Genomic DNA, 131,925 nt, shown 5'->3' with positions numbered 1-131,925 from the left:
CTTCGTTGTATGTATTTGCATTTTTGTAAAACACGTCTCCCATTCCTTATATTGGTGTCCACACGAACACCGTGCAATTTGCCTTGCGGTCATCGTAGAATTCGATGCTGCTCTTAGTATTGCACGACGTTCCCGGGCGCTTAGACTTTGCGGACGTCCAGAACTCTTCTTTTTACCATAGTTTTCCGGATCTTTCAAGAAATTCATTATTACTTTTCGACTTCTATTCATAATTTTTGCTATTTTTGTCACTGAATATTGTTCTTCTTCCAATTTTATTATAGCGTGAATCTCACACGCGTTCAATCTCTTTCCGCGACCCATTTTTCATAATATTTCGCCTTTTTTAAACAAATATACAACACGAGGTAATATCACGGACTTTATTAACTATGTTCCGAGGTTGTTGTTCGCAATTCGCGAGCTTCGGTGTAACTGGAAAGCGTAGATTTACTACACGTGCTATCATTTTGTCCCACTTGCGAACCACAATATTTACGTTTTCATTTCTAGAGTTCTTCTTTTTTTTCAATTATTTATTTAAGGTCGCATCAACATCTAGGTCATTAGCGACCACAAGAATTATAACATAAAATACAAATTTAGAATAATAAACTTAGAATTAAATATAAGTACACACATTGTGGAAAAAAAATTAGTATCAATTATACATATATAATGTTCACATAGTATGATACAGTTTGATGTATTTTAGGAATGTTAATACTTGGTTAATATTTTTATGAACATTAAAGCATTCACTTAAATTGTTCGGGATAGCAAAACGACGTCTTTGGAAGGTGAAAAGGGAACAGTGCAATATAAGATGTTCAATCGAAAGTATAGTATTACATCGAGTACACATGGGAGGGGGATCTTTCAAAATTCTATATAAGTGAGTTAGGTTAGTATGACCTATACGAAGTCGTGTGAGAACTACCTGATCTCTTCTGCCTAACCTAACCTAACCTGGGGACATTCATTATTTAGGAGGTCTTGCCTTACCAAGGATAGATTAGAGGGAGGGGACCTAGTCCATCTCGCATTCCATTCAACTCTAATTTCTCTTTTAATTTGTTTTACCATATCTCTGTGCGAAGAAAAACATTCTGTTGACGTTACTTTAGAAGCCTCTTTAGCAGCGGCATCAGCTATTTCATTTCCCGATATCCCTACGTGAGAGGGGATCCAGGAAAAGATGATTACTTTGTTATTGATTTGAGCTTTAATTAAGGCATTGAAGATGTGAATGATAATGGGGTCTTGTTTTTCTGGATAGGATAGACTCTCAAGTACACTGGCGGAATCGGTAAATATTATAAAGTTGGAGTCTTGCGAAGAGATAATAGATTGAACAGCTCGTAATATGGCATAGGCTTCACAGAAAAAAACAGAACAGGAGTCATGAAGTTTAAATAATTTACGAAAATTAGGGAATATAACAGAACATCCACATCCATCGTTAGATTTGGATCCATCAGTAAAAACATGAATATGATCAGGATATTTTTGGGTAACCCCGTAGAAGATATTTTGGAATATAATGGGATTAGTGATATCCTTCTGAAATTCACATAAGGATGAATCGATGTTTGAAGGGGTGAGAGACCAAGGAGGTTCAACTAAGGAAACAATAGGGAATAAAGGAGGGAAAGATTTAATAGTGTCCCTAATATAAGTTTTGATACGTTGAGAAAAAGGTTTCGGATTTCTAGAGTTCTGTTGAAGTAAATATTGTCGATGATATTCACTACATTACATATAGAGGCATGTCAGAATATGTTGACATATGAAAATACTAATTTTCTTCGGTTTATTCTACCAAATGAGAAACAATAGACTAGGTGCTATCTTTTTGTCCGGGAGTGTATACACGAGAGATCGAACAAAAAAAGAAATAAACGACTCGCGATCATCTCTCTCGCGAATACTATCGCGAACTGGCCCGGCCAATTTTGTAACCAGAATGAATAAATAAATGTTCACGAAGATTTATTACTTCGACGCAGATTTCTACGATTCTTTATTACAATATATCTGAGATTTGAAGTTTCACCAATGATTTTGCCACGTTCCTCTGTCCACTGTATACTTCCCATCTGCTCCTATCGCTGTCACGAACTTACCAACTTGCGAGAAAGGACTCGTGCTTGAAACTGCGAGAAAAAGGTAGGTCACCGTGGTGGTTTTTATGGTTGCAAATCCTGTATAGTCTCCGACCTTATCCCAAGCCGGTTGAAGACGTCTTTCTAAGATTTATACCTCGTAAAACCGGGAGGAACAGTCTAAAAGTCGCGGAATACGAACAATCTCAATCTTTTTAGTATACCGTATTCTCCCCTCTAACCCCGTGCTTCTCCAATAACACTTTCAGTATTATGGAGACGTCGAGTTTCTACGAATTTATTTTATACCCTGAGATATATCCGCAATTTAAAAATCTGCCGCCATTCACTTTCGAATTTTTATGGACGCATTTTAACAAATTTCTGAAGCTGTTCGAAGTGAAATTACGCACGATGGCACCTCCGAGGTCACGATCGGCTAGCAGCGTAATCAAGTAATTATCATGATCAGATCGTCCCCCATTGAAAATATCGGAGTTCTTACTCGCGTAAGGAGAACAACTTCACAGTTGTCTTCGCCCACGCAACTATCCGGTCATTGCAGGAACCAAGCGATCAAAGAAACCGGGTGGAATACGAAAACAGATGAAAAGAAGAATGTTCGTTGTTAAGTGATTAAAATTCCGGCGTCGAAGCCGAGCAAGGACTCCGCTGGGAATCGTCTCGGAGGCTTGATCCTTCCGAAGCCCTCGTTCTCAGTTAGAGGAGCTCGTAATCCTCGTTGTTCCGGCCGGAAATTCTTCGTAGCGGTGGCGAACGGAGTCCTGATCGCGTGCGCCTAATTAATCTTCGTTAAGTCGCCATTAAGCAGCCTGTTTCGGCTAATGAGGATATATGATTCCACCGCCCACTGATTAACCGGTGGGCGAAGCGTGAAGCATATTCAAAGGACCATCTTTTCCGGCTTGATATCAACCTGTAAGTGATTTACAGGGTTTCACGCTCGTTTATTTCTGCTCATCGTTTATTTTATCCCGGTTGATTAAACCCTTTTGTTGCCGACCGCGATTATGATTTACGTTGTAACGTGTAGCGTATTCAATTTGTAGACATTTTTGTTATTTACGATGTGTACCGGAAGAAACGATGGTACAGCAAGTTACTTCTAAATAAAGTGGAAAATGCTTGTGAAAACTAACTAGTCAGGAATCGTATAAATATTTTGCGACACTGAACAAATTTATTTGTAAAGGCTCACCGTCGACGGTCGATTTAAGAAACGATACGTTTTACGAGAGTGAGGTAACGAGATTCACGAAATGAGACCGTAATTAATGAAGAATAACAATCTGGTTCTCGCGTCACGTCGACAGGATCTTTCCAAGCGTTTTTCTTTTTCCCAGTATTCATCTGTCATTTCCGGGTTTTCCTTCGGCTGGAAACGGCCCGGAGAGGACGCGACGCCAAGAATAATTTCATTAGCGTCGCTGCGAAATTAGAGCGGAAAAGCGTGTCCCTACCTTCGATCGTTCTCTGGGCCGACTGCTCTCTCTCTCTCAGCGGTGGGGATGATAATTACATCATTGTCTCCTTTTAGCGGGGCGCTTTCGTCACGGGTCAGCTGCGATTTCGGTGGGGATCAGCCCGCGAACTGACGCGCAATAAATATGCTAATGGCGCGAGAGAGAGAGACCGAATTGCGTGATGGTTTCCCGCGGAGGATCCCGGAGGAACGAGTCGCCGGAAATCCGCGTCTTTCCCGGTTTACAAAATGCCGCCTCCTACTCTCCGAAGACTAAAACAGCTGATCGTAAAATTTTTCATTAAATTTTTCATAAATCTGCTTCATCCATTCCATATTTGGTGGAAAAATTTGTCGCGTTTTGATAGTGGTCCTGTTGCTAATCATTTTAGAATGTTGAAAACATTTTTCGCGTGTAGTGAAACATTATTAAAAGTATAACAAAAATTGTGTGCATCGAATAAGAATATTTATTATTAGTCCAGTCAACGAAAAGTTGTAGAGGGAAATGGAAGGAACACAATTTTTAACTTTGGGTCTTTGTTCGGACTAGTTAGGAGGTAAACATATTAAAAATCCCCACTCCTAGGAGGTGAGCGGGGTGCAGGGGGCACGTAGTAGGTCCCCTTTTTCGGTTTTTAGCTTATATCTCGGAAACTATGCGTCCTAGCGATAAGACCATTCTATACAAAATTACAGCTGACAAAATGTGCCATAAGATTGACTGCATTCAGTTTTTCGCTATCTCGCATAGTTTCCAAGATATCCGCACTCGAAGTTCACTAATTGTGAAAAAGAAATTTTTGCCTCACGTTTTTTGCCTTATTTGACTAGCTAACTCTTCAGCACAATTAGTGAACTTTGAGCGCGGATATCTCGGAAACTATGCGAGATAGCGAAAAACTGAATGGAGTCAATCTTATGGCACATTCTGTCAGCTTTAATTTTGTATAGAATGGTCTTATCGCTAGGACGCATAATTTCCGAGATATAAGCGGAAAACCGAAAAGGGGGACCTTCTACGTGCATTTGAAGTTGAAATTGAAAAATTGATGTTGACAATGAAAAATTGAAGTTGAAAGTGAAGTTGATATTGAAAAATTAAAGTTGAAATTGAAATTGAAGATAAAATCGAAAAATTGAGGTTGAAATTGAAAAATTGAAGTTGAAATTGAGAAATTGATGTTGACAATGAAAAATTAAAGTTGAAAGTGAAGTTGATATTGAAAAATTAAAGTTGAAATTGAAATTGAAAATGAAGTTTTGAAATTGAAGATAAAATCGAAAAATTGAGGTTGAAATTGAAAAATTGAAGTTGAAATTGAGAAATTGATGTTGAAATTAAAACATTGAAGTTGGAATTGAAAAATTGATGTTGAAATTGAAAAATTGATGTTGGAATTGAAAAATTGATGTTGGAATTGAAAAATTGAAGTTGAAATTGAAAAATTGATGTTGACAATGAAAAATTGAAGTTGAAAGTGAAGTTGATATTGAAAAATTAAAGTTGAAATTGAAATTGAAAATGAAGTTTTGAAAATGAAGATAAAATCGAAAAATTGAGGTTGAAATTGAAAAATTGAAGTTGAAATTGAGAAATTGATGTTGAAACTAAAACATTGAAGTTGGAATTGAAAAATTGATGTCGAAATTGAAAAATTGATGTTGGAATTGAAAAATTGAAGTTGAAATTGAAAGTGAAGTTGAAACTGAAGCAAAAAGAGTAACTCGAACAAATAATACCAAAGTGAACTTTGAGCGCAGATATCTCGGAAACTATGCGAGATAGCGAAAAACTGAATGGAGTCAATCTTATGGCACATTCTGTCAGCTTTAATTTTGTATAGAATGGTTTTATCGCTAGGACGCATAGTTTCCTAGATATAAGCGGAAAACCGAAAAAGGACCTTCTACGTGCCCCCCTGTACACCGCTCATCTCCTAGGGACTTTTAGTATGTTTACTTCCTAACTAGTCCAATCAAAGTCCCAAAGTTAAAAATTGTGTTCCTTCCATTTCCCTCTACACCCTCCTTACGAGCATTCATTGACTGGACTATATTTAGAACGGCACGAGCAAATGTGGAAGAGTATACTCCGCTTGTTTTTCTCATTGACAAAAAGATATTGTTGATTCGATGACGTAATTCGCTTCTATATTTCACGAAGCTAGCGGAAAGCTTTTGTTTCGCTGTGCAAGAAGAAGGCGCAGCTTTTTATGCAAATTTGTTCACCGCGCTAACCAAGAATCACGCTAACAGCGCCGGCAACTTTGGGGGTTGATTTCATCCGTTTAAATTGAATTTCTGGCTACAAAGAAGATTGTGTCTTGTACAGTTCCGCACACTCCGAGCCTCGTCAAAGACAGAAAATTGGGTTGGTATATCTTTCTGTTGCGGACGTTTTCAACGGGTCACGCTATTCGAAAGTTTCATTTTCCTAGTTCAACAATATTAATCCAGTTAAACAGCTATTTGCATGTACACGTATCCGTACAGTCGTTCGAAGCTAAACGATAACTTACATTCAACTGAAAGTAAAATAGAATACCGAAACGGGAAGTACACGAGGAAGTCTGTTCGCCCCGGTACGCCGTGAATGGAACTGAGAATTCCACGAGGTCCATTCGAATTCCATCGACCCGTAATTATCTCCGGACAATGTATCTGACAGCAGGAATTCACGTCGACCGGATATTGCCAGCCTATTATTTTGATTTGTCCACCTCGACGCCATTCGGCGACGCCTTTGTCGTGTCGGGGTAGATATCGCGTACCTCTTTCCGCTTCGATAACCTCGTAGATTCACACTCGAACGATTCTGTGTGACTCCTGGTTGATTGATACAAGGACGAATCAGGTGAAGTGCCCTAAGTCTGGACAGTCCAAAAGTGATACCTAAATTTGGACAATTGAATTTTCATAGTAAAAAAGCAGTAATTAAGAGATTAAATAATTATATTATATATTCTGGGGCCTCTCTCTCTTAGCTACAAGTAGGTGTGAATATTATTTCATTATGACATCAATTGAAATTTAAAAATAAATTCAAAGTTCATCTGAAAACAGTATACAAAATAGTCTATTTACATGCGAATCATGTGCATTTATAGTTCGAACTTTTGTTAGAAAAAAAAAGATATAATTTAAGCCCTCAGACAAAAAATAATTATCACGCATAATAATATTGATATTTTAAAATAAATTGGCAATCAAACTTAACGTAAATAATAATTATTAATCCAAATATTAGATGTCCAAGATTAGGACTGTTTTCAAATATAAGTACTCCATACTGGGACGCGATGACAGTAGCTGTCCCACTCTAAGCTTATACGCAGTGTGCTTACGCCTGAAGCCGGACACGCGTTTGTGAATAAAATCAAAACGCATTGTTTGCAAATTATTTAACTAAATGTACGTATAAGTAGTCTTCTATTAGCTTGTATAACGTATGTAGAAAATGTGTTCCGGCTCTGTGACGTTAATAATACTTAATTTTTATGTCATAAATCTATCAGTATTAATACCTAACCTCAAAAATTAATTATTCATGTCGATATAGTTCTTAAAAAAATGTTTTTTTCAGATTGTAAACTTGCTTTCAAAATTAAACTTGATAATGGCCATCACTAGAAACAAAACTTTTGATTCCAGTCGAAAAAAGTAATTAATAAGTATCATAAAAAAAAACAGATTAAGCTAGGTACTAGCTTAGATTGGATTTAATATGTCCAACTATATAGGTTTGAATTATTCTCGTTAATACAATTAAGATATTAACCTAAACAATGATTTTTTTATTTTAAATTACTTTACAAACTCTGAACTGTATATGTTAAAAATCTAAAAAAATTATTTTTGTTTATTTAAAGTGGTAAAATTTAAAATAGAAAAACATGCTGTCCAGGCATAGGGCACTTCACCTTACCTGCAGGGAAGACCGAATGAGTGGGCCCGACGCGTAATTCCATGGGAATTATCGAGGGTAATAGCTACCTGAAAGTTAGACTGTTACGGTTAAGACTGCTATTAGAGTTTGCCGAAATTTGTAATTTATTATTGTTGTTTCGACGCACTCCACCTCGAAACATGTTCCACAAGCTTGTGTACACGTTCTATCGCCTACATGTGTGCAATGACCAAAATTTTATATTCTCCGCGGAGAATATCTTGTTAATTTTCGTAGTAGCGCGATTTGTCCGAAATTCTTGAAATTTTTCTATGACGATATTCTCTTTCGTATTCGAGCAATTTGTACTATAACAGTTCTATAAAAGTAAAATTGATTTAATTTAATTTATTATACAAGAACCTGTCTAGATGAAATTATTGTAAAAATTCTTCTGTCATCGTAGAAACGGAAAGATCATTGAACCTGATGGAATTCACCGCGGAGAGCCACAATTCGGCAAATTAATGGGAACGGTAACGCGCGAGCTGGTTCCGCGGAAAATTTTCAATTCGAGGTCACGTTGTCATACATCATCGGCCCGATCTCGACTGTATCGAGAGGTCCCCCCCCCCCCCCCCCCAGTCAGATCCCGATGAAATATATGCGAACCGGGTTTCGAATCGGTGGCGGTTCGAGTGCGACGAAATCGAAATCGAAATCGTATTCGAAAGACTGCGCTATCGCGGATCGACCGATCGCGAATTATGACACTCGCGGCCCCGCCGTTAATTAACGCTGATAGCCTGTTAATACGTATCGCAGCAGATCGCACCCTTAATCCAGTGAGCATTATCGAGAGCACGGGGCGGTTATAAACGTCAATGGAATTGTTCCGATAGAGAAGTGGCTTTTCGCGCGAGATTGAAGCGATTGGTAACGGTGGGACCGGTTAAATCCGCATTGAGCTCGGTCGTTACAAGCGCAGCCATTACCGTAAACACGTGGCTACCAAATTGATTTTAAATCACCGCGGTCACCCCCTTTCTCCTTGCCCCTGGTCACCCCTTGTTTTCCACCGTTCCCCACCTTTGCCCCGCGCACGCACCGGTCGTTTCGCAAAACTCGACGCGAGCCAACGTTGTCGAATATGACGTTAGATTAGGTCGTTCGAACGATCGTTTTTCAACTCGTAATGGAACCACCGTTATTATCGGCTCGACGTTCATTGGCCCTGGTAAGCGCTCGACCGTTTTATTTAAAAGGGATTCGCGTTTAACAGCTGCAAAAGCAAGTGATTTTCGCGAATTTTTGTCACGTAGAACTATGGACGATATTTGAACGCACTTGTTTGGGATGCGTTGGCACATTGTCGAGCTATCAGATGGTATTTTTATTATTATTTATTTCTGGATGTAAATCTGAAGCTTTCGGTAAACTTTGTCAAACAAAACGGTTCAATATGCTCCTGTCAAAGCGCTGTGCATTTTACCACGTTTTTATTAACTCGCTTTCTTGCCTGTCTGTTTGTTCGGTACAATATTTGCAATTGATTTTAAGCTAACTTCCCGAAGAGCTAGAGACTACATTTTAAACATAGCTCAGAACTGGATGACAATGCAATATTAAAAAAAATTTTTTAAAAAAGCATTTACGTTCAGGAGATATAAATTATTAATCATTTGAACCGTTGCACCCCCCCCCCCGCCGCGTGACGTAGTACGTCATCGCGTTCAGCGTCCCCACCAGGGTTGCCATATTCTAATCTCGCCAGGCCTCTTACCCTTCCGCCCCTCGTCCAGCTTGTCTGCTGAGTCCGCCACACTCTTCCCACCAGTGTGTCCAGACAGGGGTAATCGAAAAGGATTCGGGGGGAATACAAGTACCCCCTCTCTGATGACCAGAGTAATATGTGACACGTTGCGCGACGAGAGTAGAGTGAGGCAGAGTGAGGCGAATGGAAGACACGTTGCGCGTGCGCGATAGGGACTGAACGGTGGAATAGGATAGTGGAGGGGGAAATGATGTTGCCGGCAACCTCATCTGGCCACACTGCTTCCCACTAACATTGACACGTACCGCTAACTTATTGTTAGCTTGATCCACGTGGTACGCGTCAGTGTTAGTGGCAAGAGTGGGGCGGACTCAGCAGACAAGCTGGGCGAGGGGCGGAAGGATAAGGGGCCTGGCGAGACTAGAATATGGTAACCCTGGTCCCCATTTTGACTCATCCCCACTCCACTGACCCGCTTCGCACCGAAGGATCTCAGTGTGTGTCAGTGTGCGTTTGAACTCCGTGCGGTGTTTACAAAGTGACTACGTATTAGTATACTATAATGTTTGTTTGCCAAGCGAAAGAACCGTTACACCGAGATTCTCCGTCGAACCTTTATCTTTGACATTTTACCATTTTTACCACGACGTTTGTTTTCGCTATGACGCGTCGCAATACCGTCTGAAATTTACTACATATCTCTGTTATAATCTCATCAATATGTTCAAAATCGATTGTAAAATTTTTCACGTTTTTCGTTTTAAATCTTACAAGTGTATTTTCGTAGCTATTAAAAACTCACAATCACAAATTTTCAGGACTATCTGTACGGGGTTAGGAATCTGTATGGGGCTAGAGAAAATTATTTTATACTTTTTAGTCCGTTTTTCAAACGTGGTGTTTTTTTAAAATATATTTTATACTTTTTAGTCCGTTTTAAAAGCGTGGTATTTTTAAAAAATTTATTTTTATTTCAATCATTATTTGGGATGCGTTGGCACATTGTTCAGCTACGAGGTGGTATTTTTATTATTATTTATTTCTGGATGTAAATCTAAAACTTTCTGTAAATTTTGTCAAACAAGACGGTCGAATAAACTCTTGTCAAAGCACATCAAAACGAGCAGATTATTGTTGGTAGGACGTATGTGGAGAAATAATTTCTTACTCCTAGTGATTGCTTTGACTGCAGCAGCAGACTGTGTAAGTAATTAACAGTTGAAAACGCGTAAAACTGAATTACAATCGCCTTATTCCGGCGTTATCTAATCGGATACCGCGGATCTTTCTGGCGGCGTTTGTTTTATTGATGCATAAAACCGAGCGGCAGCCTTGTTCTTGAGCGGCCATGAAAAATTGCGCTGTCCCAGGGAGGATTTTCGGTGCAAGCTTATCTCTGCCTGGGAATCGCCGCGACCCCGTTTTCTTTGTTGCTCGCATCACGCTTGATTAACTTGCTTTATCTCGCTCCTACGCGAGCCAAGATTTCCGATTTATTCGCGAAATCATGACGCTGCCGCCTCCGTTACGGCCGAATACGTCACCGATGGAAACCCATCCTCTCCTGTCATTATTTCCTGTCAAAATGAAAAACACTAACGCTCCGCCAAAAACAACCTCCGTCTATAAAGAGTAACCTTCGGGAATTGTTCTCAAAGAAAAAGTACTAGTCAATAGAATTTCATTGCTACAGTTTCTGCATCGAAAATTTGTTTGTTTTATTAAATTGATTTTAATCCAACTTTTAAAGTGCTTTACGGCCCTTTAGGAACTTTAAAAATGGAACTAACGTTTTCCACGCATCTTCATTTGTTTTTTAACGTGGATAGAGAGATGCATATGGTCTCTTTCATCTTGCTCGGATGCTGGCGAACTATAAATATTCATTCCGAATACGTTTTTCCGATGAAGATTGTCCGCTCTTTTATTCATAACTTAGAAGCTTGAATTTCAAATAATACCATCTTGAATATTTCAATAGTTCGCACGTGTTAATAAAAAAAAAAAATACGTTCGTGCAACACGAACTAGAAAGAATATAATAGTATATAATAAAAAATTGATGCGATCTTATTCTGTCGAGTTAAACAGAACGTTCGGGTCGACTGTCGGATAAGAGGACACGTGGAGCAATAAAATATACATTAGCAGCAGCCTTAAACAGTCATGAAATCTTTATTGATCATTCGAAGAAGCTCAGCGTCGCTTTCAAGCAACGCTACAACCATGAACGCACTATGTACAGCCGTTTGCTTCCAGTCATCGCTTCGTCCAGGGTACTTCAAGTTACGAGCACCGTCTTCGCGTCACTTTATCGTCCTCGTTCGTTTCGAAACCACGATCTTCGCCGAACATGATGCCTTGTTCATCCGTTTATTAAACTTTACATCGCTTGGAACGTAGCTGCTAGGTACGACGCGCGTTCCTCTGTCGACATCTAATTACAATTCAACGCGTAACTACGACAAAAACCGCGGAAAAAGTGATCGACAACGCCTGTCGCTCGATTAACTGATGTTAATCGGATTCCCGAAATTCTCGAAACCATTCGGGATTCCCGAGAATATCCGGGATTCCGACAGAGTCGGGATTCCGTCCCGATCCCGCGAGAAATTCCCGTCCCGACCGGGATCTCGCACACCCCTAGAAATGATTTCTTTCAGAATACAGTAACGCTTTTCTGCGGATCTTTATGCGTCCAGAAAAATTGAAAAGATAGTGCATGCGAGAATTCAATAATATTTGAATTATTCGCATAAACATCCGCGAGTTCACACCACCGAAGGCCAAGGATTATCGTTATAATCCGATGAAAAATGAGTGAGACGCGTTTAAACAGCATGGATGATATTTATTTGTTCAATTCTCTATTATTTGCTAGCGGATAGGCGTCGGCCCTTGAAACGGGCCGATCAACACGATCCAAACGATCCAGGAGCACCGACAGACAGACTCGGAACAGACTCGCCACGGAGAAACGCGATCCTTGGATCTCGCGATCGATAGGTACAAAAAACGTCGTGTGCTTTACAGAATATTCGTTTTCCTCGACGCGTTGCTGGTAAACTCGCTTCGCGCGATCTTACTTAGGGTGCGTTCCGTTTCACGCTTCAAGCGCATACACTGTATAGTGTATGCATAGAGATTCTTATACTACACTATACAGTGTATGCGCATTATGCGTGAAACGGAACGCACCCTTGATCGCCAAACATGTGCCGCAATGTGATCACAGAGAAAATACAAAAGAAAAATCTACTTTCAAGTTTAGACGGTAACAAATGGTTCCTCGAACAACCCTTAAATAGTCCAGATGTTTACGATTCACCCTGACATCCATGCTTAGACAGCTAGTCACGTTTTATTCGTTTTGGAAAATTCCCGATCATCGTCGGGAATCGATTGTTTCTCTTCGAATGAAAAATTTGTCAGGGGATAAAGCATCTGGACCAATTTCGCGGTTCGAACGAACGAAGCGACACTTTTTGGGATTTCGTTGGTAATTAACAGAAGCGGAATTCCTTTCGAAAAATTCCTCAGCCGAGAAACCAGACCTGCAGAGACGTCGCTGCGCCGTAGGGTCGAAAAACACGGTGAATATTCTGTATTTTTCCCGTGATTACACCGCATTACACTCGAAAGTGTCCCGAGAATTTCCCGGAAGGCGGCGCGCGTCGCTCGGATCCGATAAGCCCGGCAAGTTTTTCAAAAGTGTCCTCTCCGGTTGAAACGAGAGGACGCGTGGACCCAGCTGGCGCTCGCGGATCCCGGATTAACGTCGAAAAACGCGGAACGAAATAAATTAGGCGGGAGTCCAACTTCTCTTTGAAATGCCTGTCGGAAGGAGACCCGGCCACACAGATATCCTCGTCGCCTCGTTTCGATCGTCGGAAACGTTCCTCGAGAAATCTCGTTTCCACCGTTTCTGCACAGATTTAGCAATTTCTTCTTTCGGCTAGATTAGAACGGTGCTAGACACACGCGAGAATTCAGCAACAACCTTCGATTCTCGTTCGAAAGTGTATATTGTGAGGGAGAATTTGTTGGACACCCGGTAAGTGATACGACACACTCGATAGAGGGTGCGTTGTTCGGTTGAAAATGAAACAAAATGTCGAACCTCGTGCATTATCGTGCAACATTTGAAATAGTACTATCTTGAAAACCACCGAAACGAGACACCCGGTATGTAGAATGTAATATATTCCATGTCGAACGCTCTTAGTTCGGCTAAAAGTGAAACAAAATGTGAGATGAATTTTCTTCGAACGAGGCACCGTTTCCGAGAAAATCGGAATCGAAGTTAATTGGCGGGATGGTGTCAGTGGTTCTCAACGTTCAAGGAAACTTTATTCGAGAATACATTTGTCAAAATGATGACAGTGTGCATTTGTTTGGTATATTTACAAACCCCAGGGAGTCGAGCAGCTGACTGAATTTATTAAATCAATCCATAGATGTCATACCGTATTTTTAATCATTAAAATGAAGAATTTGCAACTTACAACGCAATGTGATATAATGCCAATATTTTCTACGTTTTTTCTGTCTTGAGTCTCAATATAACTAATTAGTAGACTGCGGATCTTTATGAAAATTCGTTTCATCCCTTGGTGACTTTATTACATTGAAACAACGTTACGCGATGTGTGTTCTTACAACAAATTGTTTGTATAAATGGTTTCACGAGAACAAAGCCGGGACCCGTTCAGTACCACTGCTCCCATCGCACCGAACACTTTCGACTGATTTTTCTGAGAAACGAAGGCAGTGTTGGGCGAAAATTGTGTAGGAGCAAGATTTTGAATGTTTGCTGTATGCGTGTTATAATATTTGTATGTGTATGCGTGAGTCAATCGATACGATATCGATTGACTGCGTAACCAATGTAAATAGTTAGACAAACAAAACATCACGTCGAGAAATTATTACGAAAGACGCGTTCACGCAGTTAGTTGCTCGAAAAAACCACGAAATAGTTAAATACGATACGACTACGGAAAAACGAATTACAGTTACGCAATTATTGAGTATTAAGTTTACATTCATATTGTTGTGTGTTCAATTACGAAAATATTTAAAACGTTTAAATAAAGAATACTCTTACAATTGTATTTAAATACATTGTCTTTAAATTGTATTTAAATACATTGTCTTTAAATTGTATTTAAATACATTGTCTTTAAATTGTATTTAAATACATTGTCTTTAAATTGTATTTAAATATAATTGTATTTAAATACATTGTCTTTAAATTGTATTTAAATACATTGTCTTTAAATTGTATTTAAATACATTGTCTTTAAATTGTATTTAAATACATTGTCTTTAAATTGTATTTAAATATAATTGTATTTAAATACATTGTCTTTAAATTGTATTTAAATACATTGTCTTTAAATTGTATTTAAATACATTGTCTTTAAATTGTATTTAAATACAATTGTATTTAAATACATTGTCTTTAAATTCTATTTAAATACATTGTCTTTAAATTCTATTTAAATACAAATTTCGAATAACGAATAAAAGATAGAAAATTTGTATTCGTTATTCGAAGGTTCGAATACAAAAGTATCTTTTATTCGACTTTTATTTTAAAAATCTTGTATTCGCCGAGAATGTATTCGATGAATAATAGTTACAAATTGTATTCGAGGTGGATGTATTCGAAGCCTCGAATACAATTTGTAACTATTATTCATCGAACACATTCTTCGGCGAATACAAAATTATTTAAATAAAAGTCGAATCAAAGATACTTTTTCATTCGTACCCTCTCGAATAACGAATAAAAGTGATGTATCTTTGAATTTTAATGGTTGGTTAATGGTTTATTCGTTACCCTATATCGTAGTACAGAGATGGCGTTGTAGAGCCGAGGCGAGAAGTATTTAAATACTGCCCAACTCTGAACGAAGGCCGGTACGAAAAAACCGTATCCCACATTTTCGACGGATTTTGCCTCAAATATCAACCTCCCGTTCGTATTTCGCACGAATATCGCCGCCGTTCCCTACTTTATAAGCGATTTTCCGTCTTTTTATTAGCCGCGAGTCCATCTATCATCTGGACCCGACTCCCTCTCGAATATTCACTTGCGAACGCGTTCGCGGAGCGTCGAGGATCGAAATCAACGTGTGTGGTGAAGAAAGGTCGAACTTCAGTCGTTCTTCTTCGGTCGCTGTCTTTCCCCCTTTCTCTTTACCTGACGGGAGAAAATATCGTCCATTGTGAAAGGGCTGTTTCCATATTTCTTTCACCGTTCTCCGAGCTACCTCGCCCTTCGCTGATGGTGGCCTGTTGTGTATGTGTGTCCGCGAGAGAATGTTTGCTGTGTGTGTTCGAATATTTGTGTGTGTCTGTTCCACGTCCATCCTGGTGCATTCCGGCCGCGTTGCTTTCCTTGATCTCGATGGACAGCATTCTCGAAGCGAGCTTTTACTTCTGCGTCGACTACTGCAACAGTCCGAAGCACAACGAAAGGAACGTGACGCGAACTGGTTCGTGTATCTGCCGTTTCCCTGGTGTTTTCATATTATCGGGGTCTCACACGGTGCTGGGTTCTACTTGGAATTCGTCATTGGCGGCGGAATCGTCGCGAAAGTTACCATAACTTTGTGCGTCAAGTAAAGAGAACAGGAAAACATTTGAAATCTTTTTGGTATCAAATTTTATACGAATTAGGTCGTTCGAAAAATCATTTCCTTCTCTCAAGGGACAATGAAAGCCAATTGTTGATCGGGAAGATTTTCTTTCTCAAGTAAACACGTTATAAATATTGTTTGAATTATCGATCGTATGGTTGTTAAATGAATAATATGTTAGTGTTCTCGGCGCAACGCACAGTGGTCCAAACGGCCGATTTAGGAGTGCAAAAGTCAAAAAACCAAACATGAAGTAGGCATTTAATACTGTTTCTTACATCAACATCTGTAGAAGTTAAAATCGACAATATTACTTCACAAATCAATTATTGTTAAGTGTGGCATAGGTTGAAAGTAGCAGTATGACAAGTACATCGATATAAAGGACATCCTTTTCACCTATTATTTATTGTTTAGAACGTTAATATTGATTTCTAATTATAATAGCCGTGTTCAGAAGCATTGGGAAGATATGAAAAAAAATATAAAACAATTTTTCGGAAATGTTTAATTAATGTTGCTCAAGGAAGTATTAAGAAATTTATCTTTTAAGTTTGTTGTAGGGAATACTAATGATATTCGCCCGTATTCGCGCTAATTTTTGCATGAATATTAGGAATGGAATATGTAGTTTATGGTTTCATCAAATTTATTAGCAGGAAATTGCAAATTAGCAAGTTATTTTATTTTTTTCTGGTACAGTTCGATGACGAGTACGCGCGTGGAACGAAGAGGTTTTAAGAAATTCATTTCTTAAGTTGGCAGGAAATACTAACGATACTCGCCCGTATTCGCGTTAATTTTTGCATGCATATTAGGAATGAAATATGTAGTTTATGGTTTCATCAAATTGATTTGTAGAAAAATGCAGATTAGCAAATTATTTTATTTTTTCTGGTACAGTTCGATGACGAGTACGCGTAGGACGTACATATGTAATAGACGTGTTATTATAGTAATATATAATAGACGATTAATAGACGTATTAGGCAATAATGTGCAAAGAATGCCTGGTGTTGTGGCATTGTTGTTGGAGGGCCGATTGGCAGTTATTTTCGCGAGTCGTACAGAGCGTAAACAAAAAGAGATTGGTTTTCTATTATTATGGGCCTTCCACATGAATGTTTCTCATTCTTATTGTGTCGAAGAGATCGTTAACAGCTTGGATTGTGTTAGGTTATATAATTATATCTAATTAGAGATGTAAATAGTATAACTAGATATAAATATTGTTTTATTTTTATTATTATTGTGTTTTTTATATGTATTATTATTGTTGTTGTCGTAAATTTCATTTCTGAAAATTATACTTTTGTAAAAAATAAAGAATTGTGTGTACAAGTTTTTCTCTTCTAACACTGTACATTAAAACTGGCATTATAAATTGAAATATATGTTGCTTCCTCTGCTATATTTTAAGAAAGAAAAATATTTCAATAAACTTACGGAACTCAATTAGCCTTCTTTATACTTATCTAATGTGTATAGAATACATGTAACACAGAATTATCGATTATTAGAAGCGTTTAGACTTTTGCACTCCTAAATCGGCCGTTTGGACCACTGTGCAACGGTTCGATCAACTAATTACGAAACAGCAAATTTCGACGTTTCGATCCATGTCAAGAAAGTAGAAAAACTGCGTCTGAAAAGGATTTCATAATGTAATAAACAAGAACTTTAGGATTTCTGTGAAATCAGATTGCAATTCTGTGTCAAGATACTGTATTAAATTACTTACTTGCTTCATGGAAATCTTAAAAACGGATTGCTTGAAAAGGATCCACACATGGATCGAAACGTCGAAAGTTTAAGTTGACGTGCAAAATTTGCTTTTTCGTAATTAGTTGATCGAACCGTTGCGCCGACAACACTAACATATTATTCATTTAAAAACGTTTCGTACGAAAATAAATCAACGTCCGAGTACAAGTCTGACGCACAATGATCTATACCACTTACGAACACGGTATCACCCCGGCGACATAAATTACAAACCTAATCATTTGAAATGGAAATGAGAAACCGAAATCTCGGTGCGATTTTCCACGAATAAAAACACATGTGTCAACATTACAAAATATAAACGAGATTTATTTCGCCTACGAAATCGAATGAATTTATAATAACACGAGCAGAATTTCGCCTCCGGGAACAGAAACGCGATATAAACTGATAAAGGTATCTGTGAAAACGGCCGGTCCGGGAAAATACGGGTTTTCGAGATGTTTTATAATTTTCCGTCTCGTATTTAGCTTTTTTTTTCGACGAGAAAATGGGAAATAAAATCGTGCTGGAGAGACGACGATTTTCATTCTCGACTGTGTTCGGTTGGAATAACTGATTAATGAATTAGGATCACGCACATAAAACCAAGGAAAATGAATGATAATCGTCAAAAGAACAGAGGATAATCCATATAAATATTCTATGTATTTCATCATTGCTACCAGTCGTTATAAAGAATTCCAAATATACAATATTGAGCTGACCATAAATTCCTGTCTCCGATAATCAAATGAAATTCAGGCATCTGTTTTTTTTTTAGGTTTGCGAAATGATAAATTCCCTTAAAGAACGTTGGCTGTTGAACGAGAAGTATAACTTGGACGATGTTCAACATGTGGTTTCGCTATAATGGAACCGTTAGAATAGAACCATAGATCTTGTTCGTCACTGATCGAGGTGCTATTGTTCGGGTCGGCAGTTTTCTCGCTGTGCATACTTTCCTGTTTCTACTTTCCACTGACCTCCGAGTCTCCGGCACCAAGGAACACGAGCCCGATCGCTCCTGCGTACGCTAACAGAGTGTCTACGGCCTGCTGGGTCTCCAACAGGATCCTCGTCTCGTTCATCCAATCCTTGGCGATAGACCTAGGAGCACCCTTCAGCAGGTTCATGTACCGCAGCGTCATCTTGAAATCGCCTCGATCGAGCCAGAACCTGAAACACAAAGTCGCACAGCTGCTGTCGAATTTCCTGCTATCCATTCAGCCAATCGGTTGGTACATACAAATTCTCCTAATTATTTACAAAGAGAATTCGACATAGTTTCTTCTCCGCGGTCCTCGTAAACAGTAAACTCATTCCAGGATGAAATTCAATCCAGTAATATTATAGTATAATAGTTTTTTGCAAATATCTCGAAAGCTAAAGGTTTTTCAAAATGTGTAGCTGCGTAAGATATTGAAATTTCATTGAAATCGGAGAGGAGTGCCTCTTTGTAAATAATTACGAACATTTGACTCTACAGTCAGCGGCAATATTAAGTGGACACTCTTAAAGATCGCATAACTTTTTGAAAATTGGTCGAAAGAACTTGAATTTTTTAAAGATGTTAGACCGACTAGTTCGCTAGAGAATAAGTAAACAAAAATGTATTATGATTGCAATTGGTAAGTGCATATTGCAACTTTTCTATCTGGGCCTGTAACGATAATTTACAAAATGCAGGATAATTTTATACAGGGTGTCCCAAAATTCCTTCAACAGCCGGAAATGGAAGGTTCCCGAGATCATTTGAAGCAATATTTTCCTTTGCAAAAATGTTATAAATGTTTAGGAGTTATTAACGAAAAACACGGACGAATCAGAGCGCGACCCAGACGCGAGTTGGCACAGTAGTCATGGCGCGCCAACTGTCTATTGGCCGACTGTACTAACTCGCGTCTAGGTCGCGCTCTGATTGGTCCGTGTTTTTCGTTAATAACTCCTAAACAAAGCCGCGGATAACATTTTTGCAAAGGAACATATTGCTTCAAATGATCTCAGGAACCTACCATTTCCGGCTGTTGAAGGAATTTTGGGACAGCCTGTAGATTTCGGTAACTTGTATGCATACTGAAGATTTCATCGAGATCGGTCAACATTGCAATGAGCTACATACGTTTAAAGATGAGAGCTTAAGGGTGAAAGTCGCAGATTTTCAGCCTTGCCAGGACATTTCGCCCTTGCGTGATCATCTTCAAACGTTTGTAGCTCATTGCGATGTTGACCGATTCCGATGAAATTTTCAGTATGCATACAAGTTACCGAAATCTATAAAACGTATTTTGTAAATTATCGTTACAGGCCCAGATAAAAAAGTTAACAAAACATCATTTTTAAAAATTTTGTATGATTCCTACCAATTGCAATCTTAATCAATTTTTGATTTCTTATTCTCTAGCGAACTAGCCGGTTTAACATATTTAAAAAAATTCAAGTCCTTTGGACTAATTTCTAAAAAGTTATGCGATTTTTAAGGGTGTCCACTTAATATGGCCGCTGACTGTACATTAGAATATTATTCTACAGGGTCATCCGCGTTTTTAAACGGCCAAACGTTAACCAGCTGTAGAGGACCCCAAATGGAACAACTTTTACCGCTGTCACTTTTTTTGTTTCGGCCTTGATTTCCAGATAATTGCAAAAAACCATCATTTTTTGAGTTTACATAAAATTAAATATCTCAGGACTCCAATGATGAATCTTGATGGTTTTTCCTTTGTTTAGTTTAAAATAAGTAGGGGCATCTTTTTTATTTAACAAACTTTTTTGTATGACCTTCGGATCATGGTTTTTTTGGCGTGGGGCACACCGTGAAGCCTGAAAGAAATAAGTTGGAAAGTGGCGGTGTGCTCCACGCCAAAAAAACCATGATCCGAAGGTCATACAAAAAAGTTTATCCAATAAAAAAGATGCCCCTACTTATTTTAAACTAAACAAAGGAAAAACCATCAAGATTCATCATTGGAGTCCTGAGATATTTAATTTTATGTAAACTCAAAAAATGATGGTTTTTTGCAATTATCTGGAAAGGGGTAAAAGTTGTTCCATTTGGGGTCCTCTACAGCTGGTTAACGTTTGGCCGTTTAAAAACGGATGACCCTGTATATTAGGATTATAGAGGATCGATTTCGTAAATCATTCCAGATCGCAAGAATTCAGCGTCGAAGTGGTACGTGCAAAAATTGGCCGGACGGCAAGAGAAATTGAAATAAAGCTCTCGCAGGACCCCAATTTCGGAGAATCGCGGAAATATTTCGAAGCAAGCTCGTCTTCAGCTTTTACGTTTATATCCTGTTCCTCGACCAGCCGACAGGCAATTTCGAATGATCGTCTTCGAAAAGTGATCCCGCTGGAGATTATCGAGTATCGGAATCCGATCACCGACAGCTTCCTGCGTCTTTATAACCTCGATGAATCAGATATTAACCACCGAACTGGATCGGCATTCCCGTCCGATTAAATTGCGAGCTTTTCTCGCGGTGACCGCGCGCTTCATCAACGATCTGGTAAATCCGTCGGGAGGATGAATCGGTAGAAAATCGAGTAACACGGTCGCCCGTTTATCGAGCTCGGTTAGCGGGAAGGTGGCGGCGGTGTTGGTCCTCAAGAGGGTATTCATCCACTTTGGGGGGTGAGTTTCGGGGGGTGGTAGCGGCGGTGGGCCACGTACGAACAGAGAAACTCGGCCCTCTTTCAGGGAAAACTCGGCCCGGCCGGTGTCTCCGCGCGATAGTTCGCCGAACAATAGTTTCGAGAGCGGAGGGCGGTTAGCGACATCCGGCGCCGCTATCGGCCCTCGAACGCATCCCTTCCGGTATGCCGGCGAACGAGGGGGGTTGCTACCCTCTCGAGGCCACTCGACCCGCCGGGGCAAACTGCAAGCTTTTTCATCCGCCTTCGAAACAAGGATAACGTAACGGCTGTGTCGTCGATCGTTTTCAAGAAGTCGGGAACAAGTTCCCGGGGTAGTTATCGATTAATTGGCCCCGACCGCGTGAAACACGGGTCTCCATGTGAAATCGAGGGCTTCCTCATTCTTTTTCTCACACTCTTTCTTTCTCCATCTGGCTCGCCGGGTGTCGTTAAACAAAAACGGATCCGCGGGCAGGACGATTCCGCGCACTACTTTCTCGCGGGAATTAATTAACGAGCACGGGAATTTCGATGCGAAAGGAATCGTCTGACGCCAGTATAGAAATACCAGAAGCTCGCCCCGGATTAATTAAAATGGGACGTGCGTTAATATTCCTGGCGAACCTGCTGAAACCCTCGTCCTTTTTTGCTTCTTTATTGTTCGAAGATTTTTTTTTGGTTTTATCACGCTGGGGAAATCTGGAGAATGAGATTTCGGGGTTTCACGATGAGTTTGATGTGCTCTTAACCCTTTACACCCTGCTCGAGCTGCTCCGAGAACATTCGTAAATAGTAATTATAGAAATGCTGTTTTCATTTGCGTCGGAATAACGAAAATTAATGAAAAAACCGAAGGTAGATATAACGTCAATAATTTTCTACGTTTCCTCTTTCTTGAATCTTAATATTACTAATTAGTAGACTGCGGATCTTTATGGAAATTCGTTTCATCCCTTGATGACTTTATTACGTTGAAACAACGTTACGGTGTGTGCTCTTAAATCTTTCCGATCAATTACTGTTTTATTTTTCATTCCATCAATTTCTTCATAAATGCATAAAGATCCGCGATCTACTAATTAGTGGCTGAAATTGCTAAGAAATTCGATTAGAGACGGAACGTTTATAATTCTGGGTCAAAATGTCTCATCCGCGGATTAAGTATCGGAAGTAAAGAAGTTCTCCCGTGGAAACTGGTTATAGAAGTTAACGCGGACATTACCGATATCCAGAGCCGGCTAACAAGTTTAGTTTTTCAATAAAGTTTACGGCAGAGTGTCAGAGGTTTGTACGAGGTAACTAGGTTGCGAGGTTTATGGTGTAGAACAAATTAAAATGCGAAACTTCCCGGAAGCTCCATGCCATTTCTGTTTTATTTCGAGCTCGTGAAAAGCTTTTACGAAGGACACGCGTCCCGCAAGTTTGACACTCAGTTTTGCGAATACCACACCATTGGGATGCGAGCTTGCACAAAGCTGCGGGAGTTACTAATAACTGGAGAGAGTTGTGTCCTATCCGTTTAGCGGTGGCAGATGCTTACGTAAATTTACTGTTTAGCAACTCGGAGAAATAAACCAGATTGTTATGCGAACTCGTCGGTACTTTATTCTGGCTTTGAAGGGTGTATTCACCGCTCATGAAACATTGTCCCGGAAATTAAATTACTAGACAGATGCTGTCTAGTGAGAAAGAAAATAAATTTCTATTTCACTCGAGGTCGTCGCAGTTCAGGTAGACAATTTTTATTTTGCATAAAGATCCGCTGTCTATTAATTATATTTGAATAAAGATCTGACATATTGATAATAGTCCTGTCGCCAGGTACTTTTACCTTTGGAACTTGGCCGTATTTTGTTTGATCTCACAACTTTTTACGGCCATAAGAACTTGGCTCCTGTTTACAGAATGTTTTTGTTGGGTTTGCACTACTTACGATCGACATAAAGGAAAATTCATATTGATAAGCAATGGAAAAATAAGATGAATGTCGTGATAAGACGGTCACTAGTCGATAAAAGGAAGAAGAAGCGGGATGTGCCGGAAGTAACGCGCGCACGCGTTAAATATTAAACCTTAATATTGAGGAAGGGCTTCCGACCGTCACGTATAAGGCTCAGGATCCTCAGCTGCGGCCGCTGTGCAAACCGCAGTGCGCTTCCGGTTAAAAAATTCACGATTCTCGGCGGCTTGTACACCTTTCGCCTCCATGTGTTCTCTCTCTCTCTCTCTCTCTCTCGCTCTCTCTTTATCGAGTGTTTGCCCACGCGTGCCTGTGCCCGTAGGTTGTCCATGTGTTTGCCGTGTACGCGAATGTGTACGTGGATCCAGGGTTATACGCGACCGCAAGAATCTGCAGCACGCCGCGTGCATCCCCCAGTGCACTAGCTGCACTCGTACGTGTTCGTTCCCGCGAGCGCCATCGGACACGTTCGTCCGCGTGTCTCCCGCCACGGAAAAACTACGCTTTTCACAGGAATGAAAGTTTAACGGCCGCTGATGGAACGCTGAATGGGTGACGGTGGTTTCCGACCAACGGTGGCTCCGATTATCTACCAAGGAACTCGAAGATGTTTGATATTGCAACCACCGGACCGTACACTTTGACGGATCTGGCCGAGCTCGAGTCACTTCGCCGACCGATCGTAGAACCTCTCCATGTATATTGCAAATTACCGGAGGAGGTCCGAAGCAATTCGACGAACATCTACTAACATCTGCTACGAGCTGTTTTCTCGAGAAATCGACGATATTCGACCAGTTGTATAATTTCGTGAAAAACAAATCGTGGAGAATGTAACCTCAACTCATTTCAAAGCTTGACGCCTCTATCTACGAACGCCGTTGTTCATTTTCCTCCGAGATTTTTTTACGTGACGCAGCAGACGAGAAACCGGAGACCCGTTTTGCCGAAGAAATTCGTGTAAATTGAGATCTCTGTGAGAACATTTGAAAAATGTTCTCGGCGCTTCTGTTACAAGGTGTTGGGAATGGGGTGCTGATTTTAAACAAAGTCAGAGTTAATGTTCGAAAAAACAAAGCCTTTATTCAACGGCTCGGAACGAAACGTCTTTCCTTGAAGAGGATCTGCAGCAGACTAACTAAAACTGATCTGAACGATACTTGACTCTCGAAAAGGGAAACGGGGTCCTATATAGCATATCTACGGGCCTCTGTCTTATGAATAGTGGCCTTGGTGCGTCGAGGGTTTTTCCAGGCAAGACCCTCTTACAACACATCTGGCTTACAGCCCTTATACTGCCTTCGGTTATTCTAAGCTATTGTAAAAGTAGAGGCGATGTTGGAACTGTCGGTAAATCCAACACAAGGCGTTTCGAGGAACGTGTCTACCGTGTAAATGAAGAGTCTGGCGTAATTATCGGAACAAGGAGATTCAGTGGCGTTTAAAGGACCGCGCCAAGCATCGATTTATTTCGAACGGCGGGAATTAATTATGGCGCGATAGTCCCGGGGAATCTTAGCGATCCATCAACTTCGATGTCCCGAAGTTCGCTCGAGGACCGGAATATTCGTCGTCGAAGAGCACGCCCTCGGAAATCACGGTCGACCGGCTCTCGTCACGCAATTAATAATCCCGCGGGATGAATACGTGTGCGGGAGGAACCGAGTGTATAAGGGGTTGAAGGTGTTGACTCGTGTTTTTCGCCGGGTTCTGTTGCTAGAGAGAGAGAGAGAGAGAGAGAGAGAGAGAGAGAGAGAGAGAGAGACGGGGGTTTCAAGTTTCCTCGCACGCGATCGACGATACGCGGCTCCACTGGCAACCTACTTGCTTTAACGAGCGATACACGTACACCGGGACGCTACGAAATTGTTTGGCCACATTTTGCCAACATACGGTCACCAGCCAGGGTGTTATTATATCCCGGAAATAATCGCGCGCTCCGTAAATTCGCTGTATTAAAGCGGGACCAACTTTCCACCGCACGAAATCGTCCGGAACTAAATCCTTCGCGTTTAATCCCCTCGGGGATGAATTTTTACAAAAGAAATTAGACGATCGCAACTTTTCTTTATACTTTGCCGCTATCATTGATTCCCTATAAATTTCAACTATAAACTAATCTCTGGTTACAGTTTCTGTGTACGAATTCGTAAATTCGCCGCGTCAGAGTTTGTGCGGGTGTCCTCGTTTCCGAGAAAATGCAGTTTGGAAATTCGCGGGACTCGTGCGCCGTGGCTCGATGAATCTCCCAACTCGATTTTAGGGAAAAGTTTCCACTTTTTCTCGCTTCCCAAACACTCTATCCGCGTATCGGCATAAAAAGAATTAGAAAATGATGAACCGGAAGTATTCTACGACACAATTAGAATTAACACTTCGTTCCTCCGACACAAAGTAATTGAAAAGATTGATGTACAGTGTTTTCTCGAGAAATGTGTCCCAAATGCCTCGCTCTTTTTGCGTCCAAAACTTTCATCGTTCATCACACGAGTAAATATCATCGGAATCATCTCATATTTGGTATAATTTTCATTAGAAAAATGCCACGCGAACATGTTGGCGAAAGTCCCATAGAAAAATAATGAAAAATAAAGAGGTTTTGTTATTGGATCAGTTGTGTACGTATGTTTAATTGTATTCGGACGATTAACGGAAAAAACACTGTACAAATTAACAACGAATCTCACAGTTTAAACGAACAACAACGCAGAAAATTAGCAGACAACGGAAAACATTTCGACAGCTGCCGAGAACTGTCTCTCGACTGGGTGCTCGTCGTTCGCCGCGGGTATTCAATCTGGCCGGGTGTAAAAAAGACTGTTACGCCGAGTTACAGTAGCATGAACGCACATCGGGCCAGCCACTCAAACGCTGAAGAGCGGCCGACGTATTTATCGTTGGTCCAATTAGATCGAGCTTTTATCGTGCTCGTAACCTGAACGGCAGTTTTCGAGTCACGCGACCCGGTCGCTTCACCGCCCCCAACCCTCGACGACCCCATAAATTATCCTTACGGGACCCTGAGGACTCCAGGGGGTGGAGGGCAATATCTCCGAACGACCGGCAGAGACGAAAACACCTGCCGTAATATCCGTCACGTGCAGCTTGACAAAGAACAGAGTCATTTGCCGGGGCCCAGCTCGCGAGAGCCACCACCCCCGCACTTTCCACGGCTTATCTCCTCGTTTGCAGCGCAAAAAATGACGCTGTCGACTATCGCCATAGTCTCTTCGTCTACCGGAAGACTGTAAAGTTCGCCGGCAAGTGCGTGTAAATGAAAAAAGAAACTGCACCCGGCTGGCGAGAGTCGATTATACGATCTTGCATACATGCTAAAGGTTAGAGCTAGAAAAAGAAGAATGAGCGACTGATTTCAGTACGGTTTCGGTGTTGATCAAACTTTTGTTCGTTCAGGAATTGTAGATGTTACACGATGAAATTCAATGCTCTTTCCAAAAATGAAAAACAAAAGTTCCGAGGACCCACAGTTTTTGAGTAATAGGCGAAAAACCAAAACAAGGTAATAAAAATCGTGGTTTTTCCCCCCTCCCCAAGTTAGCACAGGGTCCTCGAGGTCGAAAACGGAATGACTAAATGACGTGTCGAAATTTCGTTAAGTTCGGAATATTTTCCAGGTAAAAGTACCTGGCGACTGGACTAAATTAGTACGATAAGCGTTTAAATGGCACAGTGATAGTGCTCTATCTGGAGCCAGACATAATTCAGCAGAATAATCCACCTGGACAGGTACAGCGGTGGAATGGTTCCGTGGCAACAAACCATAGTAAGTAGAATGATCCCGCTTGTGGCCAGACGTGGATAACCATACCTGTGGCCCGCCATAGATAAATAGAATAACTATGCCTGCGGTCAGACATGGATAAGTAGAATAATCCAGTCTGTGGTCGACCTTGTAAAGTAGAACAATCCTGCATAGCTCGACGTGAGTAGAATAGGCCTATCTGTGGTCGGACAAGCATAAGTAGATTATCTTCGCCTCTGATCAGACCGAAGCGATGTGTATGAACTTCTCTATAGTTATACGAATAGAATTGGTTTGAAGTTTTATAATCAATTTATAATCTGTTTAACACCTGCTGGTCGAAACAATTGTTTCTTTCTAAACTTTTAAAGGCTTTCCGCGCAACGGTTCCATCGTTTATCACACATTTATTATAAATTTATTTTCCCAAAAGCAAACGCGATTCAAATAAATCTTGAAAAAGATCCAAACTAGGATCGAAACGTTGATTTTGTTTGACGATTAGCAAGATTGCTTTATAATTCGGGTAATTATACAGAAAAGTACTGCCCACTCCGATTTTGATGAAATTTAAATATGTTATGCAGCAACACATTCTGAACAGCTTTTTACTTTTCCAATATAGGGGGGTCGCTTTTAGTTTTCGAGATATTTGCAAAAAACTATCGCGAATACTGTATTGAATTTTTCGTATTCCTGCACGCTGCGCTGCAACGTAAGTCTGTTTCGGTGCAACGTTTGTTTACATTTTGACTGTGTAAAGATAAGAGAGAAAACAGGGGGGGCGGAAAGGGCCAGCCTGACACCACACACACCCACCCAGTGTTTCACACGCACCCACTGTTTCTAAATTATACTCTAGATTCCTACGTATTTTCACGTGCTGATTACGAATATGATATTGAAAATTGGCGCAAATGTTAATTTCTTAACGGAAACCTTCTTTTTAGAAACACTGGGTGCGTGTTAAGCACTGGGTGGGTCAGGCCGGCTCTTTCCACCCTCCCGTTTTCTACCTCATCTCTACACAGTCAAAACGTAAACAAACGCCGCACAGGTTTACGTTGCAGAAGAGCGTGCAGGAATACGAAAAATTCAATACAGTATTCGCGATAGTTTTTTTGCAATTATCTGGAAAACTAAAAGCGACCCCCCTATATTGGAAAAGGACAAAGTTGTTCAAAGTGTCAATATCTATAACATATTTAAATTTTATCAAAATCGGAGTGGGCAGTACTTATCTGTATAATTACCATAATTCGTAATAAACGATCGAACCGTTGCGCAGAAAGCATTTAAAAATTTATTAACAGCAAATACGATCGATAGAAGAAACATATTGTTTCTGTCGGCAATGATATTTGCAACTACAGATCAAAAATTCCATAGTTAATGTTTGGACGTCGCTCAGTGGTCACTGTGTCCGACGAAGAGAGTTTTCATTCTGCGCGTAGACCAAACGTCAACTGCCGACAAATTCTTGCGAACTATGGGAACGAGCAGCTCAATTAACGACGGAAACCGCCGCCAAACAGTATCTAACAGCGAGTAATAGAGAAAATGGCTGATAATGTATGAACCTCGAACACAGTATGGCGATACTGTGCGCGCACAATGCGGAACAAGAAAATCGCGTTCCTATGCCAGTCGATGGTTTTGTTTATCGGGCCACGGGCACCCACGGATTACCGGAAAATTGGGTTCGTTCATTATGCACGACGCTGATTAGATTCGCAGGTTGGTACGCCGATGGATTCGAGGCCCCCTGGGTGTTTGGCTTCGCGGTGAATTTTGCGTCCGTTGATCGCGTTCTACGTCATTGAGTTTTCACGGTTTTATGCCTCGTGTAATTACGATATTCTGGGGAGGGGCACCTCATTGTCCCGAGAATAAGAGAATTTCCGCGTTACTTGGCGGACTGCGGTTATCGATGCGGTGATTTCGCAAATAACTTGTTCCGTTTATCGAAAGTTCGGTGAACAATGCTGTGCCCATTAAATCACTGACTTGTGCTACTGGAACGTTACCATACATGTCGTCTATCATTTTGTAAGGCAATTGATTTTTGTTAAATATTTTTGAATGCTGGTACTACAGTACAAAATGACGAATCTCAAATATGTTTCATTGACTCGTACTACTGGGTTTCAACATCCTATTTTGTTGACCAGCGACCTCTAATCCGCAGATTTTCGCACATTTTGTGCGAAATGAAAATTTCTGAACCGCCAACCGGAGGGAGCGAACTAAATTTAACGCCACTTTCGAGGAATTTCTCCATAGAGACGGGAATTCGCGTGAATCTCCGACAGTATGATAATCGCCTGTGTACCCAGCATACGCTCCGTGTCATAATTGTTTCTGTTTGCCCATTCCGTTCCACGCTCATCCCATCACCCGGTCATTTCTACAATTCGTTTCTCTGTTTTTTCTTTTTTCATATAATTTCGGGCGATTCAGCCGGGTTTTTAGAACACCATGCCGAATGCAAATTCACCGGCACATTCGGGGCGCGCTCTCCGGCACTCTCACGTCCGCGGTCCTCTTTTATTTATTTATTTTTTGGTTTATTTCGCGCTGGCCCCCACGGCCCACGGGTCGCGCACGCGCGCCTACTTGTTAAGCCAGTAAGTCGAAACGCATATTCACAGAAATTTTTTCATCTCTCCAACGTTGAAACGCTCCGCCGTCCCCGCAACCCCCGTCCACCCCAGCCCCTATCTATGATATGCATATTTGCAGCCGCATTTCCGCCGTCTAGTTCTTTATGCATTCCGCGACTTCTTTTTGCCTCTGTTCGATAAATCTGCAGCCTTCGGTCATTTCGTTGATATTTTCCCGGACGGATATTCGCGGCATCGAATTCTCGAGGCACCTCGACGAACTACACCCGAAATCATTCGAATTTATGCATAAAAAAGAGATTCGAGATATATTGATTGTTCGAGAGAACAATCCACTTCGCCATCATTCCAAATGGATTTCAATTGCCGTAAAAGTTGTTACGTCCGTTTTACAAGGCGAATTTGCGATCGCAATTGAAATGCACAGAGTGGAATTATTTTTTATTCACCGTGATAAATTTTGATTTCGCGACCCGGATATTTTCAAATATAAAGCACTTTAAATTTGCTGAACATTTTTCCTAGCGCCGCGTTCCAATTTGTTAAATATTTTTATCTCGCTTGTCTTCGCGAGCTGTAAATTGTACGAGGCGCCCCAATCCTGTATTTTCGTTCCGTGTGACAAATTTGTATTTCACATTTCCTATTTTATTAAAGGAATTACTTCAGATCGTCAGAGGTGTTGAAAACATTTTATTCCGCTGCTGTTTACCGAGCGTCATAACTAGACTGCGGACCTTTATGCAAAATAAAAAAATTTTCTATCTGAATTTCAACAAACCAGAATGAAATAGAATGCTATTTTCTTTTTTAATATGTTTAATAGGCTGAGAATAATGCAACGGAACTTTGAAATTCTTCTAATAGCTTTGCTGTTTTAGATTACACCTACTCATTTTTGTTATGAATGCATAAAATCCGCAGTCTAGCAAAGAGCAATTTTTTCATTTTGCTCTGACAGATTTCGTACTCACGATTCTTGTCCAGTTCGGTAAATTGTTGTAATATTACAGATGTCGGTTCAGATATTTTAAAAGTGATTATTAAAAGTGAGTATGGAATTCGTCACACATTGATATTTTACAAAAAGCTCTGATCTGCTCGTCAGCATCGGCACTTTTGCATCAAATGATCCGAGCGCAAACAAGCGAACAGCATTAGACAATCAGCAAATTACTTGAACTCTTTTCGGTCGATGCACGGCGGGGGTGTTGTAACAGGCAATTCTCTAAATCGTTTTAGAGAAACTCTGTCCGAGGAGAACAGAGCGTGGCGGCTCTTGTTAACGTGGTAAAACGTGATTGTGCCCCCCCGCGACTCTGTAGAACCGGGTCGTCGCATCGGGAAACTGATTGAAACTCCACGCGTCTGCTAATTAGAGGGTGAAAGGTGTTCACGGTGGGGGAAGAAAAAGCTCGGCAACGAGGAAATTAATTTTCCGGGTGAAGGACGGCCTCTCGCGGCTCGTTTCCTCACGCTCGATTGTCCTTCCTTATGAACAGGTGTGGAATTCGATGGCGGCATTGTATTCGGCTCTTTGTTCGGCAACGGGCGACGCAGCTTTGTTGCTGTCGTTCACCCCACCCCCGAAGATGCAACACAGTACCGGGACGAAAATTTTTCAGCGAACACTCGCAATCGAAATATTTTACAAAATATTTCTTCGGCACTTTGGACAAGGGAAACTGTTAACACATTACCGACTGGTGATTATTGTACAATTTTGAAAAATCTATGTTACATGATTAAACACTTTTTATGGAACCTTCAATAGCAACAGTAATTGTTCCGTCGCACAGGAACAGTATTCGTAGGTTTCCTTCGGACAGGATTTATGATGCGAACGTGTCTAAATATCCTTCTCGAGGATTAAACAAACTAGGGTCATTCGGCGACCAGTCAAAGCATCTGTTTAATTTTTTTGAATGTAGATTAATCTATTACCAATCCTCAGATTGGTATATTAACAACCGCAGTTTGCTTGGATTAGGTGAAAAGATTCATATTTTGGCGCCATATATTGATTGGCCAATACCATGATCCATTGTTTTCCTTGATTCGCTTCATTTCAAACCTTCACGGTTTACTTATTGTTAGTCCACATGTCACAAACATGGAAGCAACACGTCATTACATAACCTCGAATAAATTCATTTAACACTTGTTATAAGCATGTAAGTTTTTCTTGTGAAAATAGTATCAGTTAATAATACAAATTACATTATTCTTACAGACGCAAAACGGAAATTTATATTTTTCTTGAAAATGGTCTGGATTTAGACCGAAACGTTGGAATTTAAACTAAATTTCATGTAAATTTTGCAAACTTGCTATATTTGTACAATTGATCGAACCAGTGCGCCGATATCACAAATTGTACTTCATCTGTTTAACGTTCAGTTTTTATACACCCTCGAAATTACAAGGTGTCATGAATTTAGTCCCTCCGAAGGACCATTGAACTAGCTGCCCAAGATTAACTTGGCGGGCAGTGATCCGGAACATACGCGAACCTACAGTTCGGCGACAAAACAGTAATTTTCGTTATGAACTAACAAGTCACCCTCAATAACGTCATCTAATAGTTTCATTTAAGATTGCAATGTAAAAGAAAATTTCTATGCTTTCTTTTGGTGCAGCACAATTATCGAAAATCCTATTAATAAGGCTTCCGGTAGGTAAAGTGTTAACATATTCGACTTGAAAAGTGAATTTTCACAGTAATAGATTAAGTAAAATAAATTTTCTTTTGGTTCATTCATTTCGCACTACTATTCGGGAATGAAGAATGGTTTCGAGCAATTGTTTCGCGGCTTGCATCTTCCGCGAAATATTCGTCCGGTCTCAGATAAGTGAGACAAATTGCACATGCACAGTCCGTAAATAGGCCACCAATCTTCGGGGGCATGCACAAGTAGATCCCATAAATATCTTCGCTATTTATAGGCATGATGCTGCTCGAAAGCGTTTGATCATTTGTTTGGTCAACAATAAATTCAACCTTTTTAAGCGCGAAGAATGAGAAAGACTATTTATGTTCGGAACTAATGGAAGGAAACTTCTGGACCGAACAAGAGTATAAACAGAAAAATTTCTTTCCGATGTTTACGAAATTCCGAAACTGTGAAACTAGACGCTGCATTAATTATTGTAGGACGCTCGGTATGCAAGCCCATCGAGGCGAAAGGGTCGAAATTGCAGTTCGTTATCGGAACGTGCGAGATCAGAGATCCGTTTAAAATGCGCGAAACTACACGGCCGCCATATTGGCGAATTAGATTCTCGGCTGGAACGTTTTCTAACTCTCTTTTGCCACAACAATTTAAAAATTATCTGGAATACACGTGCGCTTATCGCAACGGAGAAACAAGAAGGGAGAAGCGAAACTTTTGAGCGGTGAACAGCGGCCGCGTTCTAATTTACTCCGTGTACACGCAGTTAACGTCGCGACAACGGTATGACGTTGCAGGAACATCCGTGTAAACGAGCCTTAACGCTGATACCGCGCGTTTTCTCGCGCAACTCGCCAAGAAAAAAAAAAACAGTTACGAGCTGGAAGATAACATTTTCCATGGTGTTCAGCGGAAATTTCGAACCGGCCGCGACAGCGAACACACTACGGAACAATAAACAGGATACATTGCCGATCCTTTTTTGGACTGATAACCTTTAAAATTGTTTCCTTTATCTCGATCGACAATTTGTTAATAAAGTATATTGATGTTTTCAGCGCACTGGTTCAATCTGATGTTATTAACCAAGCAATTTTGCAAATTACCATAAAATATTCAACGTTTCCGTCTATTTCTAGGCCATTTTCAAGAAAAATTTTAATAATTATTGGGTATGAGAATAAGTTTCCGCCCTTTTTTGTTGAAAAGAAGCGTAGAAACCATACCCATAACGTGTAAACGTTTTCCAACAGTAGATCGATTTAAGAACATACTATGACCTTTCAAATTTACCGCCTTATATCGATAGACATAACCTAGATCGTTTCCAATACGTTCTTACGTCAGTGTCTTGACAACAAGCATGTCCGACGCACGTAGCACACACGTGCCACACAATTATTATTTTATTTTCCCCGAAGCAAGTGAGTGAGTTTTTATGAACAATATTCCTTATACTCAATCGTTTAATAGTTTTTGAAATTATTATAACATATTTACTTTACAGACGCGATTCAAATAAATCTTGAAAAGGATCCGAACTACAGTCAGCGGCAATAATAAGTGGACACCCTTAAAAATCGCATAACTTTTTAGAAATTGGTCCAAAGGACTTGAATTTTTTTTAAGATTTTAGACCGACTTAGTTCGCTAGAGAATAAGTAAACAAAAATTTATTACGATTGCAATCGGTAGGAATTATAGACAATTTTTAAAAACTATGTTTTGTCAACTTTTTCATCTGGCCCTGTAACGATAATTTAAAAAATGCGTTTTATAGATTTCGGTAACTTATATGCATACTGAAAATTTCATCGAAATCGGAACATTGCAATGAGCTACAAACGTTTAAAGATGAGAGCTTAAGGGTGAAAGTCGCAGATTTTCAGCCTTGCCAGGACATTTCGCCCTTGCGTGATCATCTTTAAACGTTTGTAGCTCATTGCGATGTTGACCGATTTCGATAAAATTTTCGGTATGCATACAAGTTATCGAAATCTATAAAACACATTTTTTAAATTATCGTTACAGGGCCAGATAAAAAAATTGACAAAACATAATTTTTTTAAATTTTGTATAATTCCTACCAATTGCAATCGTAATCAATTTTTGTTTACTTATTCTCTAGCGAACTAAGTCGGTCTAACATCTTAAAAAAATTCAAGTCCTTTGGACTAATTTCTACAAAATTATGCGATTTTTAAGGGTGTCCACTTGTTATTGCCGCTGACTGTAGGATCGAAACGTTGATTTTGTTTGATAATTAGCAAAATTGCTTCATGATTAGTAATAAACGATGGAACCGTTGCGCCGAAAGCATGTAACATTTATTAACAGCAAATACGATCGATAGAAGAAACATATCTAGTCCGCATTTTGTTGAAAATCTCAGTGGCTTTGGAGTTCTTACCTAGCACGGCGCAGTATGTCGAACGTGGTGAGATTATTGACGTCGATCGGATTGTCCTCGAGCTCCCACGTGGAGATGCTGCGGACGTTCTTGATCATCAGGAAGTTTTGGAGATAGCTAAGAAAATAGATAGGCAAGGACGCTCCCTCCGCAGGAACCATGGCCAATCGTCTTGCCACCTCTTCCACCTGAAAAAGTTTTCCACCTCGTAAAACTCCTTGCGTCGCAAAAATCGTCTGGCTTTATCATCTCTGGCCAATCGGTGGCTCAAGTACAGACTCTACATGATGGGAGGTACTTCAACGTAGCTTCGATCCCTTTATTGTCTCTTGGAAGACGAGGGAAATATCGGGGAACGGAAATTCATCGTCGAATCCAATGCCAAAATAAAGATAAAGTTAACATTACAAGTTTCTCGTAGAAAATATGGGAGAAAATGTTTTATCAATATATCATTTGGCTCGATCGATGCAAGAATAAAAAGGGAATGAGAGAGAGATTGTGGCCAGAGTCGAATGATTGTAACGGTAACTATAGTGGCCACTTAATATAAAATACAGGGTGTCCCAAAATTCGTGAAAATCCCGAAAGGGGATGGTTCCTGAGACCATTTCAAGCGATATTTTCCTTTGCAAAAATGTTATCCGCGGCTTTGTTTAGGAGTTATTAACGAAAAACACGGACCAATCAGAGCGCGACCTAGACGCGAGTTGGCAAAGTCGGCCCTGCGCGCCAACTGTCTATTGGCCGACTGTGGCAACTCATGTCTAGATCGCGCTCTGATTGGTCCGTGTTTTTCGTTAATAACTCGCAAACAAAGCCGCGGATAACATTTTTGCAAAGGAAAATGTCGCTTGAAATGGTCTCAGGAACCACCCCCTTTCGGGATTTTCACGAATTTTGGGACACCCTGTATATTATATAAATGTTAAGAATTCAATTAAATACACGGATACGGAGGTAGTAAAGCATAATCGGTTTGCGAAACTCTCGGGGAAAGAGTGTTTCTATGGAATGGTGCAGTTTTATTGGCCACTACCGTGGACAAAATGTGCTCCGACGCCGAAAGGGTTAATTAAGTTTGCTTCTTTAAAGATGGCAAAGGACGAGGGGAGACCGGTTACTGTAAAATTACCTTGAGGAACCTCGCACGGAGAATGTCCTCGGGGAACACGCCCCTCTTCGCAGCCTCTTCCGGAATGCCTTGGATCGCTGCTAGCACCAGAGGATCCTCTTTAGCTGAAAGGAGATAGAAGAATGTATTGTTAGCTTGTATAATAAAATGTTTCCGAAGATGTTCGTAGAAACGTTTCTCCGAACGGAGGGAGAATAAAAGTTGAGCCTCGCGCGCCGAAGTGCCGCAAACCGGGAGTATAAACTGTAGGAAATAGTTGGTGTCGAGACCGAATACATAATTGCTCATTTCGTTGGATTTCGCGCGGGATCGTTCGGCGAATGGTGGGAATGGCACGTCATGTTTACAAATTGCCGTCTCCGGGCGCAATTCCCGCGGGAACCGATCGAAAGAATAGGAATTGTCCTTCAATTTTACGGCTGGAAATTCCGCGGGGGTAGAGAATTTATTAACATCGGGCATTACCGACGCCTCATCCCCCACCAAACAAATTGCATTACACCAGATGCTGTTACGTCGCTGGAATACATTACTTCGCAATTTCGCGAACCGGTTACGTGATAAATGGACACGGCTATTTTAAACACTTTTTCGACCGGCAGCGGTCGAATTTATTCATTTATGCGTTCCGCGTAAAATAAAATTTATACGGGCTCATGAATCCCTCCTAATTAAATGCCAAACATTGCGCGAACACTTCTGAAGAACATGTTGCGCGACAAACGTTAGACAGCTTCCAGCTGTCCCTCCGAGTAATAAGTTCGCACTAATTACGCCCGGAAAATTCAGCTCGTTTCATTAGCAGTCTCTTTGAGCAACGTTTCACAGCGTCCGTCGAGCGATAAAAATCTTCGAACTTTGTCATTCTATCGTTGAACTTTAAAGTTAGAAAATCCGAGCTCCGTTACCGGTTTTTTCTCGGTAACAAGATACCTTCGCATTTTCCTCAAGGAAAATCCTGCAATCCTATCTCCGAAGCAAGTTCCATTGTTCTAGAACGAGCTCGTCCTGCTGGAGTTACAGAAAAAAAATCCCCGGATTTAATAGAACGTTCCGTCGCGCTTTTATTAAAACCGAGTCACATACATTTGACGGCGGCATTGCTGTTCTTTATTCGCCGGATGTATTGCTACATTCTAAGCACCGTTCGCGTACTCCATTTCCGGCGACAAGGGAAACTTAATAGCAATACAAACTGCGTATTCTTTCGAGTCGCTGCCTTTTAGCGAAGCAATTTCGCGATAAGCTCTCGTTTTCGCAGAAAATTCACCGCGCGCGAGTGTTCATCAAGATATTGCTGAACAATGATGTACTGCAAATTGTTTCAATGACTGTAACAACACCAGGAATAAGTCAACATTAATATTGTTCGCACTGCAGTGCTTGCGAAACACTGTTAATTAAAGCATTCATCGTAAAAGACTGCTTATAAATCGTTGCTTACAGAGAACAGTTTATGAAACGCAGTCCCCATAAAACGTAAGTAGAATGAATATTTTCAGTTTCAGTTTCACTTTGGTCAGGCATACAGTAAGGAGCATAATTGATTCCACACACTTTAAATCAGAACAACTTTTTTATGAATGTAACCAAACGACTTCAATTAGAAAATTTCGTCAAAATCGGTCGACGTTGCAATGAGCTACAAGCGTTTAAAGATGGTAAAAATAGCAGATTTTCACGATTTTCGACCTGTAACAACAGTAAATCTAGAAATTCCTACATCTTTCAATGACTGTCATTTGTCCCCGCATCAACCGATTTCGATGAAACTTTCACAATGCATATAACCCACACAGATCTACAAAACATATTTTTCAACATTTCAATGTAGGCCCGCATAAAAAAGTTGTAAAATGCAACATTTAGTATTTCCTCTACAATTCCGGTCAAATGCAATTTTTGAAAAAATTTCTTTTCACATCCTGTAGTAAACTAGTTGCTCCAGCTTTCCAAAAAAGTTCGCATAGTCCAATATTTGAGAAGTTACGGTGTTTTTCAGAGTGTCCGAATATTAGTGGGAGTCACTGTATATGAAAGAGTACGAATCTTTCGGGTTGTCTGCAGCTTAGATTTCCATTATCCGAAACATCTGTTGCCCGATCAGCAACACTCTATCCGCCAGTAACTGACAACGAGCCCCGAGGATTGTATTTATAGAATTTATGGGAACCATTCTGCCGGGCCGAAAGGGGAGGAATTTTATTACATGTTCGTCGATTTATCACCGAACGCAGGCTCATCGTCTCGACGGTAACACTCATTACGGATCATCCTGTATTTATCGCGTTGTCGAGGAAGCCGCTCGCGGAAAAGTTCCGCATGAGAAATCGTCAACAATCACTGGAATCGCTTTAATTCCGCAGATGGTGGGGAATGCAGGACGCGGGAAAGAATGCAATGGCGTGGCGTCCGGGGTAAGAAATCGCTGAAGATTTACGACATAATCGCCGGCGAGCGTGCATAAACCGCCCCCCCCCCCTCCCCCTCGAGCTTTCTAAAGAGCGTGCTCCCCTTCCCAGGTGAATCAATTATGCATCGCTACAGCCACGCGGTTAATCGTGTCAATCGTTCCTCAAATATCGAATGGATTTTTCTTTTTTTTTACACTCCACCGTTTCTATTTGCTCCTTTTATGTTGTTTTGTTTTTCTCCCCCGAAGCTTTTCATCGCCCACTTTCGGGCTTTGAAACGCGACACGACGTTTTACAACACTGGGAATATTTTATCGAGTACTTTCGAACCGTTCGAGAGCGGAATACTCGAAATATTGTGAAATACTGAAATCCCGGACTGCGACAATATTCCCGCCGGCCTCGCCGATCCCTGAAATAAATCATGCACTCTCTCGGTACTTACAAATATATGTATTTATGGCTGATTAAGAGGAAATCTTCTCGAATTACAAGCCCGCCGATAAAAAGGATCGTTCCTGTGAATCGTGGAGAACCCTGAGGATTTCGGAATTATTTTCCTCGATAAGTACAACTTTTAATGGATAAATTAGATATATATGGTCACGAGAGGAATTAGCGTCGATTTAATAAAAGCTTATAAACGCGTGGACCAATTTATTGCAACGATAATATAGACGTTAACGAGACACAAGAATTGATCGTATCCTAGAATTTTGGCCACCTGCAGTCGACCGCGATATTAACGTGTCCGAAAAGTTACCTTAAGACATTAACTACATGGAATTTTCTAGTAGTATAGCCCGGTGTTGTTCAGACATGCATGGGTAGCACGGCTCTATGCATAGTCAAACACCAGAAAGTGGTGCAGCCCCTCTGCTTGGTCAGACACAAATCAGCAGTACGGCAGCGTGCATAGTAGAGCAGAGCTAAGTAGTATAACCCGGGATATTGTCAGCAGCGCGCTTCTGTGTAATGAAATACAGTGGGTGTACAAAGTATTCGTGCACCTTTTAGAAACGAATAAATTTCCATAAATTGGTGCCAACAGCTCGAGTTTTTTCGTCGGACGTTAGGATTAGTTTACTAGCTAATGTGAAAGAATTCCTTTTTCATTGTTATTGGTCGCAGTTGCGGAGGAAAAAGTAAAGGTGACGATTTCCAAATTTTTTATCTGTGCCTGTAATGAAAATCTCAAACATGTATTTTGTAAAATTAAGTCGGTTATACAGGGTCATCCGTTTTTAAACGGCCAAACGTTAACCAGCTGTAGAGGACCCCAAATGGAACAACTTTTACTCCTATCACTTTTTTTTTGTTTCGGCCTTGATTTCCAGATAATTGCAAAAAACCATCATTTTTTGAGTTTACATAAAATTAAGTATCTCAGGACTCCAATGATGAATCTTGATGGTTTTTCCTTTGTTTAGTTTAAAATAAGTACGGGAATCTTTTTTATTGAATAAACTATTTTGTATGACCTTCGGATCATGGTTTTTTGGCGTGGGGCACACCGTGGAGCCTGATAGAAATAAGTTGGAAAGTGGCGGTGTGCCCCACGCCAAAAAAACCATGATCCGAAGGTCATACAAAAAAGTTTATTCAATAAAAAAGATGCCCCTACTTATTTTAAATTAAACAAAGGAAAAACCATCAAGATTCATCATTGGACTCCTGAGATATTTACTTTTATGTAAACTCAAAAAATGATGGTTTTTTGCAATTATCTGGAAATCAAGGCCGAGACAAAAAAAGTGATATGGGTAAAAGTTGTTCCATTTGGGGTTCTCTACAGCTGGTTAACGTTTGGCCGTTTAAAAACGGATGACCCTGTATAAATGTACTGTTTCATCGAAATCGAACAAAGTGGTTATGAAATATAATTGATTGAAAATAGCAGAAATTGTAATCTGCGATTTAAATGAATCGCAAACCCTAAATTCTCAATGATTTTTACATCTTACAATGGCCATAGCTTTTCTTATGCGTCAACGGATTTCAATGAAACTTTGTACATGTATATAACTGACTTAGATGTACAAAATACATGTTTCTAAACAAATTTTTAAATTGTCACCTTCACCTTTCCCTCTGCAATTGCGACCAATAACTTTAAAAAATATTATTTAGACCATTACCTAGTAAGCTAATCCTTCTAACGTCTCAATTTGGAAAAAGTTATTCGTCTTTAAAATCTGTACGAATACTTTGTACACCGAATGTAGTAACTCGCTCGGTTTTCTGACAACGTGTATCTCTAGTTTCAGCTATACGTCGACAGAAAAGTACAATTATAAATCCTGCATGTTCGATTCGGATTCTCGTAATTCCAGGCTGAATTTAGCAGAAGCTGATCAGTAGTTGAAGCGGAAAATTGACGCGAGAATGGCAAAAATACCGTAAAAAAAAAAATACTGTAACCGAAAATTAAGGAAACAATAACGAGATGTAGTTCTGGCCCCCGTAAACGGCGCAACAATTTCTGTTCCCCTCCATGAAAGGCACCTGCAGTGTCCACAGCCGAGGCAATCAACGCCACGGCCCTCGGAATCGTTTTTCCGCTTCCGGGTGAGCCCACGGAGAACTATTTAATTCATCGCGAGCGGGGTCAGTTAATGAGTTTTCACGGCGCAATGGCCGCATTACCGGGCCCGAATATTCATTGCGTGCCGCGGAACACACGCCGAGTAGATTTACGCGCTTCGTTCCGATGCCGGGAGTCCACCGGCGGAAGATAAAAAGCTCGTAAATTTTCTCGAACGTAGAACGATAAGGCGGGGGAGGGGGGCTCCAGCGCGAAATGAAAACGGAACGCGAGCTTACAGAACGGAACATCCCTTCTCTCTCACCCCTCTCTCTCACTCTCTTCGTTTTTCCGTGTAATATTAGGGTAATGATTGTCTGTCGCGAACGAGTGATAATGACGATTGCGGTCGGCCCAGACAGTCAACCCTGTATTTACGGTGATTATAACGCGTTATATTATTATCCGTGCGGGCGCTTGACGGCTGTGTAAACCGTGATCGTCGACCACGCGAATTTTAATACGTGCTAAATCGCGCGAGACGATGGATCCGCTGAACAAACTGCCGGATTCGACGTCGAACATTTTTGAAAACATGCGCGCGTAACATCACTCTATCCGTCACAGCGTCACTGCGGATCTTTATGCGTTTATGGCGTCTGAAAATTTTCAAAACAATGCTGGAACGTGAAATTCGATAGAATCTGATACGATTTCTATTTATTCCAGATCTGCAAAGATCTACCACTGAAAACAAGGTTGTAGCTTAACATATATTGGACAAATCTCTAGGCCTACCTTGACACACGTATGACTGAACACAGACGTAACATTTTTCTTTCTCCAACACAACACGCTGCCTTAACTAAACATTCATTGGAATTGACCACAGTTTTGATTTTGATAATGTGAAGATTATTGACAGGGAATCTAACCCACAACGTAGATTATTATTGGAAACCATTCATATGATTAAACAACAAAGCGTTAATCTTAGGTACGAAACGCCTAAGGGTGGATTTATAGTGGAGCAGCGAGATGAGCTGTGCAGTAAAAAAAAAAAGAAAAACAAAGAAAATACATATGTATTTTTTCATTAGTATGTGTCGAAATGTTGTCACGAATGTTGGTTTCTTTTCACCGCGCCGCTATCATCGATGCTCGTAGCACCACTATAAATCCACACTAAGATTCATGATTATTTAGATTTGCCACAAAGCATCGGCCGACCCTTAGAAGTCGCTGTGCCTAAAGCATCGGCCGAGCAACAAAGTATTAGAACCGATATGAAGACCGATATAGGACCGAAAAAATATCGGTGTTAGACCGTTATGCTAGGACCGATATCCATGTACGAAGGACCGTAATCGAAACCGATATCAACCAAAATTTCGGGCCTTCATAACAGTTATTCAGAATATCGGTCTTTCATAACTGTTTCGATCAAGCCCGAAATGAAACAGTTTCAAACAGTTATTCCCGGGCCCGTTTCAAGCCCTGCTTGTATCACGATGGAAGAAGTGCATTGATGTCGATGGAAATTATTTCAATCAATGGAATATGAATAAAGCTTGTAAAATAAAAGTTTATGTGTTAAAGATTCAAAACGGCCATTTCATTTGCAACAACCTAATACGTATGACACGTAAAAGTTTGAAAAGGGTACCGTGCAGTTGATATTCGCATGATGTCACCGAGCAAACGCGAGAGGCCTCCCCGGAAGGAAGATTATAATAAACATTGGTTTTTCCGTGGGACGGTCCGATTCACACGGAAACATTCCGAATAACTGCGCCCGCGGCGATCGAGTTTGTTCCTCTTTAGCCGATGAAATATTTATACGATTCAGCGCGTATTTATGGCGCGCGGAACATTCAAAGCTTTCGCGTCCAACGAACCGTCGAACGTTTTAGCATTCTGGCCGCGAGGAATTCCGATACGTCGATACCTCCGCGATTGCAGCTTTAATCCCCCCAAAGATTGGCATTGTATCGCGACGGGGCTGGAACGAGATTATCATGCGGTTACCGCAAGCTCGATGGCAAACCCCCGGGCTAACCCTCATAAATGGAACTGATATTAATATCAGTTAATATTAATCTACGATCGCGTTAATGGACAGATCGGAAAATACTGTCAATTCCAGAGAAATGTTTTCCAGCCGGATGCCGAAGACGGGAACACGGGCACACTCGCAGATTGCCCGTAACTAATTCCCCCATCGAACGTGAATTGACAGGGGAGGCCGGAAAATAAAATTCCTCTCAGAGCTTTAACTCGATATTCCAAAAAGAGTTTCAGCAATGATGAAATCGCAGGTGTATGATCAATTCCGATAGCTGATTAGACTGCGGATCTTTATGCATTTATGAAGAAATCGGTTGGATGAAATATAAAAAACAGTAGAAGATTTTTAAAACTTTAAGAATGTCGTAAGGTTGCTTTTAACCCCTTGCCGTATCATTTTCATTACGGTTACAGTGATTAAAACGTCTTCATCCCCAAAAATGTCGTAGAAAGGAGAAGAGAATTTATACTTTTTGTATAGCTACATTTATTTTAATGCTTCAATATTGGTTATAAATAGACTGCGGATTTTATGCATTTATGACAAAAATGAGTACGTACAATTTAAAGCAATGGAGGTATTACAAAGATTTGAGGCCACCAGTGTATTAGCTTCACCTTAATAAGATAATTAAAAGAAGAATGAAATCGTCATTTGGCTCCTGTGTCTCGCAATAAATGCAAACATTTTTTATTTTGCATAAAGATCCGCGGTCTAGTTATAAACGAATCAAATTTTATTTCATTTAAAAAGAAAGGCGTAACATTCATAATATTTTGTAGACTTTGTTTAAATTCTTCACGACGAGTGTGACTTGTTAAAATACGGCAAGGTGTTAAGGATGTTCTGGAGGTATATAAAAACGCAACAAAATTTTTGAAAATTTGACAGGATATAATTCTTACTAAATTAATGCAATTACCAAAGTTTGGGTTCTCGATACACTGCACCGTTTAAGAATTATAGCAACTTGAAGTTTGCACATTTTAACACGTCTTATGGAGAATTCATAAAATTCCACTTGAAACCCTATTTAAACCTTGAAAAAACGCAACTAGAAACTCCAGTTTCTTTTTATATGTAGTAAAAATTATGTAATTAATTATGTTCAAAATGTATTAGGATTCACTAAACAGTTACAGAGCAAAACAAAATTATAAACTGTTACGAAACGTCAAATTTATCGTGTTGTCTCTCACTAGCATGGAAACGCGACAAGTGTAGACCACTGAATATTTCTGCAGAGGGTACAGTAATAAATTTTTTAATGTTTTTGGCGCAACGGTTCCATCGTTTATTACGAATTATAAAGCAACTTTGCTAATTGTCAAACAAAATCGACGTTTCGAACCTAGTTTGGATCTTTTTCAAGATTTATTTGAATCACGTCTGTAAATTAAATATGTTATAATAATTTTGAAAGAGGGTACAGTATTCGCAAAAGTTTAATGCAAAATATGCTCATGAATGGCTTTCATTGCCATGTATTGATGGATTTCGAATTTCTTGTACTCTTGTCTCCCATTGTACCTCCAGAACATCCTTAATGTAACAAAATCAAGTTATGGTATTCTTGCTTCCCACAATCGATGCAAAAAGTGTTTATTTTCCATGAAGATCCGCAGTCTACCGATGATATACTTACGTGCCGCTTTGGTGACGGCCTTGATTTCCGCTTCCAGAGGCCTGATGGCCTTGTCCGCGCATACGCCAGGTGCTGTGGTCTTCACAGCTCTGGCCAAAGCTTGACAAGCTGACCAGAGGATCTGTGCGTTCGATGCTCCCCTCTCTTCCTCCATGCGAGCTGGAACACAAACGCAAACGCAAAACCGTTAGTAAAATATCACAGTTTACTTGACAAAAAAGTGATGAATAACATTCATGTGTGTTTGTCGTAAAACAAAATTGAGAAATTGCCATGTGTTCTCGTGTTTCACAAAGGGCCTAGCAGACTAAGATTGGTCCAGCGGCCCCACCCACAATTTTATTGATATTCTGCGGAAAACAATGGTTTTAGGTTGAAAGATAACCCCCTAAAATTCTAAGTCGCTAACCCTTCTTATACGGATGATATGAGGGTAAATACCCTTAACTGTATCATTTTTTTTCTTGGTTGTTAATTAAGATATTCGGATAAAAAAAACACGAAAATACTCGAACTTACCTACTTCATATCATACATTTTTTTCACCATCGTGATCAAATTATTAAGGGTAGAAAAAAATCATTTAATTTTTTAGGGGTGGGAATTGTAAGCAACCCTTCGAGTGACCACTTCAAAAAAATTCAAGAACAATGTTCTGTTGCTTATCTAACGTATAAAAAAGTTTCAAGATAGTCGGTTTGGTGGAACATAGTTAAATATTCAAAAACAAATAAAATTACATCATTATAATGGTATAATGTACAGAAGGGACTTAATATCCTGATAAGAAACACTGCACTGTACATTATACCATTATAATGACGTAATTTTATTTGTTTTTCAATATTTAACTATGTTCCACCAATCCGACCATCTTGAATCTTTTTTATATACGTTAGATAAGCAACAGAACATTGTTCTTGAATTTTTTGGAAGTGGTCACTCGAAGGGTTGCTTGCAATTCCCACCCCTAAAAAATTAAATGATTTTTTTTCTACCCTTAATAATTGGATCACGATGGTGAAAAAAATGTATGATATGAAGGAGGTAAGTTCGAGTATTTTCGTGTTTTTTTTATCCGAATATCTTCATTGACAACCGAAAAAAAATGATACAATTAAGGGTATTTACCCTCTTATCTTTCAACCTAAAACCATTGTTTCCCGCACAATACCAATAAAATTGTGGGTGGGGCCGCTGGACCAATCTTAGTCTACCCTAGCAGACCCTTTGTTATGTACACGAAAGTCAGCGATTTAATTGCTGCGAATAATTGCGCGATACACCCGGTTGACATGATAGAATTTCGAAAGCAATTTCATTCGCAACGTTAACGGACAGCGTTGAACAGCTCCGAAGTTCCTCGAGTTTGAAAACGCTTGCAGGGCGTCTCGGCGCTGTCTTTTCCCCAGCCGCGGCGCAGTTCGCAAAATAGAATTTTACTTAAAAGCACTTGAGCTCGCTCGGTTCTATTGCATTATCCTCTTCTTATCTGCCGCGCCACTTCGAACGTGGTATTGAAGGATACCTACCCGTAAAATAATGTCAGTTGAAAAGGTCACGTTCGTTGTGACACGTTTTGGCAAGTGGTGCCGGGAGGCAAAAATCGAAAAGACTTTATGGACTCTGCGTCGAGGACGGACGGACGGACGAACGTGTGAAAATTGCGCCAGGAATCGAACGAGAGAAACGTTGAACGAAGGAAAATTTAATTCTGGGAATTGCAAAATTTCAGACTGATCGGAACTGTTGATTTTCAGAAGAGTGCCCGTGAACAGTTTCCGGGTCGGAGAACGAAAATAGTAGTAAATAAAGAAAGACTTTCGGTGTGTTGCTCTATCAGGATTCGTTTCAATTCGATTTCGATGATCTTTAATTTAACGAAGGTGCAGGAAAGCTTTATACCGCTGATTGTTCGTTCGGTTCTACCCGTTCGAAGAATATTGATGCACTATCAGCCTCCATTGATCTATCAACATGGGAGGCAGGGCGCATCGATCGCCAGATAGCAAATAATCTCTTGGAAAATCCCCCACGAAGTCGAAAACTCAATCAGGTCGACGTGTCATCCCCCATAACCCAGTTTTTCAATCTTACCGAATCTCGAATTCGATTTGCTGTCCCTGCGCCTTGACCAAGCCCGTGTCAGATATCTATTTCAGATAGTCAACGGAAAAATAAGCTGCCGGCGAGCGGAAGGAACGTCCGAAACTCCTGTGTTAATTTACAATTAGCAAGAAAGTCTTTAAAAATATACACTTCACAGGAGAAAATCAACGGAAGTAAACGAGACCATCTTATTATAGTTTTAAGTCCCTCCAGGTTCGAGAACCACAAGTAAAGTCTTCAAAAATTTCGAAGCTGCTTTGGAGGGTGAGGGAGGAGGAAAGCGAAAATTAAATTTCTGGGACAGTTTTAAGCCCCCGCAGAACTGAATGGGCAATATTCCGAAAAAGGGTCGGAAGTTGCTTCGCGGAGGAAAAGCAGCAGGAGTATGTTTAAAATTAAATGAACCTGTGGTTGAATTAAATGTTAAGGTCCTTGCGGGACTGGAGGGTCGGTGGAGCAATTTAAAAGTTGTTTGAACAGGAGAACACAAAGAAAAATCTACTTCGAATGAAATTAGAAGAACCAATGGCTCGGCATCGAGTATTGTAAAATATTAAATAAACGAAGTATCGCGAGAGGGTAATTTTTCTTGGATCTCCGCAGTGAATCTTCGTGCATTTTCGCGAGAAATATTTATAAGGGTGTCGTCCCCGCTCGCGCGTTGAAAAATCGAGGGACATTATGCGGCAGTTTAATCCCGAGTAGGGATGAAATATGGCGGCCGCAAAACTGCGCAAAACGACGAGGAAGGAGTGATGATAATAACGATCGGTCACAAAACTTCGAGGGAAACGACACGGCCGTCGATTGAAGGACTCGTGGTCCTGACGTGCCGGTATTACGCGAAAAATAAGGAAACGCGGTCGGGGAAAAGGGCTAGCCTATAAATCAGCCGGAGGGCCGGGCAAGAATCGACGCGAAATAAATAAGAGGGCGACTTCTCGCGAGAGCACGCGAAACTTCGTGCCCCACAGTCCTCCCCTGTCTGCGATACAATGGCGATAGCACGTCGAAGGCTACGGACTCTGCACATTGACAAATGTCTCCGGAGAGACACTCTCTCTCTCTCTCTCTCTCCTCTCTTTTAAGTTCGCTCCCGCTCACGCATTTCACGAGCTTCATCGTTTCCTCGTTCGACTCGCCCGTTCTCCATCGAGGCGAACTCGTTCTGGACGATGTTTCGTTATCGTTCTCGTAGCGACATCCACTCTAATGGAGTTTCTTATTGTCCCTCTCGGTGCCCACTGCTTCTTGATAATGAGCGAATCGTTGGACTCGTTCTTTTTACGCGACGCATCAATCAGCGTTCCACTGAACGTTTTTCTGATAAGAAGATGCGCGAGAAACATAAATTTTAGATGTCCTCGAGAGTCGAGAGTGGGGATTATTAAAGCGGGAGATTTTTGTTTACCGTGACGTGAGTTCGTAAGTTTTTTTTTTTTTTGGATTGATTCATGTTGGCGGAGTACTGGAGTATTTATTCGCTGGACATTCTTTGCACTTTTGAAGTTATGCATTTCTGTGCATCATGAAAATTGTTGAAACAAGTGCTTGCATTGTTCTACGAAGTGTACTTTGCAGAAAGGTATTGACAAGATAGCAGGAAAATATTTATAACAGCCTGCTACTTTGAACGGTAATATCTCCGTGAACGTTCTGCGGATAAACGCAAGCTAGTGGTGCAGTCCCGCATATGGTCAGACGCACAGCTTGTAAACAGAACGGCAGACTCTGTAGCGTTAAGTAGTATGACCCAGCATGCAGTCAGCCACAAATATATCTGCTTAATATACTGACGTAAATGAGAATCCCGAAATTTATTGAAACGTGAGATACAACTTCTCTGTTCGCTTCTATCCATTTTTTGTGGCCCTTAATGTTCGTAATTAAACAGTTCGGCTTTTCTTAGCTGTAAGACTGAAATAAAGCAATAATAATATTCATAATTATTAACCTCGCATACAAACACGTCCCAGATGAATCTTTAATATTCCATTGTACACGTCGAACTAAAATATTAATTAATAATACATAACAACATGCTTGAATGAATTGTTTTAATCGAATGAAACATACACAAACGACGAATTAAAGATCGCAGCTACGCGTAACGCTCTACACGGTCCGCAAGATCCTCAGGTTCCGGTTTCGCGCGCGTCGAATGATCGCGGGCCGATTAGGCGAACAGCCCTCCCCCACCACCGAGGGCGCCAGGGTGCAATTTGTAATTGATGAACTGCAAATCGACTAACCCGGGCAAGGTGTTCCCCAGTCAAGCCTGTCGTTAATGTCGCCCGCAAGAAAAACGAGATCTATCTGGATCAAGTGCTCTCGCCCCGGTGATTTATTATACACGTCAATCCGGATAACTTTCGCGAAGTAACCTCGTTCGCAAAGTGCCACCCCTCCCGTCGTTCCTCGCCTCCGCTCGCGCTGTGGTTCCTCGTGCGAAAGCTATGGAAGCTTTCCCGCGGTATTCAGAGACCGACGCGACGATCGAATCTCAGCTCTGGGCCCAGAATGGAATTCATCGATCTTGCGCGCGCCGTCGATCGGTTTCGCGACTGAATTCCGGGCGCGCGGAATTTTTTCCCGTGTTATTCCCTTTGACGTTGCCGTATGAAATTTATGGAGGCCGCCGTTACGCTTCGGCCCCGTTTAATTGGCGTTCCGGAATATCCAACGCTCGGATTTCGAATGAAACATGATTTTTTTTCCCCGCTCGTCCTTGATATTTGATATAATCAGAATTTGCGGATTCGAAGTCGGAAATTCTTGAAAATTTTCTAACTCACGTAGAAACGACCCGTTTATTCGTAAAATATTTAAAAGAATCATGCACAATGCGAATTTTTTCTCATTTTCTACAACATACAGAACGAAATATAGACAAATGATACTTACGATTTGATAGCACTTGAAAGCAATGTTAACAAAGGAAATTAGGATTAACAAATGTTACCTTTTACAGATATTTTCTATTGATACATATGACAGATTCTCGGTATATAAAAATGTTTGAGAAATCAAGGTCATTCGAAAGGGAATATTTATTGTATATTCACTAGTAAGTAGAATATCCCAGTTACGATCAGACGCGATCATTGTCGTATTTCCCTTGTCGTAAAAATATTTTTAATTTCTCCAAAGTGTTCGACAAATTTTGCAAAGGAGAATTTTCGGAGCAGGCCAGTGTTCATATCCGAGACTGAAAAGGGGCGTTTTTTATCGGATGTTCCAGGGGCGGGGGATAAATCATTTGGCCCCCTCAATAATATTCAATCGCAGGATCAACATCGCTTCTAAACGAGGCCGATTAAAAGCGCGCGAAAACGTTCCGCGCCGTTGTTCCGACGCGACAGGCGAATTCCCCGTGGGGTTTACGGATGATCGAAAAACTGTACGGGGTAAATTAAATTAGGCGGCCGAATTTCACAGATCGCTACGCGTCGCTTCCTTCCTATCCGCGAACCCGAGTAAAATGTTTATTTTCCTCCTTTTTTCAGTTTTGTTTTTTTTTCCCCCCCCGAAAGTGACACGGAAAAATCTCCGACGAAGCGAGTTTTCCACGGTCGTGTTCGATTACCTAAACAACACGAGTCCTCGATCCAATATTTATCGAGCTGTACATTTTTAATCGTTCGTTAATCAATCGTTTCATAGCGGCCCGGGCGTTTGTAATTTTTAATGCAAATTACAGCGCGCTACGCGCCTAATGCGCATCGTAATTAGTTAATTCTTTCTCTTTCAACTGTTCCGTTGTAAATGTAATTACACGCATAATTGCGCGCTGGTTCTCCGGGATCCAATTAACGAGGAAAATCTGGGTTTTTGGCAGAGTTTTTGTGAAATCGAAACTACCTGTTCTCGCAGTTAACTCTGAATTGTATTAATTCAATTCTCGTAGCTATTCCTCTGTGAATTTTTCGATTATTTATTTTACACTCCATCTTATTGTATCTACGGAATTTATTGAATTGTTACTCGTTGATTGCGATGGTCACGAATCAATTTGTGCGCTGGATACATTTTTTCTTTGAAATGGTTTCCAAAAATCGAGGACCAGCATAGAACTGGGCAATCCAATGAAACGTACCGAAAACATATGAAACAAATGCGATACGTCACGCGTGACAAAAATAAAAATGTACAATTGCGTTCCAGGACAAAAACAAATGGCCGAGCCATAACAAAGCGAGATCGTTCACGCAAACCATAACCAAGGACCATTAACCGTCGCAATCCACGAAAAAGGTCAGTCTTCATAAAAAGAGTAATGTCGAAACGTTTTCTGCGGTGGTAAAAACAAAATGGTAGAAAACTGGAAAACCACCGACGCAGAAAATCGACATTTCTTCACGCCTCAACGCGATCCTTTACAATTCCCGATACATAGAATGTTCTCTCGATCTTCCCCTTTTAAAGTAAATTGTAGATCAGTCTATCGTTGAACGGTTTTCGTAAGAATAAAAAGGAAATAAATCAGGAAATAACTAAATAATAAATATGCAGAACATTGAAAAACTTTGTAACACGAAGGCGTTCAAAAATCGCGAGATTTTCTGTGACAATTCTGTGTTCTTTTAATTTCGTGGAGGAGTATAGTTCGTTCGTGACGTAAACGCGCGGTGTTTACACTCGAACAGCGTTTGAACAGAAAAGTTCCGGTCGCGAAAGAGGCCACGCACAGTGGGGTATTTGCCCGAGTTCAGCGGCCACAGCTAGTTCAAAATTCGCTCAATATTGAAACTGCTGTAACTTTGCCAAAATTTATCCAAATTTGATGAAAAAACAACCATTTTGAAGCTTGAGATTTCTACTTTTTGTACTGTATGCCGTTTTTACTGAAACGGATGTTTTGAATGCAAGATTTGTCCATAAAGAGGAGCGTATCAGATTGTAAAGTTTGTAGCTATTTTTCAATCAAGTACTGCGGATTATAATCAATATTTTAACGTTATTCGTCTATTTACTTAGATTTACTTAGAGATTTTCAGATTACTAGATTTACTTAGAATTCAATATATATAGTCTATCGATTCATGATACAAAAAGTAGGTCTTTCGATTTAAAAAAATCTAGGTCACCTTGAAATCTCATCTATGCCTCCACCCACGCAGAAAATGTTTATGCCACATGTCCCCCTCTGTTCCGTGCAAATTTTGTTCATAACATTTTTTCATATTATTACAAATAACGACAATATTCAAAGTGCACATAGTTACTGCTCCACCCTGTATATCATTTAAATTCCATGTGTATACTGTTTTCTTATTTTAGTGTATATTGTGTGTGTTTATTATTATTATTTAATATTTACTTAAGTAAATACGAAAATATAGCGAATGCGAACGTGCAGGATGTGAGAAATGCTGCGATTTTCGCGCGCGCACAATGGCCATTTTTTCGTAAAGCAACTATAAAACACGGAAGCAGTCGAAGGCAGATCCAATTTTTCTTGCATCTTAATCAGAAAACTTCAAAGAATACAATGGCACAGAAATGAACACCGGGACGCACCCGGAAGTATAACGAAATCATTACCAAAGTCTTAGAATCATCAAGAAAGTGACTCATCGTTGGTTATCTTTAAGTATTAATAATTACAAACATGTATATGGTAGAAAAGTGAATTTCTCTTAAAAGTATAGCCTATACTTCGCTAAAAAAAACTTCTACAAAACAAAAATCTGTTAGTGTATGTAAATAAGGTAGCACAATTACTAATAGGTGAATTCGTTGAGAAATGAAAGCGGGTTAACGGAACTTCAACTTCCGACAAATTTCAGTGCTTGATGGATACATGAATGGGAAAATGAATGATGGGAGATTGTTCCTCAGACATTCAACTAACTCTAGCCGCAAAAATTTTATAATTTATCTAAAATTTTTAAAATTGAATTTTGACCGCTGAAATCGGGCAAATACCCCACTGTGCCACGCCTTCGACGCGGTATCACTCGGCAATCAAATAAATTATACAAGATAGATATATATTTGCCGATGCAGCGGGGAGAGGCGTAGCGAAAGCGATCCGATTCGGTTCTCCGCGGATTTTCCACAGACAGTAATCCCTGGGAACACAGTCGACGAATCGTGTGGACTTCCACCCACGCCGTCGTCCCGACCTCGGTGACGCTTTCATCGGATAAGCAAACTGCAGCTTATGAGAACAGGGGATCCGGGAAATACTGAAGAACCCTCGTGAACGTCGCGTTTATTCTTATTTACGTGTCCCGTCGCGATACCGGATGATTATAAGAGCTGGCGAGTCGGGGAAAATGAAGATACTCGAGAAAGGGTGAAGGGCCCTCGTTCGCTTTAAATCACCCGCCGCGGCAAAATAATTGCGAGCCAGGCCAAAGTGGATGGGTTGCCTCGAGTCCATTCTCCGTTTCTTCGAATTCGGCCCGAAGAAATCCATCCCGAATACGTTAGAATCACATGGAAACGCAGCGCACGTTTCCTTCATCCAATTACACCGCCGTGTATAGATTTTTTGGATAATATTTCACCCGTTTCAGCGAGTTTATTGGACGCAGCTAACGAAACGCATCCGCAGAGACGAAAAAGAAACGGGAAAGAATGGAAACTGGTAGTCTCGAGAGAAAATTAAATCGGGTTTATCGAATTGTGTTCTATAAACTTTTTTTTGTCCATCATTCTATTATTTGAGAGAAATATTTGCCAGGAGGATTCCCTGCAACAACACCGTTAATATAATAATTCGCTTGCTGGATTGGCAATTCGCAGCAGCGCTCCCCTAATTGTTTCCAGCAGTATCCTCTACGGTTACGCTTCCCCATAATTGTTCTAATACAGGGATAGCTCCTCGAAAGGGAAGACGAGTATGCTGAAAGATATAGGAAGCCCGACGATTACGTTTAACAGGCGACTTTACGAGGGAATCTTAACGAAGCTCGAGACGGCCAGTTAAGTTCGGATTGCGAATTTAATCGAGACAGAATTTCGAGATAACGGAGCCGGGCACATTGTGAACGGTGACTCTGTGTGCCCGACTGTGCTAATCACTGCTAGGTTTTCCAACTGTTATGATGTTCGAAACGGTCTGAAATAATCCTGCGGCTGATAAGGAACTTTGCAAATGTAGCTCGAGAAATAGCGGACGGTAACAATAACCTTCGCGAAATTAAACTCGGACGATTCAATTCTCTTTTGCGATTGAAACTCGCGGTGCTGATAATCGATTTCTGATTGAAAAAACACCGGGGAGAAGTATTTCCGTCGATTACACTGCATGCCATTTCCCGGACCTGTGATTTGATATCGATTGACAGTGGCTCTTTAACAGTGTTGCACATTTCTAGTAGATATTTAGTTGTACATATATTACATTTAAAAAATATAAAAATACCCAGGAATGAAAATCACAGGAATTATGGACAGGAATATGTATTTAGCCAATAATCTCGCGCAAAACCAGACGCCCGATTGAAATAATAATGAAACGAAGGATAACGAATGGATATTCCAAGCATGGTAATTCCAGTGACAATAAGACGTCGAGATGTCGTTTTACCTCCGGTAGAAAATGAAATTGGTTCTCACAGTGTAGGTGGGATCGCAGCGATTTTTCGTATAGTGACTCAATGATTCGAAACCGATTCGATCAACGATTCCCGGCAGGATTTTCTTGGCCCCGTATTCATAGGGTGCGTTTGCATCCTGATTGGAACGCGTCCGTCAGCGTGACACAGCCGCTTAACAATAAAAGCCGCTGTCGTTGCAGGGGATACTGCTCATTGTTTATGAGCCTGGCACGCGCAAAACCGAGGTTAAATCAGTGGGGGATTAAGCTCGACGAGCTGCGGCCTGTCCCTCTGACGTTTCACGCTTCGGAAGCTCAACAAATTTCGACAGTTACCAGCATCCCCTTTGTTATTTTTAATCCTTTGTCCGGTCTGTTCGATTGTATCCCATTAGCTTCTTATTAATTGGATTTTTCAATTTTACCTATCGCACCTCTGATGAATGGAGGTTCGATCATTTTAAAAATCGATTCCGAAGCTCTATTGATATCCGTATTAATTGCAGGTCTTTCCTAAAAATTGTGTTGGAGACCCTGCGTGGAGATCGCGGCTGGAAAATCAATTGCGATTCAACGGTGCGCCGAAAGATCGAACTTTCGAAGGGTGCATTGTACACTGTTTTTTTATAATTACCGTGCTCCGCGGTTCCCGCGGCAATTATCGAGAGCCGACATTTTATGATTGCTTTTATAATCCTATCGTCCGTCTATCGCTGATTCATCCCCCAGTTTCCCCAGTTTCGTCCCCGCGTCCTTTCTCTACATTATCTCTGCCTTTCATGTAGACTCCCTTTGTTGTTCCACTGTGTTTCACGTCTTCCTCCTCCATTAACCTCTCCTCTTTCACCGGCCTGCTCGCAAACTAACCCCCTTTTCCCCCTTTTCACCTCCTTTCTCTATAATTATCCCTCTGGTTCGCGCGTCTTCTTCCACCCTTTCACGCCTCCTCTCGCGAATTAATCTCTACTCTGCCTCGTCTTTTCCCACCAATTAACCCTTTCACTGTGACCTCCAACCCCTCCCCGACGTCGTGATTCTCTCCTTATGGTCCACCCCTTCGTTCACCTTTGCACCCCCGCAGCCCGGTTTTTTTTTATCTCCGCCGCGATAACAATTCTTTTTTTCCTTCGCCGACTTTGTTTCGCAGACCTTTTCTCTCGGAGAGACTTTCTCCGAGCTTTTTCTCTCGCACGGACTTTCTCTCCATTCATCAAGCTCCTCGATCTTCCGCCCCCTCGTTGCGTTTTTTTTTCACTGCTCAACCGACTCGTGCCCTTTCCCTCGAATTAACAATCTCAATCAAGTTTTTCCCCTTCGACCAACCCCCGTCCGCCAGCGACACTCCACGTCCCATATTTTCTTAGCTAATCCCATTCCGCTTTCAACCCCCAGATCACCACCGACTCCATTTTTTTCACGGTCAATCTAATCGGCGCGGCGCCCTGCTTTACAGTTCAAGTGATTTCGTCTTTATTTCGTCTGTGTTTAGCATATTTCGTTCATCGATAATTTGAAAAAATCGAAAGGACAGTGTTGTTGGTCTAGATTTTTCATTTCGGAGAATCGAGGATGGTTCTGCCGTTTCTTATCCGGCATTCTGCTATCCGTTTCATATCGAATCGAAGTAACGATGCGGCTGACGCATGGTGAAAGGGGTCGAACGACGAGCAGCCGCGATTAAATCGATTTCCCGTCGACACACACCGACTCTTTTCCGAGTCGGCGAAATGGCAAATCCGCCGCGGAACGCGTAAACCCGACCGAAAACAGCTTCCCTATCCGACCGGCTGGTTTCAGCCAGCAACGGATTTCGGGTTTCGCTGTTGCGACCGGTTTGCACTGACACCCGCAACGCAGCAACCCTCTGTCACCGGGTCACAGGCAAATTAACACTGAAAATGCCAACCGGTGCGTTTCGCTTTTACCTTAATACCGCTTCTCGTTCGTGCGCGTTTAACATCTCCCTCGCTCCTCAGATTTATCGAAACCGACAGATCTCGACGAAAAAAAATTTCAAAGTAAATTATTACGCAAACAATGCATCCGCGGATGGTTAATGGTCGGGGCACAAAATAACAAAGTTCGGGGTGTGACTTGTATTATAATCTTCTCTATATATAAAAATGCAGTGCTGATTCATTCACTCACTCACTGATCAACGCCCAGGCTAAACCCTTGGACCTAGAAAGCTGAAATGTTGCACAGAGGTTTCCTTTAGGATCTATACAAGGGATAAGAAAGGATATTTCGAAATTCAACCTCCAAGGGGGTGAAAAGGGGTTGCAACGTTTGTATGAGGAATATTTTGTTCGTGGTCGGATTTGCTTGAAACTTGGTCTTAATGCTCTTTGATACAATTAATCAAACACCTATTTCGACATTTTAAAAAATTCAACCCCTAATGGGTTGCAAAGGGGATGCAACGTTTATATAACGTCTATATAAATAAAATCTATCTATCTATATGTATAAAAAGACAATCCTGACTCACTCACTCACCGACTAACGCCCAGGCTAAACCCTTGGACCTAGAAAGCTGAAATTTTGCACAGAGGTTTCCTTTATGTGATCTATACAAGGGATAAGAAAGGATATTTCGAAATTCAACCTCCAAGGGGGTGAAAAGGGGTTGCAACGTTTGTATAAGGAATATTTTGTTCGTGGTCGGATTTACTTCATACGTGGTCTTAATGCTCTTTGATACAATTAATCAAACACCTGTTTCGGCATTTTGAAAAATTCGACCTCTAAGGGGGTGAAAAGGGGTTGCAACGTTTGTATAAGGAATATTTTCTTCGTGGTCGGATTTACTTCATACGTGGTCTTAATGCTCTTTGATACAATTAATCAAACACCTGTTTCGGCATTTTGAAAAATTCGACCTCTAAGGGAGTGAAAAGGGGTTGCAACGTTTGTATGAAGAATATTCTGTTCGTGATCGGATTTGCTTGAAACTTGGTCTTAATGCTCTTTGATATAATTAATCAAACACCTGTTTCGTCATTTTAAAAAATTGATCCCCTAAGGGGGTGAAAAGGGGTTTTGAAATCTAAGATGGCGGAACCATCATATGGAGAAACAATATCAATTTCCGAGGGCATTAAACGGTTTTCTGTGCGAGCGAAGCCGCGGGCAAAAGCTAGTGTTCAATATTTTCACAAACCCAATCGTCAGAACCAACGATTGTCCGGCAGAGAAATGGCAAAATTTTGTAGTGCGAAAATCCAAGTAGATCCGATCTTTCTTGATCAGACCCGGACAAAAGGTTCGTCCCTCGATTGTCGTTATCACCGGTTCCAGCAGAATGGCAATCGTTAGCGGTCGTAAAGATCGTGTACGCGCGGCCGGGCTAATTAATTACTCGTCCGACTGCGATTCATCGGGCTCTATTGTCGGAGCCGTTAATTAATTGTAACGGGAAGAACCGTTTGAAGGGGGATGGAAGAGGAAGGGTGGTGGATAGATGATAACGCGAAACCGGTACATAGTAATAAATCTCCGTGCGGCCCGTCACACGTCGACGCGTTTTTGTTCGCGATACTTTTCCCGGAGGCCGTGTAATTATTTCGCGTGGCGGGACGAAAAAAAGAATGAAGAGGGAGAACAGTATAGAAAAGGAAGCCGCTGGTCCGGTTAACACCCGGACGGTTGGGATCGTTAATGGGTTTCTGGTTGGCCCCGTGTGTGCTACCATCTCCCCCACCCCCTGGTCAGTTTAATTACCCCTTTAATCGGGCCGCGTCGTTTCGCAGGGAATCTGTTCCCTGGGATATCGCACGGTCTTGCTCTCGAGAGCGAACTCTCTTTGACCCGGGCGAAGTTTACTCGGCTCCGGGGTCGGAAAAACCTGGGATTTCACACCACCGGCCAAAAAAGAAGAATGGACCGTCTTGGCTCCGCCGCCCGCGCCGCACAGTGGGCAATTTGGTCGAAACTCGATTCAAAATCAAAGAACTTTCGATCGAAATGAGGTAGAGCGATGAAATTTTTTAAAAATTAAAGCTGAAATTTTGCAGAATATGGGAAAAATAGGGAGATTATGGTACGAACGTTTTTTAACCTTGAGAAAATTCGTTGAACATGTAGAATTTCAAGAAATCGATTTGGCAATGTCCCGAGGTCGTAGACAAATTTTGCGTGAAAAAATCTACGGGAAATCAAGTACAGCATGTTCAAAAAATTTTTTTCCGCGCGTGGTATTGGAAAAACCACAATTTTCTTGAAATTGTGCAAGTTTAACGAATTTTCTCAAGGTTAAAAAACGTTCTTACCATAATCTCCCTATTTTCCTATATTCTGCAAAGTTTCAGCTTTAATTTAAAAAAATTTCATCGCTCTACCTCATTTCTATCGAAAGTTCTTTGATTTTGAATCGAGTTTCGATCAAATTGCCCACTGTACGCCGTCGGGTGCCTGTTTAAAATCGCGGTCGACCTGTGGTCGGAATTAAATGGCTGCTTAGAAACGCGGAGAGCTGTCCGTTCGGGGTAAGGGGGATCTTTCCTTTTACTTTTAACCCTTGTGTAGTCAACCGAAATCTATAGATTATTTAAAACCTTTCTGTGTTTAACATGTTTGCAGAAATTCTCATTATAAGACTATAAATTAATATACTAGCGATTAAAGAATGGACACTCCGAGAAATTTTGTAATACCTTTTAGAGGAACATTAACAAATTGTTGAAAGAAATACAGTAAATGGATGCCGGTTCACAACGCAAGGATTAAGACGAACATTCTGAATAAATCGGGAGGTGAAGGTGCCCCGGGTAAACTTCCGGGAAGAAAGTATACGGAACCTAATTTGTGAACGAATAATTCGTATATAAATGAATTTTCCAGAGTCGCCGGATGAGGGGAAAAAGTTACCCGCTCTCGGCCAGTACCGGATTAGTCACGTGACATTTCCTCGTCGCAGAAGAGGAACGGTAGAGTGGGGATACAATTAAGGACAAAGAGGTTACGACTATAGCTGCGAAGAAAATAAAGCGTGTTATAAAATATTAAGAAAAAAATACAAAATGATCCCAGTCCAGTAAGAGAAATTGTAACAGTGTGGGGAAAGAAAATTCTGCAAGATGTCGAAATGAACTATAAACGGATAGAGCAACAGATAGGTTCGGAAACCGCTCTCGAATAAAAGAACAGAATGCAACGACCGGTGAAACCCGCGGTAGCGATCGCTATCCGCGGAATGATTGCGAAATGTCCGTGGCCCCTGCTCCGCCGGGAATAACACCAATTCCTTCCAGCTCTTTTCCCCGCGTGGCACGCACCGCGGCGATTAATTACGCGAGTAATTAAGCGGACCGTGTCCAGAAATTACGGGCGTTATTCGATTTGTCAATTAGCGCCGGCGGGGCGGACGGGGGCGGCTGCACTTGTGCGGCGGGGCACGATGACACCTGGGAAAACCACACTGCCGTTTTTCGACACCGTTTATCACCTAACGGCAAGCACGCACACGCAAAAAGAGACCCGGCGATCTCTGCGGTTCCGGTGTGCTGCTATTCGCGGGAGACAAAATCAGCTCGAAAACACGTCGCCCGTCGAGGATGGTACAGGTGCACGCCACAGATAACGGGGAATTCGAGCGATTTTCCCGGGATTTTACCGAATATTCAAATCGCATGATTTTTGCCCGGTAATTATGGCCGAGTTTTTCCGCTCGTGAATCACATTTCGTTCTGCGTGCGATATCTAGTGATGAATATGCGCACGCCGCTATCTTCGTAAAACATTATGCTCGAAAACGAAATTTCTGATTCTCCAAAAATCGGGAAATGAACTGCGACACTTTCGTTGGAGGATCTAGTAAAGAAATAAACTTAGTCCCATTTGGAAGCTGGAGGTTTCTAGTTTCAAACACCGACATGGTTCACACTCTTCTCCCCGGTAAATATTCTGGCGGCCGAAGAAGCTTTCCGCGATTCATCCGTGCACGAAGAGACTTCCAAAGGGGTTGGGAAACAGTCGAGCAGACATCATCCCCTTCGCCGGCCTCTGGTAGCAATCAATTCCTCGAATCCGACCACTGACGTCAGAAGATTCCGCCGAAACAAAAAGGGTTCTCGCCGTCAGAGAAGACCCGGTATTTTCCTCCTCGTCTTCCCAATTTTCGAGTCGGCACGCAACGCTGGATTTACAGTCCGGGCGTAAAAAAAGGAAAGGAAGTTTGAAACGAGCGAGCTGACGCCGGTTAACTACTTCCCACGTCATATTTCTGGGGGATTTACGATTCCTTCAGGTAACGTCTTCTTCTTCTTCTTCTAGAACGTCTATCTCGCCGTCGCTTATCCGCCTCTTCGTTTCTTTCGCGTTTGTTATACAGGACCGCCCCTCGACGTGGCTGGGGATTGAAACACGAGCTTAAAGAGGATCGACGCAACCCTGACACGAAAATCAACGTTCACTGCGATCGCAGTGGGACACACGGATTTTTATCCGCACCGTAAATTCCCTGCTCCTGTCGACTTTCGCGCTTGATACCAGAGACAGAGCTGAATCGCGGGTTACGGTGATTTAAACGATAGTATTGGATGATCGCTGAAACTTGTACACGATCTTCGCAGACCTCCTTCGAATATTTTCATTTTACATTATAAATGTGTTTCTTCTATCGATCGTATTTGCTGATAATAAATTTTAAAATGTTTTCGGCGCAACGGTTCGATCGTTTATTACGAATTATAAAGCAACTTTGCTAATTGTCAAACAGAATCAACGTTTCGATCCCACTAATATTCGGACACTCTTAAAAACACCGTAACTTTTCAAATATTGGACTATGCGACTTGAACTTTTTTGGAAATCTAGAGCAATTAGTTTACTACAGGATGTGAAAAGAAATTTTTTCAAAAATTGCATTTGACCGGAATTGTAAAGGAAATACTAAATGTTGCATTTTACAACTTTTTTATGCGGGTCTATATTGAAATTTTGAAAAATATGTTTTGTAGATCTGTGTGGGTTATATGCATTGTGAAAGTTTCATCGAAATCGGCTGAAGACAGTCATTGAAAGATGTAAGAATTCTTAGATTTACTGCTGTTATAGGCCAAAAATCGTGAAAATCTGCAATTTGTTACCATCTTTAAACGCTTGTAGCGCATTGCAACGTCGACCGATTTTGACGAAATTTTCAGGATATGTTTCATTTGAAACAGATCTACAAAACGTATTTTTTAAATTTTCAATATAGGCCAACATAAAAAAGTTGTAAAATGGATCTTTTAGTATTTTCTCTACAATTCCGACCAATCGCAATTTTCGAAAAAATTTCTCTTCACATCCTGTAGTGAACTAAGTGCTCTAGCTTCCGAAAAAAGTTTGAATCTCGTATAGTCGAATATTAAAAAGATTATCGCGTTTTCTAGAGCGTCCGAATATTAATGGGAGTCACTGTATTTGAATCGAGTTTGTAAATTAAATATGTTGTTGTACTTTTACATTATAATCTGAAATTCCTAAATGACGGAACTGGAGGTTTTTCCGAACAGTTTAAACAGTTTCAGAACGCCGACAGAGATTTTTATTTTGCTCTGCGCCAGAAAGAACTTCGATAAAACAAACGAGGCTATGCTCGTCCGGAACTCGGTGAATTAGTCCATAAAAATGGATACGCGCATCAACCTCCACACGCTTCAATCTCCAAAATAGTCGACGGTTTGTCGCAGTATATTTGTGTCATTTCCGCGGAGGACTTTCGCATCGTGACAGGGAAAAAAAATTTCGAAAGGTCAGGAAAATCGAAGAAAACACGGCCGCCTGTGTGCCATTATTTATTTCGCGCGGGATCTTTTTTCATCCCCCGGACCCATTCGACCCTCCACAATACGAGCGTCCGACACGAACCGAGGGGACCGGGCGAGGGAGGACACTTTGAAACTCGTTACAAGATTTATGCGCGTTTCGCGCCTCTAAAAGCGAACAGGTACCGGGAGGACACTGAGGAGGAAAAGGAACGCGAGAAATGTCACGCACACGGGCTCTTAAACTGATGCACGGGGGGAAAAAACCGGAAATTCTTTGGGCCGATGAAAAATTGAGAGGTGATGTTCACGTGCTCTGCTGGAGCTTTTGAGAATTTTTTCCTCGCCTCCATTGGCTTTGTCGTTGAATTATAGTGGCACGTATATGGAGAATTTCAAATTTAAACGGCGCGCATGCTAAAGGTAAGCACTTTTTACTAGATTAAAATAAAAATCCACTTTCAATACTTTCGAGAAAATCAAAGCGGTATCTTCAGAGGACAAAGGGTCGAAACAAAATGAAGTCTGACTAAAATCCGAGCGCCAGAAGCGCAAACGCGGAGGAACCACGCGGAATAATGAACCAGCTTTCTCCACTTTCCATGGGACGGTTGAAAAAAGATTCTTTAATAAATGAAACAAAGTTCCGCTTGATTCAGATTTTCTAAAACACTCGACAAGGCTGGCGAACACGGTCCGCGCGCCCCGCGTCGCTCTTGTGAAATTTTAATGTCCGGAAAAGGAGCACTGCAATGTTTGGTAGCATCAGAACTTCCACCGTTGCAGCCCGGTTTATTTCACGTCTCGTCCGCTGCATACTGATGCGGGGGGAAAAAACAACGATAAAGAAGAGGATCAAACGGAATTCAGGCCAGCTGTTTATCATGTTCGATTTTGGAGCTGCCTTGAAATCCAAGAAAGATTGCGGGCGACCATGAAAATTCGGTCTCGAGATCTTTTAAGAGAAAGAATGAAAGTGGAAGCTTCGAACTTTACAATGAACGTAGATTCTCTGTGTTTTTGTACTAAATTACAGCAGTTAGAACACGTCCGAAACTTTTCGAAAATCGGGATCTCTGCGTGCCAACACTTTTTGCGACCGTCGTACGTCAAACCGAAAGGGTTAATCTCGGGAATCGTTCCTCTACTTGTTGAGCGGAACGGGGCTTTGTTAGCGCTGCCAAGTCGGTTTTTTTTTTGTGCCACGGAGGAAAATGTCGGAAACTTTGGAACAACCGTCGTCCCGCAGGATGCACCGCTCGGTCTGAAGTTACAAGCGGTTTCCGCGGTTCATCCGCGGGCCAGAGGGATAACGCGTGCCCGACGCGGAAAACTGGCCGACACGCTCGAAGAAGACAGCATTCCACCTTTCTGCGTTTTCGGACCAGTCGCGGCACCGGAAACTTCGGAAAACTATGCCCCGGGCCGCTCGATAATGTCGGCCGATATGCCGGCAGCTGAATAATTGAATTCGACTCGAACGAATTGTAAAACGAGTATCACGAATTGTGGATAGACGCTGTCGGCCGTTGTCGGTTTAATGGGAAATGTCGTTACGTCGATGGACCCTCCGTTTACCTTTCCATGGAACCGTGGAAGTGCGGAATAACAATTGTCTCGTAAAACAATATGAACGAGAAAGTCAAAAATGTATTTTTTAAATATTATTCAATATAGATTGTAAAAGCTAGTCCTTAATGGGTGTTCCAATATGTGAGCTGTGCGACGTTCGCAGCAGACCAATCTCCTGCCCGCGTAACGCCCCTCTTCCCCCTCCAGCAGTCCCGCGGCGTTCGCATAGGCTGCTCAGGGTCACGTGACGCGTGATTCAAATGTAGTAGGTGGTCCGACGGAGGCAGCGAATGCGGAGCAATGGAATAAGTGCGGCAGAAGGATTCTAATCTTCGGAACGTGTACACTAGGCCAAGGTTTTCAAACGTTCTTGTCGGTTTCGATAGTTCCTCGTTATTTATGGCCCAGAATAGCGAATAAATTTTACCTCGCTTACTTCTCGTAAGATAACGCGATTTTATTGATCGGATAGGCCCGAAAACGACGTTCGATCGGTTCGTCCGAGGCCGACGCGGCGGCTGCATTCTCCCGAATAATCGTCGGGCTTTTATCGGTTTCGCCGCCGCCTAACGATTATTTTTTGCTCCCCTCTCCGCTCTTCTCTTCCATTCGAATTTTCTCGGTTTTTTTTTTGTCGTCGGTTTTCATTGCCCGGTCCCGAGCACGGGGGATCCGTGGAAATCGCGTCACGGAATTTTTACGGCCGCTTGGATAAATCCGCGCCGACGAGGATAATGGCCCGTCCGGCCGGGAACGATGGGAAATCAAAAAGCACGGAGGGACGCCGACGCCGACGCCGACGCCGCCGCGGTGACGAAATTGATTGGCCCATATCGACGGAGAGATTGTCGTTGCGGCTTTTTGATGGGCCGTCGAGTGACGTTTATTGCTTGCAAAAATGTTTCCCGCCGTCTCGCAGCGTCGCCACGCCCCAACCACTGACTCCCAAGTCTTCGGACATTAACGAACAGCAACGGATCGCTTCGAGTCGAGCACATATCATTTCCGAAACAACGACGACGTCGATGTCGCTCGCGTCATTCATCTACATCATTTTAATGATGTTCCAAATTTCAATTCATGCAAATGGTTTTCGTTTTAGCCACAAGGAATCTTAGTGACCCGAAACGAATTCGTTCCATTTTTATCCGGCGAACAATAAAAATAGAAACTTTTGCGAACAAGCGTTGGAAAGTCACGGCAGAGAAGCGCGTTCGATTCCGGCGCGTGCAATATTGCAGATTTATCCGCGAGAGGTAACCATTTTTTTGTCGGCCGTCATTTTTCGTTAGCTTTTTGCGGATTTCCATCGTTTCCCCGATTACTCCAATATTTACAGGTGCGCGATACGATTTCGAAACATTTAACCAGAAGGCCAACCGGAGATTAATCGACACGGGTCTACAGTTCAAAGCACTTCCCACGGAACTGGATCCAGCAACCAGCTTCTCTCTCTCTCTCCTCTCCTTGTCCTGGGAGGAATAATCTGTCACCGCAGAACAGACGATTCATTTCGCTACGGAGATAAATCACCCGAGATAACCTTCCAGGCAAATATCCAGGACAACGGGGCCAATAAAAATTGATATCGTACGAGTTAAGGGTTACCTGGACTGCCCTCCCTGCTTGACCTTTGAGAAAATGCTTGGACAAAAAATGTGGAACGTAATTGATAATTTTAAATTAATTTCCGGAGACGCGGTCTCGTCGATTTCACAAAGCGCAATAATCACAAATGATCCAATTGATTTTGATCCCACTGAAACTCCAAAGTGGAGAGAAAAAGTATTTCGTTCCAGTTTTGCTGAAATCGCCCATGAACATGCAAATGTCCATAAATATTCACAACCCAGCCGTGCCACTCGCGATGTTTCAAATGTTTGCTCAAACGAACAGTGCAGTAAACTTTTCGAAAATATTCCTTCCCTCCGCGATCATTTCAAGGTTTTAATCATACGAGCTTGTTTAAATGTTTATGCAACAACGTCGGGCAGTACAGACACCCAAATTGCCATTATAAATACATTCAAACTTGCAGAATATTAGAACGAGATCGCCAAAAGTATATCCATGAAACGGAAGAAGACCGTTCACCAAAATTACGTCCTAGCCCAAATAGTCAATTCTAATGAACCGAAGGATACACCAGCGGACGCATGCTAACGTTCGCATAACAGTTTCAAGAAAATGTGCTTGCAGTTCGAGAGGAAACGATAGTCTCGATTTTCCGACGGTTCCGGGATAGATCGGATCTAGCAGGATCACGCAGCAATTTCGATTTCTTTCCATCTTCATGGAAATCCTTTCAAAATCCGGTTATCCGCGTGATGACCCGCATTTAATACTCGAACGCAAATCGGAATCGCGCCGCCGTATCTCACGCGGGGAGCGCTGTTTCTTCGAGAACTGACTGTGCAAGTTTGCCTTCTTATACAACGGTTGCTCCTCGCGAGGAATAGCCCGTTATAAAGTTTTACGGCCGCGTTTCCAGCCGAAGCGCGTGACTCTCTCCAGTTCGATTGGAATCGCCGTGGCACCGACGGACGTTTTTCTCCGATCCAAGAAAAATACTTGGCGAAACTGTCTACAAAATTCACGCCGAGAGCAGTCGAACCTCCATTATCCAAACTAATGGGTGAACTTCCGGCGAAAATCGGATTTACATTTTCCGCAGAAACCTGGACAGATAGCATCGCGCTCCTTCAATTATCAATAAATCATTTTCGGCGAAGTTCGTTCGAGGACGAAGCTGCCGAACCATTGAGTTTGCTGCATTCGATTTTTTCGTTTTACAATGGTTAAAAGAAATTAACCCCTTGCCTTGCTTTTTTATAAAATCATTCTTTTCCCTTCTACATTTTCGGGGATAAAGATGTTTGAACCACTGTAACCGTAAAGAAAATGGTACGGCAAAATAATGTAGTTTTCTAAACATGCAACAAAGTTTGCCTGGAACAGATCCGAGACTTCCCGAAGGTTAATGGTTCCTCGTGTTCCCGAGCAAACACAGCCAGTGTCAAGGAGACAGTTCCCTCGGAAAAGAAGCCGCGCCATAAATTGACTGTTCGGTGAAACGGTGTGTTTTAAATTACCATCGGCAGACCGGAAAGTTGGAATGACTCGTCACCGTGCTGTAACAGTAGGATGGCCCTTAATGGCAGCCCCGAGGGACCAACGCCGGCAAGTTATAATTGCGACACATGCTGAATACGTTAGTTGGTTTTATGGTCTCGTAAAACCGCGACACGCGAATCTATTTCCTTCTTTGTTTTCTGTTTTCTCTTTTCTCGAAAACTAATCCAGCGCCATTATACCGGCCCGCGCGGATTTATTGCCGATGTTTTTGTACATCGGCTCATTTGGAAACTTCGCCGACTGGTTAACACGGGACCGTTCGCCGTCTTCTTTATTTTCTATCCGGGAACTCTGGCGTTTGATGGATGGACCGTGGACGGAAACGATATTGAACCACTGTCCCGGTTGCGCTCCGATCGCTCCGAAGCTTTTATTGTGGCCGATGCTCGAAACTTTCGAGTATAATTTTACGGCTAGTAAAATATTACTCGAGCACCGGTCTCTCGGCGAAAACGTTACCCGCTTGCTATAACAATGCTGTGCTTAATAGTTTCACTGCGACATCAATCATTTATAGGTGACGCGATTTTAAGTAGGTATCTAACATGTGTGCTATTGTCAGGAATTTTTTTCAGGATAACCAGCGAGTTAAAAAATCCCATTTTTGCGGTGATGTTGACATAACTGTGAACTTTATCCTCCATTTTTCTCAAGTGGAAACATTTTCGAATGGCAGAGATATTCACTGTTTTCGGAACGGTCATTGTTGGCAGAAATTGAAACTTGATTTCAATTTAAATTGGAAGATAAAGTAAGATAAATAAGGGGTCTCTGCGAAGTCGGTGAAATTTAACAACACGACGATAGCGGAAGACTTCGTCAGAGATAAAAAAAGAAGACTAGAAATTCGTCGTGAAATACCAGCACAGAATTGAAACAGTTTCTTAAGATACGGCACTTTCTTCGCGTCCCTTTATAGTCGGTCGCGTTTTATGAAATGTAATAAAGGGTGGCCTTTCCCTGTTTCTTATACAGGTCAGGAGATATGGATATTTTGAAAAGGGAACTCATGTGTCCGTACGTTCCAGCCGGAAATAGCCGCGAAAACTCCATAACTCGGTATAGTAATTTTTCGGACGAAGTATCGTTGCCTGGTCCCGAAGTACTCTCCATAAAAACTCGCAGAATTTTTATAGCAATTTCACGTAACAGTACAATACCTCTTTAGAACCGTTTACCACAAAATACGTGATCCCGTTCGCTGCAATTTTCCGGAAAATACCAATATCTTCTGCTACCAATTTCCTGCCGCGAGAACCTATTCTCCTTTTACAGCGTGGATCTTTGTTGCCATGATTTCCCAGGCAAAATGGGAACACGAGCGTGGCGGCGTCATTAATTGCAACGAAAAGTTTACCGTTTCTGTTACATTTAATGTTTCAATTCGCAGCACGTGATATTATATTAACAGGTCCATCGTAATGCCGATGGCAGCTCGCGTATGCATTAAAATCTGTATTATTATGCACAGTATATAAAATATGATTAAACAACGACCTCTATTATTCAGTAGTGCGTACACGGTCGTAATAACCAACAGCATCGCATCAATGAATAACCGTAATATTTAGAATTGATTAATAGACTGCGGATCTCTATGCGAAATTGTCTGCATCTAGAAAATTTATTTCTACCCCGAATAATTGTAAAAGGTTGTACAAGAAAAAATATGAAGTGCCTAGAGAATCGTATAGCCTCAAGAGAAATCGGTTTCTCGGCCTCCCACACACAGGACCAGATCCGAAGCTCAGAAAACTAATGAAATTCGAAGGACCCTGTCAAGATATTTGCAACGATTCAATATCAATAAACCCCCCTCCAACCCACGGGCGCCGCTTCAGAACCCATAAAGTTAATTAGCAGAAGCAGCAAGTCGATTTTACAAAGGCACGCTCTCGGGCAAAGTTACTTCTTTGTCCAACTCTCCAACGCAGCGAATTCAATTCCTTCGTCTTCTTTCTTCCTCTCTATCTTTCTTTCTTTTTTATCTATGTATATATAAATACCCGAGGAGCCTGTGCTCCGATTCGAAGAGTATTTCGCCGTGATCCTCTCGCGATCCCCTAACCGAGCAGAACGTCGCGCCGTGACTACTCTCCTCTTAATAAAAGTTTGCAAAGCAAAGTTTGCCCCCTCATTCGATCAATATTTTGCCAAGGCGTTGTTGACAGACTCGCTGCCTAAGTTTCCGTCTTCCCTCTCCTTTACTTTAGGTCCAGACTTATCTTGAATCTCGCCGGGAACACGATTCTTTTCCTCGATTATCTACGATTTATTTTCAGATTTTGTGCAAGTCATTCCTAGCTTACGGACGGTGGTGCGAACCGATTAGAAACCGTTCCGAGGCCCACTCGCTAAATAATTCCGCTGCGTGTAACAAATCGCAGAGGGGCGAACTTTAATAGCAGGAACGTGGAGTTCCCAATACGTTGGCTACGGAAAATATTATATCATTTCCAATACGGAGCCTACGATGCCCGAATATTAATACGATCGACCCGGGAATTCGGTCACGTAGAGCCACGCCAACATTTCCATGCTCTGTTTCTTTTCCCTCCGCGTCTTCCCTCCCCCACTGTGTTCCCGTTTCTGCGGCGAAAGTTATGGCGGCAATAAGTAAAACAGATTTCCGAGAAACTGCTCCGCCCCGAGCCTCGCGAATGATAATTTAACTTCGTTAACGTTTATGTACTTTCGCGAGTTCCTCCCCCTGACCGTCTCACCGCAGAATCTTCATTGTTTCTTTTTTTATCCCGGATCGCGAACAAACAACTGACAAAGTGAGAAATTTCTTCCTCCCCTAATGCGCTTTCAGGGCTTGATATTTCTGGACTGTTCTAATCTTTTCACCGTTCCAAATTGCACCTGCATGTTTGATCATTTCGCTAGTTAATCCGCCATGCTTAGAGGCACAGAATCTCGCTGGGAACTTTCCCGGCAACATCCTCAGCTACTCAAAGCCAATATTCACCGTAAATCTGCTGTCTTTCCTACGTGAAACCGGTCACGGAGCTTCCGAGCTCGCACGAGACACACCGTCGTGTAATCCCACTTCCGAAGAGTGTACATTTCATACCGTCCTTCTGATTTAATAAACAGAGTTCTGCGGGTCGTTCCGAAACTTCGCGATTTTCCCCGGCGGAACTTCCCCAGGCCCTTCGAGGGTCTATCGGCAGCGGAGCGACCGAAAAGTGGTTGCAATTAAAACTTCATTCAAAAAGTAATTTCCGGATGCTGCCTACTTTACTCCTGCCAGCAATCGCGAATTTATCATGCATCCAGTGACGAACCATTCGTAATACAATGTTACTGTTAAAAAATCAAAAATTTCCTGTATCAATTGCAGAAAATAGAATCCATATAAAAAATTCTTTCTTCGTCGTTGATCTGAATCAATTGAAGACGCGTCATCGAAGTCATAAACAACGAAATATTTTTGCTACTAACAATGTCAGTCTAGTAAAAGCGCAAGTGGTTACGCGACGAGCTCATTCAAGATTCCGCCAGACTTCTTGCCATCTTCTTGCAAGCAAACGTCCGCGAAGTCCTTTGTCCCCGGCCAGTAGCAACCAGACGCTTTTGTTGTTGCTCCGAGCTCCGCCCCAGCCATTATTTTCGTTCGGTGCCGCTTAATTACACAGGGCAAAAACGCGCGCCTTAAGTATTGGCGCAGTCCCGCGGTATCCCGGCTGGGGACGTTCTCCGGACGACGTTTTCGGGGACGTCCGATCCCCGGCCGGTCGTTTTTCTTTCGCTTTGTGCCGTCACGGTGCCCGAGGAAGTTAGATCGGATCGGATTAAGCCGAGTTTGCTGGCAGGACTCCCCGAGGAGGCCGATTCTCGTGAAATTAAGAGCCGCCTCCGGAAACGATTCCGTGATTAAATTTTCCTACACCGAGCCTGGAACAACACCGGCACTGTGTTCGCTTTCGGATTACCGTAATCGGGATCGGTCGCGGACTCCATTTTTCCACAATCTTGGAAACAGAAGCTTCCGGACCCGAAGATACCGATGAAATGCATTTAACGCGTTCTTTGAACTACTGAAATTCGTTTTAGAGATTGGAAAAGCGTCCGAGAAAAATAGAAAATTGTAGAAACGAGGACCACTTAAGGGTTTCTAAAATAATGCTGTTGTTGCTACGCTGCGGGAAGCTACTACTAATAAAACAAGAATTCATCGAGCAGTTCCAAGATAATTATTTAGCGACTAGGCTTGCTGTTTAAATGGGAATCGACTGGCGCGTCTGATCATGACCGACCAATTCTACTTAGTGCGAGTACTAGGACACGTGAGCCTAATTAAGCTTGTGTCCTTCAGCTCTTTGCTGTTTTCAATTGTTTCTTGTACGTACTTTGAAAAAGCCTGTACGCACGCGTTGTCTTTCTACTGTGCTACAATCTGGAAAATTGACTGGAAACCGGATTTTTCTGAGTAAACAGGTAAAGAAAACTCACCCTTGAGCGCCGACTCGAGGCCACGTAATCTGCCAACAATGGAGGCGAGCTGTGACTTGTACTTGAGACCGTCGGCCTCGGATTGTTCGTTGAGTGCACGGTTCAGGTTTCTCCCGGCCTCTTGCTCCTTCGCTTGGAGTGCCTCTCGAAGATGATCGGTGTGCACCTGTTCCTGCAACCTCAGCTGCCGTCGCATCTCGTCCCCGAACTTCTTCTGCTCCTCCAGCAACTGCCGAAAAATCATCGAAACAACATCAGTGATCGTCATCCAAACTATACATTATTTTTATGGTCTGTTCAACGTCTGTACACACTCGACAATTCTCCGTGAAACACATATGTGAATGGAATCGAGCAAAAGCAGGGAAAAAATGGCGAAATTTCGTGAAAGGGCGCGGGACACCGGGTTTAATCTAGCAACGACGAGATTTTGCAATGATAGAGCCTCGCCTCAGAGAGAGAGAGAGAGAGAGAGAGAGAGAGAGAGAGAGAGTGAGGGTGGGGGAATGATATGAAGATATTCCCGAGGAGGAAAGTGTTTCATAATATTCCGCGACTGAGCTTAATAATTCTGATCCCGTTGAAAGCATCCCCGCGACTCCGTCTTGCGTCTTATAAACTCGGGGAAATAAGGGTGCACTTGGCCCAATCTTCAACGTGAAACAACGTGAAACAAAAGGAGCGGAGCAAGCGGCAACCCGAAAGAATACACATTCCTCTTCTTTTTCTCTACATTTCTATTTTTTTTTTTTTTTTGTTTCATCCGCCTCCTTTCTCTCCTTCTCTCGCGCTATCTCTCTAAACCGAGGGACTCGATGCATTTGTTTTGTGCGCCCGTGTGCACGCCCTCATTGCCGAAAACCGTGTCTTGAAATATAAGGGGCGGTTTCGTTGAATACCTTCGGTCTTTGTGTCCTACATCGCTGTTCAATCTCACCTTCTTCCGAGCTCCTCAAACCTGATGAATTTTAACGCGTCCTTTGTCTGAAATATTCACGAGCAATCTCTCCCTCTGGGGCCTAACTGGTATTATAAATTGAATAACGTTTTAATTCGCCGGGAACGCTTCAAATCGCTTGAGAATACATTTTTCGTATTTTATCCGCCCGGGACTAGAAGCTTCAAACAGAGATCAAATGAAAATTATTCTTAATTACGTTTGTTACCGTCGCGTGTGCTACAAGCACAGAAAATTGGTGATCTCGTAGCCATAGTTGGATCGAAAGGAAATCAGTAGTCAAGGTAAATTGATGATTAGCCATATTATGTTCGTTTCAGACAGAATCACTAAGAATCCCCTTACTCAGTGATGTCTAACATGAGATTCGGAACTTAGTTAGGGAACTCCAAATCACGCTATCATCATTCCTCCCCTACCGCCATTACTTGCTCCCCTGCTACTAAGATAGAGATAGTAAATAAATACTACAGAAAAACTATTGAAAATCGGAGAATGTGCTAAGCGGAACATATTATAGTTGTGCAAAATCTTGCCCGGCCGGTTCTCATAATTTCGATAAGACAATAAACCAATTACGTTTCGCGTACGAACACCGAAGTGTGAAATTAGTTCGGGGAACTCGCATTTGCATAACAATCGCGGGACTGCGCGGTGGAACAGTGGCGATCAGATGTTAAAAGTAGCACAGGAGGCAAGCCGCGGCAAGTCTTTTCGACGGTAAATTCATGTCGCCCCTCCCCATAATTGCAAACTTCCTTCCGCGAGCCAAAGTTTCTATCTAACACCCCGATCGTTAGACCACTGTTCGCGAACAACAAGCGAAAAAAAGTCACGAAACGTAGGCAGGCTACATAGACGGAAATTACCCGCAGTCCTCGCCGCGCCGCTCTACGAACTTATCCAATTTTACAACGGTAGGTCACGTCGGAAATTAATTTTCTAGATCCAGAATGAAAGTTGCGCGCCGCGTTCGACCTCGCGGCTTTTTTTTCGTGTCGCCGCGCCGGCATTGCTACATGACGCGAGCCTGTACAACTATTCATTTACGCTACCATTACTGTCTTGATAACATCTTTCCCGGCAAGTTACCTGTGTTCTTTGCCGACTTTAATTAAATACCGCTGTACGGCGATATTATCGATAACGTACTCTCGTTTGAATTCGTCTACCAGATCCATCCAAAAATTACTATGTACAAATATATTTACTCTAAACTAACAACTCGTTTGCGAGAAAGGTCCATTCGCGTTTCTCCAGGAAAAATTCCTAGATTCTCGCGTTCTTTTTATATCGTTTATATGACTCCTTAAAACGACACAATTAATGAATTCAACGCTGCTAAATAACACTGTTTCCTTTCGCGTATCCTGTATCGTTGTAAAGTGAAATTTTTACGTTGTTCCATCAAAATCGTTCAATTATATTTTCTATTTTATCCGACGTCGTAATGTCCACGCATAATAGTCCCAGTCATTCATTGATAAAGAGCGTTCCATCGAAAACTCGATGATCCGGGAAACGCGTCTCGAGACGCGACAGGATGAACGCGAGCATAATCATACTTTTAATTATCCGCGGTTTCGCGCGGGTTGGCCTGATTGGCAAGTGACCCAGACCCCTCTGATCTGTTCTTTCCTCGTCTGGTGCTCTGTCGTCGTATTCGTCTGTCCTTCTCTCTCGCAGAATATCGTGTGTCTCGGCTCGCTTTCTGCCTGACGTACTTTATACGCGATACGCCCACGGATCCTTGTTCCTCGAACGGTTCAGGGACAGTGCCGGGACGTGCCTCTATGTACAGAAACGCCGTGTCAATAATTAACGCCCGGCCGAGCCGACAACCACCAGAGCTTGCACACCGTCATCCGGTGAAGAGAGATCATCGACAGGTCTGCGAACACCGGCAGTCCTGGTACGGCCGCAGCAAATCCTTCGATTGGCTCGGATGATGATCCCGATGATCTCTGCGAGAGGTCCCGGACCAGCCATGGTTATCCTGGACTTTCCATTAACAAGCCGCCTAATACTGGATGTCCTGGCATTTTCCGGGCTTTCAACTAGCCGTCGTTCGTCCTGCGTCGACCTTGTCGGCTCACGTTGTTATTTTGCCGGGAAGTAGCTAGTCTTTAGGCTGAACAGGATCGATCCGCGCATATGAGGATTACAGCTAGCTGTACTAATTAGTTGGTGGCCCTCCTTCGTCACGATGTTCTCTTACCAAACAACAATAACCTGAAATCGAAAGTGTCTGTCTGCCAATTCCTCTATTCCCGAGAATTTGAAATTCATTAACTCTATCTGGAACAACACCCCAAAATGAAAGTCGCATGTCAAACACGCTTCCTGCATAAAACAGCAACAGGGCGAGAGAAATTTGCAAACAAATCGTTCGCAAGGAGTTTCTTCCCATTGGTTCTTCTGTTCGTTCAAGACATCTTTCTCTCTCTCTCTCTTATTGAGTCAAAAAGGAATTCGATAGCGGTCGGTTCGAGGGGGACACACCGTTGAATATTAAAATATCGAGTGACATCGAGGATTCGGAATCGCAGCCATAGACACCGAGCGGACTCTTCGAGCAGAAACTATTCTAGCCGGATGTCTTTTCAACCGGCGTCGATCGGAAATGGACGTATCGATCGTCGACCATCAGTTTCGTGTTATTAAACTCGATCCTTCGAAGCGATCCAGCTAAGGGAACCCTCTTTCTCTCTCCCTCTTACGCGTTGAAAGGCATGATTACCGTCTTAGAGACGAGTTCGACCAAGTTCCCTGCTCCTCTACGAAATCCGAAAGTTACTCCGTGAAGATCGAGGAATATAAGCCGATTGCCCGAACGCTCTCCTGTAGTCGAATAAATTACTCTTAGAACTCTTAATCGGAACCGTCAACGAACATCTGTTTGATCGTTCAACGGGATTGTCGCTTTCCCTTGTCGATTAAGCTACTGGAGAATCCTGCGCGAACGAAAACGTTCACACCCGAGTGTCCCTGTGTAATATAAATATAGCAAAAGTCACTTGTGTGATTCTTCATGGACGATAGAAATGTTTTCAACAGAAGGAAACGTGTGCATCGACGAATGTTAATGATTTTCATTGGACCTGTGTATGTGTGGTGTTTCGTTTGCTAAGAATGCACAGAAGTCCACGATCCGGATCGAGTTTATTTACGTGTAAAGCGGAACACACAACTGCGGAAGGAAAGTATTCGGAAATCCCGTCGGTGACAAAGCGCACAGTCGATCGGGTAATCTAAACCAAACCGTTCTATTTCCATTCGATTTAGACGATCCGGCGCGGCGTCCCCGAGCGATCAGAGCAGCTGGTCGCCGACAGCGGCCGAGGCAATTTTTGATTTTCGAAAAACGGATTAGAGAACGATGCACCGGATTACCCGGCGTACGGTGGCGGATCGTTCCGTTCGCGGGATGAAAACAGGCTTTGCCCAGTATTTTTTTCCTTCGCTACCGTACACGGCCAGCCGTCCGATTAATTTAATTTTCCCGGCGTGGGAAACACCGGCCCGGTGTCAGCTATCACACTCTTGATTTTTTTCTACCCCTACCTCCGATCCATTTTCACAGTTTCTCTATTTCTCCATGAAAATTCAACGACGCGGCCGTTTCCATACCCAACGGATTCTACTTTATATCATACATAATACATCCCATCCGCAGATTCGTGGATTGAAACAAATTGATTTTCCATTATTCGTTGTTTGATTAGACGATTAGAGCTGTTCTCTTGTTGAAAAATTCGGCCGACAAATACACAGCGGTATCAAGACGCGTCGCAAAACTGTTTTGCAGCTTCCGGCGGATTTCAGGCTACCAATCTCCATCGGGACGAATCAACGGCGCGCGGTATCGAAGAGCAATTTTCCCGGAATCGTGGACTAACTACGAATCGACGTGGGGGGGCGGACACGGGGGGCAGTGCGGGGATGGACGTGGTGGATGGAAGGATTTGAAGCTATTAGCGAGTCGGTCGAATCACGATTTCCATGAAAGTTTCTGACGCGAAAACTCTCCCTGTCCCCGCCTCTATCGTGGAAACGATTCGTTCTTATACCGGACAATAGCTCCGCACGAAACAGCCGGCAAAACAAAGCAGCTACAATTTCCAGGCAAGCATCTCCGGATCTCGAGATCGGGTTACGAGAGATCTTTTCTTTGTTCCACCGACCGACGATTATCGAGGCCTCGCTAATTCCCCGTGGGAGACGCGAAATGTCGCGAAAATGTAAAAAATATGGCGGCGAGCAGCGGATCTCCGAGATCACTAGATCTCCGATTGTTGGTGGAAAGAAATGTCTGTAGATCATTCAAATTTTTTCGAAACTGTTGCGGATTCGAAGATCGAGGTGTCCTTTTTACAACAAAAATGTTGAACTCGATATACGATATTCTTTTTGGTCGTTTTACCGAACAGAAGGGAGAAAGAATTGATTCCGCATAAAAATCCGCTGTCTTACAGCGGCGAGCAAGATTTATTTCGGAAGAAGTCATGTTTGTTTAACGACATTTCGTAGACAGCAGGCTAATAATTCAGCGAACGCGTCGAAGTTCTTTCGCGAAGATAGCAACGCGACACCCTGAATCCAGGTGTCCCGCGATATTTCTCAGGGCCACGGGCTAAACGAGGGGCTAAGTGACGACAAAGCAGCGTCCGATAACAGGATTATTCGTTTCCGCTGGTTGGCCGTGCGGGCATGTTTCCGGTATTTCAGCGCAGCGGTGTGTCCCAGAAGATTCGAGGGAATCCTTAACACCGGAACCAGGGCTAGGCGTAAGGGTGACGCGGGTCGTATATCCGGTTTTACGGGCGGGAACCGCCGACTTTGGGAAACATATTGCCCGAAGAAGAAGCGTTGTCGCGAAATGCGGCCGTTCGTAAATCGAGGAATTCCCACGCTCGAGGCAGATGTAATCGGACGTTCCCCCGATCTTTTCCTTTCTTTGCACCGCCGTCAACAGAAATCGATTCCTGCCGGCCAGTGCCTCTTGGTCCAAGATGGCCTCTCGGACCTTATGGCTGCTGTGAGGAATAACTCAGGAGAACGACTGGAATTAGCCCCTACGGGGTCGCGATAAAAACCATATACACGAGCTACAATTCGAGTTCGGTCTTGGGTTCTATCCCAACCTTCCCACTCCTCGGTTTATCGGCGGATGTTCGAGTACCTGGGCGAAATGATTTTTTTCTCGGTTTTCAGCTTGATTGAATTTTTATAATCTAACAATGTACAGGTATATAAAAGTACTAACTCATCGATCATCGAATTGTCGATACTTCACGAGATATCTGTGTCAGAGACGTTCCTTACTACAGGAACACAAAATATCAAATAGCACATGAAGTATTGACATTTCGATCACCTTGGGTCAGTACTTTTATACACAGGACGTAGGATAATAAAAGTTGCGTTAAAGCATAAAGTGCAATTACAGCTGGCGGGTGCAACGGTGCATCCACATACAAAATAGGAAGTTGGGACGTTTATGACACATGATTTTTCTCTATTTTTACTGAAAAAAGAGCAGTGAACTTGTCCCAGTTGGTCTTAAATGTTAGTAACGAGTAGGGAGATTTGAAATCTGTCCCGTGGTCGCTTTTAAAACACGCAGAAAAACTAAACGCGTCTTCTGTATCGAAATTTGTGCGTGTTAACTTAAGATCCGCGGACGATTAATTCGAAATTGCGGGGAGGTAGACAAAGCGATTGAAATGTTCATTATCCGGTCGCGGAACAACGGGCGAGTCCGATTACGAATTGAAAACGATGGAGGAAAGATCAGTGGCACTGTTTGCCGAAGAAGCATTACATGTTCCCGAGTCATTTCACGTCGGACCGAGTCGCACAACGGCCGATGAATAATTAAAAACCGACCGGGATCATGGAATCCGTTCCCGTTCCAATAAGAGACGGCACCAATGTTTAATCCGCCATTACAACCGGGTTCTAACGTTAAACCGAGTCCCCGCGATTCAATGCCGGCCGATTAAACGAATATATTTGAAATGATGATTGGAGGGAAACACGAGAGAACCGCATGTTTAACCTCGGCCCGGGGGGAAACGAAATTTCGTGGAAACTGGAATGGGGGGGGTAAAACGATCGATCAAATTTTCATTCGGACCCATTCTCGCCTAAAATCGTGATCCGATCGACGACCGTGAGTTACTCGAACGGTTCGCCGCGCCGATTCAAGAATTTTATGCGACCGACCGATGCAAAAGTCGTAAAACCATGGCAGATCGTAAAGCCGAAGGTAAAGATCGTCGAGAAAGTTCGAATAGGATCCCGTTTCGGTAAGATTATCTGTCGCGCTTTGCTACGTCGATTAATCGCTAAATTACGACTGTCCCCTTTTACGGTTTCCAAAATGCTGGGGAATAAAACAGCGATGTTCGCATATCCAGAATGAAATTTTTACGGTGCCATCCGTTCGTTCGTTAATTACTTTTGTTGCGACGAGTTGTTAGTGGACAGGGTTTAATGCGTTTCTGGCAGAAATGGGCAGGAAAACACGAGAAAAAATATTACAAGAATTAACTATTAACATTGTTAACAGAAAAAAACACTTCTTTACAACTTTAATTGAAAGAATCGGCGAATTGGTACTTCTGTAGGATTACTCGTGACGCGTATCAAAATTGTTAAGAGGAAAAATAGATTTCTACGTGGCTCCCCCCAATCGATGACCCAGTTGTTATGTTTAAATCAGCACGAATGTTAACAATCCAATCAGTCGGAATCGATTTCATCAGAAACTTGTGTAGAACGGGGCTTTCAAGTTAAACCGGCAACAACGTTCCTATCATAAAAATAACGAAGAGAGTGCTTCGCGTGTTTTACGATTAGCGTTTCTCATAGCCCTCCTATGCCACAAACAGCTCGGTAACAAAGCGCAACGGTAAAACAGTCCGCCGTTTACGAAAGTAAGTTTTAAAAAAATGATCCCGAAGAATATCCCTCGGTTAAGAGTAAACCTCGAACGCGGTGATTAAAAAAATGCAGAAATATTTTTAACGATGATGTTACGATTTTTCATGAAAAGTGTATTTCCTATCTACGGGAACAAAAACTGCTTTTAATTACCCTTCCGATTCATTTTATTCGTCCGACGTCAAAGTATAAGAAGTAATGGTTATCCTAGGGGTGAATCTACAGCTGTGAAATAATTGCAAGTTAATGAAGGCTTCGAGGGCAGTTTCCCACGATGAAAATCGATGCTTTCCCTTTTATCGGGGCTGCCCCAAATACCAGGAAGCAGTTATAATGCCGTTACACCGAAGAAAATTGAAAGCAGGAGACGGGCCCCGGTATTATACATAGATCGTGAGACAACTATGACGACAGCGCGTCGTCATAGTGGTTTTCCCTGCGATGCTTGTTGTGACTAGCGGCGTACACGCCGAATATACCGTCGGGGGCTAGTCTAAAGAGATAATATTGCCTTCCACTAGCGGAATATTGGCAACGAGCCAAATGGAAATAGATAAAAAGCCCGAAGGGTGGCAGGAACCCCTCGTCCACCCCCCGCCCCTTTTCTCCTCGCCTGATGCCAAAACGACGGATATATGCAGGTACATGCACGATTGCAGGATATGGAATATGCCACATCCCATGTGTATACATACATAATGCCTGTGTGACAATGTACGACCCGGCCTTTCCAATGCCAAATTCTTTCTGTACCATAAAACGCTTCTGTATGCCGGAATGTCTAAAACGTAACGACCGAACTTCCCAGGCAACATTGAATATTGATCCTCCTTTTGATTCTGTGCAACGCGTGGAATTGTCTCCATCTGCTACTAATAAAACAACCGGATCTGTAACTCCGAGCCCGTGGAACATCGACTGGTACACTCTCTACAGACGTTCCAATAAAACCTGTAGACATCCTTCATTTCCATCGAATATCCACTTCTTCGACAGTCCCGGATTCATTGGAGACGTTCACAGCTTTCCCAAACGGCTCCGAGATTTATAGAACCCCTCAATCTGAGTCTATCGTCGTTAACACTAATTTTTATTTTCCTCGTAACAGTCTCAAGTATATGTACTACGTGTTTTGCTGTCTTTAATTCAGTGTTAAAGCTGCCCAATTTACCATCGTTATTATATGTATATTGGTGGTAAAGCAACGGGGAATAGAATGAACAGCTATTAGCAGTGCCGTAACGAGGGCGTGGCGAAAGAGGCGCCCGCCACGGGCGCAAAACAAAGAATACCGATCCGGTTAAGGGTCGCTTGGACGCTTTTCAAATCTTGCAAAAAAATCACGAACTCTCATTACAAAACACGTATCCAAATCTAGACATCTCATTTTCATAGCAATGCCTGTAAAAACAGCTCCCTGCAAACGTTTGTTTAGCAAATTAAAAATTGTGAAATCGTACCTTCGTTCTTCCATTGGACAAGAGCGATGAACAAACATGTCTATAATATCAATTGAAAAAGATATTGCCAAAACATTAAATTATGACGATATAATAGATGTGTTTGCAAATGAAAAAACGAGAAAAAGTACTTTATAAAATATGCTGAATTGTTTTATGTTTTTATTATATTATTTTAACATATACCTATGTTTTGTATTTCTTTTATTTTGTCGTCATTGAATATGAATAAAAATTTGTTCTTATTTAGGTTATAGATTATTTCATATTCATACAAATACCTTGACAAAGGGTCATTCCATGCCAAATCGATCACTTTTTGCAGGCATCATCCGTCGATTTTGTTCTAAATGAAATATATTGTAGTCCATGTGTGTGAAATTGGGGGGGGGGGGGGTTCAAGTCATTATTTTGCCGGTTTCGAATTTTTTTAGAAATGGCAGACCTTCAAAGGTTTCAATTTTTGTCCATTTCGGCGAAAACGTACCTCACTTACAAATTTTTATCTCGGGAACTATTTGTCCGATTGAGCTACATTTTTTTTTGTTTTATTCGAAAAGGACTGGGCTATTACAAAATAATTTTTTCAACCCCGACAATCAACTTTATAATGTCGAAAAATTTAAACAAATTCTTTTCTTACGTTTTTTTCGATGATGGGGCTCGGTGATTTAAATTTTGAAAAAAATATGGTAATATTCCTTGAAGTTTCCCCTTTAAAATGAGCCCTTGAAAAAGATGGTATCGTTATAATTGGCGTCACAATGTGCTGGTAAAGTACGCCGTGTACCTCCGTTTCAGGTAGAGGCGAGTAGAGCGCACCGATATCACAATATATTTCATTTAGAACAAAATCAACGATCGTGCCTGCAAAAAGTGATCGATTTGGCATGGAATGACCCCAAATACATTATACAGGTAACTCATTTTGATGAGGTTAATAGTATTTAATATATTGCATTTTTGGTAAAATTTAACTTGTTACATTAAAATTTTTAATTTTTTTGTCATTATTGGGTTACGGGGAGGCGCAAGTTAGACACTTGCCACAGGCGCTTCATACTCTCGTTACGGCACTGGCTATTAGAACTCTCAAACTCGAAAATCCTTCGAAATTGACGACACAGTAATGGGAGTGTAGCGAACAGCTATTGTAACTCTCGAGCTCGAAAATCTAATCCTCGAACTGTCTACATAAAATCTATATCAATATAGTAATACAACATTAATCTATCTGATTATAATGATCCAAAGTAAACGACTATATCGGTAAAGCCAAAAGGTATCTTCGATAATATCAAGCAACTACATTTTGGACACTCTGTAGATAAGTTGTAACAAACTTGCATAACCATGCTTGCCAGGTAAAGTCATTCCCTACATAATTTACGACAGTTGTTTCTACTTTGATCGTGTGCCACACTCAGCGAAACATCGCGTATAAATAGTAACGAGAAACCTTCCTAGCAAATTTTTACCAGAATAATATGAAACCATTCTAAATTCCAAACGGATTAGACTTTTTATTTTCAAGAGGTTTCTAAATGCTCCCCCGCGACTGCGATAATTTTAAAATAAATGCACGAAACCATAAATCCAAACTTTCGCGGTATCGCGTATGAATTATCACCGAGCAATGCGGGACGCTGAATCTTTCTCGGCTTCGTCGAAAAGTTCAGCTTTATTTCATTTAGATATACGACCTCGACTATGTATAGAAACTGCAAATGTGTTACGTGATTCGCGAAAGTTGGTCATTCCGAACATAATGTTGCGCAAATTACAGTTAATTATCCTACCTTCAAGTTGAGCTGTTCCTCGAGGATCGACTTCTCCTTGTCTAATTCTAGGCACACCAGTTCGTCCAGTTGCTCTTTGGTAGCCGCGTCGCCGGACGCTTTCAACGCTGCCTTCAATTTGGTCTCGTTCACTGTCTGTAATGCGACAATTAACATGTACAAATACCATCGAACGCCTTCGCATCGCCGCGCAGAATCAAAAAAAACATTTACCCTCAGTTTCGCCAGTTCCTTTTGCAAATTGTTCACTTTATTGCGCATATGGAGAACGAACAAGTCGAAGGAATCTTCGTCGAGAGCCAATTCCTTTTCGTTAATGTTGATACCGGAGAATAGGATCTGCAACTCCTGGTTCAGACTTTCGCGAGCTGCTTTAACCTCCTTCCAATAACGCTCCGTTATATTGCCGTTCTGTAATTCTGTCTCGTAGTTGTTCTTAGCGTCGTCGACGTCGGACAAGATTTTCTTTATGTTCCTCCGAGCAGCTGTCTTCATGTGCGATGGTGCGTCCAGTTTAGGATCGTCGATTAGGTGCAACATTTTTCTGAGGGACTCCGACGCCTCGGTCTTGTGTACTTCCGCCTTCTGAATTCCTTTCCTCCTCTTCTCCGTTGCTTCTTCCAGTCTGTAATGTAAAAATGCTTTGCTGTACCAGCGAGACCGTAAAAATAATACAAACCACACCAAAAAGTTAAATACCTGTTCCAAACAGCACTACCAGCACCGTCGGTGCTTTCCAATACTTTGATCACATCTTTATTGTAATCCTGAATGGCACATGTTGCTTCCTTGTAAGCTTGGATCACCTTGGACGCTGTTTGGCCGCATAAAGTTTCCAGCTCCACCAGGCTTTCCGGGACCAATTCTTTGGGTACATCTTTAACAGGAGGAGCAGGCTTCTCTGCAACTAAAAATTTACGCACAGATTAGTTTATTTGTTGATACGACGAACGAATGAATGTACTAAATAAAAAAACGTACCGATTTCTACCTTCTCTCCTTTACTCAATCTTATTTCAGTATAAGGTTCATTATTTGGTGGTTCCTTCTTATCAACCAGTGGTACAAACGCTGGCTTTGGCGCTACAGCACACATGTTATCGCAAAATGTTAGTGAGCAATTAATCGCAGCATGAAACAAAACTACAGGTGTGCGAGGACCCGACACTCTCCTGACCCATCCTGATCGTCGGGTTCTCGCACACCACTAAACAAAATATTTTATGGATATACATTAATAGCATTTACACATTGCGTTTAAAGGAATAAAAGGAGTTTAGAGGTAAGAAGGATTTGGGAATCAATGGTAAGGGCTCACGTATATAATCTTCAAGATTCGTGCAATCTATTTTTTTCTGACCTTCCGACTTCGAGCTCTCTCCAAAAACGGCAGATATGATCCTAAAAACAAAAGATTTATGTTTTATTAATAAAATACTCCACGGTTATTCTAAAACAGCAATATTTCACACTATTTGTACTAACGATTGCTTGAGCGATTCAAAGAATGAACGTATAAACTCGAAATAGGTTGACTCCTCCTGAAAGATGATCTGAATCGTTTTGTCTGTGCCTGGTACCCATCCTTCAAGCGTTGCACGGAATTCTGGATTATTTTTTGCATAGAATAAGATTCCTGTAGCTCCGATTGCGACTGCCGTCAAAGTTATCAGTGCTCCTCCGCCTCGACTCTTCTCGGTTGAACTAAAATATATATGTTTAAACATAATACCAATAATACAACTTCACGAATAACGATAAAGCTTAGAGTCGAACAATTTATAATCGAAACGCGTTATAAAAAAGAAAGCATTGTATATCGTCAGTACTTAAACCTCTTGCAACAAAGTCAACAGCCAATGCGAAATTAGCGCATACATGCAACATTGTTATGTAACGAGAACAATATAATGCAACTAGGTTTAAATTCTGTATACCTCTTGGACGAGTCAGTTGAGTACCTATGTCCAGATATTCTGGACGTAAGTTTAACATCCTTGAAAAACCTAAAACATACAACTGAATTTACATAAAATATTCTCATCTCCCCTGTTCTATATAACATGCAAGATGTGTGCAATGAAATACATAATGTTTATTTTTAGTGCGGTAATAACTGGATGAATATAAATATTATAAAAACATTCTTGATAAAATCAATGTAGAATATTTTGAACAATCACAGAGAACATAGATGAAGATAAGACGGGCTTTAGGAAAACAGAATATTTAGTAAATTCCATCAAGATATTTGTGCCAAACATAACCTAAAACAAAACCTAACCCAAAGATGACTTAGGAAATCTAAGAAACGTATCATTCTCTATTGGTATAGGCTTTCGAAGAGGTGGAGAAACACGAGAAGAGAGAGTTCTGTCGGTTTGCACGTAATGACATGTTTGACAATTGTAAAAATCTGCGAACAAACAAACAGAAAGTTCGTTCGCTTACCTCCACTCCGATTCGCATTTGACTCGTGTACGTGGTTCGTAGCACTTGGTTGACAAGTAGGGTCTAGAGGAGGATCCGTGTTTTTTGATCTGAAAGGACAACGGTGTCAATGAGATCGTCTGGAATTATGTAAGCTCCTAAATTTAAGCCATCTTGTCACACGAGGCGCGCAACCTTGGTCTTGTCGACGAGAATATTCACTGACAACTCGCGGAAACCCGTTCGACGCGGCACGATCACGAATTCCAGCAGCTGTCACACACTTTTTCTCTCAAAGATCCCGAGAAACAACAACGGCAAACGAAATATTATTAGGTGAAACGTCGCGACAATAGTCGGACAGTTGCGTGGCGAGGTGTACTTTTTACCCACATTCCGTTCATAATTTCTCGGTGACTCGCCTGTCGTCAGAACAACGAACACGCGCGAACACGTACATTTCTCTTGTACTTACTTTACATACCCTATTTACACCGTTGCACGGAAATTTTAATCCAATTCGGAACATCTTTCGGGTGGCCGGTCAGGCAGCCAAAGGAAAAAGGGAACGACGGCACAAAACAGCTGGTCACTGACTGACTGCACGAAAAGAAGAATGTTGCGTATTGTTAGTACCGCGGTTCGAGGTGCGTACTCTCCGTTTCTCTGTCGCTTTACCACCAGTAGCTCTCGCTGACCAAAGAATAGTTCGTTGGCTTCATTTTAAGCCATTATTCGATCAAATTCGATAAATCGTTGCGCGTTAATCGCTCGAAGTTCGTGTCTTCTAGGTTATGTTCGGTTCCACCGCGGAGCCATTTCGGTGAACAGTGAGAAACGCCGGAATTGGGCCGAGGGCGCGCTTATTCAAACCTCGCGTTCAAACTAAATAGCACCGAATTAACCCTGTGCCGTATTTTAACGAGTCAATAAATATGAATGCTACGCCTCTCTTTTTAGCCGAAGTGAAATCTGATTCGTTCGTAATCAATATTTAAATAAAAATACAAATTCTCTTTTCTCTTCTACGACAATTTTCAGGATAAAGACGTCTTAATCACTGTAACTGTAAAGAAAATGATACAACTCGTGATGAAGATTTGAACAGAGTCGAACAAATATGAATGTTACGCGTTTCTTTTTAAACAAAGTAAAATCCGTTTCGTTTGTAATTAATGTTTAAGCATTCAAATAAATGTAGCCAAATTTTCTTTTCTCTTCTACAACATTTCTTGGGATAAAGACGTTTCAATTGCTGCTAAGTGTTCGCGTCCTTAGTACACATGTAATTACGCATTCTATTTTCTAATGTAAATACACGGGTACCAGATCAAGATCTGGATTCATTTATTACACGTGATTTATTACACTCTAGTTACTAGAAATGATAATGATCTTTGTTTTTCTTTATACATTCTAGGAATTGTCGCTCGTGCCAATGTCGCTGCTATCACAAACTCCTTGAAACAACATCCTCTAGCGCTGCACGCACAGAACAGATATTTCGGAGCACTTTCTCCGATTATCAACAGATGGAACAACATCGGCAGCATTGAACCGAAAGCAGTGCCATGGTATGATTATTTAAATTGTAACGTACCAAGCAAGAATATAGTTAATAATTTAATGAAATTTACAGTCAGGAATATATAGGAAATGTTCTTCCTTCAACTATTTCACCTAGTCTAACACCGGTGAGAACAATTACAAAGTTCTCCAGGAGAAAAGGGAAAAGGAAAACTTGCAAAGCTGTACTTAAACGATTTTACAGACTAAACTGGTAAGGAATAACAGAAACGACGATATATGATACTTGAGATCTCTGTTGACACGCTTCATTCAATCGCAGGGGCATGTGGATTAGAACTAAGGCCGGTCGCCACTCGAAACTGTGGAAGAAGAAGGAGTCCCGGAAACGCAGACTGAGACAACACGTGTTTACAAATGCGACGCAATCGTTTCTATTGGACAAGATGGTGACAAAATATTGGAGAAGGCCTCACTATTACCCAGAGGATCCGTACAATCCATACCACACACGCGATGAATTTCCTTACTCGAGAAGGAAGCCGATACCCTAAATGTCTCTGCTGTATAGATATAGAATTTCATTTATAAATGCATACCGCAGTACAATTCATTCTAACATGTGCATTTACCATAAATAATAATTCAACAAGGACTTGACAGAGTTACAAAGTAGAAATTTCATTTAATGTTGATTTAATTCCGGAAGTTTGATCGTGTCCGAACCGGAAGGACACCGGTACCGGACTAGTATCAAGCTCACGTTTGTCAAATCAATTATCGATTAATCCGTTTTCTGGATAGAATCGATACGTTAGCAAATATGATTGAAGACTACGTCGTGGATTGTTTATTTTCGTAGATAATCACGGTAGGATCGATCATCGGTGACTTTCGAAGCCGAAGAAACTTTTTTGCCGACATCACGTGGCTCGCCCCACCATGATTCGAGGAACGCTAGAGTGGCGTAACGTGTTCAGTCGTAGTTCGTCCTTCGCGGCGAATGCTTTGTCTCTATTAGTTCACCGGCGGCTGTCTTTTTCTGATCAACGAGAACAGAGATTATATATTATCGACAGCACAGGATTTTTTTCTCACGTAGAAGCAGCACGACCGCATTTAGCAAAATGCCTTATCGCGTGAAACTACGATTGCTTAGCAGGGCCTGCTTCGCGTTCAAAAACTCGTGCGCCGACAAGAGCAACACGCATTTCATTACCAGCGTTCTCGTGAGGAATTTCTCTGTGAGCGGAACACTCGACATGAGGTGAGTCGAAACGTAAAGGATGTCGAACCGATAACGGTGTATCTATGCGCCTAATGAAGTAAACGAAGCCGGTGCTCTAATACACTGCCGATGATCGAATTTCGCGCGGAATTTTTTATCGCGTTCCTCTGCTTGAAATCACCACACGATTTCCCGTTTGCTACCCTGTACGCTGTGGCGGCGACTGGACATCGATTCGCTCGGATAAAATGGCTTTTACTGTTAATAAATGCGGCTGCGTTTGCGAACGCAATTTCTCACGGTAACGTGGGCTGGTTCGCCGATGTATTCGGTGAGGTCATGCCGTGCCGAATACACTAATACAAATTTACAATACATCGATAGCCACCGGTGACTGTACGTCTGTACATGTACTGCCCTATAAGACTAATTCGAGGCAGGTTCTCGTAAGACTCTTGCACCTGATCGATAATCGGTCTACCGGTGTCACTGACTGCAGTTGAAAATACACGAATTGCAGGAATCGATTCAATGAGATTCGAGGATTAGTTCGGCGCGAAAGAAAATTCATTAGTCAGATTAATTCCAACACCCGCATTCGTTCGATCAAACGTAATTATGTCATCTACTGATCTACTGTGAAAGCCCCTGAATTTGCACGTTCACTGAGAGAGCACGCTGAACTTAGCGGCGAATCAGACATGCTGTCGAAAAGCTACATAACGTGAATTTAGGAGGACGGAGCTGAAAATTGACTCGATCAGCGTAATCATTTTGTATCTCCAGGCGAAATTCACTGGAGTTGATGAAATATTAATAAAAATGAAATTGGCTCTCATCGGATTAGATACTACTAAAAGGCGTCCATGTTCGTTGAAAGTTAAAAATCTAACTGGAAAATCAAGTCTTTGAGTTGTACTAATACGACAAGCTATAGGTCTCGTGTAGAATTCGAACTTAATTTGTTCAAATGCAAAATATTGCAGTAGCGATAATTTTGAGATCATTTTACGCACAGTGGGTGTAGATGATGAGATAAAAAGAAATTGCTTTGATCGACTAATCCAGACGCCTAATTAGGTTTCACGGATAACGGTCACATTAATTTTTCTTTATCGGCCCCCATAAAGTAATTGCTTACATAATTTTTCACATATGCCTTCATTTATGTTGACCGAGCACGCGTTCGAAGTGATATAGGTGGCAGCACAGTTCGCGATAAAATTATCCAGGATGTTTGCGAATGTTTTCATTCGCGAGACTGATTTTTCTCGCAAAAATTACGCAACGATAAGTAGGCAATCCTGAACAATTTCGTTGATTCCTAAATAAAATTTTGCTGTAAAACTAATGAAGTTTACGAAGACATAAATCACTTTCATTTGATCGCTCCACTTTACCGTGTGTTAAACTGTTGACTAACGTTGATAAGCGCGTATAAGCTAATAAATAAATCCATGTATTATCTTTGTACAAGTGCATGTAATTGTATAAATATAAGCAGCTCGCAAATATTGATGGAAAATATTTATAAATACGCAATATATTTTTATTTACAATCGGTTAGATTATGTAGAATATGGACGAATGAAAAATCCTTTATAATTGAAAATAAATACTCGGGCAGCGTTTTAAAATATCTATACATTTCGAATTCAAGCCACGCGAATTACAACGATAAGCTTTGTTGTTTTATTTTGCTCTTCATCTGAGACAAGTTCACGACGAAGAATTTGTTTTCGCTTTCTCGGGAACCTGTTTAATGCGAGAAATGGGTTCGTGTCGCGAATGTCAAGAATGTACTACACAACACGATCCCGAGAGGTATATAAACATCTTTCTCAACGAGAAATTGAAATCAAACGGATAAACGTGAATTCCCATGGTATTCAAGCTGTAATCAAAATAAAAAATTCAATCTTACTTTAGAGTAATGTAATCATAACAGAAATTCGAAATCGATGCGTGAAATGGTTGTTTCACTTCTGACATCGTTTAGCCATAGAAATTCTCGATTTTTAATGTTTTTACTAAACCACATATTTTTCTATTACCTTTCGGAATATATATATGTATATCTGTCTCTATGTTACAATGTTATCTCAATGTGTTCACATATGCAGAAGGTCAGAATTATCATAAACCTTTAGATACCGAGTTATCATTTCATTAGGAATATTTGCCTTTCGAAAAATTATTCCTGATAAAACCTCGCATGTTTATATTCGCCAGGTCAAGCGCGAGCTTTGATTATTTGTATTCCGTTAATTAGTACTTTATTTGAAAGATACAACGGAACTTGATCGAAAAACACGTTGACAATATATTGCAAGTTAGCGGAGTATGTATATAGTAGTTCAGCACAGTCGAACGAATACAACAATTAATATTAAGGATGTTCTGGAGGTATATAAAATCGCAATAAAATTTTTAAAAATTTCACAAGATATAATTCTTACTAAATTAATATGCAATTACCAAAGTTTGGGTTCGATTCACTGCATCGTTTAAGAATTATAACAACTTAAAGTTCGCACATTTTAACACGTCTTCTTATGGAGAATTCATAAAATTCCTCTTCATTTAAACCTTGAAAAAACGCAACTAGAAACTCCAGTCTTTTTTATATGCAGTAAAAATTATGTAATTAATTATGTTCAAAATTTATTAGGATTCACTAAACAGTTACAGAACAAAAAATTATAAACTGTTACAAAACGTCAAATTTATCGTGTTGTCTCTCACTAGCATGGAAACGCGACAAGTGTAGACCACTGAATATGTATAGCTACAGAGGGCACAAGTATTCGTAAAAGTTTAATGCAAAATATACTCATGAATGGCTTTCATTTCCAATAATCAGTGCCGTAACGAGGGTGTGGCGAAAGAGGCGCCCGCCACCGGCGCAACTGGGTTTGGGGCGCAAAGCAAAGAATACCGCTGTTTTATGTTTTTATTATATTATTCTAACATATACCTACACAGTGAGTCCCATTAATATTCGGACGCTCTAAAAAACGCTATAATCTTTTTAATATTGGACTATACGATTCAAACTTTTTTCGGAAGCTAGAGCACTTGGTTCACTACAGGATGTGAAAAGAAATTTTTTCGGAAATTGCAATTGGTCGGAATTGTAGAGAAAATACTAAAAGATCCATTTTACAACTTTTTTCTGTGGGCCTATATTAAAATTTTAAAAATACGTTTTGTAGATCTGTTTCAATGAACATTACATTAAAATTTTTTATTTTTTTGTCATTATTGGGTTATGAGGAGGCGCAAGTTGGACACTTGCCACAGGCGCTTCATACCCTCGTTACGGCACTGCCAATAATATATGTACTTTTGTCTCCCATTGTACCTCCAGAATATCCTTAAGAGGATTGATTAATGTTTATCCACTTAGAGAAGTATTTTTCGATTGTTCCTGCAGGTTTGTGCAGTTCGTCGGCAAGAATGGCGGACCCCAGCACTTGGGGGTGCAGCTCAAACAGGGTGGGGACATAATCGCTGTGTCGGCTGTGGACTCGAGGATTCCGAACTCGTTGAAGAAGTTCTTGGAAGGTGGCGATGACCTCTTGAAGAAGGCTAAAAGGTAGGTGTGGCTGGATGCCTGAACAATGGGGTAAATTCGCGATAAGTGACTCCTTATCGGCATCCGCCGCGTTGGCCCATTGATTGATAACCAAATGACGTAAATACTTGACGAAATTTCGCGTAAACAAGAAGATCGTTCACCACTAGCGGAGATAGCCTCGGGAAAAACTTAATCATAATTAGCACCGTATGGGCATGGCAAGCTTGCATATATACAGGATGGTTCGTTATTACCGAAAATAACTTCGCATTAACGATAAAGATAGCTTTATAACATCTGTGTCCGCATTTTTCACCATGTACCGTTTCTTTTTATCAGGGAAGACGAAGTCGACCTGTTGGATATGATAAAGAGGTTGGTTCCATCAGAAGTGTGGACATGATATTTGTTTAACCTTACACCCTTGATAAAGCATTGTTTTGTATATGTGTCTGTGAACATTCAATCGTGAAATTCTCCTGTTGTTCATACACAGAAGGCACACGTAACCTTTTATCGAACACCCAAGTTGACTCGCTTCCTCGAGAAAACAGGTCACCCGCTATGTATTTCGATGATCCTTGCTGCTTGAACCCTAACTTGTTTAGTATGATGCATAGAAACTAGAATGGGCAACTTAACTTGTAACCAATTAACGCGCCGATTTTCGTGACATTCGTATCGCGATTAATTAAAATTGCCTGGTTTTATTCAGACAACAACGATAACGACGCTGCTATTTAAGCCTACCGTAAGCAGTACGATAAACGTATCTTTTACGTGAGAGATCGGCATCCGTGTTCTGATAATTTTTTACAACGATCGATTTTGATCAATTAAGAATACCACTAGTGCCAATCGGTTTCTTTCTTCAGAGTTATCGTTTACTCGATCACATCCGGTTACGACATTATCGCGTGCTTGCACTGCTTGTTTCTTCAATTAGGTCGTTCTCAATGACCAATCAGGAATACCTTTAAGCGTTTTTTATTTATAAACAATGGTTATTGATATGGTGAACATATGTTCGAGTCCTCGAGTGACTCGCAGGTGGAACGGAAACCGAACACATTGTTTTAACTTTTAAGTAAACAAAAAGTTCTAGTTTCTAATGATTCAGGCTTCTACTCGGTAGGAATTTATTTGACGATACAAGGCACAGCTGGTGTCCTGGTCAAGATTGGTATAATAGTTCCAGAATTGTGTTCCAGAAGGAGAATTAATACAGGAAGGGATGGTTTTATGTATCTGGAAAATGAGAGCCGTCATAATGGCGCCCTGTTCGATCCTCTTTCATTAACGATAGTGGTCCTCAATGGGCCATTGTGTGCACCAAATATAACTTCAAGTACGCCTGCTGTGATAATTGCTGAAACAACCAGCAGGCGGCCTTGCATTAATCCTCATTCCCATTTCAACTTTTAATATGATATTATAAAGGCAGTATTGCATCGAATTTATTTTTTATTCTACTTATTCTATCGTAAGAATTTTATTTCGAGTGGTACACAAATCAAGTGTTGGTTGTCTACAAGAAAAGAAGCTTCGGTCAGAGAATGCTGAAGTGGCTCCGCTTCGACTACGCTAATTACTTTAAAAACAAAGTGCTTGTGATATTTATGCTACGTCATACTATTTCGTCATTCCCCACTCTCTAAAGTTTCCGGGGCCCCGAGATAATGATCACCAATCAGGTGATAAGATTTATTCGGAAATTCCGATTTTATCTCTTTACATCACTCAGGAATATGTTCTACGTGGTCATAGAGTTCACGAAAACAGAATGTACCGCAAACTTGTAAAACTACAGACTTACAAACATCTGTGCATGGTTTTTAATATTTAAATTAACCCTTAAACGATGACTATAATATTGTAGGTACTGCTTTGCTTCAAAGTTTTATTGAAACAATTAATGTCAGTGCTGTTTTTTCTCTTAATAATGATGACGAATTAATCGAGCACTAATTCAATGGTTGGATTGCACTAATCTGTACATAGAATTTCGTAAAATATTTAATACTAAATCTACCAAGCGCTAAAAGTAGCATGTGCGCTGAAGTTTCGCCGTCGAACGTGTTACCTTGACATAATTGAATTTGCTTGGAGTCTGCATAATTTCTAGTAGGAGACGCGTTTGAATGATAAAATTTATTCAGTCATCTTCCTTGGAAATATCTTTACGAGGTGGTAGGTTTAGCGTGAAATGAATGAGCGTATGACTGAAGAGATTGCAATTTGCAGAATCGTGGCCGAGGGACGCAGCGTCATACCGGAAAACGAGGTGAATTTGTTGGCGCCGGTGACCAAGATGGACAAGCTGGCATGCGTCGGCCTGAATTATAGCGGTCATTGCAAAGAGCAAGGTGCATCCACGCCAGAAAGTCCGGTAGTTTTCTGCAAATTCCCCAGCACAATCGTCGGGCCACGCGACAACGTCATGTTACCCTCGATCTCGGAAGTAAGTTCAAGAGCGATCACGGGATCTGAGTCTGCAATGGCGCCAGCCCGCTCATTCTATGTTTCAGCAGCGACCGTTTATATTTAGTTGCATCGATTATGTAACGTGTTAACGGACTTTCGCGAACTATTAATAGTAGCCTCTCCGGCGTGGTGAGAGAAAGAGAGGGTCGACTCGTTTCGCGACTTTTCAATTTAGTCAGTAGACTAAACATTCTGTTTTATCGGCCGAGGCTGCGGGGAAAATTCCATTTTCATTGTTCTCTCGAAATATTTTTTATGTATACTACCTACCATCTTTTAGATTTACCATATTTTTCAGTTTATTGATCGTTCTGTTGTCATTCTTCCGGCAGAAAGTCGACTGGGAGGCCGAGCTCGCGATAGTAATCGGCAAAAAGTGTAAAGCACTGAACAATGACGAAGGCGAGGATTGTATTTTCGGTTATACAGTGGCGCAAGACATCACAGCGCGGGATTGGCAAAAGAGAAACGGCGGCCAGTACCTTCTGGGCAAAGCCATGGACACGTTCTGCCCGCTTGGGCCGGCTGTGGTCACCAAGGAGTCGATAGGCGACATCGACAATTTGACCGTGAAAACCTGGGTGAACGGCAACATTAAACAGGATGCCAACACCAACGAACTGATCTTTAAACCCCATGAAATCGTTGCCTACATTTCACAGTACGTAACCTGTTCAACCTTGCCAGACCTTCATGCTTTACTTTTACTGCTATTGGTTTGCAACTGCCTGAACGTGCAACTATGTTTCTAGGTTCATGACTCTGTTACCGGGAGACGTGATTCTAACTGGTACACCGGCCGGAGTGGGCTTCACACGTAAACCACCTGAGTATTTAAAGGTACCTTGAACTCCTTTTTAACGATAATTTGAAAAGGAAATGATTCAGAATAAAATTAATTAATGCGTGATTGCTTTTTCAGCGTGGAGACGTGTTGGAGACCGAGATAGAGAGCCTTGGACGCATGAGGAATAAAGTTCTCTGATCTGATGCTCAGAGAAGAATAGGAGCGGTTCGCCCTGAAATCCTTCAGGATTGGAATCATCCTCGGAACGTCGTGGACACATCGCGCAATGTTCTGAACCGATTCCGTGCATGACTATGAGAGGGGGAGGAAAAGGATTCGAGACGATTCGAAACTAAAAATCGGAACAAGTTCACGCTAACGGCCGTTCTTCCTGAAAGAAAAAAAGAAACTACAAAACTGAAGCCTAAATGAAATCACGCGTCTCGAACAGTGCTGTCACCATACCATATTACATTTTCATACGCATCATGGATTTTCTGTACGATTATTGCGAGACTGTTTTCTAAAAAGATATCAATTTACTGTATGCGCCTTTTTTATCGCGATTGTTTTTTACCAACCTCTGCGGACTTCTATTAAAATATTTTTAGAGGAATCCTGGTGATTGATTTCGCTCTGACCTGTCCATTATGTTGGCGCGACTACGGTCGCAGGACTTGGTGGTTAAAATGATTATTCTCTCGGCTAGAAAATTATGGAAATATGATTTGTACAATATACTGCACTGATTTTCTGTATTTTTTCAAATACATTATAATCCTCTTTTCTACTCGGATATATCTCGCTAATCAAAATTTATTCGTATATATATACATTCACGTCTAATATTTAATCAACTTATAAAAAGATGTGTACCTGAGTACGTTTACCGATCATGTAAGCAGTGTACATCGTCTTTCCATAGAAACACGACTGAAAGATATCCTATCGCATCGCATATACAAAATAGTACCACAACTATTCCTTACTAGTATGAAAAAATACCTAGAATAAATATAATACAACCACGTTGAGCAAAGAACATGTTACGTTTCCGACGCACAATTCACTCACTCCTTTCCCCGGGATCTTTATATAAATACTTCAAACACAATCCTCAAGAATATTTCACGAGTCATAAAACAACTCTACAGAGGCAAATGCACTCGCACAATTCACTTGTTATTTTCGTTCACTATATATGTACGGGACTATTTCCCCGGAAACTGGGTTTCAGACGGTATCAATTTGTTTCGTTCTTCGTATATGTACACGGCTCTATCCTTTCTTAAATTTAATCAACAGTATCGAAAGTGTCATGAATACGCATATCCAGATTAACGTGGAGATGAAGCCATTGTAGACAGACGGGTTGTTTATGGTCCACCCTCTAGCTAGCATGGACCTCATGGACTCTGTGCTTTTCGTCAGAGGCAGGACGAAGCTGATGTACCTCAAAATAACATGCATCCCTTCGATGGGCCAAATGATGCCACACAACATGACAATGGGCAAGAAAGAACCCATTGCCATGTAGGTAGCGCTTGTTTCGTTTTCACAGAGAATGGCAATGACGAATCCTGTAATAATTAAAAGATGAAATTCACCAAGAAAAGAAAAGTATGAGAGGACAACGATAAATTGTCCTTACCGAAGGACATGCCACACAATCCATTTAGAATCGTCAGCACACTGATCCAACCAATGTCTCCCTCGCAAGTGATCTTGAAGCACGCAAAGGAAACAATTAGAACCATAACTGTCTGTCCTATCATCACCACGAACTGCGTTATGACCTGGCCGAAGAGAATTTCTGTTCCTGTGAGACCTGTCGATCGAATGAAAAAATAACTATACTGTATTGAACACTGTCGTATTATTATGTTTGACCAATTCGTTTCATTACCAGATACTAGAGATCGCTCCAGAAGACCTTCGTTCCTTTCCAGCAACATGGCGCCGGAAGTTAGAGCGACGGACAGGAAGAAGATTATTCTGAAACATTATGTTCGTTAGCTTAGCCTATTCTGAATGGTTTAGTATACAATATATGTTAGTTTTTACGTTAAGATGACTCCCGGTGCTGCGAAATCCGTGAAGTTCGGCTCCAATGGACCGTAGATGGGTGTTTTGAACTAGACAGAGCAAAGTATTTTGTTAATTAATTAAATTATTAATTCAATTATTATTTTCTGTACAGCTTGACTTACGTCTACAGGAACGCTTGCCAATTTACTACTGTAATTGCAAGCTACAGTCAGTTCTTTAGCGAAGTCCCGATAGGAGTTGTATAAGTCTCTTTGGAGCAGCAGGCCAATTTGCTGATCTAAAAAAACACATAAAACATATAGTATATAAATGATCTATTACAACAGATATTTATACAAACGAACTCTTAGAACTTCCTTATCGCCGAATCAGAACTGAAAATTATTCGGTAATAATTATTCGGTATTCGGTAATAAAAAAAAATTATTACGATAGATTCGGTAATGAGGCGCGTTACAGCAAAAACTGAAACTGAATCTCCATAAATGCACGTTCGCAGCTTATGTAAGAGAGCGCACGCGAATCATTTGAAATGCTCGCGACGCTACTAATATTAAAACCGGAATCATTCACTCACTGGACATGTCCATAGTGATGAACATATTAGAGTACGCGATGCTCCACTCGTCAGCATCCTTGCCTTCCTCGATTCTCGCGGAAAGCGCTTCGCTATAGTTCGCAGGGAAAGATATGGCAGCCCAGGCCCAGCCTCGTGCAACAGCGTTCCTCGCATCAGCCTCGTTATCGTACGGTCGAAACTCTAACGATCTCTCCTCGAGATGATCAAGAAACCGACAGCTCAGTTTGTGCCAGTCACACCCTTCCGTTGGTATACAGGGTTCCATACTGTTGTTCAATTCGTGGTTAACTACCGCTATGTTTAGGCCTGTTGGATCTTTGCCGATCGAGAGACAGAAAAGGGTGATCTGGACCACCGGGAGACCTATGATGAACAGCATTATCCTGGAAGAAACAACGAAGATACACATTAGATAGACTGTTTTCCGGAGCACGTATATATTTCTTATTTAAACCTGACCTACCCTACGTTACGCCACATCCACAGGAAGTTCTTCCACACGAGAGCCTTCATGTGCATTGCATCGATCATCTTGAACTTCGAAGTGCCTTTTTCTTCCGGCGGTAGCTCCGGCACCTGTTCAACGAAGACTATTAAAACAACGAAATTTCTACGAAGAATTTCACGATTAAATGCCTCCTGTGTATATGGTCACAGGAAAGCTGTAAATTCTTAAACAACGACGCCGAGTCAAAAGGTACTACGTATCACGGGAATGCCGCATCGCAGCGATGAAAATTAATCAGATTGTAACTCTACAAGAAGGAAGATTCTAATTACGTTTCCATCGTTCACAGCTATGCTCCTCCTTCTGCTGGAGACGCTGACGTTATCGCCAAACTCTCCGCTCATCTCGTCATCGGCATCCTAGGAAATCAGGAAACGCTATAAATAAATAAACACGCAGTAGTCGAACAACAATGTATCGACAATAACGTACGACTTCCGGAGGAACGCCGGTGACACTGCTGAGAATGCTGCTCCTCCTTCTCAGACCCATGTTCTGTCGTTTGCTCAGCTTCAGGAACACATCCTCCAATGTGTCCAAGTTGTGCATTTCCATTAGCCTGGTCGGCGACTCCTCTGCTAAAAATTTCCCACCCCTCATCAACCCGATGATGGAGGCTTGTCTCGTTTCCTCGATGTAGTGAGTGGTGATTATGATCGTCTTGTTGTCGTCCTTTGTCACGTGCACCAAATGATCCCAGATGCTCTGCCGGAGAACAGGATCTACGCCCACGGTCGGCTCGTCCAGGATTAATAATTCCGGATCAGCGAGCAACGCTGCTGCGAAGGACACCCTCCTTTGCTGACCACCGGACAGGTTCTTCACGAGCCGATTCTCCGATGGCAACTCCAGCAGCTGCGAAAGAAAACTCGTTTACAAATGCATCTGGACCTGCAGATATTTATGGTAGTTGCAATTTGTAACAGTTCATTTTATGTTAGAGTAAACTAACTACGTTGAATTTTATCATTTTCAGATGGTACACTGCTGGAACCATCGCAGAGAATCCATTTAGACACGTTTCCGGGTCTAACGATCGGATTTGTGGATCTGAAGGTGTTTCCAGGTAGATGCCAGCCTACGGCTGCTTTGAAATCGTTGAACGTATCTACCTCGTGCAGGCTGATTAGGGTAAGATGAGAAATTACCTTGACGAGAAACTCCAGCTTGTTGTCCGCTTGCTCTGTCGTCATTCCAGCGCACCAACCGAAATAAATGAAAGTTTCTCGTATAGAGAATTCTCCGTACAATGCTATTTCCTGGGGCATGTAGCCTACTCTCGGACCAGGAACACCAGACCCTTTGGAACCAGGTTTACCACCCAGAACCCAGATCTCGCCCGCGTTCAAGCGTCTCCGACCAACGATGCATGATAGCAACGTTGTCTTCCCGCAACCACTCGCACCAAGTAGACCATATCTGCACAGAAATATATTTGAATATATCTCGAATGAATTCGACGTGTGTGGCTTCATCGAAATCTGATTATTTTAATAACGATTCAACATTTATGGGTAGTTACGCGTAGTAGCAATCGTTCTAACGTCTCAAAAAATACTCAAGCTATTGGATTCAATTTTGAGAAAGTGATTCGTGTTTAAAAAGTGTCCGAATACTTTGTACATCCACTGTATGTTTAAATTGGATGTATCAGATCCATAGAGCTGAATCGATAATGAATACACATACCTTTTTATCGGTTCTGAGATCATGAATCACGTTTGACATTTATTGCGTAAATCTGTAATTGTCCAGAGAAGTGGAAAAGTAGATAACAAAATGAAATTGTATGTATTTGGTCGCGTCACATCGTCCTAGCAAATATTTACACGCGTGAACTTTGCGCTCGAAGCATAGCTCGAGGTTGAAAATTAATTATACAGTGCCGGACAACGCTAAACGGTCGACTAAGCCAGCAGAAATATGAAGGCGCGCAACGATGAATAACGCGTTTCTGTGAATACATGTCGCGCGCGGACTTTGCCCATTTTAAAAACCGGCCTTTCGAAATTTTATGGCCTTTTTGTCCTATTCTCGAAACGGTATTCACACCTTCAACTATGCTAGATTCAAATCTTACGATGTCATTGCACATCGGAGAATGCTAACTTTATTTTTATCCAGTGATAGACGAGAAAAAAAACCTTGGAAAAAGAGTAACATCAATTTGCAGTACACAGAACAGCAAAAACGTGCCAATACAAGAAAATAATTCAAGTTGTTCGTTACAAGGAAGAATTGACGTCATCGAGTCTTCAACGTCAAAGACAAACGCCATTTTCTACAGAGAACATCGCATGGCTGCTACAAAATATTTCACGATCTGGTATTCTTTGGACTTGGACTTTTTCGCAGGACATGATTCCTTTGGATGACTTGTCATTTTATTGGAGTAAACTTACATAGAGCCTTTCGGCACAGTCATGTTCAGCCCATCCAGGATGATGTTAGGGTTACTTTTAGGCCCATACTTTTTGTAGGCTCTTCGCACGCATACCGCGTGCCTTCTTCTTGTATCCAAAGTCGAAGACTGCGTTTGAAACTGCGCCCTCCTTGTTTTCAGCTCCAAGGAGGTGGCGGCTATCGTTGACGGAGGATTTGCGGTCTCCATTTCTGCAAAGATAACAAATTATTATGCAAACGTCCATCGTGCCATAAACAAGGCCACGATATGCTGAAAATTGTTCGTCTCGTTTTCGGTAGATGATCATTTCTTAACGGATTTTTCTCGTGTTTTGAAATTTGTTCATGACGCCGTCGGTTTCTCAAGAATCCAGCCAGTCTATCGTGAATCAAGCCAATACCATAATAGCGGCGCGCGTTTCACGAAATTCGATGTTTAAATCTCAGACATACACGTCTTAGACACTTCCTAGTATGAATAGCAGGTGAGTAAGAGGCACCGGCAGGTAAAAGTGATCTCGACTATGGCTTCGCCTGTCCCCACGTGCACTCTCACAAACGACCACACAGAGAATGCTAGTCGTTTCAACTAAACGTCTCAACTATTTCGCGAATCGTTATCGCCGGTGAACGATGCATACTGCTGATAATATCTACAGTGAGTGTACAAAGTATTCGTACACATTTTACGAACGAATAACTATCTCAAAATTGAACCAAACAGCTTGTTGTTGAAGCCGTAATTATCTTTTTAAATGATTATCGGCCGCAATTGATTGTTCTACTTTTTATCTGTGCCTGCAATGCAAATTTCAAACATGTATCTCGTAAATCTATGTAAATCGTTTGTTGCATAAAAAAGCTATAGGCATTGTGATTCATTTAAATCGCAGATTCTTACAATTTTTGCTATTCATTTGTTAAATTGTTGCTGTTTCGCGCAAATGATATTCAGTCAACAAAAATGTCTCGGTTCTCGAAAATCATGGTGAGTCCACAAAATCTTTCAGAGGATTCCTCGAGACTCCTCCAGAAGTACCTCGAGACTGTACCAACTGTTGAAAACAAATTTCTGAAAACTCTCGCCAAAGAAATGATCCTCATTTGAAATTCTCGAGAGCAACTTGAAAGTAACGACATGTAGTTACATCTCGTTTACAGAAGGACAACGTCCATCACGGTGATCGAGGTGATCCACAGGACGGCTTGGTCAGCCCGTAAGATTCCATAATCGCGAAGGGCGAGGTAATCGTCACCGGTTTCTACGTAATAATCGCTGTCTTGTAATTCGTCTGTGACGTAATGTCGTAACAAACTCTCACCTATGGCCAGCTGGTCCAGCCAGCCGGTGAAGCGGTTTAGAACACGCGCAATCGACTCCCTCTCCCCGAGACTATCTCGCGCTATTCGATCCCTGGCTTGACTATAGCATCGTTCCGAGAGAACCCACGCCCTTTTCACTTCCACTTTCGTTTTCGAAAAACTGACCGACCTTGTTGCGCAACCGGGAATCATGCTCCGATCGCCGATACAAATTGGACATGCTATAGTCGTGCGCGTTTGTTTGGATTTAACCGGTGACCCAGTTTACAGCCGCTTCGGTTATTGCTCGTTTGTACACCCAGTCGGCGAAACAAGGGTCACGCAATTCGTGAAAATAATTTATTCATATACCTTCCACCGTGTCCAGTTCAGTTTATTTATTGTTGAATAATCTGATACATTCCTGGACTTCTAAGTGCTCGTTTTACTTCGTACAGTCGGTGTAGCACACTTTCGAATAATTTGTTCATTTTATGGAATGGACTTATTCGAGATATCTTCTTCGTCGAGGAGATGCCTTTCCTTAATGAGTTTAACGATTCTAATGATTGATGTATCTTATTCTCGTTTGATTTAATGAATTTATTACAAAAGACTCGAATACGCAGCTTTTCATTGACCGTGTCTTCATTATGCAGTTGGGGGTTGTGCAACGGCATCGAGAACGATTTATTTTCGAATTCAACGAACCGTCGAGACAGCGTGAAACACGAGCATCGTGAAATTTGTTAATTACGAGGTAGTCGAGTCATCAGTCGCTTCCATAATCATGATGCAACCGTGTCTGCGACATTTTAACATTTCTCTGGCCAGACAGCGTACCACACGTGAGAACTTGACCCCGACATTTTGCGTTCGAGTAAATAAATAAATATTTTACGGATTCGAACGAATAAAATATTTCATTGGCGACTGATCGTTCATAGATAAACCTAATAGGATGAAAGAATTCGGAATGATTTAGAGAAGAGAAAGATTTGTGTTGGGTAATGTAGAGGGAATTTATGTGACTTCCAATTTAGTGTTATATTATTCCGTTTGCGAGCGTTAGGCTCAAGTAAATATTCGGAAAAGTTGAAATGTCAAGTGCCACACACAGTTTCGGATGTTTCTTGTCATTTATTATCTTCTATTTGTTTATCTAACATTTCAGGTTTGCAGTTCACCGTTTTCGTGTCATCGAATATTTTCGAATTGACTAACAAGCGGAACACGCTTGTGCCATTTTATTATCGCGAATACAAATGAAGTAGAGACGTGAAATATTTTAGACACTCGTACGTATTAGCCTAAGTTACGTTTACATGAAAAATTCTGGCGATTGCAATCGAAGGTTGCACAAGCTTTGCCAGCATTCGAGGCGATCAGCGATCGGGCATGAGCCTAATTAATTCGAAACTGTGATATCTAAACCTTTCGAACGGAATTACTTTCGATTAACTTGGTATTAACGCGCCGGTGAATTTCAATATGCATATTTCAGTCGGCATGATTATTTATACGTTTCAGAAGAAACCGTCGTCATCGCGACATACGTTAAATCTTCTATAATAATAAAAATCAAATGCTGTTCGTTGGTCACGACATCACGGGAGGACGGCTGCACCGATTTGGCTAATTTTTTTTTTAATTGTTCGTTGTAGTTCGAATCAGGGTGTTTTAGATTTAAAAAAATTGGAAAAGTATCACGGAAAAATGGAAAATTCGGGAAAAACTAAAAGTGCTTTTAGAATCATACTTCAATACAACAAAAAAAAAAAACGAACGTCGTAGCTTTTAATCAATATTTCAATAGAACGTCGCAGCTTTTAATTAATATTTCAATAGAGACGTTTGTTTGCATTAATTGACATTGTAAACATTCGCCAGTTAGTTAATTTCGATTACAATTTATTTCGTTACGTACGGAAAAATAAAATGCGCACCATAAAATGCAACAACTCCCCTCTAGTAGTTAATAGAAACGGAATCGAACTCCAACGAGAAAAATATATGTAGAGCCATTAAGTGACTACTGGCAGCGAGTAATTTATAAATACTATGTGTCTTTATAAAATTGTTTACTCCACCGTTGTCCAAAGTTTAAGGACTTCATGAACTTTCTATTCTCAACATTGTTCACCCCGCTTTAATCTGAATTCTGATAACTTGAATAATAATGAAATGAACAATAGATCGCAATTATAACATTTCCAAATGGTTTCCTCGTGCCTCGTAAAATTTGCAAACGCAACAACGATCCTGTCAACAAATATATCACAGCGGCGTGGAGTTAGCAATAAGCGTTCTAATGAATAACCATAAGAAACGAGACCGTGTTTACGCGGTTGCAGAATTGTAAGAAGTTGCGACCTCGCTGGTCAACGCGGGTTGACAAATATCCTCGGTCTCCTTGCTTATGGAGGCCGGCGCGGCGTGCAAGTTCATTGGAAAAGAAACGTAGCCTAGCTCACAAAAGTCCTTGTCTACGCGAAACTCCAGAGACATGGAAAGCGATCAAAGGTGACCATAAACAGGTGAATCTTTCTGGTGAATCTACAGCTTCGGTTCAACAATTTATGAAATATTCCCTTTCATTCCCTTATTCCCACGGTCAATTCATTTTCCTCGTATTTCAAAAAATTGATGCGCTAGAATCGTTCTTCTGCACTTGTTATGTCGATGCGTTATGTATTGTTTGCGTGCCTCAAAGATTGTTATTCACAATTGTACGAAAAAAGCGTCCCGAGCGGTTCGTTACGTAAGGAAAAGCCCGGAAACTGCGTTATGCCAATAAAGATCTAATTCCCCGGGCAGTTTCGTGATTGCATTTCTTATTGTCATTGCGACCGGTTGCATCGCCAGGCGTTCGAGGAATGCGCGACGATGCTCATTAGAATTTGCGTCGAGGCTTCCTGAACGCTGTCATAAAATTCGCTCTTGCAGTCGGTAGGTAGAGGATCGAGATCGAGGCGAACAGCCATTAACGTGGATGATTATTAACAGGTCACGCGTCATTGAATCACGGGAAATGTAAAAAAAAGCAACCAGCAATCAACCGCCAAGGTAGTTTGTTGACGGAAACAACCTTTTTTTTGTAATAATTATATGTTTTATTGGTCACTTGCTTTTTATCTCCGTGTACTTTGAAACACTTTCATTGAAAACTTCCTCTCCGTTTTCAATCGATTATCCTTTTAATTTTTAATCGATTTAAATTAGGGAAACAGAATCTTCTTTTGCGTTACATTGAGAAAAACATTGTCCACATAAAAATACGAAAAAAAGTCTATTAATGACAAACGGAAGAAATATGAAGACTCGTCTTTTTAGTATAATCAGCATTAAAAAACATGGACGAATAAAATTACTTTGGAACGTTATAAAAAAAAAACTGCATAAATCTGTCTCCGAAAAATTGCCGAAACCCATGAATCAACGCGAAGCGTTTCAAAGAAGGCTTCCCTGTGACATCGTGGTCACTGAAAATGCAAATTTATGATCGGCAATCGATCATAGATTCCTATTGGCATAATCGTTTTCCCCTCTAGCGATCCACGTGTGCCCCTTGCGTGATTCGCAGAACATTTCTTTCAGTGTGACCGGTAAAGGTCGCCTGAATTAAAGAACACACTACCTCATTGTACCGTTCGCGGATATCAGAGACGATTAGGCTAATTCTCACCTGCGGCTGGCGACAGCTTTTTTCGTTGATTATACAAGAACCTAGATACGATTATGATTATGTTTCATTTGCGTAAACCGCGATATACTGCTTTTTCCCGTGAAATCGTCACTTTGTTGCAAGTCGAGAAATCGTTGTAAACAAAAGTTGATATATACTCTGTGATCGATAATTTTTCATCAGCAAATATCTAAATGCCACATTTACATAACAAAATGTTGCTTGTTGTGTCCAGTTTTCCTCGCGTTCCAGTTTTTTCCCTGTCTGATCGCGTGATTGCGTGTTCGACGGTGATCGAGATCGCGAATAAAATAATCGAACTCAATTTAATCGGAATCCCGTCGGCGGTGCTCATTGGCAAAACAAAAAATTGTCTAAACACCTGAATTGCAGCGAACTAGAACTTTCTTTGAAATAGTATTTTGAAATCCTTCTAATGTTTCCACTGTTTTAAATTACACCTACTCATTTTTGTCATGAATGCATAAAATCCGCTCTCTAAAGACGACGTTCACTTATTTTTCTATTTGTGCAGTCACCTGATTTCGTAAATGAAATCGTTTTTCAACATGCACCGAGGATCGACGAATACAATTCAATGCCAAGAAGTTGTTACCAAGACGCGACGAGTTAAATCACTCAGCGGAGAACTTGGAAATCGTCGTTTACAATTCTATAGGGTTTTCAACATACCTGCGTGTTTGTAAGATTGAAAAACTGTGTTAACAATCAAGGGAAAACAGTCCGTAAGTTTGACTCAGCTCTTTTCAGACGAAATAAGACCCTTTCATTTAATCCATTTTATATTGTAAAAGATACAATACAAAATGCAACAGAAGAATTTTAAGACACTGTCCGAAAGATAAATATCTTCGTCTTCCGGCGAGCTTTTTCCAGTGCTCGATTAATTTGGGATTCGACGAGTACGCGCAACAATATCCACGCGTATTCCCGCCATTTCATTCCCACGTGAATAGGTCAACTCCCCTTCTCCCTTCGATCCACTCGATTTCGATGCACACTAACCTGCAACACGTTCCAACGACGGTGGACCTCGTTCCTCAACTTCCTAGACGATTGACAACAACAAATCCTCAAGCTAGTCTCCCCGAATCAATTGCATCGCACGAATCCGCTGGCTCACTATAAACAACCCGACCGATTCATCATCCACAATATCTGGACCTCCACTCCTGGAAGATTCCACTTGGACCACTTCGCCACGACCCCCTTGATTATCACAATCGAGCATCCACAAAGTGGCCAGACTGCGCACACAGACCAGTTTAGGTGTTTCCCCAGCGAAACCGATGGTGCCTCTTCGAACAGCTTCCGTATCTTGCAGATCGATTGATTACAGTGAACAATGATCCCCTTTCTTCTCGAACCAATACAAAGTAGTTACTGAAACTTTATTGATCACTGATTGGGAGTAATTTAGAAAGTGTAGACGATCAGGTGAATGTCCTATTCCAAGATGAACCTTGTCAAAGGATCTTCGACTGCTCTATCAGGTTTAATTCAAGACACTCCTCTTTTCGAAGAAAGAATCGAGAACCTCGAAGTGTCTTCCTCAACTTCACAAAGTTCAGACCTTCAGTTCATACCTGTAGCAGGTGCTAGTGGCTTCACCGGAATCTTCTTCAACATATTTCACAAACAAAAAATACTGTCTTTATTATCTACTTGGTTCTTGAGGACCCCTTCGACAGAGTTCCAGCTGAATGAAGTGCTAAGTGGAGCTGAATGAAGTTCCGTCGTCCCACTGATCTCGATCGAAGGTGGTGAACGGGTCAGAACACCGATCCAGCGGAAGAACAACCCTGAAGACGTCCGGATGTCGACGATCGATGACAAGGAAGCCGGCGTCGCGGTGCCATAAGCGGCGTAGTCGCGGTGCCACTGTGAACTGACTCGGTTGGCTGCAGGATGGAGAATCCAATGCTTGTGCAATCCGCCGATGCTGTCCCGGGGCACAGTCGGTAGAATGGCCAGATCGCAAGTGGGGGTAGAACCTGACCGGCTTATTCTAAATAGCTGTAAGTATTCGTTGTCTGACTGTGAAGATTTTTCCGGGGACCGAGGCGCCATCGCAGACTCTTCGCCCTTTCTCCTCGAGGTCTGCGGTCTGATTCGCCTTTTTTCCGAACCTTGGGAATTCCCCGAGCCTAAACGACCAGCACGACGGCACACGACGCTGCTCTGGCTCATACTACCATAACCTGTTGCTGTCACTGTGGATCCAACAGAATGCTTTTTGGGTAGGGCCACGTCTAGGGGAGTGGCCCCTGAGAACGAATTCTGTGGCGCCAGTCAAAATTGCTCTATCATTATTGCGATCTAATTAATTACTAAACATCTAAGTATTCTATAAGTTATTATATCAATTTCATAACCGTGAAACTTAGAGAATGGAAATATTCTAGGTCGAACAAATGTTTTATGTTCCAGTGAAAATAGCTCCGAGTGCGAACGGTTAACATTGTCGTAAGTAATTGTTATAACAATAACATTATGATAACCGTTGAAAACTGATGAATCCTGTGTCAAAATCAAAGAACTTTCGATGGGAATGAGATAGAGCGATGATTTCTTTTTTAAATTAAAGCATTATTCATATTGCAGAATATGAGAAAAATAGAGAGAGAGAGAGAGAGAGAGAGAGATTCTTTAAAAATTTACTAGGAAACTGTGAGAGACAACAGAAAAGCTGAACAAAGAAAACGTTGCGAAAATGTTGCAATGCAGCACTTTCGTTCGTTAGACATAACATTCGAGATAACAAGGGGCATCTGATAAAGGTTAATTTCTTCACGCATCATAAATCCATTAGGAAGACTATCTCGCCAGTTAACTACTTTTTTCGTGAACATTGCGCAGAGCGATTATGTAAAATCGCACGGTGCGAACTCTTCCGCCCAGCATTGAAGTCGCCGGCCGGTTCTCGAGCGAATTTTCGCACAGTACGCTGCGCAGGACCGAGACGGGCCAGGCCGGTCGCCAATTACTTTTGCTTGGTCAACGTAAATCAGTTTAGCGCAGAAAAAGCCGGTTAGATGCATGAAACTACACGCGAGTGTTCCTCGGTACTAAACGGAGAGAAATTGGACTAGAAATCGGGTCAGCGGTTTGCCAACGATTATATTACCAAACTGCATTTTTCCGCGGGCGCAACGTCTTTGTTTACACTTACATGAACTCGCGATGCAACTGCGTAATCGGATACAAATTCCGTTCACGTTCTGCTTCCGACAATTCATATTTCGTTTTCTATTTCTTTCCAAACCTAACAGATTGTGCGAACGTCGCATTAACACTTCTTCCCCTTTGCTCCTCGCACTAAAATAATACTTTACACACACAGACAGACATTGAGATACACTGATGTGTCAAGAAACAAATTTTCGCGAGTTACCGGATAATCGCCAGCGAAAGAAATAGGGGAAGAAATATTCTAACGGGTTGGCAAAATAAAAATGAGAGTTTACGACGCAAGGCTTGTCAGTACAAGTTTTGCTTTCACTGTTTTACATTTGGCGTTCCCGCGAATCGCGAAACGTTGAGTCACTCGATACGGATATTCAAGAGTGTACCGTGAAATACATATGTCTCTGCGATGGAAGAGGCGAGATATCGCTGTGGCAAGTTCTACGCAATTATAACTGGCGATTATATCCTGATTGCTTTGTTGACAGGCTCTGAACGAAGAAAAGTCTTCGGACGGCATTGGATGCGCTGAAAAAGACAGCTCGAGGATAACGATAAATTCGTTGCCGGAGAGAAGAAAAAGGAAAAACGCATTGAATAATGCGCGTTCATTAACCAGCTTGGAAATCAGTCTTTTTACAATTGAAAATCTACTTGACACACGTTGTTACGTGGCTCGTCGAGTTCATTAAGAATTTCGTGAAAAAATATAGTCTTTCATTAGTTCCCGGAATCCCTCTCAGAAAGCGTAATTTTTGTCTCCGATTTGCAAATATTGTGCGAGACATTGAATTGCAAATTGAGCTTCCCAAGTTCATTAACAATTACCGAGGGAACGCTGACGGTTCCGTTTAGCTGGGATTTTTCATTTTAATGGTAATGGCGGCCATCAGACTGTGGACTTTTATGCAAGCGTTCCGTGTTCATAGATTATTCTGCACGAAGGACAACTTACTGAAAAAAACGCAACATGTATGTTGTTGATAATTTGAGAGAAAAGTCTGATAGCAGCAAATTTGATGTTAAACAATTTCTTTTGTATCATTTGTTTCTTTCCACATTTTGTTGCGAATATAATTGTTCCTGTAGCATTATGTAAATGTTACTTATTATTATTTCTACGCGAACAAATTCATCGATCATCGTCGTTGCTAATTATTCAGGTTCGAACTTATTGCTTCCGGCAGATCGATATAGGAGTCGCGTCTCGTTTCGGGATCGCAATTATGCTAATGTTTTTCGCGTATCGATAAGTGCAGTACTAGTTATCGCTGCCCGTAATTATCGGCTGCGCCTCCGAGAAGCTGAGTGTCAATATAGGTGTCACTTTGAACCCGACTCAAGGCGACCATCCTCCTCCATGGTTATTTAACGTGACGCATTAGACGGTACACCAGTGACGCGACTGCGGCTCTGCAAAACGGCTTCGACGTCATCTTGAAAATGAAAGAGAATCAAGTTGGTGGCAAGGTTCTTTCCAGTTACAGCGATTAAAAAACGTCTTTATCCACGACAAAATGTCGTAGAAGAGAAAAGAAAATTTACCAGCATCGTTTACTCTTGAGTTTTATCTTAATGACTTTCTCGACGACGCACTGAACTCTGAATTATGAAACTTAGGCTACGGACGCGCACTGTTTCCGAGATGTTGACATCGGCCAGTGAAGTAACTATTGCTACAATGTTTGAAACGCTGCCGGAACGAAAGAAACTTGCGAACATCCGAAAGTGATCGAGCTGTTACGTTCGTTTCGATTTCAAGCTCTGCGATCCGTGAAACTTCGTTTCTAACATATTTCTATATAAAAATTCAATGAACATACCGGTAGAAAATTAATTCTGCTACTAATCATCTAGTTACGGGTATAAACACATTCGTCTATTTATTTCTACGTGCGCATTCTGCAATCGCGGAAGTGTGCACTGTGCAAGAGCACGCGCTGCCTCCTCGTCAGTGACGCGTGCAAAAATCGTTCGGGGAAAAAACTACTTAAATATTTATACAATTTGTATTGCACTCGACAAGAAGTTCCCGTAGTCGTTAATGACTGCATCTCCGTCAATTTAATCCGCTACACGCCATTCAGCATCCGGTTGAGAAAGATTGTTGAAAGAATCGAATGTCCCAAAAACAATTTTTAATGCAGGAAAATACTGAAAAAATGGTCGTTCAACGCGAACACTGTAAAAACTACACGGCAAATAACGCCGTTATTCGAAAAAATTCCAAGATTTAGCCACGGGTCCATTCAAAGCAACGCTCTCGAATGAACTGCGCGAAAGCACTTTCAAAATCGTTGTGTTCGCACAGTTACGTGAACGCATTGGATAACATGTCGCGATTAGGTTTCCCAGCCATCATCCTGCGCATCAATGCGGCGCGACGCCTGTTTGCGATGATAATTAATGAACGACAAACCGTTGACTTATGCCGGAACGATCAGCGGCGCTGATTTACGATCGTTCGCGATTTTGCGTTCGATCGCCATCGAAGTGGAAAGATCATCGTAGCTCGTCCGAGCTCGATCGAACCCGGGAGACAAGAAACGGTTATGAAAGTCGCGTAATGGAGGGATCGATCGAGTTCAGGAAACCGCGGATATGTCTGTTCGTTTCTCACAGTGAATATTACGCAACGCCTATTACTTTCTTCTCGATTAGAGGCGCGCAAACAGCCGAATCGCCTCGAATTAGGGACACTTTCAATTTCACCGCCGCGCCGGGAAACGACCGTAATTCACTCTACGACAATGCGACCGCAGCGCCGCACAGTGGGCTCGATTGAAGAAGTACGCGACAATTTGCAAAAAAATCAACTTCCTAATTTTGATATTTTTTCAATTGATATCGATTTTTAAATGTCCACCGACCACGAAAATGATCAAATTAATCAAACACAATAGCAGTTCTAGTTGTGATACACGCATGAAGTTAGACAGTTTAGGAATATCGATTTTCCCTACATAATTTGGCTGTTCAGATAACTGTGATCAACTTCTTGCCCTGAATTTTTTTTTACTTCAAAATGCACACTTTATTGATAAGAAATCATACTTTTCATTGACAATTATGATATGTAACATATTTAAAAACAATACTGAGCAAAATGAAAATAATCGTTGAAAATTTGTATCTTTGCCCAGGAGATCCCAGTTTTTAACAAGTAAGGATCTTTTCAGTGAACCTTCCTCTATGTAATGTGACAAAAATGATTTCCTCCTTCGAGTCCTTTTTCAAGATACATATTATTGTCTGAAGACATCCGCGTCGCGTTATCTTGTCGGAGCTCGGACGCGCGCTATGCGCTGAATTAGTCAAGTATGCAGCCTCTGAAAGTCTGACAGAACTGTATTGAATATTTATATTTATATTATATTTTTATTTAATATTAATTTATATTTTGCAGTAGATAAGTCAGTCCTTCATCTTTGATATTTTGACTGCGTTGAGTTTGACGAATTCTTTTCGACAGTGCATAAGTTACATTGTAATTATTTACGCGGATCAATCTTAAAATCTTTTGAAATTTCTTTTCAAATGTTTTGTTTTGTCGACGCAAATTGTGGATTGAAACAGAATTATTGTCAGTGAGAGCAGAACTATCAGCCTGAGCAGTACTGTGATTCCGATATTATTTTCAGTTTTATAGGCGCGTTTCCTGTTCATATTATTTAATATAATACATCAAGTAAGTTAATATATATATCAATTATATTTTATTTTTAGAACTTCATATACAGTAAGGAGCATAACTGATTCCACACACTTGAAATCAGAATAGCTTTTATATGAATGGACCAAACGACTTCAATTTCTCTGTAAGGCTAGAAGAATTAGTTTAGTAAATGACGTCTAATAAATAAGTTGAAAAAATGCATTTGGTCGGAATTGTGAAAAACAATACTAAAAATGGATTTCTACAACTTTTTTAACTGGGTCAGTAACGACAATTTAAAAAATGTATTTTGTCAACTGTTATAAATCATATACGCTCTGAAAATTTCATTGAAATTGGTTAATTGGTTTACGAGTGATGAACGATCAAAAGTGGTAAAAATTGCAATTTTCAAATATTTTCGACCTTAACAAATTTTTCTCAAGAATGTAAAACTTAAACATTGTATCTATTTGCATTATATAGAATAAATAATTTATAAAGCTGTTTTAAATTAATAAAAACAGTTAAACAAATGTGAAATGTATTAAGTTAAAAATCATTGAAAAGGAATTATTTTTTTATATATTCAGTTCAAATTTCATTGCAATATCTTCAGTGTTTTACGAGTTATTCAAAAATTTCGCGTACTTTTTCAATCGAGCCTACTGTGCGCCGCACGCTGGAACAAAGCGATGAAGTTTCGGTCAAAATCAAAGAACTTTCCATAGAAATCAGATAGAGCAATAATTTATCATGTATCACAATTTTCTTGTAATACTACAAGTTTAATACAGATTCTCAGAGTTAAAATACGCGTTCGTGCCGTAACCTCGCTATTTTCCTATATTCTGCAACGTTTCATCTTTAAATAGAAAGAAAGTTCTTTAAGTTTCACACAGAATATTGACGAAATGTTCATCATTTCGACCCACTGCGCGCCGAGACGTTTAAGTTTAAAATCGCTCGCTTCGCTCGTGGTCAACGAACTGCGCCGATTTTACGATTCATTGTTATCCACAGTGACTCACCTGTTCGTTCGCATACTTTCGACGGGAATTATTATCCGGGATTATTGTTGAACCGACTCATCCGCGAATGTTTCTTCAACGCGTTCGCTGTTTTAGCACTGTCACAGACGCGTGACGTCCGCGATCGTTTATTTAAACATAATCGGTTTAATTTTCTACGTTTTGTTCGTACATATATTTAATGCAATCTCACTGGTAACGAAGTGGCAGACAAAGCTGCAAAAGAAGCTTGTAATCTACCAACCTGGAACGACAATTGTAAAATCAGTCTTCTGGACGCAAAATCTTCTGTTAAAAAAGCCATCATAGATTTTTGGAATACAAATTGATCACCGAGCACATTAAAGCTATGAATAAATGAATAAATAATAACTTCAATGTTCAATCCATGACTTTCTTCCTGCAAAAAAGTGTTTCAATACTTCGTGGAGGGGGTACGTTTTAAGAGCACGGCAATATTGGCATAGTTGGACTCCTGCGTAGACTTGTTGCGTCCTTTTTTGACGCAATACATGATGGTTTTGAGATAATCGTCAAGGGTCGAGGGAAATTGACATAGTCGGACGCTGATAGCATAAATCAGCATCAGAAAACGAGCCGCTCGCCTAGTCTAACAATGGCAGTGACACATTTCGCGAAGAAAGACAAGGTCAGCCGACACGACGACGACGCACGCGGTAAACCAGTTTTCGTTTTCAGTCGAACGTAATAGACACCATAGACATTTGACGCTTATTTTTCTGCTGAGTAAGACGTTTCACGCCCCAGCTAATTAATTGATGTCATTACAACTCGATCCTACCCAACGGTCTCCGACGTCACGCCAAGGACTTCTGAAGACCTTGATCCCCAAGCGAAGCCAGCTATTAGTTGTATCGGCATTTTTACTTTAACGACGCTCTTTCACGAGTTCTTTTAAAGCTTCGAAATTGTCGACGATGAAACCGTCGACGTCTTTAAGTAAATTGATTTTTATACAGGTCCAGTTTTTATAGTACCGTTTTTATCACATTTTTAGTTTTTGCGAAATCGGTCCTTGAAAGTGTACGATAGCGTTGTACGATTTACATTTCGAAATTCTTGAGCGTTCAAAAGCAGAGTCCAAGAAATTTCAATGAAGAAACATCGAAAAATAACTGTTTATCTTTTTATTTCATTGATTTTTTACCAGTGTGTGTCAGTTTGACACGGAGGGACAGATTCGGATCGCGAAATCAGGAACAGACACGAGGGTTACACAATTTATTGCAGATCTGACGCGATAGAATTGATCGCGTATGGGCTGTTTAGACAAAAGATAATTCTTTTTACGACAGCCGGCGTTTCGATCTGTTCAAACCTGTCGGTTTTAGTGACTCATCGATTGACTATTGACCGTGGACAAATAAACGGAAATTACATATTTGCGCAAATACATGCATATACGTGCTTCAGGAATTAGCGTGCCACATAAGGACCAATGCGCTCGTACGCTTCAGATATATTCGGGATTCGGGATAAACATATTTTGAAAGCATGTAGAAATAGCAATAGAAACGCTTTAATATTGTGTTGTATATTGTAATGTAATGTTTAGTGAAAAATAAATAATGTTAAATACAACACAATCAATGTGTTCTTTTTTCTCCACCCTGCACATGAATATTCGATAATAGAATTAGATTAACATCTCCGAAAACTTTAGATACACAAAACACGATTCGAGTTTCGAAAAATTTCCGGCCGCCTTGTTGTTGAGTCGTACTACTGAATTTCTCGTGCCACCTCCTTCGATATCATATTCTCCTAATACAAAACTCAATTTCCGAGGATTTCAACAATGTTCGACCGTCCGACTTGTCGTTGAGTTGCACTACTGAAAATCGTGCCACCTCCTTCGATATCATGTTCTCCTAATACAAAGTTCAGTTTTCGAGATTTTCGAAAATTTTCGAGCGTCCGACTTGTCGTTGAGTTGTACTACTGAAAATCGTGCCACCTCCTTCGATGTCATGTTCTCCTAATACAAAGTTCAATTTTTCGAACGTCTGACTTGTCGTTGAGTTGTACTACTGAATTTTGAATACCTCTTTCGACATCATGTTCTCCTAATAAAAAAAATCAATTTTCGAGGTTTTCGGAAAATTTTCGAGCGTCCGACTTGTCGTTGAGTTGTACTACTGAAAATCGTGCCACCTCCTTCGATGTCATGTTCTCCTAATACAAAGTTCAATTTTTCGAACGTCTGACTTGTCGTTGAGTCGTACTACTGAATTTTGAATACCTCTTTCGACATCATGTTCTCCTAATAAAAAAATCAATTTTCGAGGGTTTCGGAAAATTTTCGAGCGTCCGACTTGTCGTTGAGTTGTACTACTGAAAATCGTGCCACCTCCTTCGATGTCATGTTCTCCTAATACAAAGTTCAATTTTTCGAACGTCTGACTTGTCGTTGAGTCGTACTACTGAATTTTGAATACCTCTTTCGACATCATGTTCTCCTAATACAAAAATCAATTTTTCGAGGTTTTCGGAAAATTTTCGAAAAATCGAACTTTGTATTAGGAGAACATGATATCGAGGGAGGTATTCGAAATTCAGTAGTACAAGTCAACGACAAGCGCGGCGTTCGGGAAAGATTGATGGTTCAATAAATATAATACGCAGATATTTCATTTTAATACATAGTCTTTATTTATTCATTGTAAATGCATACATTAAGTGTTTGTATATTGTACATGTTCATAACTTATGTATATTACATTGTAAAGATTTATGTATAACACGAATGTTGACTAGCTCGGAGAGACTCGGCACACCGTCAGGCTTCTAGTGTAATACTGCAGTACAGGGAGGTACGGACAATTGTAATAGATGATCATCAGTCCACTGCTATACTACTGGCAGTCTTTAAAAGTACATATCTTCTCGGTGTCCAGGCTAAAGATGATGTAGGAGATGATCCAGGCTAAAGATGATGTAGGAGCTGTTCCAGACTACTCTCTGGAACAGGAAAGCCGAGAGTTCAGTGAGGCAAAGAAGCATGGAGGCAGTGTTGGGCAAATTTGACTTTAAATAATAAATAAACGTGTGATTTTTATTGCAAATAATAACTAAACTTTTTATTTAAATAAACATTATTTAAATAATTCCAAAAAAATGATGTATTTATTATTTCTTATTTGCAAATAAAAGATTATTTATTATTTGGACTGAGGTGGAAATCAATTAAATAGTTTTTGGTCTTCTCTTATTTCTTGTATTTTGTATATGTTTACAATGAACACGTGGCGAAATTAATATCCTGATTACCCGTATGTATAATATTTACGTAAATACAACTATTTTTTGTGACAATTTGCTTGGGTCTGTTGCACGTGTTGTCCATCTGTCGGAGTTGAAGTTGTCGGAGCGCGGTGCTTGTAAATAATCGGCCGAAATTGTTATTCAAGGACTAAAAAAATTGGTGGGTGTATACTGGAGAATCCTCTGTGTCTCTCTTTCTCTGTACTGTACAATAAAGATAAATTATTCATGCAAAATGAAAAATATTGCATATTCATTACAGCAGCAACTGATTCGTGCCGCTTTTCCCGTAAGACGCAATGTTAATTCCGGCACGAATTATCTGCTCTTCCCAAACGTCCGTACAGCGCCATTTCATGCAGCGGCAAAACGCTCAAACTGTTAGCCAAATTTAGTTCCGAACCCACCGCTAGATGGCGCTGATACAGACTGTCCGTACAGCGCCATTTCATGCAGCGGCAAAACGCTCAAACTGTTAGCCAAATTTAGTTCCGAATCCACCGCTAGATGGCGCTGATACAGACTGTCCGTACAGCGCCATTTCATGCAGCGGCAAAACGCTCAAACTGTTAGCCAAATGTTACCGACCGTGAACCATGTGGCGGATGTAGATAATGTAGATTCCTGATGTAGATATGAAGATAATGAAGATTTCTGTTAATGTTAATTGTATCGATTAATTTGTTAACATTTATTTTGTTTTTGGTTTCCTACCAACAAATCTATTTATATAACAAATTAGAACAGATTCTATAGATTCAAATAAATAACAATAATCTACAACCTGTCGGTAACAGCGCCATCTAGCAGTAGATTCGGAATGAAATTTGGCTAACAGTTTGAGCGTTTCGTCGCTGCATGAAATGGCGCCCTAAACCTTAAATAAATAAATAAAAAAGAGCAAATAATTCGTGCCGGAGTTAACATTGCGTCTTATGGGAAAAGCGGCACGAATCATTTGCTGCTGTAATAAATATTCGACACTTTTACAGGGAATAAATAATAATCAATTAATTTCTCTGGCAGAATCTACTGAAAATTCTTACTGAAATGTTGTTAAGGATTTTCACTGGTGGAAAACAACATGTCTTCGTACAGGGTGATTCTGGGAACTGGGACAATTTACTGCTCTTTTTTAAATAAAAACAGAAAAAATATAGATGACAAAATCATATGCCATAATACATCCTAACTCCCTACGACCTTATTTTTTATTTGGATGCACCGATTATGAATGTCCGAAGGACATATATATTTCGATTTAATTCTCGAATGTGTTTTTTTGTAGAAAATTTCTAACTTTTCTAGGAGATGGCACATTATGACAAGTCTGTCTATAACGTTATAAATGTGATAACGTTCGCCTATGAAAATTGCAAACAGAAATGTTACTCTCCTTCTCGCGCGTTAAGGATCCTCTAATTATACACGCGAACGAATGCAAATTTTATGATGGCGGGATAGGAAGATCGTCTGAAAATATTAAAAGCGGATCACGATCGAAAATGATCGTTCGATTAGCGTGCAGAAACGAAGCGTAATCTACGATTACAGTCAGACGTTGAAACGCGCGTGTGGCTAATTAACGTAGATAAAAAAGTGGTTTATGTAATTGCGTCTGGTAATTACCGGCTGATAGCACAAGCGGATGATTCGATAACCTCATCGGCCGGTTTTAGCAATGTTAAGAATTTTTGTCCGGTCGAATTGCGGTTGAAATCGGAGCGGTTCGCATTCCACGATGGTTTCAGTGGAACACCGATGTGCGACCAGTGATATTAGCGATAATAAGAAGAGGAGAAAGAAACGAAAAAAAAAGAAGCAAGCAGAGATTTTATTCGCGGCTCTTAAAAGGGAACGAGATCAAGGACCGAAGACATACACCTTCCGGCTGTTGATTGACACCGATTTATTTTGTTAAGGTTTCCAGTCGTGTTTCTGGAAACATGAGACCGGAGAAATCGCGTAAAGAGATCATTTCGAGTGTTCAACGATATCTCGCACTAATTCCTACGGAGAACCATGAAAAACCACTGCATCCAATTTTCATGTTAGAATACACTTTTTACTTGGAACAATTCACTTTCGTTAATAAAAAATACCAGCTAATTCTTACACTTTCCAAAACCATTAAAAGATCGAATCGAAGTTTATCATATTTTAAACGTTCCTGTATAATTATACAACGAATCTTTCTGCGAAATAAAACTTTTCCACTCGATTTACAACAAACTGGAATGAAATAGAAATTTATTTTCTTTCTTGATACGTTTATTCGACTGAAAATTCCATGAGCAGTAGTTTTAGATTCTTCGAATGTTATACTGTTTGAGATTACACCTACTCGTTGTTGTCACAAATGCACAAATAAGACTCGAGACTCGAAATTCGTCGACGAGGGGTTGACAAAGACCTAGTGGAGCGGACAGTAGAAAATTCGAGGGTTAAAAATGTTGGCAGTCGTCCAAGAGAATAGGCGTTTCGTTTGACTGTGAGAGCAAACACCGACACGACGCGCGACGGCTGCAACAACACACAGTGTCGGGCTAAAAGTACGAAGAGAGTGTGGCGCCAAAGAGTACCCGAGGGCTCGGTAGGGTTAGCGACCTTGGCGTACACGGGTAAAGGACAGACCATGCCGAGGGGCGCCCCTCTTGCATCCATCATTGCTATCCGGCAATCAGTGCCAAGCAACATTATCGGTCAATTTACCGTCACCGTGACCGGTCTCGCCACGTGAAAAAGCAAATCTCGTTACCATCGCCCGTGAAAAACGTTCGTCGATATTCAATCGGCGTTTTACAACGCCGAGATCTGGCGTCCCGGTGTTTCCTTCCATTATCGTTGCGCCAGTGATGACGGTAATTACCCCGGGACCACAGGCTAACGCTGGAATTAATGTTGACTCTGCTGTTCTCCCCACGGAATTCCAATTGCTCGCTGGCCAACGTTGTGCTCGACAAATGAACGCCACTTTTCTCGAGAAAAACGAGCACAGAAAAAATCCTACAGAATCCAACGATTCTTGAATAAGTCTCTGAAACGATAATTCATCCGATCCACACAATTCGCATCAAGTTCCCTGACAATTAGTACGTAGTATGTATACGATAATTTTGAAAAATTGTTCGTAAATCTCAGTGAGAAAAATATATTTCGTGTTCAATTAATAATAGCATCGAGACAATTAGTGAAATCAACACCGTTAGATCAATTTCTTGTCGATTAGTATGTGTAGAATAATTGTAGTATGTGTACAGTAGAAAATATATATCTAACAGGTTTTCAATCAATAATGCATCGAGATAATTAGTAAAAACAACACCGTTCAAATCAATTCGAAAAATTGTTGAAAAACCCTATTGAAAAGTATACACGTATATGACGTTTCCAATATCATCGGTGCAGTCCTATCGAATTTGAAACAAACGGTTATTTAAACCACGTCGATGCACCGTAGCGACGTTGAACAATCGTCCTCGATTTGATAATTCAGTAGCGATCAGCATTAAATCAGCATTAAATAAATTAATTAAGCCGGGGCGCTTTCTCGGGCACGTCGATCGAGAGGGTTGAATAATTTATTTTCGCATGCCCGTGGCGAATAAATTGCGCAAGGTTATTTTTGTCGTGCATGCGAAATCAGGCGGGTGTCCATCGACGACGAGGACCAACGTCGATGAAGAGAGGAGAGGACACGTTCGAGGTTTCGTCGGCTGAGAATGAATCTTGTATTAAATAATGCCGTTTGTTGGCTCGCCGAGGTACTTTATAACATCGGCAGCCGTAACATATAAATTACATGCACCGCGTTTATAACTTATACGACTGGGATATAAGTTATAAAGGCGTCGTACCACTCTCTATGAGTTATAACTGCCGTGATGGTAATTTATAAGTAACAACTGCCGAAGTTATAACGCCCGCGGCTTCTACCGGCACTCTTATATTGGCTGGCGAGTCGCGAGAGACGTTTTGCGAATCGAACGTAAATTTCTGTGCTTCGGGGCGTACGGAATTTTTCAGTTCCGATTGTATTTAGACGAGGAATCGTTTATCGGTCGACGCCGATTTAATTCGTTCTTCCGAGATAATGCGCCGCCATTTTGAACCGCGGTAGGCTGCAGCGTGGTCTACGTAAAGATGCAATTAGAATGCTTCAGCAAAACTATTTGACTCTTTACAACGAGGAACAAATACCTAACTAAATTGTTGAAGAAATACCTAACGATGTACACTTTATATTGCTGTGAAGGGAAGCTAAAAATTATTATTATTATTATTATTATTATTATTATTATTATTATATACGGATCGAGGTCCTTTTTTACAAACGTATACAGTTTTTACAGTATAACTGATAAAAACAAAAAGAAGACATAACAAAAAAAAAATCTTAACCTAAAATTTACACAAGAATGGACCGCGCGAAACTAAACAAACACAGGTACGATTAACTATTTGTTAATCGTACATTAAAAATCGTACATTTATAATCGTATATTAAAAAAATCAATATTGTTATAAAATATGTTAGAGCTAGCAATAATGCGATTTCCAAAAAAAAAAATGAACGCTTGATCGCGATTGATAAGCAACTTTTTCGTTAATACAATGTACCAGATGTGTAGATTTCTCGTTTTCATCTCCCGGAGCTTTAAAAAATTAAATAAAGCAATAAAATCAGAATATTATATTAAATTAGGACATGCCCGACAATAGCAAGAATGATAAACCAGCTTTAGTAAGAAGTAATTTCAATTATGGTTGAAAATGCCGGTCTCTTCTAGAAGTACTAACTTTGATCTTACGTATCTCCGACAGAAGTACGTATTAAATATTGGCTGTAACAAAAAAAAACGTGCTCCGGAACCTTACAAATAAAGTACTATTATACAGATATTTAAAGAACGGAAAAAAATGTTTGACTTTCGACCACGATTTGGCGATTTCCGATCACTGTGGCGCGACGTCGTAAGTGGAAGGTTCGCTAAATACGGCCGGATTCCGATGACAAAGAAGGTCGTGGGTAAAAAGTGCGGGGTTCGCGCGGTCGACTTTTACACGGCGCGGACCTGCGCCCGTGCATAAATCTCTTGGTGGCTCCGGTGCATTCCTCTGGGGGCAGGCGCACGTGCGTTCGCACGCGTGTACGCGAGATGCAACCTCCGTAGAACAGAGGAGCACAGCGCGCATCGGAGCCAGGAGAAACAGGGAATCCTGAGGAAGATGGGCACAGAGGAAGGACGTGGGTATACACGATGGAGGAAGGAGGGGAACCCACGTGGAATATCCAGTGCAGCATGTAAAAGCCCGTTATGCTCGGGACGGCGGTGTTAGCGTGGTGCATAGGCGCATATGCATTAGTATGGCGTACGCTATAAATAGATGTAGCAGACCGCAGAGAGGATCCACCCCGCCTCCTCTCGCGTATCAGAATGCACATGGTAGCGTCGTCGCGTCCGCGGGGAGCTTGCGTCGTTTCTACGAAAGAAATTTCTCGTCGCGAATTTTTCGCCTGTGGTCGGGATATGCAGTTCGATGGGTTTGCTTGGTGCTAATCGATATGCAATAACGCAATCGGAGATGCATTCTTTCGGAAGAACCACTGCAGAACATTTCTAAGTATAGCCGTTACTACCAAGTGATATTTAACAGTTTTTAAAACGTGTCTGTTAACAATATTGTTACGTCCTAAGGTGTGGACGTATTATAGATTGTATAGATTAATAGAAATTTAATTTACTTGTGTGATTATAATAGAGATACAACGCAGTTTTGAACCTACCTGCATTCACCGGCTTCGGTTCGGGTAATTGAGGATTTCTTAATATTCTATGTGATATTCTATATTCTGATCATGAATTGGAATGTAGAAATCGATGTTGGGTAATTTCTTCAATAAATAATTTGATATTTTGTTTGTTTGAAATAGAAATAAACGAAAGGATATTTTAAACTCTAAATTTCGGATACATAATATTTTTCGATATATGATTATAATTTGTTAGTAATTACCGCTAAGTAGACTTCTTTCTTATGGTTAAATAAACAGTCTACTTCCTGATGGGGCTGGTGCGTTGATACCTTGATGAGGTTGGTGCGTTGCCTTTTTCTTATGAATTTGAACAACTTCAACCTCACCACACAAAGCCACAATAAATTGAGAAGTTAACTGCACTAAGGACTTGTTTTGATTGACAGACTGTATACTGTTTTCTACTGAGTGTTGACTCTTGACTGAGCTCCTAATGAGGAGCCAACCCTTTTATAGATTCATCAATCCTTTGTTCTTATTTGTCATAGGGTGGTTACTTCATCACCAATTCCTCTTAATTACTCACCTCTCTGTCACTCTGTTAGATCATCCTCATATTGGCTAGATCATATTACTCCGCGCATCTCCTAGATCGATTTCTACTTAGCTGCTTTCTTCTCAGCTTTCAGTGATAGACGACAGTCTTCAGCGGATATTTGCTCACGATTTATATTTGAAAATGACTCAATCATTTAACGAAATCAATTTCGCTACGCATTTATTTCGTTCTCAATATGGTTCAAATTAAAATGAGGTTTCCTAATTCTATCGCACGCAATGTGGTATAATATATACGATAGTTTGATATTGATTATAAACACAATAATATTTAAGATTTAGTTTCTCGTACAAAATTATTAGATTAAGCATAGAAAGAAATTCAAAAAGGTATATGTTATACACATCATTGATTATATCAATTATTAATAATGGCTGAACCACCGGACGTGACAATATAAATGGTTTATGCATTTATGGCTTCTAAAAATGTTTATTTGTCTCATTGTCAGATCGAAAAAGGCTGGGCTACCACTGAAAATAAGATTTCGTTCGTCCCCACTTTCTTACCTAGAAAACTTGAAAATTTATGAAAACTCACGATCGGCAAAGAAACTTTCGGATGGATTCAATATAATTGAGAATAGTGTCGGTATATAATTGGTCCTGGAATCGATCGTCGACCCGATACAACAAAGGTTGAACGGTAGCTGTGAACGAGGAGACGCGACGTCGCGTCGTCGTCATCGTCGTCGTGTGTGCAGCCGGTCCGGACCGTTCGAAAAGAATCAAAGGAAAATGAACAAATAAAGTTAATGAAAAAAGAGGAAGTAACCGGGACCTCGGCCGGCTCTCCCCGCAACACCTGCTGGCCGTGTCGTAACTTGTCTGACATCCTCATTGCCGAAAACAGAAGCTACTTGTGCCCGGATCAGGCCCGGTATACCGGTATCTCATAACGGCTTGCGTCCGCGAAAATGGTCTTTTAAATTGCACGCTCGCGTTATATCGACGCCTTATTAACGCTGGGACAGCCTCGCCCGTTCGAGGACGCCGAATTTTATTGAAACGACACACACTGCCGTTCATATAATAGATTAACCCCCCAACGAACACGCTTCCGTACATTTTCATCCACAGCTGCAAATGCTCCAAATAAGTTCGAATTTTCAGTGATTATTTAAAAAATGGAGCAGGCGATGACCTTGGCACATGTTGGAAAGAACACTCTCCTGAGAGTTAAGTTAAAATAACTATATTTCTGTGGTTGCAAGGAAAGATATGACGCATGTGACAATTTCAAGAATTTGAGTTCATGCATTAATTGAGCTGCAGAGTTCTAGGATCTACGTATTTATCCGAAAAATTGATTTACTTAACCGATGTCCTGCGTCGAAGCATTGGCGATCGAAACTTTAAACGGTAATATCTTCCCGACAATCACGGATTTAACACTGGAGCTGTTGACACGATCGGTAAAACTATCGTTGAAATCGTTAAAGGTCAAAGTTATTGAGGAGGTTAAAAAAATGCAGACAATTAGAAATATCCATCAGCCGCAGGAGCTGAAACATCGAATACAGATAAAGACAACAGACTCGAGAGATCTCGCAGTTGTTGCCATTTCGTTGTGATCGTGCCCGGCGCCGCGCCGCGCCGCGCCGGCCGGTTATTGAAACGAATCGGCATAACGCCTCGTTCGGGGCAAACTTTATTTAGGTTTCCTCGTATAATACGATCTTAGCAAGCACGACGCCGCTCCCGGGGATTAAGCCGACCCGGCCCCGACGGCCTAAGCCCCGTGGAATTCGGTATTTATGCCGTTCCGTCAATAGCCCCGGGAATTTCGCCATATTGTCGCAGCCGGCTCGCTGCCTACACGCTGTGTCAAAGGGAAAACAAGCTAATTTAACCCCCCCCTTCCCCCCGCACCGTACACGATTTTTGTCTCCCCCAAGCAATTTTAGTCGACAGCGAAACTACGTATTAACGCGTCGACTGCCGTGATAGCGACCTCAAAAATTCCTTCAATGAAATTACGAGAGTACCGAGTGTGTCTGACGCGAGAGATGTTTGGTTAAAAATTATTTTGCTAACATGTATGCAGAGTTGGGCAAAAATTTAATCAACGATTGACGACTTTTCTACTACAATCGTTAATCGTGGTTAACGATTAAATACTTATTAATCGTTAATTGCGGTTTAAGATTAAATACTTATTAATGCATTAACTTCATCAATTGGTTGAATCAATCGCCGATTTTTCGACGATTTCTTCATTTAATCAACGATCGACGATTAACTTCATCAATTGATTGAATCAACCGCCGATTTTTCGACGATTTCTTCATTTAATCAACGATCGACGATTAACTTCATCAATTGATTGAATCAACCGCCGATTTTTCGACGATTTCTTCATTTAATCAACGATTGACGATTAACTTCATCAATCGATTGAATCAATCGCCGATCTTTCGACGATTTCTTTTTTTAATCGTATACATTAATCAATCAATCATGATTAAAATTTTAATCAATTAATGCCCAACTCTGCATATATGTTAATGTCAAGGACATCGGTTGCCGACTATTTTCAATAACAACCGAATATTACAATTTAGTGGCAAAGCATCAGATATATGCCAGAAAGTGTTGTGCAAGTTCTGGAACCATAGTTTCTGCTATATTTTCAGAAAAAAAAAATTTCAATAAACTTACGGAACACAATTAGCCTTCTTTATACTTATCTAATGTGTATAGAATACATGTAACACAGAATTATCGATTATTAGAAGCGTTTAGAGCGTTTATTAGAAGCGTTAGACACTGTGTGTCGGCGAAAACATAGTGTCGACGAAATTTACTGCCATCAAATCGTGTCGATCAAAACAGTGTAGGTCAAATGAGTTGTCGACGAACCCATGGTAACCCTTAAGAAACGCGGAACTGAAAAATGATGCAGGATCCGGCGGGATTGCAATTCCTATATGTATTCGACCTACAAGTGTAGAGGCTGAACCAGCTTTCCCGCTGCGGAATATATTTGTATAATGACTTGAGGAGCACAACGTAGCAGAGATACAACAATTAATAGTCATTGCTTTTTACGTGATCGTGTATCATCTATCTAAGAAATGCGGTATTTAAAATTGACGCGGGATTGCGGAATTGCGGGATTGTAAGCCTTAGTAGGAGGCCAGGATCGGTTCGGGATCCCGAAGTCGATCCGTGATGCACCGAGGCGATGCGATGGCGCAAGGCCGCGGGAAGAAGCTGGCCGAGGTGGATGGTGTGTTCCCAGTTCCCGAGGGCCTCAAGGTCAACGATAGTATCGAGAGCCAACGGCGGAGAACCGGCGGCGGGGTCTGGCTCGGCTGTTCGTTGCATAATTGCGTCACGTTGTCCGGGAATCAGTGCTCTGGACGTGCACACCGACGGTTTTGCAAAAACTCACCGGCAAACTGGATTCCATCGCGAGACACGAGAGGCGTACGCGAGAACGTGCGAGCGAGCGAGCAAAGCAGAGCGAGCAGAGCGGAGTAAAGAACGTGTGGAGGGCGAAACTGCACGCGCGCCACTCTACGCTTATTTATACGCTCGCGAGAGACCACGCGCGTTTATTTCGCGCGTGCATATCCACGGTTTCTGCGGTCGTCCTTGCGTACGGTTTGAAAACTCTGTCCCTTCATCTCATTTTTCCCTTTGTCTTTTTCGCTTGTAACGCGTTCTACCCGCACCCGTACCCTACGCTATTCCCCCTTTCGGATTCGATACTCTTCTCTTTGTATTTACTAGAGAGGAGAGAGGAAGGGAGTTGTTCGTATCGCGTGTCGTTGAAATTGTACAGGACGTCGCACGATTCAACCCCTGCTGGATTCTGGTGCTTAGCATTTTATAAATCTTGTTTATTTACCAATCTTTAGCTCACATCCTCAACAAAATATCAGGAGTCTGATCTACGAGGTAGCGGGAATCAGGGAAAAGGTCCGGGAATTCTTGGATGCTGTTAAGGGTTGACGAGTAGGAGGCTCAAAGGGAAGGTCAAGAGCTTTGTTCGGGACTGAAGACAGTAAGGAATTTTGAGAGCATCAATCAACTCAATCCTAACCATAGTGTGCGAACATTGTTGCGCACATAATTATCCTTTTTACGAAAAGAAAAGATTTTAAGAAAGTTGTTCACAATGTTCTCTCGCGAATGTTCAAACGAGAGTAAACGGAAACGGAGGACATACATTATCTTGGAACAATACGTCGACAGAAGACACATGTAACATTGTAGAACATTGTAGAAGGATGCGCGCGAACCCATTACCTCCGTTTTGCTCCAGTTCCGTACTCGTTAAACGTACGCGTAAACGAAACGATCTTTGGTGCTTTACCGGCATATAAATTTCGATAAACCCAGCAGGAAATCTTCCGGCGATAAAGACATGCAACAATGTTAGATCGTTGCCCCTGTCTTGTTGAATCTGGGCATTTCCCCGTCTATTTAAGAATACACCATCTTGTGCAACATGGTCTCCGCGAAGCTGTACAATATCGGAACAGATGTAGATCACCGTAGATAATCACTGCAACCGTAGAGCATCACATTTGCATGGTACTGTAGTACTTTGCTTACACATACACGGATAGTCGCTCTCCCCTTGTCCCGTTTATATGCTTTTCTGGCCGTAAATTTAGGTAGAGACATGAAACCTTCCACTTTATAGCGGAAGTGGCTATAACGAAGTAGAAGACAGGCTAATTAATGACAATGTTGCAGAAGCCTACTCTCTCGCTGACCACGCATACTCCCGTAACGCGCCCCGTACCAACCGTCTCCATAAAATTTTCTTCTATGTAAATTCGCTGACGTGTAGGCATCCAGCCACAAAAACTTCCCCATTACCGAGCGCAGAAATGCTCAACACAGTCGAACCAGATCCCACGTGTCACTGATTCTGAGTGCTGGTCTGCGCTGTAGAGCTTTCTTCACCGGGGATCCGCACTGATTGTATTCTTCATCTTTTTCATCTTACAGATGTGTACAGTCGGAAGAAGCTTTATTGAGATACAAGTATACTATGTATTACTTACTTTCGAATGCGCCTGTACCTTCAGAATAAAAATATTCCGATAAAAATATCGATAGTGTTACGAGCCAGGGCCGCGAGTAGCACGAGTGGTCGGCGAACGGTTATAAACCCAGGAATATGGTATCAATTTGTTAGTTAAGGTACGCGGACGAACCCAATGCGAAATTGGGGAGCCGCTAGGAATATAGACAGCGAGGACGAACCTGACGCGAAGTCAGGGAGCCTCTAGGAATGGAGTCAAACGCAGACGAACCTGATGCGAAATCAGGGAGCTGCTAGGAAGGTGAAACTTCGTGAACGAACCCAATGCGAAATTGGGGAGTCACTAGGAACGACGCGCAGACGAACCCGATGCGAAACCGGGGAGCTGCTAGGGGGTTGTACACTGAGAAAAAAAAAGTAGTTACTTCAATAACACGCGTGTTATTGTAATTTTTTTACTTCGACGAATATCAATGTATTCTTTTCAATAGTATGAAATTTAGAAGCAAATCGTGATGTATTTGAATTGTCTATCATGAAATGATTGAAAATATTATTCGATTCAATACCGTACATTATTATTTTTCCTTCAATCAGATATGTTGTTGAAAAAATTTGAGAAATGTATTGATTTATACTGGAATTGGTTTGAGGCCATATCTTATTTTTTTGAGAACATTGATGTCAAGCTATTCGATTATATGATTGGCGGAAATGAGTTTTGCTATTGAAATTCAATAGTATTAAATATTAAAATAAGTTCATATGATATTGGCACTATTCAATAGTACATCTTGTTGAATCAACATATATTTTTTTTGTTTCGACAGGATTTTTTTCTCAGTGTAGAACAGCGCGGACGAACCCAATGCGAAATTGGGGAGCCGCTGGGAGGTTGGATAGAAGCACAGACGAACCTGATGCGAAATCAGGGAGCCCCTGGGATGGTATAGTTTTCGTGGACGAACCCAATGCGAAATTGGGGAGCCACTAGGTAGGAAAAATCTCTATTTGGATAATTGGTAAGTCGCGAACGAACCTGATGCGAAATCAGGGAGTCGCTAGGATAGTTAGTAGGCCTCGTTTCTAATATAATCTAATTGATACAACCCAAGCGGTAAGGTTGTATCGTGTGGGAACGTTCAATTACTATATAAGGATTTTGGACGTTAATTATAGGTTCAATGAATTTGCTCTAATTACCAAAGAACACAAATATATTCTAATTATAAAGTTCTGTAATACAAGTGTGTACGTGTCGCGATTGGAATGAAAATAAAAGATATAGAATGTAAAAGAAGGAATTTACCTAAACTACGATGCTCGGTTTTTGACGCACTGGCAATGCGGGGGGACTCGGAAGCTACTTCAACACTGCCTAATAGATTATAAACCGAACTAGCGGAATCTATGTGGTTGAACTTTGATCTGAAAGGTACTTTAGCCCGATCTCACTGGAAGTTAACTTTCCGAAATGCAGTACAACGTGACGCGATACGTGTCTACCGAAGTACTAACCCACGAGAGTAAGAGAATCTAAGGGTTTATATACCACTATACAATGAATGGAATGTTCTGTTCGTAATCTAATCGCGTTTAGAGATTAGGGCTTAGGGCCAGACTCTCATGTTTGTCACTTCTAATGAAATCGGAGCCAGAGCTCGGTCCTAAATCAAAGGGTTCAACTATGATATGAAAGGTTATCTAGGACGCTTCCTGCCAGAGACGATCTGGAAGAGATTCCTGTGAGAAAACGAACGGAATATATTCTCTATCCGTAACAATAGAAAACACAATCATCTCACAAGGACCATCACTTTTGCATTGCTCTAAGTACAAAAATCATTCTTTTCACCATTATCTTTGTGCACGTTCATTCATTTATTACCTTAATTGGTACGCTAGGTTCAGATTTATTGAAAAATCTGCTAAGCCTGTTGTTCATTATTTTTGAAACGTTCTGTAGCACACACCACTGCCACAGCCGTTCAAAGTACTTCTCGTCACGCGTGTGTGCTTTTCCGCACGCAAACACACCGACCGCCTCTCGAATGCGTTTTTCCCGGTAATTAGCGGAAGAGGAGCCGACAACAAAGTAACAACAACGTTAAGTGCGAGACAACATTTTTGCGGGACGCGAAGCGCTGTTCGCGAGAGAGTCCGTCCAAGTGCCGACACAAGAGCATTGAAATAACGGACGTCTCTGCCGTAACATCTTCGAAAAGACCGGTCTCTTTGTATTTTCTTACTAGCTCCTGCTTGAAAAATCCTCGAGTATAACAGACCCATCTGAGAAATTGACAATAATGCTAGTCTTAGTCAGCTCGAAACATTTTCTTTCCGGTGAGGAGGTAGCTTCTTTAGAAAACCAATCTCGAGTTGTCTGAAACTTTGCGAATCTAGGTTCTAAACTGATAAGTGAATGATTCTGAAATTCCAAGGGCTGGTATACTTTCTAGTAAGCTTCTAGTTATTAAAAAATCAAGTTTGATCTCTAAAAAGTAGGTTCGAAAACATGTTAGAAAAAGATACGTAGATACATCAGTGTTCGAACAGATGTGGCGATGGCTGCGAATCGCCGCGCTGATTTATGACAGATTTTAGGATGTTTTCATTGAATGAAAAACAAGAAAACTTAGTACATACAGTGACTCCCATTAATATTCGGACGCTATAAAAAACGCGATAATCTTTTTAATATTCGACTATACGAGATTCAAACTTTTTTCGGAAGCTACAGCACTTAGTTCACTACAGGATGTGAAAAGAAATTTTTTCGAAAATCGCAATTGGTCGGAATTGTAGAGAAAATACTAAAAGATCCATTTTTACCCGCATAAGAAAGTTGTAAAATGCAACAATTTAGTATTTCCTCTACAATTCCGGTCAAATGCAATTTTTGAAAAAATTTCTTTTCACATCCTGTAGTAAACTAATTGCTCTAGCTTTCCAAAACAGTTCGCATAGTCCAATATTTGAGAAGTTACGGTGTTTTTAAGAGTGTCCGAATATTAGTGGGAGTCACTGTATCTATTCCACCGATGTATTTGTGATTTTTTTGCCTGTGTCTCATTTGATTTGGTTCGTTTAGGGGGCCAGTTTTAAGAAAAAGAGGTGCTCAGTTAAAAATAATGTGTAGATACATAGATCTGTTTGTTACGGTTACTCAATTGGTGCGAAGATTTGGCGTTTTCGAAAATCATTTTGTGTACCATTGTTGGGCACATGATGTTTCAAATAGTATTCAAGCTCTCGGCATTCTCATACACGTGAATCAAATTATAACAAACAGGATTTCTGTGAGTTCTACAACTAATACTTTTAGAATATTCGCAGTTTTCCGTAGTTCTCTGCTCAGAATACAGAGAAACACTAAGTGACTTTATAGAAACTTTGCACTTGTGTTCTGCACCACACAGAAAAAAATCAAAACAAACGTAAATAGTAAACATAGCGGTCTAGAGTACTCAGTCCCTCTATCCGAGTGTCTACAAGGCACAAGACCAGATACGATAAATCAACAAAAATGGTGATATTTTTAAAATATCTATGAAGAAGAAGATGAATTTATAGAAATTTCGACCACTGTAGACAGTGCTGTAAGTCAGTATACATATATGTATATTGAATGAAGTTGGTACAGAGTGTACGGACACAGTGTCAGAGTATGTATCAATTGGAAAAAGCTTGAATGGTAACTATTGCATTGCCGTTTCGGTTCCGGGCGATCACGATTCCGTTTCTACGAGGCGTTATCCTAGTTTCTGGGATCATGGTCGCCGGTAAAGCATCGATCGATTTTTCAGAATCGATATCCAGGGTTTGGTCGGGTCGACCGGCTAGGCGAGCAAGTTTATGTGGAGCATCGGACGGAATCGAAGTGTGATTTTATTGGCGACCGCGTCGCGTGACATCGTCCGTCCGAACTCGATTTGCGCTCTTTCCAGAGGATACGGATGTTTTGTTCGGTAATTTAATTACCGAGATTTCTTTTCCCTCGGCGAACCGGCTCCCGCGGACACTCGCAAAAAATATGGTAATTACTGTTGACGATTCTGCGGCTACGAATCGCATACACTACCCGCCATAAGTTATTTCAACGCTGACGCCTTTGCGTTTACGATCGAGCCTCTCTCCTTCGTCAAACTACAGTGCGAAAGTGTTGAAAAATTCGCGGATTTCAATTCAAACATAATGGTTGAAACTTGAATTTGAATTTAGATGTAAATATGTGTCCGTAATTCAGCCCGAAGCGTGACGGATCGGACCCATTCGCTATCCGGCAATTGAAAAGAAGTTTTCATTTCAAAGATTTTTAAACAATTCTCTTCTGTCATAAGTTTGCAGTATGTATATCGATGCCGTTCGGTGCGAAGCAAGTGTCGAAATACTTCTGGACGGTAGTGTACGGCCGGCGCGGCGCGGCGTGCACTCCTTTACGTTCATCCACCTTTCTTTCGGGTTAACGATTGATTTTATTGTTCATCGGGCCGATTTAACGAACGCCTGAAATTGGACCGAGCGTAATTGACTCATGCCCTCCTTCTC

At 41.3% G+C, this 131,925-nt stretch overlaps 4 protein-coding genes and 1 long non-coding RNA gene across 10 annotated transcripts; 3 read left to right on the top strand and 2 right to left on the bottom strand.

Annotated features, from left to right (window-relative positions):
• Window positions 1-11,407: 11,407 nt before the first annotated feature.
• Window positions 11,408-85,310, bottom strand: LOC143219093 (MICOS complex subunit Mic60-like). Of its 4 annotated transcripts, XM_076444900.1 has the most exons (15): window positions 85,161-85,301; window positions 84,707-84,795; window positions 84,193-84,261; window positions 83,741-83,959; window positions 83,616-83,656; window positions 83,237-83,338; window positions 82,955-83,162; window positions 82,469-82,880; window positions 82,256-82,390; window positions 71,091-71,319; window positions 44,517-44,675; window positions 35,866-35,969; window positions 34,731-34,918; window positions 18,649-18,841; window positions 11,408-15,710 (listed from the first exon to the last, which is right to left on the bottom strand). In XM_076444900.1, exons 1-15 carry the CDS (start codon window positions 85,212-85,214, stop codon window positions 15,708-15,710), a joined length of 2,205 nt encoding a protein of 734 aa, XP_076301015.1. In that variant the 5' UTR covers window positions 85,215-85,301; the 3' UTR covers window positions 11,408-15,707. The 4 variants fall into 4 exon arrangements, with proteins under 4 accessions (XP_076301015.1, XP_076301014.1, XP_076301013.1 ...); XM_076444899.1 differs by lacking the exon at window positions 11,408-15,710 and having other exon boundaries at window positions 18,310-18,841; window positions 85,170-85,310; XM_076444898.1 differs by lacking the exon at window positions 11,408-15,710 and having other exon boundaries at window positions 18,310-18,841.
• Window positions 85,200-86,891, top strand: LOC143219107 (large ribosomal subunit protein bL35m-like). Its single transcript, XM_076444946.1, has 4 exons — window positions 85,200-85,332; window positions 86,106-86,259; window positions 86,325-86,465; window positions 86,535-86,891. The coding sequence occupies exons 1-4, from the start codon at window positions 85,302-85,304 to the stop codon at window positions 86,764-86,766; spliced, it is 558 nt and encodes a 185-aa protein (XP_076301061.1). The 5' UTR covers window positions 85,200-85,301; the 3' UTR covers window positions 86,767-86,891.
• Window positions 86,892-87,198: 307 nt separating this feature from the next.
• Window positions 87,199-94,907, top strand: LOC143219099 (oxaloacetate tautomerase Fahd2a, mitochondrial-like). 2 transcript variants are annotated; one of them, XM_076444935.1, is made up of 7 exons: window positions 87,199-87,479; window positions 90,877-91,038; window positions 91,360-91,395; window positions 93,265-93,481; window positions 93,837-94,165; window positions 94,257-94,344; window positions 94,427-94,907. In XM_076444935.1, exons 1-7 carry the CDS (start codon window positions 87,340-87,342, stop codon window positions 94,487-94,489), a joined length of 1,035 nt encoding a protein of 344 aa, XP_076301050.1. In that variant the 5' UTR covers window positions 87,199-87,339; the 3' UTR covers window positions 94,490-94,907. The 2 variants fall into 2 exon arrangements, with proteins under 2 accessions (XP_076301050.1, XP_076301051.1); XM_076444936.1 differs by lacking the exon at window positions 91,360-91,395.
• A 182-nt stretch (window positions 94,908-95,089) lies between these two features.
• LOC143219092 (ABC transporter G family member 23) lies at window positions 95,090-106,734 on the bottom strand. Of its 2 annotated transcripts, none has more exons than XM_076444895.1 (12): window positions 105,845-106,734; window positions 99,831-100,041; window positions 98,577-98,847; window positions 97,861-98,283; window positions 97,701-97,787; window positions 97,384-97,496; window positions 96,918-97,303; window positions 96,502-96,617; window positions 96,356-96,426; window positions 96,198-96,286; window positions 95,943-96,119; window positions 95,090-95,871 (listed from the first exon to the last, which is right to left on the bottom strand). In XM_076444895.1, exons 2-12 carry the CDS (start codon window positions 100,037-100,039, stop codon window positions 95,570-95,572), a joined length of 2,244 nt encoding a protein of 747 aa, XP_076301010.1. In that variant the 5' UTR covers window positions 100,040-100,041; window positions 105,845-106,734; the 3' UTR covers window positions 95,090-95,569. The 2 variants fall into 2 exon arrangements, with proteins under 2 accessions (XP_076301010.1, XP_076301011.1); XM_076444896.1 differs by lacking the exon at window positions 105,845-106,734 and adding an exon at window positions 100,285-100,416.
• LOC143219113 (uncharacterized) lies at window positions 98,209-98,666 on the top strand. The gene is made up of 2 exons (XR_013011241.1): window positions 98,209-98,334; window positions 98,405-98,666. It is a non-coding gene; the product is annotated as an uncharacterized LOC143219113 (long non-coding RNA).
• Window positions 106,735-131,925: the final 25,191 nt, after the last annotated feature.

This window comes from Lasioglossum baleicum, unplaced genomic scaffold (assembly GCF_051020765.1).
Source record: "Lasioglossum baleicum unplaced genomic scaffold, iyLasBale1 scaffold0021, whole genome shotgun sequence".
NCBI classification, from domain to species: Eukaryota; Metazoa; Arthropoda; class Insecta; order Hymenoptera; family Halictidae; genus Lasioglossum; species Lasioglossum baleicum.
Note: the sequence above shows the minus strand (reverse complement) of the source record. Positions and strands in the feature narration are given on the sequence as shown.

What these genes read in the sequence shown, in the direction of transcription:
- LOC143219092 (XM_076444895.1), bottom strand. Translation starts at nt 100,039, where the DNA reads ATGGAGACCGCAAATCCTCCGTCAACGATAGCCGCCACCTCCTTGGAG. An exon ending in ACTGTGCCGAAAGGCTCTAT is followed by an intron (nt 98,848 to 99,830) that starts GTAAGTTTACTC and finishes ATTTCTGTGCAG; the next exon opens with ATATGGTCTACTTGGTGCGA. An exon ending in GGAGCGATCTCTAGTATCTG is followed by an intron (nt 96,120 to 96,197) that starts GTAATGAAACGA and finishes TTCGATCGACAG; the next exon opens with GTCTCACAGGAACAGAAATT.
- LOC143219099 (XM_076444935.1), top strand. Translation starts at nt 87,340, where the DNA reads ATGCCTTATCGCGTGAAACTACGATTGCTTAGCAGGGCCTGCTTCGCG. An exon ending in CTGTTGGATATGATAAAGAG is followed by an intron (nt 91,396 to 93,264) that starts GTTGGTTCCATC and finishes TGCAATTTGCAG; the next exon opens with AATCGTGGCCGAGGGACGCA. An exon ending in AACCACCTGAGTATTTAAAG is followed by an intron (nt 94,345 to 94,426) that starts GTACCTTGAACT and finishes TTGCTTTTTCAG; the next exon opens with CGTGGAGACGTGTTGGAGAC.
- LOC143219093 (XM_076444898.1), bottom strand. Translation starts at nt 85,214, where the DNA reads ATGTTCCGAATTGGATTAAAATTTCCGTGCAACGGTGTAAATAGGGTA. An exon ending in TTTGAATCGCTCAAGCAATC is followed by an intron (nt 83,657 to 83,740) that starts GTTAGTACAAAT and finishes TTTTGTTTTTAG; the next exon opens with GATCATATCTGCCGTTTTTG. An exon ending in AGAGAGCTCGAAGTCGGAAG is followed by an intron (nt 83,339 to 83,615) that starts GTCAGAAAAAAA and finishes TGTGTGCTGTAG; the next exon opens with CGCCAAAGCCAGCGTTTGTA.
- LOC143219107 (XM_076444946.1), top strand. Translation starts at nt 85,302, where the DNA reads ATGTTGCGTATTGTTAGTACCGCGGTTCGAG. An exon ending in TGTTAGTACCGCGGTTCGAG is followed by an intron (nt 85,333 to 86,105) that starts GTGCGTACTCTC and finishes TATACATTCTAG; the next exon opens with GAATTGTCGCTCGTGCCAAT. An exon ending in CGATTTTACAGACTAAACTG is followed by an intron (nt 86,466 to 86,534) that starts GTAAGGAATAAC and finishes ATTCAATCGCAG; the next exon opens with GGGCATGTGGATTAGAACTA.